Source organism: Macaca fascicularis, chromosome 1 (genome assembly GCF_037993035.2).
Source record: "Macaca fascicularis isolate 582-1 chromosome 1, T2T-MFA8v1.1".
NCBI lineage: Eukaryota > Metazoa > Chordata > Mammalia > Primates > Cercopithecidae > Macaca > Macaca fascicularis.
Window position 1 is genome coordinate 72,378,349 of NC_088375.1, and position 144,179 is coordinate 72,522,527.

Genomic DNA, 144,179 nt, shown 5'->3' on the forward strand with positions numbered 1-144,179 from the left:
CAATGAGGAGGAAACACTTCTCAACTAATTTTATGAGGTCAGATTATACCCGAGCCTGGGTGTGGTGGCTCACACCTGCAATCCCAGTACTTTGGGAGGCCAAGGTGGGTGGATCATTTGAGGTCAGGAGTTCGAGACCAGCCTGGCCAACATGGTGAAACCCTGTCTCTACTAAAAATACAAAAATTAGCCAGGCACACGCCTGTAATCCTGGCTACTCAGGAGGCTGAGGCAGGAGAATCACTTGATCCTGGAGGTGGAGGTTGCAGTGAGCCAATATGGCACCACTACACTCCAGCCTGGGTGACAGAGCCAGACTCCATCTTAAAAAAAAAAAAAAAAAAAAAAAAATATATATATATATATATATATATATATATACACACACACACATATATATATATATCTGATACCTAAACCAGAGCAGTTTGTAATCATGCTTAATGACATAATTAGAAGGAAAAATATGAACCAATGTCTTACCTGTACATAGTTGCAAAAATCAACAAATATTACCAAATCAAATCCATCAATATATAAGAAGGGTAATACACTATGACCAAGTCAGACATATAACAGAAACACAAGGTTATTTTAACATTTGACAATCAAACAATGAAATCTTCATATTAATCAAATAAAAAAGAACTACTCTGTGGTTATCTAAATAGATGCAGAAAAGTCATTTGATAAAATCCAACATCTAATTATGATAAGAATTCAACAAACTGGAATGGAAGGAAACTTCCTCAGTCCGATAAAGGGCATCTATAAAAAACTACAGCTATTAGTGCTGAAAGACCAAATGCTTTTCTTTAATAACAGGAGGACAAAAAAGATGGGCACTCTCATGACATTTATTCAACATTATGCTTGAGGTCCTACCCTGTGAAAATAGGGAAGAAAAACAAATAGGAAGCACACAGGTTGGAAAGAAAGAAGTAAAACTGTGTTGATTCACAGATAACATGTAGAAAATACTAATCAATCTGCAAAAAAGCTACTAGAGCTATAAAGAGATGTTACGGGTTCAATTGTGCTCCCTTCATTCCCCCAATGTATATATTGAACTCCTAGTCCCCAGTATTTCAGAATGTGACTTTACTTGGAGATAGGGTCTTTACAGAGTTAAAATGAGGTCATTAGGTTGGGCCCTAATCCACTATTTCTGGAGTCCTTACAAAAAGGGGACATTATGAAACAGACATGCATACAGGGAGAATGCCACGTGAATGTGAAGATGGCCATCTGCAAGCCAGAGAGAGAGACCTAGAGCAGATCTTTCCCTCATAGCCCTGATAGGGAACCAGTCCTCCCAAAACCTAGATTCTTTCCCCCGCCCCCACAGAGATGAACTCTTAGTCTGTTAGCCAAGCTGGCATGAGTGCAGTGGCATGATCTCGGCTCACTGCAACCTCCGTCTCCTGGGTTCAAGTGATTCTCATGCCTCAGCCTCCTGAGTAGCTGGGATTACAGGTGCCTGCCACCACACCCGGCTAATTTTTGTATTTTTAGTATAGATGGGGTTTCACCATGTTGGCCAGGCTGGTCTCGAACCCCTGACCTCAGGTGATCTGCCTGCCTTGGCCTCCCAAAGTGCTGGGATTACAGGAGTGAGCCATTGTGCCCAGCCCAAGAACCTAGATTCTGCACTTTTAGCCTCCAGAACTGTGAGACAAGACATTTCTATTGTTTATACAACAACCCTATCAGTTAATACAAGAGAGTTTAGCAAGCTTAAAAGATACAAGGTCATTTTACAAAAATAAATTGATTTCTATTTACAAGCCACAAAATGCTGAAAAGTGAAATTAAAAAACCCACTGACAATGGCAAGCAAAAACATGAAATACTTAGGAATAAATATAACAAAATATATATGTACACTGAAAATTACAAAACACTGCTAAGAGAAGTGTCATTCAGAAGACTTAAATAATGGAAGAGATGTATGATGTCTGGGTCAGAAGGCACAATATTCTTATGTTCTCCAAATTGATCTATAGATTCAAAGTAATCCCTGTCAAAATCCCAGGAGGCTTTTGGGAAAATTAATATTCTCATTTTATTCTGAATTTTTATGAAAAGTAAGGGCTCTAGAATAGACAATACAATTTTGAAGAAGATCATCATTGGAAGACTTACGTTACCCAATTTCTTGACTTATCATCAAGCTACAGGGATGAATACAGTGTGATACAGATGTAAAGATAAGACATATAGATCAGTGGAACAGAACACAAAGGCAAAAGTAGATCTATGTTTATATGGTCAATTAATTTTTAATAAAGGTGCTGAGGTAATTCAGTGGGGAAAGGATAATTTTTGTAACAAATGGTGTCAGAACAACTAGATATCTATATGGGAAAATATATAAACTTTAACTTTTATTTCACACCATACACAAAAATGTACTCAAACAGATCACAGACTTAAATGTAAAAGTTCAAATTATAAAACTTCCAGGAGGAAACATGAGAGAAGGTCTTTGCAAATTTGGTAAAAGTGAAGATTTCTAAGATAAGACACACAAAAAGCATGACGCGTGAAAGAGAAAAGTGAATCATGAGAGTCCATCAAAATTAAGTTTGTGTTTAATGAAAGGCATCATTGAGAAATTAAAAAGACAAGCAATAGACTGGAAGAAAATTTTTGTAAAACATATATGTGATATATGCCTTGTATCCAGATATATGAGAAATCACAGAAGATAACTCAGTAAACATATAGGCAAAAGATTTTAACAGACACTTTACAAAAGAAAATATACAACCAGCCAATAAGCACATCAGAAGATGTTCAACATCATTAGTCATCACAGAAATAAAACTAAGTTCACCGTGAGATAACATTCACATCAATTAGATTGGCATACGTTGAACAGACAGACACACCATGTGCTGGCGAGGATGTGGATCTGCTAGAACATTCATACATTATGGGAATGTAAGACTTGGAAAGGATTTTGGACATTTCTTAAAAAGTTAAATATCTACTTACTATTTGTTGTTTTTGTTTGTTTTGTTTACTTTTTTTTGTTTTCTTTGAGACACAGTCTCATTCTTTTTTGCACAGGCTAGGGTGCAGTGGCACAATCTTGGCTCACTGCAACCTCCGCCTACCAGGTTCAAGCGATTCTCCTGCCTTAGACTCCCGAGTAGCTGGGATTACAGGCGTGCACGGCCATGCCGGGCTAATTTTTGTATTTTTAGTAGAGACGGGGTTTCACCATATTGGCCAGGTTGGTCTCGAACTCCTGACCTCAAGTGATCTGCCCGCCTCGGCCTCCCAAACATTACACGCATGTAATGTTGGGATTACGTGCGTGAGCCAAAATGCCCGCTCCCATTTATTTATTTGACCCAGCAATTTCACTTTATGTGTTTCCCAGGATAAATGAAAACCTATGTCAATGCAAAGACTTTTACATGGAAGTCAATAGAAGCTTTCATTCATAAAAGCTTCAAGCTGGAAACAATATGAATACAAATCAACAAGTGAACGGATACACTAATTGTATGTCCATGCAAAGAAATACTACTAAGAAATTTTAAAAAAAAACACAGTTATGTGCAACAACAAGGATGTGTCTCTAAAACATTATGCTGAGTAAAAGAAATAGACATAAGGCCGGGCACGGTAGCTCATGCCTGTAATCCCAGCACTTCGGGAGCCCGAGGCGGTTGGATCATGAGGTCAGGAGACCTAGACCATCCTGGCTAACATGGTGAAACCCTGTCCCTACTAAACACACAAAAAAATTAGCTGGCGTGGTGGTGGGCGCCTGTAGTTCCAGCTACTCGGGAGGCTGAGGCAGGAGAATGGCGTGAATCTGGGAGGCAGAGCTTGCAGTGAGCCGAAATCGCACCGCAGCACTCCAGCTTGGGCAACAGTGTGAGACTCTGTCTCAGAAGAAAAAAAAAAATAATGAAGAAACTGACATAAAAGAGTATACACTGTAATTCCACTTATATTAAACTCTAGGAAAATATGAATTTATTAGTGACAGAAAACAGATCAATGGTTGCCTGTGTCTGGGAGTTTCTGGGATACATAACTGGGAAGGGGTATAAGATACCTGTAATGTCAAGAAATGTTTATATTCTTATTTTGGTGGTGTTAATAGAGGCGAATACATTTGTCAAAATTTATTGCACTGTGCACTTAAAATGAGTGTATTTTATTTTATGTAACTTATATCTTTTTAAAGTGTTTTTTTTTTTTTTTTAAAGACAAAATATTTTCGGCTGGGCGTGGTGGCTCACGTCTGTAATCCCAGCACTTTGGGAGGCTGTGGTGGGCAGATCACGAGGTCAGGAGTTCGAGACCAGCCTGGCCAACGTGGTGAAACCCCGTCTCTACTAAAAATACAAAAATTAGTTGGGCGTGGTGGTGCGCGCCTGAAGTCCCAGCTACTCAGGAGGCTGAGGCAGGAGAGTCACTTGAAGCCGGGAGGCGGAGGTTGCAGTGAGCCGAGATTGTGCCACTGTACTCCAGCCTGGCGACAGAGCAAGACTTTGTCTCAAAAATAAATAAATAAATAAAGATATAGCTTTTCAGGCCGGGCACGGTGGCTCACACCTGTAATCCCAGCACTTTTGGGGGCTGAGGCGGGTGGATCACTTGAGATCAGGAGTTTGAGACCAGCCTGGCCAACATGGTGGAAGCTCGTTTCTACTAAAAATACAAAAATTAGCTGGGCGTGGTAGTGCCTGCCTGTAATCCCAGCTATTTGGGTGGCTGAGGCAGGAGAATCGCTTGAACCCAGGAGAGAGAGGTTGCAGTGGGCGGAGATTGTGCTACTGTACTCCAGCCTGGGCGACAGAGCCAGACTGTGTCTCAAGAAAAAAAAAAGATTTTCAGAAGAGATAAAAAACAAAATAAAATTGTGTAATTATAAAATATTTATCGTTCTAATAAGCTGAAAAATAATATGAAATGAAAAGTAAACTGGTGCTTAAAATAATAGATTATATCGTCTTCATGATGCAGCTATAGGGACGGCTCTCATTTATTGAAAGTACTCGTGGGTTTTTTTGGAGAAAAATAATTGATGAAAATTAGTATCACAACTTATTTAATCAAATCTAAAAAGGAAATGGAATGTGAGGAGAGATATGATGATTCCTTCAGGGGAGCGTGAGATTGAGAAAATATTTCTTTTGAAAGGGAAATATTTGAGCAGTTTAAGTGCTATTAGGAAGACTTAGGGAAGGTAGAAGCAGTTAAAGATTCTTGTTTACAAGTGCATAATTGGGGGAGTGAAGTTCCTGAGAAGCAAGTTGCCTCAAAACACAGTATGACTGTTCAGTTTTGGGAGTAGTCAGAAAGACATTTCCTATGGCTGTAACAGGAAGAAAGGAGGTAACAATGGGTATAGATTTTCGCACATTTGCAGATTTGGGTGTCAGAAAGTTGAAGGTGTTCCTGTCAGACATCTTATGTTTTCTGTGAACTAGAAAATAAGGTCATCTTCTGAGAGTAAGAACGGAGATGGTTGTTGTAGGAGATTAGAAAAACCCTGGAACTGGCAGAAAGGGCTGTGGAGAAGCATTGAGGCCCAGTTAGACGTCCTACATTTAAAGTATTTGCACAGTGCTGGGAATTTTTTCCACCCCATTCTGCAGCAATAGTGTACCATGGGATGATATGGACATTTGCACACACACAAGTTTGGGAGATAGAAAGAACAAGAGGCAAGGGAGTTGAGGACACTGGCAAAAGAGTGATTTCAGTGATGGATCCTGCAGTCTAATCTGTAGAAAAGATGGGAAGACTCAAAGACACTGATCCACAGGCAGAAGATCAAGGTAGTGGATGAACAGTCCAGAGAGAGTAGGCTGGCTCACTGAGGGAAGGGACTTAAAAAGGGAAGAGCAGAGAGCCAAAAATGGACTCTTAGAGGACATCTGTGTTTGGTTGGATGGGATTCTCCTCCTACAAAACTAACAAGCAAACCCGGGGAAAAATAAAGGGAGGGAAGGGAAGCATAAAATTAAAGTCAGAGAAATACCACAGGAGTTACTAGAATGGTATCCATCCTGTATTTCCCTTGTTCAAGAAGTGAATGTATTTCTTTATTGTTCATTGTAGAAAAATGAAGCACAAGGCTTGACTATACAGTGGCCACTCAATAGATACCTGCTGAAGAATGAATGAATGAATAGTAAATGCAAATTTCTCATTCAAACCTTAAAAAAATCCTCTATTATCTTTCTAGCTCTTTATTTTTCCTTAAGCAGCCTATACACAATTGAATAATCACTCTGGGAAGCAATGGAGTTGTAATTTGTGTTGGAGCCAGACAGAATTTGGTTCAAATTCTAAAACTACCAGACACTAGACTGATCATGGCAATGTCTGACAAAAGTTTTCCTCCCCTACCTGCTCTCTCCCCTCCCTTTGGGCATTCGAAGGTAGAAGGCAGTGAGAACAAGGCCTTTCCCCAAATGGCAGTTTGATCTCCCAAGATGATCTGGATTTTAAATTACTATGTGCAAAGTTACTAGGGATGCAAAAATGAATTAAAACAGATTTTACTGTAAAGGAATTTTTGAGTCTGATGGGGGAGTCAGACGTAGACATAAATACAAGACAAGACATAGTGAAAATCTTAAACGTGAAGTTTGCAAGTTCTCGGAAAGGTCTAGGAAATAATTATCTCTAAGGAGTGGGTGGGATTAGGGAGGTTTTATGAAAAAAAAAGTGACACTTGAATTGGGTACTGCAGGAACAACAGTCTAATGAAAGGTAAAGACAGGGTGCTGGAAAGTTTGGTACCTATTGAGGACGACAACAGCATTAGAGATCTATTACTTTAACAATCAATTGTTTTGCTTCTGCCTTTAGAAGCTTATTTATAGTTTAACAGGGAAATAAAACGAGTATATAAAATACATAGAAAACTAGTGGGCTTCACGAAAAGCATTACACCCTGTTTTGAAGATCCTTCTGAATTTTAAATTCTGATGTAGTGTCCTCCCCCCACACTTCAATCCTGGAAAATAGGTGTTCAGAATCACCTCTTAGAAATATGATCCATAAAGTACAGCATTTAAGAGCGACATCCTGCATCGCCTAGATGCAATTTCAAATTACTGTACTTAGCTTCTATGAGCCTGTTAACTTTTTAATAAAATGAGGATAATACTTTCCTCAAAGAATTGTTAAGAACGACACTGGATAAACAACGCATGACAAACACAGCACCTAGTATCTATGTCCTAAATTTACATTTAATAAATAAGTAGATTGGTACGTGCAGTTTAAAAGAGGTTTCACCAGGCAGCACAGTTCCCCTGGCTGTAGGCGATAGACCACGCCTTCCTAATCAGCTGGCGCATTCCCTGACTTTTGCGGAAATAGCGGTCCAAAACCGCTTCTAGCATCAGCAAAAAAAGCACGTGGTCTCTCCCTCCCGGCAACAACAAAAGAGAACAGTAACTCGGCGCAGGCACTTCCAGTAGAGGGCTTGTTTTTAAAATCCATCCGAAAGGGCCAATCAGAGGCGGTAGTCTGAGTGCGCAGGCGCCGATTGGTTCACAGCTACTTACAGTGACCAATAGGCTTGGAGGTAAGTTTGGTTGAGACCAGAAGCGGGCGAATCGGGAACCGGTGGCGGCTGCGGGCAGTTTGAATTAGGCTCTGGGCTCCAGCCTGCGGAAGCCGCACCAGGACTGGACTCTCCGAGAGGTTGTTTTCCCTTCCCGGATAGCAAGGTGAGCGTCCTGACTGGGTCCGGATCCTGGTCTGGGCGGCGGGCGGCGGGCGGCGGGCGGCGTGGGGGTGCCGGTGGCTTTTTGCTGGCGGATACTGGGCGGGGAGGCTTCTGGGATCACTTTCCCGGCCCTGTAGGTGCCGGGGACCGCCCCCTCCCACCCGACGGAACTGGAGAATCCGCCCCGGGATGTGGTTCGTAGGGGTGTCGGCGCCCCTCTGCTCGGGTTCAAGCTGGTCTCGGATTAGTGTCCCAGACCCTGCTCGGTCACGAACTCGCACTTTAGGGGATCATTTTCTTCCTCCGTAAAAAAATTGGAGATGACTAGGTATTTCCAAGCTGCCTTCCCAGTCCCGTAACCAACCTTATTGAAATTCGGGCCCCGGTCCTTTGTTTTATTGAGTAGATGATGTAAGCTTGGGTTTTGATCCGGGCGGCGACGTGGGGTGCCTATGGTTAGTTACGGTAGCATTACTCTTTCCCCTCTCGTCCTCCTCCCGTCCACATTTTTTTTTTTTTTTTTTTAAATAGAGGTAGGTCTCCCTGTGTTGCCTAGGCTGGTCTGGAATCCCTGGGCTCAAGGGATCCTCCTGCCTCGGCCTCTCTAAGTTCCAGGATTACAAGCTTGTTAGCCACTACGCCCGGCCTTCCCGTTCACATTTAGTTGGACGCGCCTATGTGCCCGGCTCTGCCGTGTAGTGAGGACCCAGAAATAGAAGGCATGGGTCATGTCCTTGAGGAGCCTGTTCTAGAGGAGAAGGCAGGGTTATCATTCTCAGACCCAGTCTTGGTACACTGCACGCGGCCTCTGGCTTTTTGGAGGAGGTGGGGAATTCTGACGATGGGAAAGCTGTGGTGGAGGTGGGGCAGAAAGAGGTCACACAAGAGCTTCCTTGGGGACTTTAAGGGACTGTGTAGTTCGGGCATGAAGAGTGCCCTCCACGTATTTAAGGTACAAAGATACAGCATTTTCTGGAAAGGACAATAGCCCCGCAAATCATCCATGCAGGAACCTTCAACTAGGGCTTTTCTTCACTCCCCACCTCAATTCCCTGTTCCTCAAAAGTAAACTTGTGAGGTTTATTTTTTTGTTGTTCTTTTGCCCCAGTGGCCCAATACAGGTGGCTGATAGCTGATGCCTTAATGGGCCCAAATCTGCTCTAATAACAGTTAGCTTGGTCTACATCTATATTGCTCTATATCTTAGACTTTGGAATGGAAAAGCATTCAGCTTGCCAATCTTCTTTATGTTTATTCCCCTCACTTTCTAATCATCTTTCTAAATTGCTCCTTTTTATATTCTGTTGGCTATAGAATCTTGATGTAATGACTTCAGTCGCTGGCTGAATTGTTTAGGGCAATTACAGTTGTGTGTCTCTGGGGTGCAGTTCTCTGACTCCTGACAAACTAGATTGGAATGGAGGACGTTGAGACAGGGTCAGTTGTCCTTTGTTGGTTGAGAGGCATGTGACTCCTTTCAGTAGTTTTGGGATAAATGGGAGTGGAGTATAAGATGCTATGTTCCAAGAACTGAGAACTAGGAAAAAAAAAAATTAAACTGGTAGCAAAACGCAGCCTTTCCAAGGCTTTGATATCCAACTTCTATGTTGTCCAAGACCTTTGCTTCTCCTTCTTAATTTTTTTTTTTGATTTTTCTTAGTACTTTCATGAACTGCTTATTGTTTTGATAAAAAGTTTCATTGATAAAATCGATTGAAAAATCAAACCATGAAAATGGCTGTTAACTTTATTTAGTGAAAAAACAAATTCTCAAACTCTTGCCTAAGTAACTGGAAAATGAATGATTTTTCTTTTAGTTATGTTCTGAAGGCTAAAATAAAGGACAGTTGCCATACTTTTCTTCCAGCTGATTTCTATTTTCCCAAGATGTGGCTGAGAAGGAGGTAGGCCACTTCACCCTTTGTACCATAGGCTGAAATATACAAGTGAAAAAGTGTTTTTAAAAAGTATGTAATAGCTAACATATATGGAAAGCTTACCAGGTGATACTGTTTCTAAGGCCTTAGGAAGTCACCATCATTATTATCCTCGTTTTACAAACGAGGGAAACGACATAGAGCAGCTAAATAACTTGCCCAAGGTCATACATCTTGTAAGTGGCTGAGGTAGAATTGAATCCGCTTTGAATCGCTAACGTTGTACTGTATATGTCTTTCCTGGTCAGTGTCTGTCTGTAACATGACTTTACCACCTTTTGGAATGATTCTAGTACAATATGGCATTTGCTCTTCATTCATGTGTGCATTCATTATTAAAAAATGATAACTGCTTGGAAGGAGATGGGCTCCCTGTGCTGTGAGTAACTATGATGGGAAACTATGGCTGGGTCAAGGATCTCAGAAAAGTTTCCCAGAGGAAGAGGGACAAAGTGTGAGTGGTAATTAACAATGTGAAGAGGGAAAGAGGAGCATTTGCAGAATACCTTGTCATGCATTTTCTTTGTTTATAGGACCTATTTCACCTGAAAACCTTATGGCAAAATATTATTTTTTTTCTTAGCTTTTATTTTTGGTTCGGGGGTACCCACGCAGGTTTGTTATATAGGTAGACTCATGTCATGGGGGATTGTTGTACAGATTATTTTGTTGCCCAGGTACTAAGCCTAATACTCAATAGATATTTTTTCTGCTGCTCTTCCTCCTCCAACTCTCCACCCTCAAGGAGGCCTCAGTGTCTGTTGTTCCCTTCTTTGTATTCATTTGGTTTTCTGTTCTTGCATTAGTTTGCTAAGGATAATGGCCTCTAATTCCATCCATGTTCCTGCAAAAAACATGATCTCATTCTTTTTTATGGCTGCATAGTATTCCATGGTATATATGTACCACATTTAGTTTATCCAATCTGTCACTGATGGGCATTTAGGTTGATTCCATGTCTTTGCTATTGTGAACAGTGCTGCAATGAACATTTGTGTGTGCATGTGCCTTTTTTTTTTTAAGTAGATATGGGATTTTGCCATGTTGCCCAGGCTGTTCTCGAACTCCTGAGCTCAAGTTATCCGCCTGCCCAAACTGTTGGGATTACAGGCATGAGACACTGTGTGTCTTTACGGTTGAATGATTTACATTCCTCTGAGTATATACCCAGGAATGAGATCGCTGGGTTGAATGGTAGTTGTTTTTAGCTCTTTGAGGAATTGCCATACTGCTTTCCACAATGGTTGAACTAATTTACACTCCCACCCACAGTGTATAAGTGTTCCCTTCGCAACTTGGCCAGCATCTGTTATTTTTTAACTTTTTAATCATAGCCATTCTGACTGGTGTGAGATGGTATTTCATTGTGGTTTTGATTTGCATTTCTCTAATGATCAGTGATACTGAATTTTTTTTCATTTGCTTGTTAGCCACATGTATTTTCTTTTTTAGAAAAGTGTCTGTTCATGTCCTTTGCCCCCTTTTTAATGGGGTTGTTGTTTTTCTCTTGTAAATTTAAGTTCCTTATAGATTCTGGATATTAGACCTTTATCAGATGCATAGTTTGTAAATATTTTCTCCCATTCTGTAGGTTGTCTGTTCACTCTGTTGAGTTTCTTTTGCTGTGCAGAAGCTCTTCAGTTTAATTAGATCCCATTTGTCAGTTTTTGCATTTGTTGTGATTGCTCTTGGTGTCTTTGTCTTGAAATCTTTGCCCATTCCTGTGTCCAGGATGGTATTGCCTAGGTTGTCTTCTGTGGTTTTTATAGTTTGGAGTTTTGCATTTAAGTCTTTAATGTATCTTGAATTAATTTTTGTATATGGTGTAAGGAAGGGGTCCATTTTCATTCTTCTGCATATGGCTAGCCAGCTATCTCATTTATTGAATAGGGAATCCTTTCCCCATTGTTTGTTTTTGTCAGCTTTGTCAAAGATCAGATGGTTGTAGGTGTGTGGCTTATTTCTGGGCTCTTTATTGTGTTCCATTGTTCTATGTGTCTGTTTTTGTACTAGTACCATGCTGTTTTGGTTACTGTAGCCCTGTAGTATAGTTTGAAGTAGAGTAACATGAAGCTCTCAACTTTGTTCTTTTTGCCTAGACTTGCCTTGGCTATTTGGGCTTGTGTTTGGTTCCATATCAGTTTTAAAATAGTTTTTTCTAGTTCTGTGAACAATGTCTTTGGTAGTTTGATATGAATAGCACTGAATCTGTAAATTGCTTTGGGCAGTATGGCCATTTCAATGATATTGATTCTTCATACTCATGAGCATGGGATGTTTTTCCATTTGTGTCATCTCTGATTTCTTCGAGCAGTGTTTTCTAATTCTTTTCTTTTTGAGATGGAGTTTTGCTCTTTGTTGCCCAGGCTGGAGTGCAGTGGTGCCATCTCAGCTTACTACAACCTCTGCCTCCCAAGTTCAAGCGATCCTCCTGTCTCAGCCTCCCGAGTAGCTGGGTTTACAGGCGCCCGCCACCACACTGGGCTAATTTTTCTATTTTTAGTAGAGATGAGGTTTCACCATGTTGGCCAGGCTGGTCTCTAACTCCTGACCTCAGGTGATCTGCCCACCTTGGCCTCCCAAAGTGCTGGGAGTACAGACGCGAGCCACCGTGTCTAGTCTTCTAATTCTTCTTTTACAGATCTTTCACCTCCCTGGTTAACTGTATTACTAGGTGATTTATTCATATTGTGGCAATTGTGAATGAGATTGCATTTTTGATTTGGATCTTGGCTTGGCTGTTGTTGGTGTATAGGAATGCTCGTGGTTTTTATATATTGATTTTTGTATCCTGAGAGTTGGCTGAAGTTGTTTATCAGCTGAAGGAGCTTTTGGGCCAAGACTATGGGGTTTTCTAGATGTAGGATCACATTGTCTGCAAACAGGGGTAGTTTGACTTCCTGTCTTCCTATTTGGATGCCTTTTATTTCTTCCTCTTGCCTGGTTGCTCTGGCCAGGACTTCCAATATTATATTGAATAGGAGTAGTGGAAGAGGGCATTCTTGCCTTGTGTGCCAGTTTTCAAGGGGAATGCTTTCAGCTTTTGCCCATTCAGTATAATGTTGGCTGTGGGTTTATCATAGATGGCTTCTTATTATTTTGAGGTATGTTCCTTCAATACCTAATTTATTGAGAGTTTTTAATGTGAAGGGGTGTTGAATTTTTAATGAAAGCTTTTCTGCATGAGGTAATCATGTTATTTTTGTCTTTAGCTATGCTTATGTGATGAATCATATTTATTGATTTGCGTATGTTCAACCGACTGTGAATCCTGGCGAAGAAGCCTGCTTGATCATGGTGGATTAACTTTTTGATGTGTTGCCGGACTCGGTTTGCAAGTATATTGTTGAGGAATTTTGCATCGTTGTTGATCAAGGGTATTGGCTTGAAGTTTTCTTTTTTTGTTGTGTCTCTGCCAGGTTTTGGTATCAGGATGATGCTGGCCTCATAGAATGAGTTGGAGAGGAGTCTCTTCTCCTCAATTTTTTGGAAACCAGGGGTGCAGACAAAGCACCCCGTGTACCCAGCAGTAATCCCACAGGAGAAGGCAGAGGCCCCAGGCCATTTAATCAGCAGCAAGGTGATTATGTGATATGTCTTTTCACAGTTGAGTCACGTGGACTCCACCAGTTAGGATGGGAATCAATTTAAATATACTTTCTTGATCCTAGAAATTCAAATATGTGGACAGGATGTTACACATGGCAGGATGATTTGTTATAGCACAACTAACATATTTCAAATGGACAAAAAATTAGTGTAATTGACAGTATTTTAAGATAAATTTCCTTTGAATGGGAGCTTCCTTTCCAGTCCTTTGGGGTCTACAAGACGTATCTAGAAAATTTACTACTGTGGAATATGAAGACTTTAAATTGAATGAGGGATGGGAAGGGGAAGGGCCTATGGTTTTTCTTTTTGATTAACTGCTGTAACCCTGTCCTTCAGGCAGCTGAAGAAGTTTCATATTTTCTTTAGACATCATTAGGCACCAAAGCTCTTGCAGGACAACTTCGATGCTACATGAATTCTGCCATTTTGCTAGCACTGATACAGCTCTTTGGTCCACCACTCCATTAGAACTATTAACCTCATTTATATTAATTTTTGTTACAAATCTTACAAAGGCAGGGTGCTTCTGGCATTTAGGCTACATTCAATTTTAAGGCTGTATGTGTGATTTTCCTAAATCATTCTTGGAGGCCCGGTTATCATCCTTGTCCATCTTGTGCTAGATCTTCGTCATCTTTTAAACCCCAGCTAACTATGCCATCTCCTACTCCTTTCTGGCCTTCTTCGAGTTCTTCTAAAAGTTGGAAACTTTGAGAGACTTTTACTTCTGATACTGTGGTGACTGCCATCTTGCATTGCTGTTGCCCCATGTTTTGTATAATGAAAAAACTGAGCAGTAGAAAGCAGGTAGTGATATAAGAAGTCAACACCGAGAAATAAGAAAATCAGAAAGCAAAAGGAAAACAAGCAGGATACTATGTACTTAAGAATCAGTTACTGGTTGCCACCTTTCAGAGGATGGAGAAGATAGATTTTATACTTTGTTATCTTTTGTTATTTTATTTTATTTTTTTTTTTGAGACAGAGTCTGGCTCTGTCGCCCAGGCTGGAGTGCAGTGGCGCGATCTCGGCCCACTGCAAGCTCCGCCTCCCGGGTTCACGCCATTCTCCTGCCTCAGCCTCCTGAGTAGCTGGGACTACAGGCACCCGCGCCTAATTTTAGCGCGCGGCTAATTTTTTTTTTGTATTTTTAGTAGATACGGGGTTTCACCGTGGTCTCGATCTCCTGACCTTGTGATCCGCCCGCCTCGGCCTCCCAAAGTGCTGGGATTACAGGCGTGAGCCACTGCGCCCACTTTGTTATCTTTTGAAATGTGGTCTTGAAACTTGATTTTTAGGGGTGTTTAGATAGATTAATTAATTTCTGAGTGTTTGTTTCCTTTTACTGTGATTAGACCAACAGTCTGGTTATTCTTTTCAGTTTATTTACGAATGTTGGAGTAATAAAGAAGGGAGAACAAAATGAGCTGGGCTTTGGAAGAATGGAAAGAAGGCCTGCCTACAAGAGCTCTTCAGAAAATTCAAGAGCTTGAAGGACAGCTTGATAAACTGAAGAAGGAAAAGCAGCAAAGGCAGTTTCAGCTTGACAGTCTGGAGGCTGCGCTGCAGAAGCAAAAACAGAAGGTACCCCTGAAGCTCTGGATTTGTAGCTGTTCACTCATTATTATCACAGAAGTGCTGGTATTTAAAACTGTTCACTCATTTTTGGATTAATTATTTCCTCTTCTTTACATTTAGAGAAAAATGATTTTGCTATCTTCAGGTGGTAATTTCATCCCCGCCCTCCCGACCCTGGCCCCAATCCCCTTCTTTTTTTTGAGTGATTTTAATTTTAATTGTTTTTAATTTTCTCTAATTCTGCCCTCATTTCTGCTTACCTGCTAATATTTAGCGCTACTGAATTCCATTTCACCTTCCGTGTGGGACCATGAATTGGGGATTGCTTTTGCACTGCATAGCGACAAGGCAAAAGGTCTCTGCTCCTAATCTGGAGACAGTGTTAGAGCATTTTGCAGTTAAATGGATGTGGCTTTCTTAGACTGGCCTTTTTACCTTGGTGTTCCTCAACCTTTTCAGGTCTAGTAAATGAAAACTAAACAGTACTTTTAAAAAATTACCTCCGTATTAGCCAACTAAATAGTGATACAGTCATTGCTTCTAAAAGGTTTTTGCTTGTGGGAGAATTTTCTGGTTTCTAACAATAATTGGTTTTAGCAGCCAAACTTGAAAATGAATTGTTAAGGGAGATTTATAGGATTTATTTCCTATTTTTTAATTTTTGAAAGGATAGTAAAGCCTCCCTTTCTAGGATGGGTGTGTCTGGCCAAAGAAGATTTAATACATGACTTCATAGAAGTTGCCTATCTATTGGCTTTAAAGTGTGATCGTCTAAAATTTCTGTGTTCATATGGCTTATTGCAGGTGTATCTCAGGATTTTAGTAGTCAATGTTAGACTGAGGTCTACCAATAATACTTGGTAAATTCACAAAATAGGGTAGTTATTGTCTTCTGAACAATTCTTATTAGGTTGAAAATGAAAAAACTGAGGGTACAAACCTGAAAAGGGAGAATCAAAGATTGATGGAAATATGTGAAAGTCTGGAGAAAACTAAGCAGAAGATTTCTCATGAACTTCAAGTCAAGGAGTCACAAGTGAATTTCCAGGAAGGACAACTGAATTCAGGCAAAAAACAAATAGAAAAACTGGAACAGGAACTTAAAAGGTAACATTTTGGGATGGTATTTATAGGGATGATGTTTGTATGTATTAATCAGATGCATTTGTCTTTTCCTTTAACAATATAATTATTATACTTTGCAATTTTTTTTCCCGATGGAAGAAGTAATGATTCGGTCCGTGCCGTAACTTGAATGAGTGGAAGATTAAAAACAACGAACGGTGATTTTGTTTTATCATTGCACAGCTCAGTACGATATAAATCTATCAAATGGTTGCTCCATTACTCATGTATTTATTCAGTATATGTTTATTGAGCTGTCTCATGATTCAGACACTGTTGGTCACTGGGTAATACAATAATAAATAGTACTATCATACTATCATTCTTTGATGGTATGATAATACCAGTTACATTGCATTATTTAATAGTATGATAGTACTTGTTAAAATAAAACTTGACAATTGTTAGTGAAAAGATGAAAATTAGTTGAAGCTTACTGATGGCTCGTGTTTTCTCTAGGTGGAAAAGCTGTTGGAGAGAATGAGAGGGAGAACTAAGGAATTATAAAAGAATGGAATAGCATGGAGGGCCCAGTTGAGATTGGAGACAGAATATAAGCAGGCCCAATCTGCAGGGTTGCGTGATAATTTAAAAAATACTTCCTTTTGGCTGGGCGAGGTGACTCATGCCTGTAATCCCAGCACTTTAGGAGGCCGAGGCAAGTGGATTTCCTGAGGTTGGGAGTTTGAGACCAGCCTGGCCAACATGGTGAAACCTCCTCTCTACTAAAAATACAAAAATTAGCCAATTAGCCAGGTGTAGTGGCAGGCGCCTCTAATCTCAGCTACTCAGGAGGCTGAGGCAGGAGAATCACTTGAACCTGGGAGGCAGAAGTTGCAGTGAGCCGAGTTCGTGCCATATCCTCGTAGCACATTTGGTTTTAAAATATTCTTATTATCTATAGACTACAAACACTCCTGAATATGGTTTTAAAATTTTCACTGCTAACCTTCAAATGCATTGCAGAAACTTATTTTTTCCATCAGTTGCCACTGATTAGGTTTCTGGAAGGTCTCCAAGAAGTGAGGTTGAACCATTTGGAATGTTTGTTAAAACTGTGGTTATTGGCAGTCTCATATAGTTCAACCTAGTAGAAAATGCTTTTAGCTTTGTGCTTTTTTGGTGGTGGTGTTTGTGTTTTTTTTCTTAGGGGGAAGGAGAAAAAAATGGTTTATGAAAATAATGGCAGGTTATACTTTTGTTTAAGTAATAAATAACTTTGTTTAAAATGAAAGGACAGGGAAAAGAGAATCAGATATGAATTTAAAGTGGAAAAGAAGCACTGGTTTTGCAAGGTTCCTCAAAATTCATCTCGAATCAGCAAATTTGTGACACCTTTGCTAATCTGTAGACCTGCAATGTCCGATATGGTAGCCACTGGCTACATGTGGCAATTATGACGTACTTGAAATGTGGCTGGTGCAAATTAAGATGAGCTGTTAAGTATACAATGGATGCCAATTCTGAAAATTTAGTATGAAAAAATGTAAAATATTTTATTAGTAGCTTTCCTATTAATTACAAGTTGAAATGATAGTATCTTGAAAATAGCAAGTTAAATAAAATATTAATTTTACTTATTTCTTGTTGCTTTTTAAATACTAATGGAACATTTCCATTGGGCCTTGCTGTTTCCTACTGTAAGCTCAGTTGTGGTGGTTTGGTTTGCTGAGAAGTCATTTTTAGCTCATACATTGCCTCTTCTCAGATTGAATTTGGAGCTAGATGGAGCTAAGGGCACTCATTCCCTTCCCTTTCTTTTCTTTTCTTTTTTTTTCCTTTTCTTTCTCTCTCCCTCCCTCCCTTCCTTCCTTCCTTCCTTCCTTCCTTCCTTCCTTCCTTCCTTCCTTCCTTCCTTCCTTCCTTCCTTCCTTCTTTCCTTCTTTCTTGCCTGCCTTCCTTCCTTCCCTCCTTCCTTCCCTCCCTCCTTCCTTCCCTCCCTCCCTCCCTCCTTCCTTCCTTCCTTCCTTCCTTCTTTCCTTCCTTCTTTTTCTTTCTTTTCTTTCTTTTTGACAAAGTCTTGCTCTGTTGCTGGAGTGCAGTGCAGTGGCACAATTTCAGCTCACTGCAACCTTTGCCTCCTGGGTTCAAGCGATTCTCCCGCCTCAGCCTCCCAAGTAGCTGGGACTACAGGTGCATGCCACCATGCCTGGCTAATTTTTGTATTTTTAGTAGAGAGGGGTTTTCGCCATGTTGGCCAGGCTGGTCTGAAACTGCTGACCTCAGGTTATCTGCCCGCCTTGGTTTCCCAAAGTGCTGGGATTACAGGCTTGAGCCACTGGGCTTGGCATTACTTTCTTTACTTCCTGTTTTAAGTAATATGCCATGGCAAAGAGACTGCTGCACACCGTTAGCCATTCTAAAAGAGTGTTCATTTTATTTTTTATGTTAAACTAAAGTCAGAGACATTAGAGAGTTGGAAGAATTGAGCCCTATTTTAATGTGGGTTTTTGGTTTTGAAAGGTGTTCAGAGCTTACTTGCATGATAGTTCTGAATACCTTTTTACAGGGTGTACATATATACAATGTGTAACTTATGTTTCCCATTTCTTGTAACTATTTCCAGCCATATCTTTTCTAGATGCATTATATTGATTTAATTTTTATATCTGTGTTTTAAAAATGTCATATAATACATGATCTGTATATCAAGTCTATGTTTTTGAAATGATTGAATATCCTAAGTCATGTCATCTGTTCTCATGATTTGAGCCCATGCTCCAATGACACCACTTTCTTCCCGTGTTTCTGAAGTTCTGGGTTCTTTTATGTCCCTGTCTTTGGCTTAGTGTATGAAATTTGCTTGGAATATATTCCAATCCTTCAACTGTTCTTTGCTGTCTATATTAGTCTCTTCTCACACTGCTATAAAGAACTGCCTGAGCCTGGGTAAATTATAAAGGAAAGAGGTTTAATTGACTCACAGTTCCACAGGGCTTTTCTTTTCCGCTGGGAAACTTACAATCATAGCGGAAGGGGAAACAAACACACCCTTCTTCACATGGTGGCAGGAAGGAGAAGAATGAGAACCAAGCATAGGAGGAAGCCCCTTATAAAACCATCAGATCTTATGAGAACTCACTATTATGAGAATAGCATGGGAAAACTGCCCCCATGATTCAATCACCTCTCACTGGGTGCCCCCAACCACACATACGGATTATGAGAACTACAATTCAAGATGAGATTTGGGTGGGAACACAGCTAAACCATATCACTGTCATAGTGGTTATTATAGATCTTCCTTATAGCCTTTATAACGTTTCACTTACTGGTTTATATTTCTGTTTCTTTTACTAGACTGAGTTCCTTTGAAGACACAGGACTGTGTTTATGTCTGGCACATAAGTTAGACCTTATTAAATGCCTGAAATGAAATGGTTAAGAATTCTTAGTGGATGGGTTTCTTTGTAAGTTTATTACTCTCTGGGAATGTAAGGCATTGGTATTCTGTAGCCTTTGCTCTAACAGATTTGTCTGCCTCTTGGGTCCTTTTCTAACAGGTGTAAATCTGAGCTTGAAAGAAGCCAACAAGCTGCACAGTCTGCAGATGTCTCTCTGAATCCATGCAATACACCACAAAAAATTTTTACAACTCCACTGACACCAAGTCAATATTATAGTGGTAATGCATTTTTTTCTTTAGTATAGACAGCTTTTTGTTTAGCTGGAGATTTTAATTCTGCCAAATAAATGAATTAATTCAACTTTGAATTAAACTTTTAATTTATATGTTTAAAAACTGCAGCCGCTTGTTACATACCCATTTGCATATCTGTTGAATTATGTTGAGCTACTGGATTGAGATTTTAAGCTTTGTACTTTATCCTTCTGTGGTATATTTCAATTTCAGAATATTTAAAACACTTATGTTTTTATGTATTTTGATATTTGGTAATTTGATCAATAGTTTCATCTATTTCCCTAACTAAAATGTTGTTTCTCCTTGGTATACTAAGATACTCATTTCTAGACTATCAAAATCATTGTTGATCTGTGAATTCCTTCGTGGAATCAATGATTGAAAGAAAATTGTATTTGATTGTCTGGTTTTAGGTTCCAAGTATGAAGATCTAAAAGAAAAATATAATAAAGAGGTTGAAGAACGAAAAAGATTAGAGGCAGAGGTTAAAGCCTTGCAGGCTAAAGTAAGTTAACTATGGGCCCTATAATAGAGTATGCAGTTTTTGATATAGAATAGAACAAGGTTAGAGAAAAATCTGTTTTACATAGAGCTGGTGTTTTTTCGTACTGAGAAAAGGTTTTGGGCTTAGTGGAGGTGATTATTTTTTAGTTTTAAAAATAGGGTGGAGTGAGTGAAATAGAGTGGGGAGGTTAGGTTATCCCTAAATATTAAATGTTCATGTAATGTCCACTAAATTATTTCCCTATTAAGACCTAGTGATCAGGGCTATTCTTGGAGACAGTGGGGCCAGAGAATTAGTCATGATGCTCCCTGCCTGGCTTTGTCACCTGGAGGCAATTGCTTCCTATACAGTCCTTTTGATCTATTGAATTTTACCTCTACCATTTTTGTTCACATGTTATTTGCTGGAAAAAATTTCCAGTTTGGCTCTTACGGGTGGCTTTCCACTAAACATAAGGACTTGATGAGATGGCACAATTCAGCAAGCCGTTTAAGGCTGACTTTATAAGTAGGTACCGTAAATACTGAGAATGCAGAAGTACCTCTGGCTTAGAGCTTTAATGATTTTTATTCTTTTCATGACTTTAATGCTCATTTTGATGTCATTAGGATTCTGATATGTAGCAAAGGCATTGCTTATCAGGCGAATAAAAATTAAGTACTCACTCTCTAGTTTGTCCTAGAAACATCATGTGCTTTGTCATCCAGTTCAGTCATTCGTAGCAATTCTTCCCTTGACATTGATTCCTAGAGATATTTTACGGAAAATTTGAGTATCTAGTAAACATTAACCCTCTTCCTATGGCAAAAAAAGTGCTTACTATAAAAATCTAATGCTGCATTTACCTCCATGTCTTGATATTTGTCAGAATGGAGGCAGAGAGAAGCATAGAAAGAACAATGCAAAGCAGTAGATCATCCACAAATGTATATTACATAATATTAAACACTCGTGATTTTTTTTGGGATAGTGATATGGTGGAATATGAGAGTTTTGAAAGAGTTTTTTAGTCTGTTGTTTAACTTTGATTCTTTTGGGCAAAGCTATAAGGGGAGGTAACCAAGGACAGGCAAAGAAAAGCCAGTTTTGGAATTCAGAATGAAAGTGAATACTCACATATGTTTAATGGATTCTAAGAAGGATGCAGAATAAATACCAAGACTTAGCCTGTTTTAAATAGGTTGGGCATGAGATGGTAGTAGCTTATTCCTTCAATGCTAAGAAGTCGAGCATTAGAACATTCCATCACTGGGTATTAGACTTATGGTTTACTTGACTTGATGAATGTTCTTTCTTGGTGTGCAGTGCAACTGTTAACTTCTTGGGATTATGGCTTTATATCCTATCTGAAAATAAATAGCCTTGAGTATATAAGATCTTTAAAGGGCTCTAAAGAGATTCTATTTCTACAGAAAGCAAGCCAGACTCTTCCACAAACCACCATGAATCACCGCGACATTGCCCGGCATCAGGCTTCATCATCTGTGTTCTCATGGCAGCAAGAGAAGACGCCAAGTCATCTTTCATCTAATTCTCAAAAAACTCCAATTAGGAGAGATTTCTGTGCATCTTACTTTTCTGGGGAACAAGAGGTGACTCCAAGTCGATCAACTTTGCAAATAGGGAAAAGAGATGCTAATAGCAGTTTCTTTGACAATTCTAGCAGTCCTCATCTTTTGGAGCAATTAAAAGTGCAGAATCAAGGTAACATTGAGCTAAGTTAAGTTTAAATTAACTTTGCTTGAGGCAGTTTCACAGGTGATTCCAGATATTTTTAATCCTGTAAAGTGCTTAGGTGTTTTGTTAGGCACGTCGGTGTTCAACATACTGTCTTTTCAATAATGATAAAAGGCATCATAGTGTTGGAATGTACTTTTATTTGTATCGAAAAGCTGGTGCCTGGAAGCCTCTAAAGTAGGTTGAGAGGCTTTGACTTTCCTTTCCAGAAGCAGGGCCAGTGGGTTGGTTACAGTTTACACTCCCCATGCTTCTCATCTGGCTCCTTTTGTGACCCACAGAACCAGCCTGTGATCTGACCAGCTTTGGCCAGAGGTTGTGTGTGTGTCTGCAGAACAGCGTTGCCGTGCTCTGCCAGGTTGTCCATATGGGAGCAAACCTGTAACCTTGGCTGCTGTGCCACGCTGCAGCTGACAGCCAAGGGTACCAGGTGGTGTTTTGGAATCTACTCTGTAGAAGATGATAATTTCCAGTGCTGTGATATATTGAAAATCACTGTCAGTGTTCACTGGTGAGAGCTGTCACATAGCCAATGCCTTTGGAACCAATGTTGTGTGTATGTGGGAAAAAAGTGGAAAAAAAATCATTGTTAATTTTGGCAGTATGGGAGGTTCACACTCTTGATGTTTAGTGGAGGTAAAACTACCAGAGAATATAGGAGGGTGAACTTTTCACTGCCTAGCACTGATTTGCATTGATATGGGCACCAGACAAATATAGTTTGCTGTTGTGTGGTAAAACCAAATGGTAATTTTAACAAAGGGTGTCATATGTGATGTACTTTTCACAGTCTCAATAACGAGATAGCATTCATGATTTTAGAAAAACATTTCCCCCACCAAGTTTCTTTGTTAAAATGTAAGAAAATGTGTTTCTCCTGCTTTCTATACAGTATTTGAATGCAAATGACAGTAGAAACTATTGAAATTAAATCCAATTAAAGTAGCTTCTATGTTTAGTGTAAATATTTGTTTCATCAAAGATTTCAGAGAAGAATAAAACAAATGATAAACTATGAACATTTTGGGCAAGATATATATAAATCAGAGTGTGATTTTTGTTTGTGGTTTAAGAGCTAAGAAGCAAGATTAATGAGTTGGAACTACGTCTGCAAGGACAAGAAAAAGAAATGAAAGGCCAAGTGAATAAGTTTCAAGAACTCCAACTCCAACTGGAGAAAGCGAAAGTGGAATTAATTGAAAAAGAGAAAGTTTTGAACAAATGTAGGGATGAACTAGTGAGAACAACAGCACAATACGACCAGGCGTCAACCAAGGTACTTGACTTTTCGTGAATTACTGGAGAAATCTACATCTTTTCATACAATTGTTTGGAAAGAGTATTTTATACATAAGTTTGTGAAATAAATGTCAGTAGTGTTCTTTGTTAATATGTACTAGGCACTCTTGATGCAGTTGAACTAGAAAGCTGTTTTAGCGTTGGGTGGATCTGGGATCAAGCCTGGTGCCGCACTTTCCCAGCTGAGTGATGTTGGGCAAGTCACTGATCTCTTTTTATGTTGCAGGGAGTAATAGAGAATAAAGAAAATGTATATACAGCATCTTGTATGATGCGTGCCACATAGAATAAGCACTTAAATTAATGGCACTTTAAAGGAGTTTTAGGACATTTGATAGGATTTAATCTGCTCTTGGGATCTTACATGTATATATAGTTGGTCTGTTGTATCCATGAGTTGTGCATTCATGGATTCAACCAACTTGGATCGTAAGTCTTTAGGGGAAAAAAAAAAAGGCCAGGCACCGTGGTTCACACCCGAATCCCCACACTTTGGGAGGTTGAGGCATGCAGATCACTTGAGGCTAGGAATTCAAGACCAGCCTAGCCCACATGACAAAACCTTGTCTCTACTACAAATACAAACATTAGCCAGATGTGGTGGTGCACACCTGTAATCCCAGCTACTCGGGAGGCTTAGGCATAAGAACCGTGTTAATCTGGGAGGCAAAGGTTGCAGTGAGCAGAGATTGTGCCACTGCACTCCAGCCTGGGTGACAGGGTGAGATTCTTTCTCAAAGAATGGCTTTGTCCATACTGATCATGTACAGACTTTTTTTTTCTTGTCATTATTTCCTAAGCAAATACATTATCACAAATATTTACATAGCATTTACATAGTATTAGGTATTATAAGTAATTTAGAGATGATTTAAAGTATATGGGAAGATGTGCATAGGTTATATGCAAACACTATACCATTTTATATCAGGGACTTGAGCATCCTCAGATTTTGGTATCTGCAGGGAGTCCTAGAACGAGTCCTTCTTGGATACTGAGGGATGACTGTACACCCACCATTGAATCTTCTTAAGACTCCAATGGAGGCCAAGCTTCTTAGCCCGTTATTTTGCCCATTGTTTTGTTGTTGTTCTTGTTGTTGCGTTGGTCCCAGCCTACCTCTTTAGCCAGTCTTTTCTTCTCTTTTTTTCTATTACTCATTCATTTCCTGACTCATTTCACAAACATGTATTGATATTGATGCCTGCTATATGTTAGGCACTGTTCCAGACCTGGGACTGGAACAGTGATAAATAGACAAAAATCTCCAGACCTGGGGCTGGAACAGTGATAAATAGACAAAAATCATTGCCTTGTGAAGCTTCATCTTCATAGAGGGAGGCAGAAAATAACAAAAATAAAATAACATAGAGAGTATGGTATGTGGTATTATAAGTATTGTAGAGAAAAATGAATTGTCTTCTAAGACCAACCATGAGGATTTGGTGTTTGCTGAACCTACCCTTTCTCTGGGCCCAATGTTTTCCTTTTATTTGCCTTTCTGCTTGAAATGTCCTTCTTTCCAGGTCTGGTTCTTTATAGCTTTCTCACTCTTGTGAGCTCCTTCCCTTGTCTCTTAATGCAGTAAGATATTTTCTCCTGGCATCCCTCTTATGACTCTTTTATTACTATTATCTGTGTTCTAGCCCTGTGGTTCCCACACTTGGCTAATTGCCAGAATCACAGAGAACCTTGAAAATTTAATTCTGTTAGATTAGATCTATGTTTGGGTGGGGCTAAGGAATTGACTTTTAATAAACTCTTTAGATATTTCTGAGGCTTTAGGTAAAAACCATTGTAGTAGACATATTTCTATTATTTGCTTTCTTGGGGCAGGTTCTTTCATATGTTTACTTAAAATTTTTATTTTAAGATAATTGTAGATTCATATGCAGTTATACAAAATAATAACTTGTTAATGTGGTGGGTTACACTGATTGATTTTCACACATTTGAATGAGCCTTGCATCTTTGGAATAAACCCTAATTTGTTATGGTATATAATTTTAAAAATATATTTCTGAATTTTTTTTGCTAATAACTTATTAAGGATTTTTTGTGTCTATATTCATAAAGATATTGGTTGGCTTTCTTTTTTTTGCCTGCCATCTTTCTTTGATATTTGTATCAGGGTATCCTAGTTTTACAAATTAGAAAATGTTCCTTCCTGTTCAGTTGTCTGAAAGAGATTGTGTAGAAAGTTTTTTTCTTTCTTTCTTTATATATTCAGTAGAATTCTCTAATGAAATTATTTGAATCTGGAGATTTCTTTTTTGGGAGTTTTAAAATTACAAATTCAAGTTTTAAAATAGTTATAGAACTATTAAAATTATCCATTTCATATTGGGAGAATTAGAGTAGTTTGTATTTTCATCTAAGTTGTCAACTTTATGTATATAGAGTTGTTCTCTGTATTATCTTATTCTTTTGATATTTGTAGTGATATTCCTTGTTCATTTCTGATGTTGGTAATTTGTGTCTTCTCTCCATCTTCTTTGTCAGTCTTGCTAGAGATTTGTCAGTTTTGTTGATCTTTATTGATCTTTCCAAAGAATCAGCCCATTGGTTCATTGATTTTTTTTTCTCTTTTTTCAATTTCATTGATTACTGCTTGCTCTATGTTTATATTGCTCAGAAAAAATGTCATTAGAACTTGTTGGTTGATGATGTTGTTGAGTTTGTTAATATACTTGCTGATTTTCTGTTTAGTTGTTCAGTTCATTGTTGAGAGAGGGATGTTCAAGTCTCCACCTATTACTGTGATTTGTCTACTTTTCCTTTGATTTCTTTCAGTTTTTGCTTCACATATTTTGCAGCTCTGTCGGTTGATGCATATACATTTGGGATTGCTATATCTTGGTGGATTGACCCTTTTATCACTATTTAGTGTTCATGGTAATTTTCTTCATTCTGAAGTCTACTTTGTCTGTTATTAATATAGCCACTCCAGCTTTCCTTTGATTGTTAGTATGATATATTTCTTCCTCTTTACTTCAACCTATTTTGTTATATTGACGTGACGTTCATGTAGACAACATATAATTGGGCCATGTTTTTAAATATACTCTTTCACTGTCTGTCTTTTTTTTTGAGATGGGGTCTGGCTCTGTCACCTAGGCTGGAGTGCAGTGGTGTGATCTCAGCTCACTGCAATCTCTGCCTCCCGGGTTCAAGTTATTTTCCTGCCTCAGCCTCCTGAATAGGAGTAGCTGGGACTACAGGTGTCTGCCACTACGCCTGGCTAATTTTTGTATTTTTAGTAGAGACAGGGTTTCACCATGTTGGCCAGGCTGGTTTTGAACTCCTGACCTCAGGTGATCCACCTGCCTCAGCTTCTCAAAGTGCTGGGATTACAGGTGTGAGCCACCACGTCCATCCTCCACTGTTTATCTTTAATGGGTATATTTAGACCAGTTACACTTAATGTAATTATTGATATATTATGACCTAAGTCTGCCATTTTATTTTTTGTTTTCCTTTTTTTTCTGCTTTTTCATTTGTTTTCTTGTTTTTCCTGCCTTTGTGGGTTGCTTGAACATTTTTTAAAAATCCATTTTGATTTGTTTATATATCTTTCTAGAGCTTCTATAGTGATCGTTCTAGATACTACATTATTTATACACATTTTATCACAGTGTATTGGTGACTTCATTTCACTAGTTCTAGTGAATTTTACAGACTGTTTTCTCCCTTTTCATCCTTTTACCCTCCCTCATTTATAGTTTAATTGTTTTAGATGTTTTCTCTACATACATTTAGAACTACATTTTGCCTCAACTCTTAAACATATTTTAAAAAGCTGAGGAAGAGAAGGAAAGCTTATTATATTTGTGTGTGTGTATGTGTATATATGTGTGTGTGTGTGTGTGTGTGTGTATGTATATATATAAAATCATTGCTCACCTTGTTCTTCCCTCCTAGATTTCCTTCCAGTTTCCTTTATTTCCTTTCTGTTTAGGGAACCTCCTTTAGCCATGCTTTTAGGGTAAGTCTGTTGGCCACAAATCCTTAGTTTTCCTTTTTTTGAGAATGTCTTCATTTTCTTTTCATTCCTGAAGGATATTCTGTTGGGTATAGGATTCTGTGTTGACAGTCCTTTTTTCCCAGTGCCATAGTGTTTTTCTTCAGGTCCTGAGCTCCTTAGTCAGTCTCCTTCTTCTCTCCACCTTTCAAACTTTTGTTTGTTTTACTATAATGCCCAGGGTTTTTATTTGTTCTAGTTAGGAGGGATAGCGAAAAGTGTGATTATTCCATTTGTAAAAGTCAGGTTCATTTTTTTATATTCTCCTAGTGCAGTGCCTTATACAGAGAAATTCTGGAAAAATATTGATTAGATATATAAAGGAACAATGGCTCTTCAGTGGAACTATGACCTGCTTTGATCCATACATTTAATATCTTCATGCAGTCTCAGTATGTAATAATCATTTGGTCTTTCAAGTTACAAGGGCTTGGATTTGAACCTGGCTCTGCCCCATCTCAGTTTTACTGCTTTTTGAGTTATTTAATGAACTTCTGAGCCCCAGTTGTCTAATCAATAAAATTATGTTAATAATGCCTGTGTCATAGGGTTGTTGTAAAGATTGAGATAATTTTTGTAAAGGCTTTAGCATAGTACCTGGCACATGGTGAACTTATAATAATATTAGCTGTTATTATCATGGCTTATTTTCAAGTTCCTAGTTAATTAAGCTAATTTTCAGTTGCGTTTCAGCCAAGCTAGGCCTTCCTGTGTGTAAGAATTACATTTCTCCTTTTACATTTTACTTTGGTTTTGGAGTGACAAGTTCACCAAATCCTTGTTCTGTGGGACACATATAATGAAGTTTCTTCTCATCAAGTCATGAATTAATATTTTTGACTAGGATAGTGCTGAGAATACAGCTCTGGCTTTCTATTAGAGTCTTCCCTCCAGGTTCTTGTTTTTTTTTTTGAGACAGAGTCTCAGTCTGTCATCCAGGCTGGAGTCCAGTGGTGCGATCTTGGCTTACTGCAACCTCCGTTTCCTGGGCTTCTTCCACCTCAGCCTCCCTAGTAGCTGGGGCTATAGGTGCCTGCCACCACACCTGGCTAATTTTTGTATATTTAGTAGAGATAGGCTTCACCATGTGGCCCAAGTTGGTATTGAATTCCTGGGCTCGAGCAATTTGCCCACCTCAGCCTCCCAAAATGCCGGGATTACAGGTGTGAGCCATTGCACCCAACCCCTCCACCTCCAAATTCTTTTTTTTTTTTTTTTTGAGATGGAGTTTTGCTCTTGTTGCCCAGGTTGGAGTGCAATGGCACAATCTCGGCTCACTGCAACCTCGGCCTCCTGGGTTCAAGCGATTCTCTTGTCTCAGCCTCGTGGGTAGCTGGGATTACAGGTGCATGCCACCCGCCTGGCTAATTTTTTTGTATTTTTAGTGGAGATGGGGTTTCACCATGCTGGCCAGGCTGGTCTCGAACTCCTGACCTCAGGTGATCCGCCCGACTTGGCCTCCCAAAGTGCTGGGATAACAGGCGTGAGCCACTGCGTCCAGCCCCTCCAGGTTCTTAATACTTGTTTGTTCTGTGCTTTTTGGATTCCTTTTTTCCATTGAGGTAGAAATCCACTTAACTGAAAATGCAGTTTGCTCTTTTCTGTCTTGTCCCTGAGGATAATATGACCTTGTCATATGTGTAACTGAAATAAAATAAAATTATGCTATGTTTATGCTGTTTCCAGATCTAACATTAGACTTAACTATTAAATAAAATGGAATTGCTGTAACAAAAGTCAATATCGTGTTCTTAAGTGAACATATGCTGTTTGTAGTGTGCCTTTTCCAAGTATTTACAAATTTTGAGATACAAGGCTTGAATGCATGGAGAAACAGAGTGTTGAGCTGGCAGCAGACCTGGAGTTCAGCACCCACAGTTTACAGATAAAAAGGTCCGGAGTAAGTGCCCAGGGCCATGTGCTACGTTTTTTCAAGGACTTGAGCTCTGGGCACTATTTTAGAGTATTATGGAGCATTCATGACACCTAGTGGTCAGATACTCTTATATGAATTAGGTATCATTGATAATAGAATGTTGTTTAAAAAATTTTAAATAAAATACAAGTACCTTCTAAAGGCTCTTTTAACCTGCTATGTTTAGTAGAAAAGGATTCTTGATTCCAGGACCCTTTAGTGGAATGTATTGCAGTTTGAAGGAGTGCCAGTAGAGGGCGCCACGGGTTCATTCATGTTCTCTGTGGTGCAAAGGTGTTTTTCTTTTTTTTTTCCCCCTGAGATTTGTCAACCATCAAAATTTTGAACCGTCATTTGAGTAGTGACCTTTTTGTTTGTTTGTTTTGAGACCGAATCTCGCTCTAATTGCCCAGGCTGGAGTTCAGTGGCACAATCTTGGCTCACCACAACCACCGCCTCCTGGGGTTCAAGCAATTCTCCTGCCTCAGCTTCCCGAGTAACTGGGATTACAGGCATGCACCACCATGCCCAGCTAATTTTTATATTTTTAGTAGAGACGGGGTTTCACCTTGTTGCCTAGGCTGGTCTCGAACTCCTGACCTCAAGTGATCTGTCCACGTCGGCCTCTCACAGTGCTGGGATAACAAGCGTGAGCTACCACGCCCGGCCTGAGCAGTGACTTTTGTCTGAGTTGTTTGCTCTTGTATCCCCAATGCCCAGAACAGTACGTGACATGTATAGTGGGCTCTCAATCAATATTTGTTTATTTTTATTATAAATAATCTCCGTAATGCTTTTCTTTGGGCCTTTGAAAAAATTTAAGGGCAATAAAGATAATGACAAGAGTGTCATTGAATATCTGGCTCAAAATTTTAACCTTTTGAGTTTCGTATTTTTAAAGTTCTGATATTTGCAAAGTCATTTAGTCAGGAATGACCAGCTTGGCCCCTTTCTTCTTTGGTTAGTTAATAGTTGGTGATTGACTGGTCACCAGGATTTTTGAGTGAATTCTTTGTAGCGATTGAGTATTACAGTGTTTTCTTTTCCTCTGAATTCTTAGCTACATTTCTAATATTTCTCATAATTTTAAATCAGACTTCGGAGAATCTACATTACTAGAGAGATCTGCCAACTTGGAGCACGTTTCTTTTGTAGTGGAGAATTCTACCCCACCAAGATGAAGTTGTCTTTTTATTCCCTGGTCTTTATAGAGTTGTTTTGTAGGGCAGTTTAAGGATTCGAGCCCATGGGGAATGTAGAGAAGAATGGCTTTCAACACTTGAAGAGTTAAAACCATTTTGTTCCAATCTAATTTTAGAAGAGCATCCTAAATTTTCATGTAATTCATGTCTTAAAAATTATTTTAGGGATATCTGGCTTTGTGAAAAGGCAATGGAATGTTCTTTGTGTTGCTTATGGCAACATGATTAAAAACCTCTGGTTTTTAATGATACTCTGGTTTTTAGCGATACTCTCTGGAGTCCTGTGAACCTCCTGAAATTTAAAGTGGCATAGTGGGAACATTGTGGAAAGAAACGTTTTAATATTTAAAATTTACCACAAAATCCATTATGCTTGAAAGAGACTATCATATGAGGGTAATGGGCACCCTCTGATGATTTTACAGCTTTTAAATTACATGGGCTAACACCATTGCTTTTTAACCTCTCATTTCCCTGCCACAAAATGTTAGATGAATCGTTAGACATACTGATCTTTTTTTTCATGGCACAAATTAGGAAGTATTTAAGTGAGATAATGCTTTACATCCTTGCTAATAGTTCCTAAACATAAATTGTTTGCTAAAATAATTATAGCAGTTTTTCTAAAACACAAAATATTTGTTTGTTTACCTGAGTAATATTTATTTTGTCTTGAACATTTTTATTCGTTATTAGTGTACTGCATTGGAACAAAAACTGAGAAAATTGTCAGAAGATTTGAGTTGTCAGCGACAAAATGCAGAAAGTGCCAGACGTTCTCTGGAACAGAAAATTAAGGAAAAAGAAAAGGAGTTTCAAGAGGTAAGGTCAATGGATTCATGAGGTGTTTGTCTGAAAGGCTTTTTATGGACTTTTCAGAGTTTGATCACTTGGAAGGGGGAGTTGTTATCACGATTTGGGAAATGCTATTAGAGGGGAAATGCTTTGTGAGCTAAAGGTCACCTTATTTTCCTTCACATCTTCATTTTTGTGCTTTTTTTTAAAATCTTTCAGTTTTTGATTAGAGAAGGGAATTAGTATTCAGAATTCATCCTGTTTTCTGATTTGTTTGAGATTTGATATTCAGTAGGAAAGGATCACATTTGTTCTTTTGGACATTTTCTCTGCTGTGAAGGAAATTGTATTACATTTTCCAGTAGGTTGAAGGAAATTGTATTACATTTTCCAGTAGGTTAAAAAATTTTTTTTTCTTTCACTCTGTTTCCTTTGTAACTTCAGTTTTTTTTTTTTTTTTTTTTTGAGATAGAGTCTCGCTCTGTTACCCAGGCTGGAGTGCAGTGGCACAATCTTGGCTCCCTGCAACCTCTGCCTCCCGGGTTCCAGCAATTTTCCTGCCTTAGCCTCCTGAGGAGCTGGGATTACAGGCACGTACCACCACACCTGGCTGATTTTTGTATTTTTAGTAGAGACGGGGTTTCACCATGTTGGCCAGGCTGATCTCAAACTACTGACCTCAGGTGGTCAACCCACCTCAGCCTCCCAAAGTGTTGGGATTACAGGCGTGAGCCACCGCGCCTGGGCAACTCTAGTTGTTTTTAAACCTGTGGGTTGGCAAATAAATTAGGAGGGTATTTGATGAGATGGGGAAAGCGGTTAGCAGGAGTGAGGGTGGAAGGTGCCCTTCCGTAAGTATCTGCCAGTTTGGTTCTTTCAGGTGAGTTAGCCTGAAAGTGCCATATGGATTAAGAGTCTATAGATTTTAAATAAGAGTGCCTGGAAATGTTAGCTAGTATCCTTCTGTGGTTACTAAAGTTAATAGGTAGCATATACTTCCTGTCCTTCTAAATTTGAGCCCATTTAAAGTGGTATACAGTTTTTCGTGTTTTAAATGCCGTTTTTGAGTATGTTTGGTTTCTTAGTTGAGCTTTGACTGTTGTAGCTCAGTTCTCTCTTGCCCCTGATCCTTCAAAGTAGAGGTAATTAATTTAAGACTGAAGATGAGGTGGAAACAGGCTAGTTTCCATGTGGTCAACTGATAGAGTCCTTCCCCTTTCCCTCAGAGACCTGGATTGGATGCTTGGGCCCAGCATGGAGCACTGAGGCTGATAATATTCATTGTTAAGCGGACAGTTGGCTCAGCTCCCTGCTGTCTTCTGTGCTCTCTGTGCAGTTGCCCATTAGGATGCTCATGCCTCACCCTGGAGTCTCCCTAGCAAACCATCATCGGGCTGATGCACCTGCCCTTTTTTTCCAGGAGCTCTCCCGTCAACAGCGTTCTTTCCAAACACTGGACCAAGAGTGCATCCAGGTGAAGGCCAGACTCACCCAGGAGTTACAGCAAGCCAAGAATATGCACAACGTCCTGCAGGCTGAACTGGATAAAGTAGGAACTGTGTCTCTCTCTCTCTCCTCAGTCTTCCCCTCTTGTTCCTTGTACCTGTTACTTCTCTACCATAACTGACATATGATACTTTCAAAGAAAAAGCGCTCCACCTTCACTTACCCTATCAAAGTGGAGAATGTGCAGAACCATTCTGGCTCCAGGTTTCCTCATCTAGAGAAACAGTGGGGGTGAGTTAGGATTTCAGATCCAGAAGTCTGTGGAGGTCTCTGATATTCTGTTGGTTCTTGGATCTGTGACCAGGTGGGAGCTATGCCAAGTAATTTATGCTCCCAAGTAGTTAAAGCACTGAAAATTATAATCACTTTACTTATTTAAGACTCACTCCCAAAATGGTCTCATCCATTTTTGTGACTTTACATATCGTCTATGTGATGATGACTCTGCCCAGCCTGGATGTCTATTCTGGACTTCAGATGTGTGGGTGTGTGCTTGACAGTCCACTCACGTGTCTAAAGGCACTTCACAGCAACATGCTAAGAATTGAACTCTAGGTATTTCTTTTCCAAAACTGCTCTTCCCTTAGTCTTCCTCACCCAGCTAACTTGCACTTCCATTCTCCACATTGCTGGGACCAAATGTCCCAGTCATGGGACAAAACCTCCATGTCACCTTCTATTCTTCTTTTTCTCTTACACCTGAAACTGCTGACTCTACTGATGGATACTTACATTATCAACATTTTCTTGTTCCCTGTGGCACTGTTTGTAATATCACGGGGCAGGTATCTTTGTGTATGTGTGCTGATGTTTCTGTAGGGCAGATTTCTGCATGCAAAATCGATAGCCTAAAGAACATATGCATCCCAATATTTGTGTGTGGTTGTTTTGTCGTTTGTTTGTTTTTTTGAGACAGAATCTCCCTCTGTCATCCAGGCTGGAGTGCAGTGGCGCGATCTCAGCTCACTGCAACCTCATCCTCCCGGGTTTGAGTGATTCTCCTGCCTCAGCCTCCCGAGTGGCTGGGATTACAGGTGCCTGCCACCATGCCTGGCTGATTTTTGTATTTTTAGTAGAGACGAGGTTTCAGCAGGTTGGCCAGGCTGGTCTCAAACTTCTAACCTCAGGTGATCTGTCCACTTCAACCTCCCAAAGTGCTGGGGTTACAGGCGTGAGCCGCCCTGCCTGGCCAGCATCCTAACATTTGATAGTTACTGCCAAATTGCCCACCATAAAAGCTGTAGCAGTTACTCTCCTACCAGGTACAAAAAAGAGGGCCTGTTTCCTCTCATCCTTGCTGATTGGAGATAGTCTTGGTTTTTAAAATTTTTGCCAATTGAGGAGTGAAAAATATTGCCATATCATTTTTAAAATTCACACTTCCTTGATTACCATCGAAGCTATCTCTTTCAGTAGCCATTTGTATTTTTTGTCTAGTTTTCTGTTTCTACCCATTGCCCTTTTGTTCAATCATAGGGGCGCTTTGTATGTTGTATTACAGATATAATATCTTTTGTTCTGTTATATATATTGAAAGTGTGTTCTCTTAGCCTGTTTCTTATCTCAACTTTTTTTCCTTTTGGTTATTTATCACCACCTAGCTGTTTTATTTTTTGTGGTTAAATCTTTTTCCTTTGTGGTCTCCTTGCCACACCCAGCCTCTTTCATCTCTTCTATGCTGCTGCTGAGTGACGTTGCAGGTTCACACTATGGTATTTTAAGATATATGTAGCTGTGACGTATGTTGTATCTCAACCAAAATAGATAGCATCCGTTTTTATATTCCATGACTGTTTTATTGTTTAAGAATACATGATTAATGAAAAAGTGAAGAGCATAAAAATGAAACTTGTCCTCTTTTTCTTTTTGTAGGTCACAGCAGTAAAGCAACAGCTAGAAAAAAATTTGGAAGAGTTTAAGCAGAAGTTGTGCAGAGCTGAACAGGCATCCCAGGCGAGTCAGATCAAGGAGGATGAGCTGAGGAGAAGCGTGGAGGTAAGGGAGGAAGATGCTGAGTTTTCTCCACTTATTTATAGGACCAAGTACAAGGGGAAAAGAAAATTTCTATTCCATTTGTCAGTAGCTTATTGTGACTATGTGCCTTTTTCTTTTCTATTTGCCAGAAGTAAGTATTACAGAATGTTCTGTATGTAACCCATGACAGACTATGATTGCTTATTTTTCTACTCTCTATTCTGTATATAATTACTAATATGAATCTAGCAGTTATAGCATATCTAGTAATATGCATCTACAACATGACTTGTGTTAAGAATATGTACTCCTTCCTTAAAGATTGTTTTAGACCCCCTGGGAGGTGGAAAGATGGAAGAAAGGAAGGAAAGGATTTTTTAAATGGAAAGAAACAAAATTGTGGATGGGATGTATCATCTAAATCCCTTTTCTAAGTGTTGGCATTTGTGTCTTTCAATATTAAAAACACGTGGAAAGTCATAGATTTAAATAAACAAAAGTAGTGACAGATAAAGAGTTTCTAGATTGAAAATTCTTACAAAAACATCAACTAATTGTCAATTATATGACTCTGGCTTCAAAAGTGAACACTGACCTTAATGTTCAGCCTGTGCACGCCCTGGTTGACGGTGTCTTTGGAGACTTTGTTTCGTCCACAAAGTGGTGGATGAGGGTTCCGGAATGGCATGGATATCCTGATGGGATTTTATGCATACATACTTCAATTTGGCTTCTCTCTGAATTTATTTAGTGGCCTGGAGTTTCTTTTAAAGGGCTTAATTAAGAACCATTCAGTGACAGTTAATAGACTGAAACAATTTGAAGAGAGCCGTAAATCAACATTGTAATTTTAAGAAGAGGAACAACAAAAGAATTGTAGAAATTTCTTCTCTATCAAACCCCACAGGAAAGAATGTTTTTCTGTTTATTCTTTAAATGTTCTATGATCACTTTTTAGGCTGTAAAGATTAAAAAAACTTTCTCTATAAAGAACAGTTATTTGTTCAGTTGAGGAAAGTCTAAATGTATTTATCCCCACTGCTTTGCAGAGTGTATCACGATGGTAAAATCAGAACATCTGTCGGTAGCAGACAGGCGATTGTTAAATCAGCTAACCCCAAAGGGGCAATACTGCTGGAGACAGGGGGCCACAGCTCCAGCCACCAAAGTGGAAGAAAACTTCAAATCAGATGATGGTTTCATCAGCAAACGTTTTCAAATGGAAGTGTTTGTTTCAGCAAAACAAATGTTTGCCTTTTGGCCAGTGGGGACCAACCAACAGATGCTTCTGCTAACATTTCCACAGGCAGACTGGCATCGAACTCTTCCCTCTGTGAGCTTCCCTTTCAGCCAGGAACTCTCCCGCGACTCCACTGGCTGCCTGGTGGAAACATTTTGTAAAAGCAATCATCTGGTTAAGAGAGTCCAAACACTTTTAAAACTGCTTGCTTGGCCAAGTCGCAGTAGTGGGCTGGACATTGTCTTGCAGGTGTTTCTGAAGACTCGTTCATCCCCACAAGGTCTGGTCCATGAGCTGTAGCGCTGTCCTCAGTTAACCCTAGCCTGTACCGAGGTGCATGCATCACGTTTCATTGGCATTTCATTGATGTCTGTGTCAAATGAGGGCATCGATGTGAAAGTGCCTAGCACAGGGCCTGGGGATGAAGTTAGTATTTGTCTTCATTTATGGTTATGTTTATGTCTGTGTCATCTTTTGAGGGTGATAGCAAGATTTTAAAGAGTTTGGCTGGCTCTTGTGTTTTGCATTGGGATTGGGACCAGATAAGTGATGAACCCAGTTAGAGTGGTGGTGTAACTTAGAGGGAAAATGGTTGTGGCTTTAGAGTGAGCGAGATCTGAAATTGCATTGCTTTTCTGCCACCTACCGCGATGTGACCTTGAGACAATGGCTTACCCTTTTTCAGTCTGACTTTCCTCATCTGCACATAGGGACAAATCATTCTTCTCCCTTTTCAAGGCTGTATTCTTGGTTAACTTAAATGTTGTATGTAAAGTGCTTAGCCCAGTGCCCGGCACATAAGTGCTCGGTCAGTTATTGCAGTCCACCACCTGCTCATTGCTTTGGTCTTCACCACTGCCATGAACTTTTGACATTAGCATTGTTTGCTGTCACCTACAGGCACAGACAGTGTGATCAGGGGACAGTGCACTTGATTTTTCTCATATTAAAATTTTGCCTGTTCTATTATTGTGTCACTCTGGGTATCTTTCTGTGTCTAATTATAAGTAAGCACTAACAAATTTAGGACGCTTACAGGTTTTGGATGCCGAAATAATGTGACAGTTGTACTGAAATTTTGCTTGTCCATGTTTAGTAAACATGCTGCTCACAATGAGAAATTATCAGTACTGGAAATGTGATTTAATGGCCCAGTCAAGGGTAAAGTTAACATTTAGCATCAAAGTGAATGGAGGGTTTAGATAAGCTGCTCATCCAGTATCCAGTGCCAGCCCATAGCATTGGGGTTAGGCAATAAAATACCATCGTTTGACAGTCAAGATGAGGGAACACTTGCCTAGGGACCTTTCCAAGCATAGGGATCTGTATTACACTACGTCCTCTAAGGAGCTGGCTCTGGCAAGCAAGAGAGATGGGGAGGAAAGGGAAAAAACACATTCTTTGCATCCATCCCTTATCCAAGTATATAGGCCTCACCCAGCAGGGGACATATTAAGCTATATTCGTGGATGGGATCATGAAATGCCACACAGTAGCTGAAATTTGTTTTGTCTGGCCCTAGGAAATGATGCCTCCCTTGCTGCCGCTAAAGCGAAGTTGATCTGGGTGGAATTGCTTGCTAAGCTCTAATGCTGGCTTGTGGTTATAGGGATTTTTGTTGTGTTTTTCCAGCATAGTACCCAATTTTGCAAATCATGTGAGGATGCAAGAGATGCCTAGGAAAATGTATCTTTGTATGCTTAACTCATTGTTGATAATGAGATACCCAATCAAGTCTTAAGTGGCTGTAGCCCCGTGGAAAACTCATTGCTGATGGATGGCAGCTTGCACATCCATTTTCAGATGTTCATTTTCTAAATTCTGGCCTTTTAAAATTCTTGGGTTGGTCATAGCCATAGCATTATAAGCCTGCTGGGTCCCAGGATTGGCTGAACATTTCTTCGTTAGAAACAAATATTTACGGAGCTAATGCCAGAATAGAGAAAGTCATGTTAATCTTTCCATTGAGCTTACTATTCATTTAAATGTCTCCAGTTATGGACAGACATGGATCGAGACCAACAAACACATAAACATAAAATTCCCCCTGTTTCCCTGGTGCCCTCTCTCTGTTCTTTTTTCCTTCCTTCCTATTGGGATGCACCCTGTTTTGCACAGTGTCTTTCCAGCTCTCTTGTCAAGCCTCCAGATGCAGGTGTCATTTGATTTGATTAATTTTTGTTTTTTTAGAGTAAGAAAATATTTTTTCATTTGCAAAATAAAAATGCTAAGTCAACCCAGGTAGTTACATTCTAGTTCCTCTTCTATGTTGACCTCATTCAGCTGATCTTAGCATTGATTACAGAAATCTGGCTACTGTTAAATTTTGGGAAGAAATACTACTAATAATGCTACATTGCCCCTGTCGAAGTGCTTTAAGGTGTTTGTCCTTTCACATCTGTGATCTCATTTGAGGGGTGATTATTCTGAGTCTGAAGAACAAACCAGTCATTATGGGTTCCATAGTTTAATGATGCTAATTTAAATCAATAACATTGTTGCACCTTAATGATCATGCTTTGCAAAATTTAACACTGACTAGTGTGAATGTTAACCTATCAATCTTGAGCTCGGTTGGAGCTGCCCTTTAGTTCTGATTGATATCTTAATTTGATAGAGTGTCAGTTTAGCGGCATGGAAGCAGGATCAGGACACAGTAGATGGGAGTATAATAACTACAACAGGTTCTGTCTTATTTTAATGATGAAATGAACGCATATACATGAACAGAGCAGCTGCCAGCAAGTTTTCAAGTACTTTCTACTAGCCAGATTCTCCCTCTTCTTGAATTTGGCTTTGCTACATCGGTACCCATCTGCTGGTAGTAACCAGACTGATAATTGAAGGCAGCCTTCCAACACAGTATTGCCACGGCCATCTGTTTTCTAACAGTGCAGTAGGGTTTTGGAAGATGGGTCTTAATTGTTTCTTTAAGATTCAGAATTTTTCCTCTACTTCATAAAGGGGTAATTTTGGTAGTTTTGAAATGCAGTTTAGAAAAAAGTTAGCTTTATGTGATTTTTCCCCCCTTAAGGCTGTGAAGTGCTTGGTTCTCTCAGTTGGTAATGATGTATGCCAATTCCCTGTGGTCCAAAGGATGGCATACAGTATAGGCTGAGATACTTGTTTGTTGTGTAAGTATTATGTGGTTAATAAGCAATAGAATTTTTCTTTGGCATGTAAACATTGCTTGCTTTTAAGATTCAGAACATGTAGGCCTCCCTAGATAGTAGAATGGAACTACACATGTACCTGTACTACTTCATTGCATGTTGTTGCATGGCTATCTCTTCAATCAGGTGCCCAAAGAGCCTGTTTTCACCGTGAAAGATCAGAAGCTAGAATTAATTCTTCCTCTGTGTTCCAGCCCTCTGATTTTCCACAGCACACTCAATGTCTCTTTAGTATTTAGCGCATCCTATTGTGTATTAAATGATTAGTATCACATCTTCCCCCACTGGAGGATGTCTGCCCCACGGGCAGAGACTCTGTCTTATTTATATTTGCATTTTTCATGATGCACATTCCAGCATCTTGAACATTGTCGGTTTTCTTGGTAAGCATTTATTGAAGGTAATTTTTCCCACAAAATCATTCCTGTAACAGCAAACCTTAAGTTGGTTTTGCAATGAAAAGTAAACATTTGTGCTTTGATTTTTTTTTTTTTTTTTTTGGTTTATTAACAAGTTAAATGTTTGCAAAGGTATATTTGGCCATTCAGGTGTGATAGGAACTTGGAGGTTTTGTCTTGAGGATCTTATAGATAGGATTTTCCTTTTGAGCTGACTCTTTAATGGGCATGTGAACAATGAGAAAGTTCAATGAAACTTCTTGAAATAAATAATTATCTTCAGATTTGGGTTTGACGCTGTTCTCTTCTTTTCATAACATTATTTAAGTAGGAATGTCTGACTTCATTAGGTACTCAAACGGGGAAAATGTGATTCTTTCCCTAGTGAGATACACAAACAGTTCTGCTAGAGACCTTTATTAAGGCAGAAGTCATAACTTACTTGAGCATTCATTTCGGTTATAACCAATTAAATGTGTGTTTTAGGAAATGAAGAAGGAAAACAACCTCCTTAAGAGTCAGTCTGAGCAAAAGGCCAGAGAAGTCTGCCACCTGGAGGCAGAACTCAAGAACGTCAAACAGTATTTAAATCAGAGCCAGAATTTTGCAGAAGAAATGAAAGGTAAGTAAACTTAGTGTTTTAGAGTTCACTTTCTAAGCTATTATTCCCGCGAGAGAGGATGGATGGCATTAACATATTAGAGAAGCTCTTTGGGGTTTTTTTTTCCATATATTCCCTTAAAAAGATGTGTGCAGTTGATGTGGAAGAGTTTTCTCTCTTCCATTTTTTAGTTTCCAGAGTGAGAGTGGGACTTTTTAAAATTGGAACATATTGAGTCCCAAATGCCTGATGCTCAGCACTTTGAAACCAGAAGGGTAAATATTTTCCACATAAAGCTAAATTTTCAGTGTTGTTTCTCACCCCCGAGTACTATTCTCTGTGTCTCAAGTGTGCTTGTTAGTTATATTCAGACAGCTCATCTCCTGACTCATTAACATTTCTGTTATAATGGAAAAACCCTATATTAAATGATGTTTTCCAAACTCCTAATGACCATTGTTTTTTGATGACTTAGTGGACTAAATGATTTTATTTTCTTATTTTAAAGCCAAAGAATTCTGCTCTACACATCAAATGAATCTACTCTTGGTTTCATATTTGTATGTTTGTGCTGGATGTCTTCTCCATACCCTTATTTTCTCACCTGGGGTGTTTGCATGTCTAGGATTTCTTTGAACTCTGTCCTGTGGAATGTGTGTCACACTTCTCTGTGACTGTTTTCTTTTTAAAACCCCAATCTCCCCAAGACAGCTTTCAGTTTTTCCACAGCAGCAGGTAGAAATGTCAGTCTTCAGCTTTCTTGAAGGGAAACTGTAAGAAAAGGAACAGTTGGGGCATTTTTCAATGTTGATCACTCAGGTGATTGTTTGAGATGCTGACAGCAAAGTGGGTTGCAGCCCTTATGGTGCTGTCTACCCAAGCCCTCAACTGTCAGTAGGTAGATTGAGATTGGCAGATTAGAAGTACTTACTGCTTTCCACTTGATGTGATGTCTGAGATTGTAATACATGTTACCTTTATCATCTACTGTGGAGGTTCTCAGCTTTCAATCTCCCCCAACATACTTGAGCAACATGAAGCCTTCTCATCACTATTTAATGAAAACATCGTGGTTATTCCCAACCAGGAGGGGCCAGTATGTATAGATGAGTCATTGGGCAGAAAATGGAGTGGTAACGGAGTTCGAAGAAACTTCCAGATGACTGTGACATTCATAATCACTGCCACCCTTACTATGAGGGGTTGGGATGGGAGTGATAATGTTCCTTAAGAATATTCACATATAGGCCTTGAGAATTACTGATATATGGCATCATTTACTCTTTTCTACTTAAGTCTAATCCTATGGATGTTTTGGCTAAAATGGTGGAGTACTTAATTTACTTTTCTGAGACATCAGAATTACTCTACAATAAAGTGGGATGTTCCCATTTCAGTGCTGTTCTTGTCCCAGTTTTCTCTCTTGGAATAAATATTTGAAAAGATGGTAAAAATACCCACATATATAAACACATACAAAGAAAAGAAACAGTGCTTAGGAAAATCATCCCTTGGTATTTTATTCAATAACACTTCCTTAAGCTGTTAGAAAGAAGATGAACAAATGTGTTACTCTCCTTAAGATGACCATTTTTCTCATTGTTTTTTTATAAGATAATTACCAAGTGGTCCACTTTCTAGAAAGTACCCAGGCAATAATGCCAGTTTTTCCAGGGCTTGAGTAATTGTTTGTTTGGATTTTTTGGGGGGTGGGGGCGTGGGGGCGTGGGGGGAGGGGTTAGCATTTCTGTAGAATAAATATTTATTACAAACGTTGACATCTTTTATTTATTTTTAAATAGTGAAGAATACCTCTCAGGAAACCATGTTAAGAGATCTTCAAGAAAAAATAAATCAGCAAGAAAACTCCCTGACTTTAGAGAAACTGAAGCTTGCTGTGGCTGAGCTGGAAAAGCAGCGAGATTGTTCTCAAGACCTTTTGAAGAAAAGAGAACATCACATTGAACAACTGAATGATAAGTTAAGCAAGACAGAGAAAGAGTCCAAAGCTTTGCTGAGTGCTTTGGAGTTAAAAAAGAAAGAATATGAAGAATTGAAAGAAGAGAAAACTCTGTTTTCTTGTTGGAAAAGTGAAAACGAAAAACTTTTAACTCAGATGGAATCAGAAAAGGAAAACTTGCAGAGTAAAATTAATCACTTGGAAACTTGTCTCAAGACACAACAAATAAAAAGTCATGAATACAACGAGAGAGTAAGAACGCTGGAGATGGACAGAGAAAACCTAAGTGTCGAGATCAGAAACCTTCACAACGTGATAGACAGCAAGTCTGTGGAGGTAGAGACCCAGAAACTAGCTTATGTAGAGCTACAGCAGAAAGCGGAGTTCTCAGATCAGAAACATCAGAAGGAAATAGAAAATATGTGTTTGAAGACTTCTCAGCTTACTGGGCAAGTTGAAGATCTAGAACACAAGCTTCAGTTACTGTCAAATGAAATAATGGACAAAGACCGGTGTTACCAAGACTTGCATGCTGAATATGAGAGCCTCAGGGATCTGCTAAAATCTAAAGATGCTTCTCTGGTGACAAATGAAGATCATCAGAGAAGTCTTTTGGCTTTTGTTGAACAGCCTGCCATGCATAATTCCTTTGCAAATATAATTGAAGAACAAGGAAGCATGCTTTCAGAGAGGAGTGAATGTCATTTAGAAGCAGACCAAAGTCCAAAAAATTCTGCCATCCTACAAAATAGAGTTGATTCACTTGAATTTTCATTAGAATCTCAAAAACAGATGAACTCAGACCTGCAAAAGCAGTGTGAAGAGTTAGTGCAGATGAAAGGAGAAATAGAAGAAAATCTTATGAAAGCAGAACAGATGCATCAAAGTTTTGTGGCTGAAACAAGTCAGCGCATTAGTAAGTTACAGGAAGACACTTCTGCTCACCAGAATGTTGTTGCTGAAACCTTAAGTGCCCTTGAGAACAAGGAAAAAGAGTTGCAACTTTTAAATCATAAGTTAGCAACTGAGCAGGCAGAGATTCAGGAATTAAAACAGAGCAACCATCTACTTGAAGACTCTCTAAAGGAGCTACAACTTTTATCTGAAACCCTAAGCTTGGAGAAGAAAGAAATGAGTTCCATCATTTCTTTAAATAAAAGAGAAATTGAAGAGCTGACCCAAGAGAATGAGACTCTCAAGGAAATTAATGCATCCTTAAATCAAGAGAAGATGAACTTAATCCAGAAAAGTGAGAGTTTTGCAAACTATATAGATGAAAGAGAGAAAAGCATTTCAGAGTTATCTGATCAGTACAAGCAAGAAAACCTTATTTTACTACAAAGATGTGAAGAAACCGGAAATGCGTATGAAGATCTTAGTCAAAAATACAAAGCAGCACAAGAAAAGAACTCTAAATTAGAATGCTTGCTAAATGAATGCACTAGTCTTTGTGAAAATAGAAAAAATGAGTTGGAACAGCTAAAGGAAGCATTTGCAAAAGAACACCAAGAATTCTTAACAAAATTAGCATTTGCTGAAGAAAGAAATCAGAATCTGATGCTAGAGTTGGAGACAGTGCAGCAAGATCTGAGATCTGAGATGACAGATACCCGAAACAATTCTAAGAGCGAGACTGATGGTTTAAAGCAAGAAATCATGACTTTAAAGGAAGAACAAAACAAGATGCAAAAGGAAGTTAATGACTTATTACAAGAGAATGAACAGCTGATGAAGGTAATGAAGACTAAACATGAATGTCAAAATCTAGAATCGGAACCAATTAGGAACTGTGTGAAAGAAAGAGAGAGTGAGAGAAATCAATGTAATTTTAAACCTCAGATGGATCTTGAAGTTAAAGAAATTTCTCTAGATAGTTATAATGTGCAGTTGGTGCAATTAGAAGCTATGCTAAGAAATATGGAATTAAAACTTCAGGAAAGTGAGAAGGAGAAGGAGTGCCTGCAGCATGAATTACAGATAATTAGAGGAGATCTTGAAACCAGAAATTTGCAAGACATGCAGTCACAAGAAATTAGTGGCCTTAAAGACTGTGAAGTAGATGCAGAAGAAAGGTATATCTCAGTGCTTCATGGGTTGTCAACAAGTCAAAACGACAATGCACACCTTGAGTGCTCTCTGCAAACAGCAATGAACAAGCTGAATGAGCTAGAGAAAATATGTGAAATACTGCAGGCTGAGAAGTGCGAACTAGTAACTGAGCTGAATGATTCAAGGTCAGAATGTATCACAGCAACCAGGAAAATGGCAGAAGAGGTAGGGAAACTAGTAAATGAAGTGAAAATATTAAATGATGACAGTGGTCTTCTCCATGGTGAGTTAGTGGAAGACATACCAGGAGGTGAACTTGGTGAACAAGCAAATGAACAACACCCCATGTGTTTGGCTCCATTGGATGAGAGTAATTCCTACGAGCACTTGACATTGTCAAACAAAGAAGTTCAAATGCACTTTGCCGAATTGCAAGAGAAATTCTCATCTTTACAAAGTGAACACAAAATTTTACATGATCAGCACTGTCAAATGAGCTCTAAAATGTCAGAGCTACAGACCTATATTGACTCATTAAAGGCCGAAAATTTGGTCTTGTCAACGAATCTGAGAAACTTTCAAGGTGACCTGGTGAAGGAGATGCAGCCGGGCTTGGAGGAGGGGCTCGTTCCATCCCTGTCATCTTGTGTGCCTGACAGCCCTAGTCTTAGCAGTTTGGGAGATTCCTCCTTTTACAAAGCTCTTTTAGAACAGACAGGAGAAATGTCTCTTTTGAATAATTTAGAAGGGACTGTTTCAGCAAACCAGTGCAGTGTAGATGAAGTATTCTGCAGCAGTCTGCTGGAAGAGAATCTGACCAAGAAAGAAATGCCTTCGGCCCCAGCGAAGGGTGTGGAAGAGCTTGAGTCCCTCTGTGAGGCATACCGGCAGTCCCTCGAGAAGCTAGAAGAGAAAATGGAAAGTCAAGGGATTATGAAAAATAAGGAAATTCAAGAGCTCCAACAGTTATTAAGTTCTGAAAGGCAAGAGCTTGACTGCCTTAGGAAGCAGTATTTGTCAGAAAATGAACAGTGGCAACAGAAGCTGACAAGCGTGACTGTGGAGATGGAGTCCAAGTTGGCGGCAGAAAAGAAACAGACGGAACAACTGTCACTTGAGCTGGAAGTAGCACGACTCCAGCTACAAGGTCTGGACTTAAGTTCTCGGTCTTTGCTTGGCATCGACACAGAAGATGTAAGTACCTGGGATTTAAATGCCGTTTCTTGGTTTACATGACTAGTAGACACTCCGTAGGTGTTTGTCTAATTGAAATGTACATTAAACGTAAGTTCAAATATTTTTAGGGCTTAAGGAAATAAAATACACCAAAATGTTTTCAAAATAAACCAGAACTTGAGGAAAATGAGTAAACTTTATTTGAGGAATAAATCTCTATAGTGATTAGATTTACCTAGCGTTATATAGAATATTACTAAAGATGTTTTTAAAGTCTGGAGAAAATTATGGAGTCAGAAAGTCTTTAGAATGTGTGTTTCCACCCTTTGTGCATTAATAAAGTATACTTAATTAAGAACTTGCGAATGGTAATATGATGTAAATTTTTAATCTCTAGCACTTTTCAGAATATTTTTGATGTTACAGCATTAACGTCATGGAACTAAATACAGGAGATTGTTTATGTATTACTAAACAGTTTTCTCTCTAACAATTTACTATAGTACAAAAATATGATTTGGTGTAAGTCATTTAAAAGGACTTTTAAAAAATTGAATACGTATTTGTTTAATTGCTTGTAACTTTGTCCTTTCTAGCCTGCTAGCTGAATTAGTAATGCTATGTAGTGTATGCATGTCACTTGATTCCCTCTGTCTATCTCTGTGAGGTAGAGAAGGCAGGTCATGGTGAGGTGATGGCAGGAGTAGGCACAACGGCAGATCCCCAGTTTACAGGTGAGAGGAAAGTGAGGCTCAAATATGTAATTTATCCAATAATATATAGTAAGTGCTGGATTGGGGATTAAGTCCTTGGACTAGGAATCTGATTATGAAACTTTACTGCCTTATTAAAGAATATCATAAATACTGAAGGTGGAAACAGCATTTTGTTAGCCTCTTACTTAATAATTACAAAGAGATTTCATATTTAGGCTACCTGAATATTCTTAGCAAGGAAGAAAATATGAAATTTAAATACATTACAAATTATAATTGAGCTGAACGGTTTGTCTTCAAGATAAATGCCTAACCCCAGTGTCTTGCCCATAGGGGCCACCTACTGAATGTTTATTTATATTGAACATTTGAATGAAGAGAGGAAGATGTAGTGGGAAATACACCACTTGAAGAGATGTGTTTAGCAGAGGCCATGCATCAGTTTCTAAAAAGTAATAACTAAGTCTATTGTATTTTGAGTCTTTTTGAAAAATAAAATGCATGCTTGTTATAATAATTACAGGCTATTCAAGGCCGAAATGAGAGCTGTGACATATCAAAAGAACATACTTCAGAAACTACAGAAAGAACACCAAAGCATGATGTTCATCAGATTTGTGATAAAGATGTTCAGCAGGACCTCCGTCTAGACATTGAGAAAATAACTGAGACTGGTGCAGTGAAACTCACGGGAGAATGCTCTGGGGAACAGTCCCAAGATACCAATTGTAAGACTCCAGGAGAAGACAAATCCCAGGGCTCTTCAGAATGCATTTCTGAATTGTCATTTTCTGGTGCTAATGCTTCGGTACCTATGGATATCCTGGGGAATCAGGAAAATATCCAAAATCTTCAACTGCGGGTAAAAGAGACATCAAATGAGAATTTGAGATTACTTCATGTGATAGAGGAACGTGACAGAAAAGTTGAAAATTTGCTAAATGAAATGAAAGAATTAGACTCAAAGCTCCATTTACAGGAGGTACAACTAATGACCAAAATTGAAGCATGCATAGAATTAGAAAAACTAGTTGGGGAACTTAAGAAAGAAAACTCAGATTTAAGTGAAAAATTGGAATATTTTTCTTGTGACAACCAGGAGTTACTCCAGAGAGTAGAAAGTTCTGAAGGCCTCAATTCTAACTTAGAAATGCATGCAGATAAATCATCACATGAAGATATCGAAGATAATGTAGCCAAGGTGAATGACAGCTGGAAAGAGAGATTTCTTGATGTAGAAAATGAGCTGAGTAGCATCAGATCTGAGAAAGCTAACATTGAGCATCAAGCCCTCTCCCTGGAGGCTGACTTAGAGATAGTTCAAACAGAGAAGCTATGTTTAGAAAAAGACAATGAAAATAATCAGAAGGTTATTGTCTGCCTTGAAGAAGAACTCTCAGTGGTCACAAGTGAGAGAAACCAGCTTCGTGGAGAATTAGATACTATGTCAAAAAAAATCATGGAACTAGATCAGTTGTCTGAAAAAATGAAGGAGAAAACACAAGAGCTTGAGTCTCATCGAAGTGAGTATCTCCATTGCATTCAGGTGGCAGAGGCAAAGGTGAAGGAAAAGACAGAACTCCTTCAGACTTTGTCCTCTGATGTGAGTGAGCTGTTAAAAGATAAAACTCATCTCCAGGAAAAGCTGCAGAGTTTGGAAAAGGACTCACAGGCACTGTCTTTGACAAAATGTGAGCTGGAAAACCAAATTGCACAACTGAATAAAGAGAAAGAATTGCTTGTCAAGGAATCTGAAAGCCTGCAGGCCAGACTGAATGAATCAGATTATGAAAAGCTGAACGTCTCCAAGGCCTTGGAGGCCGCACTGGTGGAGAAAGGTGAGTTCGCGTTGAGGCTGAGCTCAACACAGGAGGAAGTGCATCAGCTGAGAAGAGGCATCGAGAAACTGAGAGTTCGCATTGAGGCCGATGAAAGGAAGCAGCTGCATGTCGCAGAGAAACTGAAAGAACGCGAGCGGGAGAATGATTCACTTAAGGATAAAGTTGAGAACCTTGAAAGGGAATTGCAGATGTCAGAAGAAAACCAGGAGCTAGTGATTCTTGATGCCGAGAATTCCAAAGCAGAAGTAGAGACTCTAAAAACACAAATAGAAGAGATGGCCAGAAGCCTGAAAGTTTTCGAATTAGACCTTGTCACATTAAGGTCTGAAAAAGAAAATCTGACAAAACAAATACAAGACAAACAAGGTCAAGTGTCAGAACTAGACAAGTTACTCGCTTCAGTTAAAAGTCTATTAGAAGAAAAGGAGCAAGCGGAGATACAGATCAAAGAAGAATCTAAAACTGCAGTGGAGATGCTTCAGAATCAGTTAAAAGAGCTAAATGAGGCAGTAGCAGCCTTGTGTGGTGACCAAGAAACTATGAAGGCCACAGAACAGAGTCTAGACCCGTCAGTAGAGGAAGCACATCAGCTGAGAAATAGCATTGAAAAGCTGAGAGCCCGCCTAGAAACTGATGAAAAGAAGCAGCTCTGTGTCTTAGAACAACTGAAGGAAAGTGAGCATCATGCAGATTTACTTAAGAGTAGAGTGGAGAATCTTGAAAGAGAGCTAGAGATAGCTGGGAAAAACCAAGAGCATGCAGCTCTTGAGGCAGAGAATTCCAAAGGAGAGGTAGAGACCCTAAAAGCAAAAATAGAAGGGATGACCCAGAGTCTGAGAGATCTGGAATTAGATCTTGCTACTGTAAGGTCAGAAAAAGAAAACCTGACAAACAAATTACAAAAAGAACAAGAACGAATATCTGAATTAGAAATAATAAATTCGTCATTTGAAAATATTTTGCGAGAAAAAGAGCAAGAGAAAGTACAGATGAAAGAAAAATCAAACACTGCCATGGAGATGCTTCAAACACAATTAAAAGAGCTCCATGAGAGAGTGACAGCCCTGCATAATGACCAAGAGGCCTGTAAGGCCAAAGAGCAGAATCTTAGTAGTCAAGTAGATTGTCTTGAACTTGAGAAGGCTCAGTTGCTACAAGGTCTTGATGAGGCCAAAAATAATAATATTGTTTTGCAGTCTTCGGTGAATGGCCTCATTCAAGAAGTAGAAGATGGCAAGCAGAAACTAGAGAAGAAGGATGAAGAAATCAGTAGACTTAAAAATCAAATTCAAGACCAAGAGCAGCTCGTCTCTAAACTGTCCCAGGTGGAAGGAGAGCACCAATTTTGGAAGAAGCAAAACTTAGAACTGGGAAATCTGACAGTGGAATTGGAGCAGAAGATCCAAGTGCTACAATCCAAAAATACCTCTTTGCAGGACACATTAGAAGTGCTGCAGAGTTCTTACAAGAATCTAGAGAATGAGCTTGAATTGACAAAAATGGACAAAATATCCTTTGTTGAAAAAGTAAGTGGCTCTATCTGTTTATGTTTAAATATGTAGTCATGAGGGAGGAAACCATATTTACTTCTAGACACTGTGAATTATATTTACTTCTAGACAGTGTCTACTATATTGGGCCAAACTTTGTAAAGGCTTTATGTTGACTGGGTCTTGAATTGCAGAAACATTGACTGGGCTCTGGCAGTAGTGACTATTCTGGCTGATTCTTTGGGACATGTTCATGGATTGGACCAGGTTTTTAACGTGGCACCTACATATGGGCAAAGCTTTGGTTTATGCACAGTTTCTTGTTCTAATTATATTTCCCTTTCTTAGAGTACATCAGAATACTGGCCTCCCCCTACCCAGTTGAGACTCACTGCTATAGAGAGTGTAACAGACATTATCTAGGATCAGAAAGGATCTGCCTGCCTTACTGTGTCTTTTTTGCCTTTGGGACAAAGCACTTTTAAAGATACTGATAGATTTATAACCAACAGAGCACTCATGGCTTCTGGGGTGCATCTTGGGGATTTCGTGCTTTCAGTCCCTCTTTTATACCTTCTCTTTGTGCAGCCTTCTATTGTGTTAGTTGGTGATTAAAGGGAAGATCTGCCATCAAGAGGCTCAATTATTAAAGAAAAATTAAGTTTTGGCCCAGTGAGCTTACTTAGTGATCTAGGAAAGTGATTTTGTCACATTTAATTTTTGCTGAACAAATATTAAAGGAAAAAAAGGAGTATCTAGAAAATGCAATTCATCTCCACCCTGTATTTTCTGAGAATTTCGGGGTTTTGTATACCTTGCAAGAGATGGCGATTAGTATAGAGATGATGAGACAAACCATACCACGCTATTTCACTTCAAGGGGCAAATGCAAACAGTAGGTTTTTTAACTGTTTTTCACTAATCATAAGCATGTTTCTCGCAGATTAGTATGGCACTGGGGGATTAGTAGAGATCCAAGAACTGATAAACCAAGATACTGCCTGGTATGATAATCTCTGATGTTTAAGTTTGATTCAAATTAATACCTTTGTGAAAGATTTTAAGACTTAGCAACATTATCTTTCCTTGTCATTCCTTCCCTTATTGCTATTCTTCTATTAAATCTTTTCTGGGAAGAAAAGGTAAACTTACCAGTAGGTTTTGAGCATGTTGAGTTGAGTGGATTAGTAAAGGGGGCATTAGCCAACTTCCATTTTATGATTGAAGGCTAATAAATGGCACAGATATGTTGTATCAGAGTGATTAATCTGATCAAAACACACCACCAAAAAGCAGATTCTAATGAAAGATGAAATTTCAGGTAAACACAATGACTGCAAAGGAAACTGAGCTGCAGAGGGCAATGCATGAGATGGCACAGAAAACAGCAGAGCTGCAAGAAGAACTCAGTGGAGAGAAAAATAGGCTAACTGGAGAGTTACAGTTACTGTTGGAAGAAATAAAGAGCAGCAAAGTAAGTTTTTTGTGACAAATGTTATGATGTGTTAATTCGTTGTGCGCACTCTCCTTGTTGGTTTCTGTAACACCTTCTGTAGTTTACCTATTTTTAGCTCTTGAAAAAAATAACCCTGTGCTTATGTCATAATCAGATTTGTAGTAATCTCTACCATCCAGCACTATCATGAGCCCACAAGGAGTCATGAGAAGCCTCTGAACACATGAAAATATCTGTCTCAGAGCCCAAATACGTTTTCATAGAAGAGGACCCTTGTACCACATTAATGCACATCAGAAGTAGATCTCATGCTGCTTTCAACAAGTTTATCTGCTCTCCTAGCTTGCTACAGATTACAGGCTAGAATGTTGCTAGAAACACATTCATTGATCTGCTAAGAACTAGCAGAGTAACAGAACTAAAGTCACAGTTTTAGGCAGGGTTAATGTGGCACATCTATAGCACTTGGGCTGCCACTGCCCAATGCCATTTCCACAGCAGATATTGCTAATTCATACCCTCCCTTTCTCCTGAGTCTCCTAACACTGTGTCCTGGGTAGCTGCTACCATGCAGGGAGAGCTGGCAGATGAAATGAAACCTGTTTGTCATACCTGATTAAATTGTAAACTTCCCTATAGCTGTTTAGTCCTCATGCAGCTTCATTCCTGAGTAGTAAAGAACAGCAAAATAAGATAGTCATGATTGCGACCCTGAATAATGACAGAAATTTGAAATGATATATGTAATATTCTGTATAAAGAGTTGGAGAAATTTGTTGTTTTCTTTAAATATAGTATTTATGAAAAAAGGTTTTGGCATTGAATCTCAGGAATGGACTTAGAGAATATTCTGGCCATACTGCATGGAAGGAGTTCCTCCGAATGCTATTTGTGTATTGCGTCTGCTGAAATCTCTTTTGGTGTTGAGTAGCTTGGGAGTCTCCCAAGTGCGTCATTATTGTATTTCATGTGTAAGCACTACTGAGAGGAGTAGTTTGGCCTCAGGCCCATACATATGAGTGTGTTAGTTTGCACTGGCTTTATTCATTCATTTATTCATTCTGTAAATAATAAGTGCTAGTAAGGTCAGGGGATAGACTGCTGAACCATAACTATCCTGTATTTCCTGCACTGGCATAGCTTAGAGTCTAGACACATATTAAATCATGAAATAGGCAACATGTAACAATCATAAGCGGATAAATACTATAAATGAAACAAATAAGATTCTTTGCTGTGGAATAATTGGGATGTGGGGATCAGGGTAGGAAACAACCTAATTTAGATAGGGTGGTCAGCAGATTTAGATAGGGTGGTCAGCAGATGTCACCTGCAAGATGACGAGTCAGCTAGGCAACAAACAGGCAGAGTGGGGAGCCTTCTAGGTCTAGAGAGCAGTGTGGTCAAAGCTCTGAGACTAGAACGATCTTTGTATGTTTTTTAGAAATTGAAAGTAAACCATTGTGGCTGGAGCCAGATGGAAAATAACATGCACAAAGATTGGAGGGGTAGGAAGGATATGGAGAGGGTAGGAAAGATTTGGGGTGGGAATATTCACTTGGCTAGTTCAACATATAGGGAGTGTTTAGAAATTACGGAAATGGTAGAAAATGATGGAGAAGAGAAGGTGGCTTAAGGGCCTAGCCTGAAGGAACTCTAGCACACAAGGTGAGATGGAGGAAGAAGAGCCAGCAAAGAAAACAGAGAGAAGGCTTGATGAGGCAAACCAGGGAGGTGTCATGTTCTGGAAATCAAGAGGAAGGAGTGTCTCAAGAGGGAGGGAGTGTCTGGGTATAGTGGGTCATGCCTGTAATCCCAGCATTTTGGGAGGCTGAGGTGGGCTAATAGCTTGAGTCCAGAAGTTCAAGACCAGTCTGGGCAACGTGGCAAAACTCTGTCTATACAAAAAATACAAAAAAATTAGCCAGACGTGGTGGTGCATTCTTGGGAGGCTGAGGTGGGGGATCACCTGAGCCCTGGAGACTGAGGCTGCAGCGAGCCATGATTGTGCCACTGCACTCCAGCTTGGGCAACAGAGTGAGACCCTGTCTCAAGAAAACTAAGCCAAACTAACCAACCAAACAACAACAACAGCAACAGCAACAATCACAACAACAACAACAACAACAAAAGGAAGGAGTGGTCAGCAGCCCCAGATACTACTTAGAGGTTGATTGAGATGAGCTCAGAAGAGTGAGCCTTTAATTTACAGCATGGAGGTTGATGATGCCATGAAAAGCATTTTTAGGAAAAGCTGGGACGAATCGATTGGAGCAGGTTGAATAATTGAAGATGAGGAAGTAGACACCACACATACAGAAACATACAGAGACAGCTGCTCGGGGTCAGGCATGGAGAAGACAAATGCTTCCAGGGTTGGAATCTGGCCAGTTCTTCACAGTGAAGGGATGGGGCAAAAGATTGGAGGATATTTGGCAGGAAATTCTTACAGTGACAGAACCTGGGGTCTGAGCTGGTCAAGGAAGAAAATGCAAGGCCAGAGGGGATTTGGTATGAAGATGGTAGTGGTTCTGTTGATGAGGTCAGGAATTATTGCAATGGAAGTACTTTAATAAACAAGGCTGGAAGCATTGGAAGATGTGATCCCAGAGTGGTTTATTTGAATTCAAGGTTTCAGGTTTTCTGTGGTCTCTGGATATGACCTAGCGAGGTGGTTGGGCTGGGGCAGAGGAAAGTGCCATTGGAGGTGAAGTCACAATTAAAAGTGAATACATTGCTAAGAATTATAACACTATTCTGTACAGATTTTTTTTTTTTTTTTTTTTGAGACGGAGTCTCGCTCTGTAGCCCAGGCTGGAGTGCAGTGGCCGGATCTCAGCTCATTGCAAGCTCCGCCTCCCGGGTTCACGCCATTCTCCTGCCTCAGCCTCCCGAGTAGCTGGGACTACAGGCGCCCGCCACCTCGCCCGGCTAGTTTTTTGTATTTCTTAGTAGAGACGGGGTTTCACCGTGTTATCCAGGATGGTCTCGATCTCCTGACCTCGTGATCCACCCGTCTCGGCCTCCCAAAGTGCTGGGATTACAGGCTTGAGCCACCGCGCCCGGCCCTGTACAGATTTTATCTTGCCCATAAACAATTTTTTTTCCACACAGTACTCGTTATTTCCTAAAAATATTTCCAGGTTCTTAATTGTGAGGAAGTGCTATTATGATTTCATTATTATTTTTCTGTTTAGGATCAATTGAAGGAGCTCACACTGGAAAATAGTGAATTGAAGAAGAGCCTGGATTGCATGCAGAAGGACCAGGTGGAAAAGGAAGGGAAAGTGAGAGAGGAAATAGCTGAATATCAGCTACTGCTTCATGAAGCTGAAAAGAAACATCAGGCTTTGCTTTTGGACACAAACAAACAGGTGAAATGTGGGGTTTGGTTACTGGGGGAGCTGGAGAGTGTATTGATCATGGTAAGGCTTTTTTTTTCCCCCAAAAAAGTAAATATTCTGGGTTATTACTGTGCTATATAATTTTATAAAAGGTGTCATATTAACTTCACAATCTTTTCCCCAGGTCCCTCTTTTTTTTTTTTTTTTGAGATGGAGTCTCGCTCTGTTGCCTAGGCTGGAGTGCAGTGGCACGATCTCGGCTCACTGCAAACTCCGCCTCCCGGGTTCACACCATTCTCCTGCCTCAGCCTCCTGAGTAGCTGGGACTACAGGCGCCCACCTCCATGCCCGGCTAATTTTTTGTATTTTTAGTAAAGATGGGGTTTCACCGTGTTAGCCAGGATGGTCTTGATCTCCTGACCTCGTGATCCGCCCGCCTCGGTCTCCCAAAGTGCTGGGATTACAGGTGTGAGCCACAGTGCCCGGCCCAGTTGATTTTTTAAAAAGGTATTATTTCCATTTTGGAGTAGAATAATAGGAGAGTTGCAAAGTCAAAATAGTCCTTGGAAAGGCAGGGGTTTTTTGTTTGTTTTTCTTTTTTTTTTTTTTTTTGAGACTGAGTCTCGCTCTGTCGCCCAGGCTACAGTGCAGTGGCACAATCTTGGCTCACTGTAGCCTCCGCCTCCTGGGTTCAAGCAATTCTCCTGTCTTAGCCTCCTGAGTAGCTGGGATTACAGGCGCCCGCCACCACGCCCAGCTAATTTCTGTATTTTTAGTAGAGATGGGGTTTCACCGTGTTGGCCAGGCTAGTCTTGAACTCCTGACCTCGTGATCTGCCCACCTTGGCCTCCCAAAGTGCTAGGATTACAGGCGTGAGCCACAGTGCCCGGCCGTTTTTTGTTTTTCTTACAATTTTGTTTTTTTGGCTGTGCCTTCTGGCTAAAGTAACGTTTTTTTTTGTTGTTGTTGTTCATTTGTTTTGCTCTAGTATGAAATAGAAATCCATACATATCGAGAGAAATTGACTTCTAAAGAAGAATGTCTCAGTTCACAGAAGTTGGAGATGGACCTTTTAAAGTCTAGTAAAGAAGAGCTCAATAATTCATTGAAAGCTACTACTGAGGCTTTGGAGGAATTGAAGAAAACCAAGGTGTGTTCACTTTTCTTTGCTTTATGATTTCGAATGGTTTATACAGGTGGTGGTGATTTTAATGGTATTGCATTAAATATTTTCATTTTCATTTTATGAAAATTTTTGGTAGTCAAAAATAATGTCATTCATCAGTTCCCTGCTGAGTTATCTTAAAAAAAATCAGTGGGTGATCTACAGTCTCATAGCTTGAATAAGCTATCCGTTGCCTCATGCATCCTCTCAAACTAGAGGATGTTAAAGACTTCTTGAGATAGATTTGAAGATGCAGCCACACAGCAGATGAGGGCAGGCCTCTTAAGCTATAGAAAACAGTCCGATGGGCAATTCCAAAGTCTTGAACGAGCTGTCTTCCAACTTCACTGTCACCATATTCACCCTCCTGTGGCTTATGGTGAGATCGAAGTGTGGCAGAGCTCCTTGGTCAGGCAGACATGTGTGGATATTTTTCTCTTCCTCTTCATGCAAGGATCATAGAGCTTTTTTTTTTTTTAAGGAAGAGTGAAGTTCTGAACCCTAATCTCAGGATTGCTAGTCTCAAGATGGTACCACTATAATTCTACCTGGAAAAGGAGGTGTTTTGATTCCTACAGATATTTTTTGTAAGATGAATACCCACAGTGTGTAATAGTGAACCTGGGTAATAAATATCTTCCAGCAAAGGTTTTACTTAGAAGACGATTATATTTTTAAAATTTTGACATTAATTGAATATATACAAACAGAAAACTAGGTATAAATTTATTATGTTTATGGCTCTCATACAACTATCAAGGTAAAGGAAATTTATCAATTAAATACAAAGTAGTAAAATTCAAAATCACATTAATAATTAATGATGTTCTTCTGGTACAAAATGAGATGCTGGGCTTAATAATAGAAATAAGTAGCACTGTTGAAATAGAATTAAATGGGTCTTTAATTCATTTGTGATTGGAATCAGAAGTAGCGAGTTCTGAAAGGGTAAGGTTTACTGCATCGTTACTAATAAATAATTTCAAGATGAAATATAAAGATGAGATCCAAGCTCTAACAACTACTTGCAATACGAATATGGTACTGGGTTCTTCTCCATCCCCCATCCCCATTCCCTTTCCTCCTCCTACTGCTGTTTGGTCGTTCTTAGGAAATTCATGATGCCATATCAGATGGTTTTAGAATTCTGCATTTTAAAATATATTACATAATATAATGCATATGCCATATATAATATCCCAGTGGGATCTGCTATAATATTGCATAATCAAATTCATATTTCTGCAGCAAAATGTGTGGATAGTCTCACAAGGCAGGATAAATAGAGGCTATACATACTGGGCCAGGTGTGATGACTCATGCCTAGAATCCCAGCACTTTGGGGGGCCAGGGCAGGAGGATCACTTGAGGCCAGGAATTTGAGACCAGCCTGGGCAACATAGTGAGACCCCATCTCTAAAAGAAAAAAAAAAATGGTTGTGATAGCATATACCTATAGTCCCAGATACGTGGGAGACTGAAGTGGGAGGATTGCTTGAGCCCAGGAGGTCATGCAGTGAGCCATGATGGTGCCACTGCACTCCAGTCTAGGTGACAGAGGGAGATCTTGTCTTAAAAATAAATAAATTAATTAATTAATAAAGACTGTAAACACCTTTAATATCTGTTCAGGTTGGGTTTTGCCTCTAAATCATTTTCATAGCTCTTTTTTTGATTTGGGAATTATGAATAAGAATGTGAACTTGTACTACTGAGAAGTATATGAGGACACAATTCTCCCACCATTCTATTGTCTTTCTACTCAAGCCATAATACAATCTAAATTTGTATAGTGAGCTCTAATATCATTTGGCCTTCACGTGGTATAGCTAAAACAAATACCAAGGCAGGTATTGAAACTGTAACAGTGCGATTACAAATGGGAACACAATTGTCTCATTGAGAATTTTGGACCCACCAAGAATGTGTTCCTTGTCTCCCCTGCCCAGTAATCCAGTGTGATTCCCACTGGATAAATATAGACATAATGGGCACTTAGTATAGACATCTCAGGAACCATAGTTTATACTTGTGATACTAAGAAAGAGAATGACAAAACCACATTCTCAGCTGGGGAGACTTAGGAAACTGAGTAGAGAAGGTGAATGGTTTTGCGCATCTTTAGATGTTTTGTATTGAATCTAATAATTCTTAAATTTACAATATATGAATCTTATATCTCATAATTATTTTTCCATATACTTATAAAAAGAAATTCAAGTTTTTAAATGGAATTACTTTCATTTTGTAGATGGACAATCTGAAATATGTAAATCAGTTGAAGAAGGAAAATGAACGTGCCCAGGGGAAAATAAAGTTGTTGATCAAATCCTGTAAACAACTGGAAGAGGAAAAGGAGATATTGCAGAAAGAACTATCTAAACTTCAAGCTGCACAGGAGAAGCAGAAAACAGGTGGGTGTTAACTGGGCCACATCAACTAGCCAGCACTCTTTTCCAATAGTGGAATAACACATGGTGTGCGTGCTTAGGAACTATTTTTAGTGCTGTGTTCTATTACTGAGTGCTGATTTTTTACCATTAATCCATTTTCCAATTTCTGAATTTTGTGCTTATCTTGGGATCATTATAGAATTCAGAATGAAGCCTTTTTTTTGTTTTGGTTTTGAGACAGGATCTTGCTGTGTCACCCAGACGGGAGTGCAGTGGTGCCATTATGGCTCATGGCGCCTCGACCTCCAAGGGATCCTCTCACCTCAGCCTCCCGAGTAGCTGGAGATATGTAGGCAGGCGCCACCACGCCCGACTAATTTTTGTATTTTTTTGTAGAGACAAGGTTTTTCCATGTTGCCCAGGCTGGTCTTGAATTTCTAGGCTCAAGCAATCTGCCCACCTCGGCCTCCCAAAGTGCTGGGATTACAGGCAGGAGCCACCATGCTTGACCTGAATGAAGCCATTTTGAAATAGAATTATCGCATCTTCTGTTCTATAAAACATGCAAAAAAACCCTGGTGGTACTTTTTCCTCATGAGCCATTCTAAGAAGAGTTTTTCATGTTGATGTTCAGCTGCGTGGTTTCTTTGTCAAAAGATTGGCATCAGAGTTGGCTTTGGTAATTTATAAATAGCTGATTCTGGTTATCCTCAGTCCATTGTATGGGTCAACTAAAGGGAACAGGTGAGGGTGGGAGGCATATTTTTAGTTGTGTGGGAAAATAGAAAAGGAAAGAAATGATAACTCTCATTGTCATTTTTATCCACTTATGCCCCTGGAGTGCCATGTGCTTACTGTGTGGATAGATGATGACAAGCATAATCTGACTGGCTTCCCTGGTCTGTAGCATGGTAGGGTGTGGGTCAACAGTCTTCCCTGTTGGAAACAGTGCTCAGGGTAGATTGGGGCTTCAGGGGATTTTTCTAATGGATTTAATAACACCCACGGCAGCTACAAGTTGACCAAGATTCCCACCTTTATAGTGTTCCCCTAAACCCTTCTTCGTCAGACCCTGCCTTGTCTTCAAATACTTTCAGAGGTTTTTTGGAATTTGCCTGATCATTTGTTAGAATCTTGTCTCCCAAAGCCATACAACAGAAGCTTCATAATCTTTACTGACTTCTGTTCATCCACTTATGGTAGACAGAATGGACTGGGGAAAATAAGGATGTAAAAAATGGATTTATTTGATTGCACATAACTGGCGTTACAAGAAAGCTTAGTGAGTTGACTGAAATACGAGTTTGAGATTTTGGTGGGTTTTATTTAAGCTGTCCCAAGGAATGTCATAGGCCTAGAATACATTGATGTGATATGATACCTCCCAAACAAGAGTTGTTTGAACTATAAGAACATATACTGATATATCTCCCTTACCTCTTCAAAAAAATCAAAGAAAGAACACGTCTAAGATTATCTGCTTCACAATGCCCATTGTTAACTAGAGAAGCATCAAGTCACACATGATGTGTTGCTTTACTTTGGACAGGTACTGTTATGGATATCAAGGTCGATGAATTAACTACTGAGATCAAAGAACTAAAAGAGGCTCTTGAAGAAAAAACCAAGGAGGCAGACGAATACTTGGATAAGTACTGTTCCTTGCTTATAAGCCACGAAAAGTTAGAGAAAGCTAAAGAGATGTTAGAGACACAAGTGGCCCATCTCTGTTCACAGCAATCTAAACCAGATTCCCGAGGGTCTCCTTTGCTAGATCCAGTTGTTCCAGGACCATCTCCAATCCTTTCTGCTGCTGAAAAGAGGTTATCATCTGGCCAGAAAAAAGCTTCAGGCAAGAGGCAAAGGTCCAGTGGGATATGGGAGAATGGTAGAGGACCAACACCTTCTACTCCAGAGACCTTTTCTAAAAAAAGCAAGAAAGCAGTCATGAGTGGTATTCACCCTGCAGAAGACACAGAAGGTACTCAGTTTGAGCCAGAGGGACTTCCCGAAGTTGTAAAGAAAGGTATGCCTAATTTTAAAACAAAATTATTTGTGTTCTTTTGAAATTCCATGTAATGGTTCACATATAAAAAGACAAAAGTATTTGCTTTTTTACATTATTGTGCAATAATCTCATTGATGTTCATAAACAATAGTCTGCTTTTAAATGGATGAGGCATATATTTTCCTCTGGGATCTCATTATTTGTGTCATATTAACAAAAGAGCTGGTAGATTGGTAAAATGACTGTCTAAAATCTGTTTAGAATTTGTTATTTGAATGCTGAAAAAAATGGTTAAATCAAGGACGCCCTTCAGGGCTTCCTACCCTTTGGTCATGTCTGACCTAGCTAGCAGGTGAGCTGGAGGGTCCACCCTGTGATGCTGGCCTCCTGGCTGGAGCCACTGACTACACTTTGTTTTGTTTTTTTAAACTTGGTTTTCTCCCAAGTCTGGCCCAAGGACTGGTGCCAGTCTAGGAACTGTTTGTTATTGGTTCCTGATTGAAACAATGTATTGTAATTAAGTAGGACTTTAGAAATTTTCATAGCAACTTGATATTTTTGTAACATCCAAGCACATATCATTTTTTCTATTGATTTGTTCTCATTATATTATACAAAAATATTATTCCACAGCAGATTGGAAATTCTTTGACCCCCTTCCGCCCCCAAATATCTAAACTGATTCTGTGCCATAGATGGTTTGAAAAACATTGTTCTGAGTAACTCTAGCCCCAAAGTAGTTATCTATCTTTCACTGGTAATTTTTATATGTAGTGTGTGAAAAACAAAAACAAATGCTGCTTTAGTTAGCCCTGAATGCAGTTCTGGAGTGTGTGTTGATACAATTAACTCTTAGTATCCCTGGGATTGACTTTCTTTCCTGGGTCATCAAAAGTCATGTCACTTTCTTTTGTGGAAAGAGACAACGCGAGTGAGGGTGAAGTCACCTTTAGGAAGGTCAGTTTCTCTCCTCCCACCTACATTAGAGTGCTCGCCTGAAGTAGCTGTTACCATTTTACATTTTCCCCCTTTAAACAAGCACTTGCCTTTCTTTTATATATATATTTTATTTTTGCATTGTACTCTCCTTTTTCCCCCAACCCAATTTTACGATAAGGCCTGCTGGCATTCTTTAGATCTTAGAAAAATGCAAAGGAAAACATCCATGTAGAAGATAGAAGCAGAAAAAACTTTTTCTGTGTAGTATTATTTTCCCCTTCTTTTCCCATTGTTATTTTCTATGTTTCTAATAAGAAAAAACCTGTTTGTTACTTGATTCAATTTGGTGACTCCCAGAGCAACTGTGAAGTGTAATCCATTGACCAAAGTGGCTAGGACAAAGTATTTTTTGGAGTTTACATTATCCTTGTTAAAACCACCTAATGAATATCTTTTCCATTGTAGATAGAATTGGACCTAGCAGTGCTGACAGTTAGCTTTTTTGCCCTTAGGGTTTGCTGACATCCCGACAGGAAAGACTAGCCCATATATCCTGCGGAGAACAACCATGGCAACCCGGACCAGCCCCCGCCTGGCTGCACAGAAGTTAGCGCTATCCCCACTGAGTCTCGGCAAAGAAAATCTTGCAGAGTCCTCCAAACCAACAGCTGGTGGCAGCAGATCACAAAAGGTAAACTACCGTCAACATCCATCTACTGTTTGAGATCCAGAAAATTGCAGTATTACCTGGGTGAGGATTGGACGCTGCACCCCCTGATTCAGGAGCCCTTTCAAAAAGTCTGACCTTCTTGGTGTGGTGTCAGTCAGTCAGTAGTGAGCAAGTGACCGGGTGAGCATTACAGTATCAGGGTACATGATCTCATGCTTGAGTCAACAGGCCATTTATACGTAGTTTGACGGAAAATGGCATTGTTACATTAAAAACTCGGTGGATTTCTAAGAAAGTTTCAGGTGTTACTGATGAAGGATTTGAAGAGGTAATTTTCCTTTTTGCCACTGGTATTAGTTTCAAACTTTACTCTCACTTACCTGCCTCCAGCTGCGAATTTTTTATTGTTTTTATTAATCCTTTACTTTCTTTTAAAAAAGGAAGCGCATATTTCAATAGATATCTAATGAAAGGAACTCTGTTTATGGATTTCTTTCTCTATTTTGATTGTTGAGGATCAAAAGGATCTTAGTGACCTCTGTGCACCCTACAACGTCCCAGAAGATGTTATGTAGAGCATAGAGAATATTTGCTTAACAGATCTTTATTCCTGTTACTATGATCCATACCAGCAGCTACCATTTAAGTATGCATAGTATATGCATTTTATTTATCTTTCTCATTTTATTGAAGTCTCACAGTAAGTGGTATTATAAAAGAGTGAAAATCGTGAGACTCATAAAGATTTAACCTCCCAGTGTGAACCCCTGCTTCCTCTTCCTCTCACCTCCACAGTCTTGATCTTTCTACGATACCAGTGTTTGTCAGACTGGGGACTAGGGGAATATTTTTGGAAGTTGCTGGAATAACTTCAAAGAGTTTGAACAGTCTGTGATTTTACCTTGATTGCTCACTTGTCAGAGTTTGATCAAGTATGCGATCTGATAACCTTGAACCAGAAAACAAAGCTTTGAAAGTGTAATAACCCCTATTTGTGTAATGTGATAATTCATAAGTGAGCAAACACGTTCTTAGGATTTGGGATACCAAATGTGAACACATTGGTGGTTACACGTGGGCGATCTCAAGAGTACAATATATTTAGATTTCTTAATCTGAACATCACAACAACAGGTTTGCAAATTTGTTTTTGTTGATGTATAAGAGCTATAAGCATTAAGGAGTTATACTTAGTAATGAATAATATACATTATGATTATAATAAATACATTATAATAAAATTTTTATTCAAGTATGAAGAAGAATGATCTGAGATTTTCTTTCACTGAAGTGGACCCATTTGTTACTCTTATTAGAAATATTCTACCATTTTGTGCAATTTTTTCTCCCCTCCCCTACCAAATTCTCTCTCTCACTCACATTTGGATTTAACTTTTGCATGCTGCCAACAACAAAATACTGAAGTATATACTGGAGAATATATATTTAATATACTGAATGTACTGACTTTCCAATGAACATGAGAACAGCTTCTCCTTTAAGCAACTAGTGCCTCTAAACAGTGGAGCTACCAAACTTGTCCAAAGCTATCAGCTACAAGATATCTACTGGATACTGGATACAGGAGGAGTCAGGTTTAGGGTCCTGATATGGGCCATGCCATTTTCTTAGAAGGGCGACTGGGAGCCACCCTTTCCCAAACCTCAGTAAAAAGTAACATCCATTCCTATTTGTCTCACACTTATGGAGGTCAAATGAAGTATTTTTCTGACTCTCTTAGAACAGAAAACCATGACATACAGCTGGTACTCTGTGCCTCCACTCTTTTTAGGTAACTCACTTTATTGTAATCTCTTGTTTAAATATCTGTCTTCTGATTTGCAATCCGAGTTCTGTGAGGTTACTGATTACATCTATAGTTTATGTCTAATGCAGTGTCTGACATTCAACAAATATTCACTGAATGAATGGAACTGTGAATGTCCTGAAGTGATTGTATTAATAGATGTTTATAAAGGCATGCTAGGAAATGGTCTTATGAAATCATCACGAGTCATTTTTTTTCTTTTGTGAAGAACTGAGGGTAAAAGCAGTTTGCATGTGGCGTTCAGACTTACTATCTAGGAAAAAGAGCTTTGCACGCTAGGGGGCCTGCTCTCCTCACTGCTGTTGAATCTGCTGAGTAGGGAGTAGTAACCATGGTTTCCGTAGATTTTGTTCAGTGCATTAACTACATGCAGTAGGCACCAGCAGTTATGAATTGCTAAGCAATGTTGTGCACTTGCAAATGTGGAGGGGGGCCTTTTGAGAGCAGTTGTAAGAGACTTCGTGATTAGATTCAAACTCTTCAAAACCTAGCCCAGTAATTTTTAATTTAATTCAGCCTTCTCTGAGTCCCCTGTAAAATGCTTGCTGCCTCATCTGTTAAGCGTATTTCATCACTTAGTTTTAAAAATCTAGAACAAGGTATTATTTCCCAAAGTGGTTGCTTAGAAACTCAGGGTTGTGAGTTCTCCTTTGAGGTGACTGGCTGGGTGATGAGAGACAGTTTCCTAGGTCGTTTAGCAAGACCTTTAGTGACATCTGACAAGTTCAAAGGGGAAAAAATGGGCAAAATGCACATTAGGTAAGGATCATTCTCTATTATGTCACTGGGATGGATAAGCTCAGGAACCCCTCGTTTGTTGGGAACAAGGGAGACAGCAGTCGTAGACCTGATCTCCTGAACCTGGGCTTTGCTATCAGTTCCCAGAGGACCGGCCAGTAAGCTGTAGAGCCCATCATGGATGGTGGATGTTAGTTTTGTGGGGGTCTTGCATTTTTTTCCTACTTGTGAGGGTCATTTTCACTGAACTGTCTGCATATTTGCCCTCTCCCTATTGCAACTGCAGAATCATTTATAAGACAATTAGAGTATGCATGCATGCACTATTTTTTTCCCTCCTTTGTGTTATTCTAGGAGGATGTACTATCTTAATAGATTAAATACTTGGTGAATTTGACTTTGTCTGGTTAGAGACCATTCTGAAGTTAACTAACCAACAGGAGAGTCAAATCCACAGTCTAAATTCTGATCACAACTACAGTGTCTTCAGTATCAGAAATTGAGTCTAGAGGGGAGAAGCCAAAAAGAGTGGACATTAGCCATTTGATTGGGATAAAGAGTCTTACAGGCTCAAACTTTCTATTTCCTATGGGGTATCTGTCTCTTTTTCTCTTTTTAAATGGCAAACCTACAGATTTGTTTCTTGTACATCTGGTGGGTTCCAGGGAAACCTTGTCTTTGGAATCACTATTTCTCTTTAAAAAAAAAAAAAAAGTACCAGCAAAACTCTGTTTTATTTTTTTCCTTCAACTTTCCATGGATGGTAATTTTCCATTAAGTCCTGACCTTCCAAGGCTGCGTCTTTTCAGTGTCCTGGACACACTCTGAGGGAGAAGTGAGCTTTCCTGGGATTTGATCTGTTGGCCGGATTTACTATGTTTCATGTAATGAAAAGTATTTAACTGCCTTTTTCAAACCACATGCTTCCTATGGAAAGAATATAAATGGGAAAATAATTTTCATTCCCTTTTCTTCTCGCATCAGAAGGAGATCCCTGGAAGTCAGTTGCTGAGGGAGTGTCTGTCACGTAGTTACTTCTCAGCGTCTGTGCTGGACACAGATCCTTGTGTCCATTATGCAAGAGGCCCTTCTCCTTTCTCTTTGAAAAATCTTCCTATTTGAATCTTCCACTCTTGCCTTTAACTTTGGTTAGGTGAAGCTTTCCTATACTTCATTTTTCTTGCTCTTTTTTCTCTTTTTTGACCCTGTACCTTTTTTCACTACTATATAAATTTCAATTTTTTTTTTGTTTGTTTTTTTAAATCTTGCTGTGTCCCCCCGGCTGGAATGCAGTGTCACTGTTGCGGCTCACTGTAGCCTCAAACTCCTGGGCTCAAGTGATCCTCCTGCCTCAGCCTCCTGAGTAGCTGGGATTATAGATGTGAGCCACTGAGCCTGACCCAATTTCAACAAATCTTCACTCACCAGTTACCTCACTCTCTCGTCTACTTAAAGTTTCAAATTTTCTGAGATATCTTTTTCTCTTAAAAGGCAGGATGTTTGAGAGGGGATTTATTCTTCTGGACTTTATTGTTAGATAGCTGTCCTTCTGCTCTAGTCCCAATTCAATATGGAAACAACCAGCCACAAAGGGAGAATGATTAAAATACCCTGAACAGGTCCTCAGTCATTTTAAAATTTTCCACCCTGTGGAGGTAGTATTACTCATTTGGGTTATGCTTGTTTTAAACAACAGAAATGGCTAGTTAGGACAACGGAGGCAGGTTTTTCACTTAGGAATTCACTGGACGTGTACCATGTGGTCAAGCATGTTGTGGGCACCAGAGATACGTAGGTAAATAGGGCATAGTCTTTGCCATTAGAGGTGCCATGGGAAGTCTGATGACTTTAGTTAGAGATTGTCCCTGATATCCTCCTGACTTGTCTGTTAGATGGGGCCTGTTCTCAGGGAAGAGGGAATACTACAATTATATATAACTCCTAGAGAAGAAGAACTTAATTTAAAACTTAGTGACATAGTGCTTTATTTTTCATGTTGTGGAAGTGTGAGTGTGATTGAACCTCTAACAGAGATGTTTTGTGGCAGGTCAAGGTTGCTCAGCAGAGCCCAGTGGATTCAGACACCATCCTCCGAGAACCCACCACGAAATCTCTCCTGGTCAATAATCTTCCTGAGAGAAGTCCGACTGACAGCCCCAGAGAGGGCCTGAGGGTCAAGCGAGGCCGACTCGCCCCCCACCCCAAAGTTGGACTGGAGCCCAAGGGCAGTGAGAACTGTAAGGTCCAGTGAAGACACTTTGTGTGTCAGTACCCCTGGGAGGCGCCAGTCATTAAATAGATAAGGTTCTGCCTACAGGGACTTTTCTTTAGCCAGGGAGAGCTTTATCAGTGAGGAGAAAACAATTCCTTAGAAGTCTTGAATATATTGTACTATTTAGATCTCCCATGTGTAAGTATTGAAAAAGTTTGGAAGCACTGCTCACCTAGTAGCATTGACATTCCTCTACTGTAATGTAAATAGTATAAAGCTATGTGTATAAAGCTTTTTGGTAATATGTTACAATTAAAATGACAAGCACTATATAACAATGTATGTGCATTTTACACTAAAAAAAAATGCAGAACACATTTTATACTTCCAATTAACAGCTCCTAGGAAAATGTAGACTTTTGCTTTATGATATTGTATCTGTAGTATTAGGCATGAAATAGTTTTGGATCAGGAATTTCTCAGAGCTGAGTAAAATGAAGGAAAAGCATGTTATGTGTTTTTAAGGAAAACGGGCACACATATACATGTAGGAGTGTTTATCTTTCTCTTGCAATCTGTTTTAGACATCTTTGCTTATGTAACCTGTACATATGTGTGTGTGGGTATGTATTTATTTCCAATTAGGGCTGCAGGGTTCCTAGAGGTGTGCTATACCATGTGTCTGTCATTGTGCTTTTTTCTGTTTTTAGACCAATTTTTTACAGCTCTTTGGTATGCATTCTTGTATCTGGTGATGTATTAACATGTAGCCTTTGTTTTCTAATAAAATAGTCACCTTCGTTTTCTGTAAGAGTGATTCCTAAGTGTAAAGGTATTACGAATATTGGTACTATTTCTTGCTAACTACAACAGCCTCTTATATAAGTAAAAATGTTTGAACAAATGATACAGATCTTTAAACAAACGATCCTAGCATATTTAGTTGTATTAAAAGACACAATTTGGAATATAGGTCATAAGGAGTATGTGGGAATATAAGATGTCCAGCCCAGTGGCTCCTACATTCTGTGTCTCCATTAAACCACATCATCAAGGATACAGGTATGTGGTGTTTCCTAGCTTATTGATGATAACAGAGTTTTGAAAGCATGCAGGCATTATGAGCCATGTCAGATCCAAAAACATTTGAACAAGTTCTTACATCCTTGAATCAGGGTAAAAAAGTTTCCCAGGACATGCGCTAGTAAAAGATCATTTGTTCCTGGCTTTCAGTCCAGATCGATGCACAAACCTCGATAAGCACCATCATTTATATTTAAAAGTTGTCCTTTGCAAGGTGGCCTCTGTTGTTGGATAATGCTTCAATAATATTAAGCTACTTAGTATTCATCAGCTGAAAGTGATATCCTGACTTTCCTCTTGTTTCTTCAGTTGCTTGGGGTTGAGGTCTGGTGCAATATCCTCACCATAAATCATCCCAGGGCCACCATGTGCTCAAGGGCGTCATGACCCCGAGCAGACATTGTTGGGATTAAGCCATCAGCTTTATTGGCTGTCTCCAGCGACTGGAAGATTCCACTGAGTAGGCTTTGCCGGGTAGCGTCATGGGTCCTTGAAAGCATCTCTTCGTTTTTTTCCTAGGTGTGCCATAGCTGCTGCTCTTGTTACTTGGATACTTGCCTTTTTTTTTTTTTTTTTTTTTTTGATACGGAGTCTTGCTCTGTCGCTAGGCTGGAGTGCAGTGGCATGATCTCGGCTCACTGCAAACTCCGCCTCCCGGGTTCACGCCATTCTCCTGCCTCAGCCTCCCAGGTAGCTGGGACTACAGGCATGTGCCACCACGCCTGGCTAATTTTTTTGTATTTTTAGTAGAGATGGAGTTTCATCATGCTGGCCAGGCTGGTCTCGACCATTTTTATAATTGTAGAGAATTGTTCAAAATCTTGTAAGTGGACAGCCAAGACATTATTCTTTTCCTCAAGATAACAATACTTGTTCTGCTATGAGCTGAGCTGCATATGGGATGAAAAGTAAACATGCTACTGTTCCAAATTTGAAGTACCTTATAAACCAGTTGAGTCATGAGTGAGATGCTGACAAATCATATGGGAAAATGAATCAAGTTCCGAGATCTGGGAATCAGATTCTCATCTGTACAATGAGGAGCTTGGTTGAGATGATTCTTTTACCGTAAATGTTGTATAAGAGCTGAAATGGACCTTTGTGTTATTGGGAGTTGCTGGTAGTCTAAGGGGACTGCATCTTCAATAAGAAAGAAATAGAAACCAAACTTTAAATGTAGCATGATTTCTATTTCTTAAGACACTCCTCCCCTCACCCTCTCACTTGCCTTCTTTGAGATTTATTTGTGATTTTTCTCATTTGATCCCAGTTTATTTATTTTGTTGGGACTACTAAATTTTCACAGATTTGTTTGCACCTGGGAAGAAGTCAGGGCACTTCTTCCTGGGGACCCCTAACTCAAGGAGGGGAGACCTCTTCCACCTTCCAAGTGGTTTGAGTCTGCAAACGTTTCTAACTTCTTTTAGCATGACTCAACACCAATTGTTATTTTAGAATTTCCAGGTTCTTCCAGAATCCTTCACGCTGTGGGCAGTATGTCATGAAAGAAATTTAAATAGTAAATAAACTGATGAGTTCTTGTAAGCCATAGGTTTATTGCACCACAGTCAGAAGTTGCACTGATCATTAGCATGTTTTTCATATTTCTCTTCTGTAGTTAAGGAGGGGGATACAATTATTTTTGAAGAGGACAGTAAGTACCTAAAATTGTTAACTACTACTTGGTAGTTGAGAGTTATGTGCTCTCCCGCTTCTGTTCATATAAGCTGTCTTCTCTTTGAAGGGGAAGGGGTTGTATGCTAATTCACTGAGGAGAGAAGAGAGCCTTGAGTGCTTCAGAAGAGCCTGGCTGTTCTCATTTGAAAAGTCTGACGACCTGAAGCTGCCATCCTACCCGCAGGCCCAGCTATGTATCTAATGCTACTACTCACTTTAGCTTTGGCTCAACTACTTAAAATACTGGATGGAAAGTCTCAAATTTTACAAGGTATTTTCATGTGTGCTGAAGCTTTTACCTTTGTGAGGTAAGAGACAGAGGTCAAACTTCTCACTCATAGGCCTGGGGAGATCTTGCCTAATGATAATTGTGTGTCTCCCTGAAACCTTGCAAAATGAAGAGTATCTCATCAAACAAGATAAAATAGGCTTAGAGTATTTGGCCCAGGAAGTAGCAGAGTTGAGTTTCGACCTCAGCTTTGCAAATACAAAGCCCATTCTCTTTCTTGTTTATCCTGCCACTTCTCTGGAAGCAGGCTTTTCCAGGATAATTCTGATAGTATAGATTTTCAGGGGATATTAAGTAGCTTTTCCACTTTCTATGTGCAATGGCAATGAAGATATCTAGGCTGTCTGCATCTGATTTGGGTTACCTTACATTTAATTTCAAAAACGTAAAATGGGACTAGCTATACATTTTAACTGCTAAAAGTTGTCTACTAACTAAAAGTTGTCTACTAACTGAATACATAAGCATTATTTATGTAGAGGTAAATCCTTTCAAAGAGTCTTTTTTGGCAATTCAACAAAGAAACCCCATTAAAAAGTGGGCATGAACAGACACTTCTCAAAAGGAGACATACAGGTGACCAACAAACATGAAAAAATGCTCAACATCACCAATCATCAGAGAAATACAAATCAAAACCACAATAAGACACCATCTCGCACCAGTCAGAATGGGTATTATTAAAACATCAAAAATTAACATGCTGACAAGGTTGTGGTGAAAAGGGAATGCCTATACAGTGATGGTGGGAATGCAAATTAATTCAGCCACTCTGGAAAGTGGTTTGGAGATTTCTCAAAGAACTTAAAATAGAACTACCATTCTACCCAGCAATCCCATTACTGGGTATATACCCAAAGGCAGATAAATCATTCTGCCAAAAAGACAAATGCACTCCTATATTCATTACAGCACTATTCACAATAGCAAAGACATGGAATCAACCTAGGTGCCCATCAATAGTGGATTGGATATAGAAAATGTGCTACATATACCCCATGGAATACTATGATGCCATAAATAAAAATTAAATCATGTACTTTGCAGCAACATGGATACAACTGGAGGTCATTATCCTAAGCAAATTAACTCAGGAAACCAAATGCCACAGGTTCTCACTTTTATGTTGGAACTAAATATTGGGTACACATGGACATAAAGATGGGAACAATAGACACTGAGGACTACTAGATGGGGGAAGGAGAAATGGGGGACCAAGAGCTGAAAAACTATTGGGTGCTATGCTCACTACTTTGATGATGGGATCGGTCATACCCCAAACCTCAGCATTTATGAGATATACCCATGTAACAAACCTGCACATGTACTGCCTGTATCTAAAAAGTGGAAGTTATATATTTAAAGAAGTTTGGTTTGGAAAACCAAATACAAAATATTTCAAATTCAAATGTTTAATATAATGTAGACATTAAAAGTGAAAGGTGTCAAAATGCCTTGGGGTCCCATTTGACCTTGGACAAATTACTTAATTCTCTGTACCTCCCTCCCTCTCTTTCTTTCTTTCTTTCTTTCTTTCTTTCTTTCTTTCTTTCTTTCTTTCTTTCTTTCTTTCTTTCTTTCTTTCTTTCTTTCTTTCTTTCTCTTTCTTTCTTTCTTTCTTTCTTTCTTTCTTTCTTTCTTTCTTTCTTTCTTTCTTTTCTTTTCTTTTCTTTTCTTTCTTTCTCTCTCTCTTCTTTCTTTCTCTCTTCTTTCTTTCTCTCTCTCTCTTTTCTTTTCTTTTCTTTTCTTTTCTTTTCTTTTCTTTTCTTTTCTTTTCTTTTCTTTTCTTTTCTTTCTTGACAGAGTCTTGCTCTGTTGCCCAGGCTGGAGTGCAGTAGTGCAATCTTGGCTCACTGTAACCTCCACCTCCTGGGTTCAAGCGATTCTCCTGCCTCAGCCTCCCTAGTAGCTGGGACTACAGGAGTGCACCACCATGCCAGGCTAATTTTTGTATTTTTAGTAGAGATGGGGTTTCACCATATTGGCCAGGCTGGTCTTGAACTCCTGGCCTCAGTTGATCCGTCTGCCTTGTCCTACCAAACTGCTGGGATTACAGGCATGAGCCACCACGCCTGGCCTCAGTTTCTTTATTGTTAAAATTGGATATAAATAATAATACCTCTTGGAGTTGTCATGATGATTAATTTGTTAATACTTTACACTTATGATTTTACACTCAAAAGGATGTTGGTTATTCTGTACAGAGATAATTACACATAATTTCTCTCAGGTCAAGTTCTGATCTGAAATCTTCACTAATGTCAATACCATAATGCTTATTTTGCAAATGAGTTTAATCACTATAGATTTGCACATATCATTCAATTAATGATCTTGCAAATGAACCGTTCACAGGATTTTAGCTTTTGTTTGCTTGGGTCATTTAAAATATCTGAAGAAAACAATCACTACAATTTTATTTACAAGTGGGTTGTGCTCCTGAAGTGCAAATATAAATTAGTTGTTTGGAACTCAGAATACATTTCCTTGTAGAAACAACATTGTAAGTTGTGCCTAAGTTTAAGCCCAGGAAGCCAAGTTAACTCTTACTATGTTAAAATGACAATTAAGTTTATTTCAACCATACGGAACCTTCATTGATAACATTGTTTCTTTGGAAAAGTGTAGTTTAAGAATGAAGTTGCCATAAACTCAATTTTTTACCCCTCAACTGTCTTCCCGATGTATCCCACTCTTCCCTTTCCATTTTGTGGTACTGGACAGGAATGGTTTAGCAGTCTCAGGATGGAGAAATCGAGATGTAGAGTCCCGTCCACCACATTTCTAGACCAGAAGCTGCTCCCAGTCTGAAAGGGAAAGTGATAGTTTTTATGTTGATTCTAATGCTGCAGGAAATGCCAGTTTTATGTAATGCTGGTGTATTTGTGTGTGTAAATTTAAGTGGTTTGTTAAACTACTTAACATTTTGATGTTTTAGGAAATCACAAGGAAATACACATCGCCAAGCTTCATACACTTTTGTTGACTTGCAAGTTGACTTTCAGCCCCCAAAATTTCCACCAGCCTCCGTCCCCTCAGTTCAAAGATGGTGGCAGATGAGTAAGATTACTATACTTTGTTATTCCTCCTTTTCTAGGATGTCTTGAGGATGACCAGAGAATAATGTATAAAAATACCCTATTTGCCAAACCAAATGCTTGACATTTCAAATGCTTTATCTCATTTGATATTTAATAATCCTGTCAAGTGGGTCCTAATTTAAGAAGGGACCCAATGAGGTTAAGTTTGTGTCAAAACAAAACTGAGGGCTCTAGTCTTGGACCGCAGCACAAAGTTCTTCATATATGACCGTACACCTTCCCAGTAGAGAGTAAAGGGATTTGATCTAGGAGGAAAACTACCAGCCTGGCAGGTTCTTTTCAGAACCCAATTCTGAGCTCAATAAGGGAAGTTTCCTCCTATTAGGGCTTCGGTCAACTCCACGCCTAAGGAAAATTTGCTTCATTTAACCTTTTGATTTGGCATCCAGGTTCCTAGCAAAAATTACACTATTGTAATAATAAGAAATTTCGCTTCTCCTACTTTTGTTTTCTCCAACACTGCTTTTGCAAGAGTGTGGAAAAATGAGCAGCTTTCTACAGTTACAGACTTTCTAGCGAAACACTGGGATATTTCTGAGTTTTAAATGTGAACAGATCCTCTCGGTGTTGAAATCACAGCTGTGTTATCTAACAGAGCATTTGCTGGCCGGGTGCCCACTCCCTCCTGCTAGACCCTGACTCCTTGGGCAGTTCACATGAGGGTGTTATTTGTCCTGGATACCATCTGTTTGTTGTTTTAACGGTCATCTTCTTGGATTTAGACCAGCAGAGGGTCATGAGGGTGCCCTGTGTTCACCCACAATGCTTTGTTCCCTCTGTGCTATTTATGCACAGCCTACATTGTATGCCTACACAGAAGCATGGCGGTCACTTTCCTTGGAACCATAAACAGGTGGGGAAGGAAAGAAGTGCCAATGCTCTGGTTTGTAAACAGGTGTGGTGAGTGTGGAGACAATTTTCCTTCCAGAAAAGCCAAGACTTGACCATATCCTTGAGCTACATCTTGGCTCTGCCCAACTAGTTTTTTCAGAGGCTGGACATTCAACCTATGAGACCATCAGAGGCTCAATCCATATAGAAACAGCAGATGTTCATGGACTTGCATATAGCCTATTTTAATGGCAGGACAAATAGATGGAGGATACCCATCATTCCTAGAATTTAAAACAAGTTCTTATTGAGATTTACTGCAAATTCTGCCTACCAATCTGTTCATATGAAAACCAGAAGCCCAAGTTACATCCTAAATCTTGTTCCAACATGTGTAGCAAAATTAGATTATTTCCCCCTTGAGATTGTCATAAACTCATTTAAGAAGAGAATATGTTGGTTTGGAAGCATCTCATACTGATTTCCCAAATCTGGTGTAGATTGCAGTCAATGAAGAGATGTTTTTTAAACCAAGTTCAACTATTTTTTAATTGTCCCCAGACAGAAATTTTTTTGTTGCTGTGGCAGAGACAGTGATTGCCTATCCAACGGTCACTTCTGCCTTCGTTCTTGTCAGTAGAACCCCACTATTGAGTTGGGCAGCAGTTTGCTCAGGGAATATGGACCCATTCCCAGGAAAGGATAATTAGCACAAGCCAATTATGGTAATCCCATTGTCTTTTGCCAGTGATTGGTTATGATAACCACCCTACATTGACTAATTTTAGACTAGAAATGAGGCATTTCCAAGACACTGAGGATGCTAGGTCAGAAAGATGGGAAGTAACTGGATCCTTGATAACTTTGCTAAGCTTCTGAACCAACCTTGGACTTGTCATGTCAGAAAATGAAAAACTATTTTCTAAAGCAACTTCCAGTAGGAAACCCTGTTACTTCACTCACAAACTTCCTGATCCAATTGCAAATCCTGTTTTAAGATTTTTTGTTAGTCAACATCTACTCTCTTTACCTTTTCTTTGGGTTTGGCCTGCTACTGAACAAGAGAGCCCTTGAAAACCTAGTTGCTTAATGATCTTAATTTCTCCAAGTCTTTCCTGAAAAGCAATTCTACTTAGATTGGTACAAGGCACCTGTCTGAAACCTAATTTTACCCTCTGAAATGGACTGAGTTACACAGGGCAATAGATGAAGACAGTATACAATTTTCCAATGCCTCTTGATTCAAACTTGATTCAAACTAGGCAATTCATTATTCTGCCTATTGTGATTTTCCTGAACATCACATAATTTAAATTATAATCACCAAAAATCCAAAATCAAATGACTTTTGGAGTGTTCATACTTCTATTATAACAATATGGTTTAATTATCTAGGTTTTCTTATCACTTTGAAGATGAAGAAATTGAGATCTTAACTGGGAAATAGTTTTTTCTACACCCCATACCATGTCCTAAAACCTATATGCCAGCTGCCCAGAATGGTACTTTTTAAGAAATAGAACATATGGCCAGTCAATGTGAATACTTATTTGCACATTTTCTTTTCTAGAAATGATCATTTGTGGCATTGGAAGGAGTACTAAGTTTTGATGACATTAAGAAAATTAGATCTTGAGTTTCCTGCAGGTGGAATAGCTCTCTACTCTACCCTGCCTTCAAGACCAGGGGATATACTAGTCCCTACTAGTAGGGAACCCATGATCAGGTTGCCAGCTCGGAGAGATATATGTGTGCACATGTTAATGGGATAGTCATGAAGACTGACACATAAAGTACAAATGCCCAGTGTTTATAATGGCAGCATCACAGAACCTTTCCTTCCCTCGCCAGGCTTCTCCCCAAACCAAAGCCCATGCTAAAAGCCAGCTTCTTCATGCATCCCAGGGCTTCTTTTTAGTAGTTTTCAAACACAGCAGTGTATGCCTTTTACACAAATTGGGCTTTAAGTTTTTACAACATATCTTTGAATAAAGCCTGTTAGAATTTTAAGACATCCCCCTTTCTTTCTTTCTTTCTTTCTTTCTTTCTTTCTTTCTTTCTTTCTTTCTTTCTTTCTTTCTTTCTTTCTTTCTTTCTTTCTTTCTTTCTTTCTCTCTCTCTCTCTCTCTCTCTCTCCTTCCTTCCTTCCTTCCTTCCTTCCTTCCTTCCTTCCTTCCTTCCTTCCTTCCTTCCTTCTTTCTTTCTTTCCTTCTTTCTTTCTTTCTTTCGTTTTAGTTCAAGGGTACGTGTGCAGGTTTGTTACGCAGGTAAATTGCATGGTGCGGGGATGGGATTTGGTGTACGGATTATTTTGTTACCCAGATAATAAGCATAGGCAGTTTTTTTGATCCTCATTCACTTCCCACCCTCCATCCTCAAGTAAGCCCTGATGTCTGTTGTTCCCTTCTTTGTGTCCATGTGTACTCAATGTTTAGTTCCCACTTATAAGTCAGAACATGTGCTGTTTGGTTTTCTGTTCCTATATTAGTTGGCTTAAACGAATGGCTTCCAGCTCTATCCATGCTGATGCAAAGAACATGATTTAGTTTGTTTTTATGACTGTGTAGTATTCCATGCTGTATATGTACCACATTTTCTTTATCCAGTCCACCATTCATGGGCATGTAAGTTGATTCCATAAGACCTCCTCTTTTCTTCTTCCAGACTCCTTTCCTTTATGCATAAAACTTACTTGAATCAGATTCAACTTATGAAAACCAGGGGAAAATCAGAGGATGAATACTGACCTTTCCATTTGATTGCTTAGTATGCCCTTTAAATAACAATGGATGGACCCTACCATATTATTTTAGAAATAACTAACCACTTGACAGAAAGATTGGGCTTTGGAGAGAAATTTAACAGTAAAGTATTAAAGGGTTGCACCCCACTGAAGATCAAGTAGAAATACAAATGAAGAGTCTCTGCAGTGTTCATTGGAAAAGCAAAGTATCATTTTGGTCAATATAATAGTAACAGAGAACTCAGAAAATAGAAAAAAATATTGTTATCAACCCACCCCAACTCAAAAAAATATTATTTTTATCCATAATATCAATAGTGAGAATGGGGTCTTCTAGTGTAACTTTTCACGACACATCCGTAGAGAAAGGTCTTTACCGTATGGTCTTTATTTTATTTTATTTTTTTTCCTGATCAAATTGGATTTATCCCAGAAACACAAGCTTGGCTTATTACAAACCAACAAAATAAAAAAATCTACTGAGACAATTCACCTAATAAATGATAAAAGAAACCCCATATGATCATCTTAGCAGGTACCAAGAAAGGATTTGGTAAGTTTCAATGCTCACTTGTGGTAAAAACTTCTAGCAAACTAGGAATAGAAAGGAAATTTATTAACCTTATAAAGAAATCAGAACTCTATAATAATCACAAAATACATCAAAAGCATTTTTAAAAAAATCAGATATAGGGGTTGAAAAAAAAGCCTTTATAAATCACAGTTGATAGAATTATTTACATAGAAAATCCAAAAGAATTTACCTTCAAATTACTAGTATAAGTAAGGGCTTGGCAATGTTGGTGGATATATCAATATATAAAAACTAACTTCCAGGCTGGGTGTGGTGGCTCACGCCTGTAATCTCAGCACTTTGGGAGGCCGAGGCGGGCGGATCACTTGAGGTCAGGAGTTTGAGACCAGCCTGACCAACATGGTGAAACCCCATCTCTACTAAAAATACAAAAATTAGCCGGGCATGGTGGCGCACGCCTGTAATCCCAGCTACTTGGGAGGCTGAGGCAGGAGAATCTCTTGAACCTGGGAGGCAGAGGTTGTAGTGAGCTGAGATCGCACCACTGCACTCTAGCCTGGGCAACAGAGCGAGACTCCATCTTAAAAAACAAACAAACAAACAAACAAAAACTAAACGAACTTTAGGATCTTTACCACGTGGTCTGTTGAGATAGCTGTTTACCAGGGTTTCCTCTGAGCTTTGCTTATTGTTACCTTTTTAATGTCTGAAAAAGATGAACGTTTTAAAGAAGTCTCTGCCTTCCGGTTTTCTGTATTAAATTCCCACTTTAACTGGTTTCCAGTCTCCAAAATAAAATAAAACTGATTCAGGTAAACAAGCCAGGATTTCTTTTTTCTTTCTTAAAGATTGGTCTGCTTTGATACCATATCCATTTCACAAGTAATTGATAATCAATGAATGGTGGTGATAATCTTCGAATGGTCATAATCTATGAATGATAATCTATGAATGGTGATGGGTGAGGAAGAGCTGAGAGATGATCAATGAGGAAAGAAATAAAACACAAAACAAGGCGGGAAGGAGGAGCACTAAGCAGATGGGAAGAGGAGGCACCGTGTGGGTAAGAAAGGAAAGCAAGGTTGGGGTGAGATGTGCCTGTCCCAAATAAAGAAGCATTTGGTCTGTTCCAGTTTCAGCTCAAGAACTGGAAGTTTGATTGTCTTGCGGAGAACTGCTAATTGCAGACTGGGAAGGGAAGACGTTGGACCTCAATCTAACAGCTATTTCCTGTTAAGGCCCTTATTTTACTACTACGGACACATGGAGGCCACTGCATCATTCTCCTTGGATTTCTTTCTACTCTCACCTATTTTCTGGGCACAGAAAAAAACCCCTCAGCTTATTTAAAGAGGTTAGCTTTGAACTGAAAATCAGATTAATTCAACCCAAATTCTAACCTAATAGTTTTATCTTCTGCCACCACATTTTTGACCAGCGATGTTCTCCAGTATTGCCTTGGACCTTGTTTGGATTCTTCTACCCTAGTACTACTTAATTTTCTAAAAGAAGTTTCTCTATTACGCTCTTCATTCTATCTTTATTCTATTCAATTTTCCATAGGCTAGGAAACAACTAGGAGGAAAGTCAAAAGATGCAGATAATCCCTAAAGGACCAAGAAAAATGACCTGTAGTCACCTTAAAATAGAAAGTATTATTTCTCTCTTTAACCTTCAAAGTCTTCCTCATCTAATTTTCCTATTTCCATATCCCTTCTCTGCTACTTTTCTGGGCAGAATTCTTCTGAATTACCTTTGATTTCACTGTTCTATCTCCACAACCTGCTTTACAAATACATTATTCCTTATTTAAATGTTCAAAGAGATATTTTGTATCAAAGCTTGTGTAAGTAACTGCTAGTTGTTCCCAACAGTCATTCTTCCTCCTCCTCCCTTCCCCTCCCTCCTCCTCTCCTCCTCCTCCCTCCTCCCTCCTCTCCTCCTCCTCCCTCCTCCCTCCTCCTTCCCCCTCCTCCCTCCTCCCCCTCCCTCCTCCTCTTCCCTCCTCCTCCCTTCCCTCCTTCCCCTCCCTCCCCCTCCCCCCTCCCTCCCCTCCCTCTTCCTCCTCCTCCTCCTCCGCCTCCTCCTCCTCCTCCTCCTCCTCCTCCTTCTTCTTCTTCTTCTTCTTCTTCTTCTTCTTCTTCCTCCTTCATCAGCAGAACTCCACGTTTTGTCTGAGCATATTACTGCCTTTATTAAAAATTTTTCTCAGTTTCCTTTGCAAATAGGTAAGCTCATGTGATTGAGTTCTGACCAATAATATATAAGCAAAATTGTTTTTGGGGACTCCTGGGAAATCTTAAAGAGAGGGGACATGGTTTTCTTCTGTTTGTCATCCATTGTGCTTCTAATATATGGATATGGTGACTGCAACTCCAACTTAGGCCAGGAGAAAGAGAGCTACACTCTGTATGTGGGAGAACAGAGAAATGGAAGGAGGGTGGATCCCAGGTGGCTTTGTGGAGCCCTGGACCTCCTAACTATGGACTAAATTTCTTGTTTGAAGATTATTTTGTTTTCTTTTCAGAAGCCAAAACTAATCCTCACTAATACAAAGATTCATAATTCCTTAAGTGATGCTGAAAACTAAAATCTTCATGTGATTGCAGCAGTTACCTATGAGATCTACTCCATAGGAGTCAAACATTCATTAGAAAATAAAGCTAGAGGCAGGGAAGCCAAATTTCATATAAAAGTTGGACTCTAGAACATGTTAACTTTCTGTGTACCCCGTTTTCCCTTCTCTGAGAAACTCCTCTCAGTTTATTCTCTGCAGGCTGGAGGGCTACAGTCATCCAGGAACTGGCTCTTATGTCAACAGGGTGGTGGCTCAGCTATGAAGGCCATCCAAATGTGACATTTGGATGCTGGTTCTCTGCTGCTGTCCTGCTCCCTTTTATTTTCTCTTTCCCTTGGCCTGGACCTATGACTCATCTGTTCCTGACCAGGCTGACTTATTTGTTGTTGAACCCAAGTATGGCTTTGACTTTCTACCAAACAAAGCAAACTAACTAAAAACAAAACTTCTTCACATACATATTCATTGTAGGCAAATTAAAAATATTTTTTAAAATGTGTGAATAAAATAATTCACCCGTTATTTCAACATTTTGTCATGACTCAAACACCTGTTTAATCTCTTTATTCTATATATTGATATTTTAAATATGAATTCTCCTTTTAATTTTTTATCATGCAAGTAATTAGTATTTAAAAGGGAAAATTTGGGAAATATAGAAAAATAAACACAAAAAATGATCTCATCATTTATCATTAAGAGATGGCCTCATTTTCCCTCCACTCTTCACCCTCCTCCTCCAGTTGACTAAATGGCCCTTCCGTCCACTCTGTGTCTTAACCTAGGAATCTTGAAGACATCACTGGTTGCTTTTCTGCCTTATATCCCATATATAAGCAATCACTAAAGATTGTTGATTCTATTCTCTAAAAATCTCTTTATTCCACTTACTTCTTTTCATGACCATTGACACCACCCTATTCCAAGCCACCTGAATTGTTCACCACACCAGCTTTTTAATGGGTCTGCCTGTATCCCGTGGCTTGCTGTCGTCTTGCATGCCCTCTCTCCCCCACCTAACCAACTCCATCCATTGTTTTTTTTTTTTTTTTTTGAGACAGAGTCTCGCTGTGTAACCCAGTCTGGAGTGACATGATGCAATCTCAGCTCCCTGCAATCTCCGCCTCCCGGGTTCAAGTGATTCTCCTGCCTCAGCCTCCCGAGTGGCTGGGATTACAGGCATGCATCACCATACCCAGTATTTTTAGTAGAGACTGGGTTTCACTATGTTGCCCAGGCTGGTCTCGAACTCCTGATCTCAGGTGATCCACCTGCCTCAGCCTCCCAAAGTGCTGAGATTATAGGTGTCAGCCACCATGCCCAGCCTCTCTTCTTCTCCTTCTCCTTCTTCTTCTTCTTTCTCGTCTTTTCTGGCACAATACTGGCTTATACTTAGTCCAAGACCAATGCACACCTGGTGGCAGTTACTTAAGTTTCAGACATGCTACCTACATTCAGTCTATAAAACATGGCAAGCATACTATTTGCATTACTCATTCTCTATTTACTATGCATTGGCTTAAATTTGTATTGCTTATCCTGTCACGTCCATTGTCGCTATATAGAACATTCTCTAAAATTTTTTGTAGATTTGGTAATCCCTAGCACAATGCCCTGCATGGAGAAAGCTTTAATAAATAGTTATTGATCACTCTAGAGCTGAACAATTAATTTTGAAAAACTGAACCATAATTGCTGAAAGTCTGGATATAGATTTTTTTCCAATTGGAATAATCAAGAATGTAATTGTGGTCTTTTAGATTTTTATAAAAAGAAGAAAACTCCAGAGTTACATAGATTTTATTTTTAAAGCAGCAGTAACCATGATCACCTCTCAAAACACTATATTTTACTTAAACCTTAGAACAAACATTTACTCTAACCTAATTAGATGGTTTATACTTCCCTAATCTACTCATTTCTATTCCTGTGTTCAAACTATTTCTAACATTCCTTGGACTCTTCCTGATTCCAAGTCCTACCTAATCCCCTAACACCCAATGTAAGTCTTGCTTTTTTGGTATAGCCTTCTCCAACCTCCTCCTTGTTTATCACTTCCTCCTGGGATGATACGGTGGCCTCCCATTTGGTTTTCAGTTTAAGCACAACAGTGTAACAGATGCTGTATTTCTCTGTATATTTCTACCTCCTCATCATTTCTTTGGGGACAGTAGAGTGTCCTACATGTTTTTATACTCCCAGTTCAAATGTAGGGACTAGTCTATAAATATTTACTGATGATTATTACCTGGATGACAGTTGCCTTCTGTCTTTTACCTGGACACAAGAAGCATGAGAAATTGACAAAGATGTACTGACTTCCCAGCCTTAGCCCTTCTAGATTCCTAGCTTAAGACACAGAGTGGACGGAAAGGCCATTTAGTCAACTGGAGGAGGAGGGTGACGAGTGGAGGGAAAATGAGGCCATCTCTTAGTGATAAATGATGAGATCACTTAGCCCTTACAGGGTTTGTTTTTGTTAAAGCCAGACTAAATACACCTTAAACAACCACATCTTTTTCCATAGCTGCTTCAATTGATGGATTGGGCGAACACTCACAGAAAATGCTCATGTGATTAATCTTGTCCCAGAAGCCACAAAGCTATTCTCATTATCTCTTGGATAGAGAGAAACTTTCCTTCCACTTGTTGCACTTTCCTTCCACTTGTTGCACAAGCACTTTCCTTCCACTTGTTGCACAAGCACTTTCCTTCCACTTGTTGGTTAGCCGTTGTTTACTTGCCATTTACTTATTTACAAATAACCACTTGTTTACTTGCCATTCAGAACAAATAATTCTCACCTTTTCTTTCAGATAAGTTCAAATGGTATATAGTTCAAGGATCTAATCATGGAAAGGTCATGAAATTGATCCCCGGTGAGTTGCATGTATTTCATCTTTTCCCTTTTAATAAGATTACCTTAAATGACTTTGCAAGTACAATAGGACCTAAGATATCCATTCCTCATAAATGTTGGATTTGTGAAAATGTGTGATATACTCTAGACAGATTACCATCTGTCTTTGCGTTATTTGGGAAGAACATGTTTTCCAAATGAATTAAAAATGATAAATAAGATCAAGAGGAATGCTTATCACCTTAACTTTTAAAGTTTATTTTTTTTTAAGATTCCATCTTTGCTTTAATTTTTTCCCCTAAGCTAGGCATGGTGGCTAGTGCCTGTAATTGAGGACTCTGGGAGGCCAAGATGGGAGAATTGCTTGAGGCCAGAACTTCGAGACCATCCTGGGAAACATAGTGAGACCCCTACCTCTAAAAAAATTTAACTGGGCCTGGTGGTTCGCACCTGTAGTCTCAGCTACTCAGGAGGCTGAGGTGGGAAGATTGCTTGAGCCCAGGAGTTCCAGGCTGCACTGAGCTTTGAGATTGTGCCACTTGCATTCCAGTTGGCAGACAGAATGAGACCCTGTCTTAAAAAAAAAAAGGTTTCCTCTTTCATCTATGGTAGTTTATAAAAATCTATTTTCTCTGCTTCAGTCCTACCCTTCTATCCTTGCTTTGTGAAAGAAACCTTGTCTCTGTTTTGTGAACTGGTTCTTGGCTTTCTCAGTAATAAGCACTCGAGAGACTGCAAAGTTAGAAGAAGGAACTAGCTCCTTCTTTTTTGCTGCCGGTCAGCATCACCCTCAGCCTCTCTTCTTCACTCTGGCAGTGGCAGTCTATTTCAGCAGCAGCATCTGGATTTAGTTTACAATTTTCCCAACAATCACCAGACTCATTGTACTCCCTTAAAGAACTAGCAACAATGAGGTCCTTCTTCCAATTTTTTGCTTTTTTATTTTTTTTACCCCGAGATGGAGTCTAGCTTTGTCACCCAGGCTGGAGTATAGTGGCATGATCTCGACTCACTGCAACCTCTGTCTCCCAGGTTCAAATGATTCTCCTGCCTCAGCCTCCTGAATAGCTGTGATTACAGGCATGTGCCATTATGCCCAGCTAATTTTTTGTATTTTTAGTAGAGATGGGGTTTCACCATGTTGGCCAGGCCGGTCTCGAGCTCCTGACCTCAAGTAATCTGCCCGCCTCTGCCTCCCAAAGTGTTGGGATTACAGGCATGAGGCATAGCACCCGGCCTAGTTTTTGCTTTTTAATAATTTTTACCCCTTCCCTTTGTTCCTTTGGACTTAAGAGTGTGGTAGCTGCTTAGTGTGGTTGCAAGTTTGGGAATCCTCTGTGGGCTTTTTTTTTTTTTTTCATTTTCCATTCTTCAATATTCAGTTAACAATTTTTTTTTTTTTTTTTTGAAACTGAGTCTCGCTCTGTCGCCCAGGTTGAAGTGCAGTGGCGCAATCTCGGCTCACTGCAAGCTCTGCCTCCCAGGTTCACGCCATTCTCCTGCCTCAGCCTCCCGAGTAGCTGGGACTACAGGCGCCCGCTGCTACGCCCGGCTAATGTTTTATATTTTTAGTAGAGACGGGGTTTCACTGTGTTAGCCAAGATGGTCTTGATCTCCTGACCTCGTGATCCGCCCTCCTTGGCCTCCCATAGTGCTGGGATTACAGGCGTGAGCCACCGCACCCGGCCAACAATTTTTTATATTAAATTCACTTTGTTTAAATAACTGGTAGCATTTCTGTCTCTTGACTGGACTGTGACTGATATAGAACATACAGGTTGTCTTATGTATTTCAAGGTTTATATATATATTAATATATATTTTTCTTTCTCTCATATATATGAGTATATGAGACAGAGTCCCACTCTGTCACTCAGGCTGGAGTGCAGTGGTATAATCACAGCTCATTGCAGCCTCGACCTCCCAGGCTCAAGTGATCCTCCCACTTCAGCCTACCAAGTAGCTAGGACTATAGACACATACCACTATGCCCAACTATTTTCATTTTATTTAATTTTTTTAGAGACAGAGTCTCCCTATGTTGCCCAGGCTGGCTTTGAACCCCTGGGCTCAAGGGATCCTCCTGCCTAGGCCTCCCAAAGTGCTGAGATTACAGGTGTTAGTCACTGTACCTGGCCTAAAAATATTTTAAATAAATCCTTTAATCCGTATATTTCACCTTTTCAAATTTCCACCAAATATATCTGAATTAGTGCCACGTTGTAGAAATCATTATTTCCCTCTCTATAATCATCTACTTAACGGGCTTGATGCTAATACTGTACTTCAAGACTTAAAAATAATCCAAAAATTTCCATTTCCAGCAAGTAAAAATTGCTATTGTTCTGTGTTGTCCTGTACCCCACACCCTAGAGAGAGGGGATGATTTGGAACAGGAATATCCAAGTCAGCCCCACTCTTGTGACATATCCAAATCACAGGAGGGAGTAGCACAGGCCACTGAGATTCATCACCTCCAGGAAGCGGATGACCCTGGGTCTTTCTTAGTCCTGCCAGTGGGAAGAGTAGCCCCAGGGAGAGCAATAGAATTGACTTAAATATTCCTTTCAACGTGGCTCAGCATGAGTGTGAATGGATTTCAAGGAGAGAAGCTTTGGCTTGAAGTTGGCTATTTTGAGGTCAGAAGAAAATTTCTCCCTTGAGAAATCTGAGCTCTGTGCTCAGAGGTGGTATTTGTGGCTCTTACACATATGATAGCTACTTTTGCTCCTCTATCAGATTTTCCCCCCCATTGTGGGCTGGTAAGTATGAATTCATTCATAGTAAGTTTGATAGAATTTACTAAGTGAGCACACAGCTGAGTTACAGAAAGGAGAAAATGCAACGTTTATTAAGTGTCTTCTATGTGATACAAGAGCTGGGGGCTTTCTTGACAGTAATTCTGCGAAGTAATAGTTTGATCTCTATTTTGCAGATGATGGAACTGAAGCTCTTTGAGTTAATTAACTGAAAGTCATCCCTCTAGTCAAGGATAGACATGTTCCTTAATATGGGCCTGTGCTTCCTTAAATACCGCATTCTGCCCACTATGTCATACTTGTGCATGTTGACAGGGAAAATAATTGGCTTTAACAATTTGTGGAGGTTCTTCTCGTCAGAAAATTATTTGGAATACTGAAGAAAAGAAAAAACATGGGCATTGTCTTAGAGATCCACAATCTAATTGTCCACCCATTTTTCTAGATAAATTTCACTTTTCTGAAAGAGTTTTAGACGTACAGAAAAATTGAGAAGTTAGAACAGAGAATTCCTACATACCCTACCCCACAGTCATATTTGCCTATTGTTAACATCTTATATTAGTATGACACATTTGTTAAAGTTAACGAGCCACTATTGATACATTTTTATTAACTAAAATCCATAGTTTACCCAGATTTCCTTGGATTTTTACCTAATGTCCCTTTTCTGCTCCAGCATCCCATCCAGGACACTATGTTACATTTAGTCATGACGTCTCCTTAGGCTCCTCTTGGCAGTGACAGTTTCTCAGACTTTCCTTGTTTTTGATGACTTCGACAGTTTGACAGTTTTGAGGAGTGCTGGTCAGGTATTTTGTAGGATGTCTCTTTATTGAAATTTACCTGACTTTTTTTTCATGATTAGAATGGGTTTATAGATTTCTGGGAAGAGGATCACAGAGGTAAAGTGACATTTTCATCACATAGTACCAACGGCACATACTATCAACATGACTTGTGACTGTTGATACTGACATTGATCACCTAGCTAAGGTAGTGCTTGTTAGGTTTCTCCATTGTAAAGCTGCTTCCCCGGCCCCTTTCCGTAGCTTACTCTTTGGAAGGAAGTCAGTATGTGCAGCCCACACTTAAGGAGTGGGGAATTTTGTTCTTGCTTCTCGAGGGTAGGGTATCTAAATAAATCACTTGAAATTCTTCTGCATGGGAGACTTTTCTCTTCTCTCCCATTTATTAGTGTATCCAATTATTTGTTTATATTATTGTGGAACAATGGGTATTTCTTTCATCCTTTAGATTTTAATCCAGTACCATTTTATTTTTTGCTTACATGATTCCAGCTTTGGACACTGGGAGCCCTCTCAGTTGGTTCCTGTGTCCCTTTAACAAGCCCTTTATCAATGTTTTTTTTTTTTTCTTTGAGCATTTCCTTATTTTCCAGAACTTGTTTCTTGTTCCAGGCTCATCTTGTATATTTTCTGTGCCTCTTATGTAATTCTACAGTTTCATATATATATATATATAAAGAACAGCAGAAAAAAGAATTTGTGCTTTAGGAAAAGCATCATGACATGGAATCTCCTCACCCAATAGTTCTATTTTTAGAAACAGTTTAGTAAGTCAACTGCTCTTTAGGAGTTTCAGAGATGGAAAGAGTGATAGACTTTTAACTGCGCAGCGTCTCACTGAGAACACTGAGTTTTTTCTTTGCCTATGGACACATTTTTTAATACTCACAAGAAGAAAACAACATCGGCTTGCAGCTCTTTTGATTTCCTCTGAGGGTTCCCCCCTCTCTTCTTCATTGGCTGAAGGAGCACAGATGAATGTGAATGCTTATTAAATAATCACTTGTTACAAATAGCTGATTAGGATTTGGGCTATGCCAACAATTGTTGCTTGCCAGGCTCTTGGCAGAGTTCTGATCACGTTAGGTTTTGGGTAATCAATTTATTCTAATACAAACCATATTGGATGGTGGAGTTTTTATGCCTTTTTATTTCCTTTAAACAGCCTTTGGAAGCAAATGCTTATTATTTTGAAATGCAGCCAAATTCTGGCCACCACAGGAGTCCACTGTTAAGATGAAGCTCCTAACACATTAGATATCTTCTTGGCTTAGGCAGAAACACGTAAAAAATTGGCCAGAAAACTGATGTTTTTGATTTTCCTTCCTATCTTCAGATTATTGGAGTTTCATTGGAAAACTGATAGTAACCTTTCATTTGATGGAACTCTGTCTATAATTAAACCTCCCTCTTCCTGCTTTATTTTGCCTACAGTTTAGGTAAACAAAAGATACCCAAGAATTCAGTATTCAAATACAGTAAAAAGTAGCAACCATGGGGTAGGAAAAAGTACAGAAAAAGGGAGGAGATGAGGGGGGGTGGTTTCTGGGAAGATGTCAAATAAAAATTGACAACCAGCAATGCAGTGAATTAGAAGGGCGATTGTCCTGAGACGCTGAGCGTAGAAGTTGTTTAGGGCCCTCCAGGGGATGGGGGTCTATAACAAAACCATGTTCTAAAGGTCACTTAAGGATAATGTCAACAAGACAAATATTTTGAGATTTATGGGGTAGTAGAAGAACGACAGGACTTCAGATAAGCACCTATGGATAAGGGTCAGAAGCATCTAAGGTTTGAGCAAAGGTGACAAACTTAAATACCTGCAAGGAGTAGAGGTGACCTACCTGCAGAGATACTATTGATAACATCTAACAGCCAGTGAGGCACCAACACTTCCCAATCAGAAACAGGGCCAATAGGTTCCCTGTGCCACTAGAATTTCTTCTTTATCTGCTGAATGTTAGGGGAGTCTGGAGGGTGCTCAGAGGTTGGGTCTGGAACAGCTGGCAAAGCAGAGTTACAGTTGGAGAGATACATTTAGGTAAACAAAAGATACTCAAGAAATCAGTATTCAAATACAGTAAAAAGTGGCAACTGCTAACACGTTTCCTAAAGCATTAGGTGCAATGTGAAATGCCACATCCAGTAAGGGAAGGACGCTGCTTGACAAAAAGCAGAACCAGATTGACTTAGGAAAAGGAACTGGGGAAAAAGACAAAACAGAGAAGCGTAAATGGACTTTTAATTATAATTTTTAAAAGGAAAGGCTTCCCTCTTCTAAACTTCTAAGAGGCTGTGAACAGTGGTGAGTTCTGAAGCAGCCCTGTGCAGGCCACACCATAGAGATCGGTGTGTTTCACAGGTGGAAGAGAACAATGCCTTGGATTCCATTCAAGTTACTTTTTCCTCAGTTTATTGCCAAACCTGTGCTAAGTCAAGCAGAGAAGACACGTAGTAAGGTTAGATGAGTGGATGCCATTCTTCAGTGTCTCCTTCCCAGATTTCTGTGGTCAAAGCTATTTACATGGAAATGAGGGTGTGCCAGGACCTCTGATCTGGTCCTGTTGCCTTTAAAAGATTAGAGTGAGAAAGTGGCCATTGCCAGTTTTCAGAGATTCACCTACTGCCATATAAAGAAATTACTGCCATACCAAATAGTATGTATTGAATTTTGCCCCCTATCCCCCAAAGATATGTTGAAGTCCTAACCCTGGTACCTTAGAATGTGACCTTACTTAGAAGTAGGGTCTTCATAGGAGCAACCAAGTTGAAATGAGGTCATTAGGATGGGTCCTAATCTAATAAAATGCTGTCCTTATAAACAGAGAAAATTTGGACAGAGACAGACACGCAGAGAGGGAAAATGATGTGAAGATACACAGGGAGATGATGGTTGTGGGAATGGAGTGATGCATCTACAAGTCAAAGAATGCCAAGGATTGCTGACAAACACCAGAAGCTGTGACCTTTGCCTCTGGAGCATGGCACTGTCGACACCTTGATTTTGTACTTCTAGCCTCCAAAACTGTGAAGCAATACATTTATATTGTTTCAAGTTCCCAAGTGTTTTGGTACTTTGCTAAGGCAGTCATAGAAAACGAATACTCCTCCTTTACTTTGTCAACAGGCCACAACAGGCCTGCCTACAGCAGGCCTGCCTACAGCCTACCACAGGCCAACTAATACAAAGTAAGCTTCTTCTGCTTAGAGAGTACATTGCAGACACATTTACACACAAAATCAGTGTTCAGCTATAGGCTAATAACACCTTCCATGTTACAATACAGATTCTAGATACAATATAATGCCTTCTCTGTTATTCTAGAGCTGCCTTGTCCAAAACACCATTAGCCACACGTGGGTGTCTAAAATGAAATTTCAATTCAAATTATCAAATTAAAAATTCTTAGACATATTAGCCCAATATCAAGTGCTCAATAGTCATGATGACTTGTTACCATATTGGACACCACAGATGTAGAACATGTTCATCATTGCAGAAAGTTTTGTTGGACAGTGCTGTTCTAGAGAATGAAATATTCTATTCAGTTGGTTGTTCTGGTTAACTGAGAAATACCACATATCCTTTGAAAAAAGAAAGGAATGAAAACAAAAAAGAAGCTGATTCAGTTACCTCTGAAATTGTACTTTCGTAATTCTGAAGGCATGTGATAGTTTTGACATATTTTAGGGGTAGGAGTATGACTTTAAATACTCACTGTACTGACAGGGGGCCAGAATGTTGGCAAATGGAAAGCTGGGTTGATTGAATGCTAAATAAATCAGCATTTTCTGTCTCAACTATGGCCCAAATACAAAATCTAACCACTCTGGGGACTAATTTAGGAACATTTAAAGTCATTAGGATCATTAGATCTGACTCAAGTGATGCAAAATAAACAACCCTCCCAGCCCGATTTGGAATCAGTTCTACTGCCTTCAAAGTCGAGGCTCAGTCCTCTGAGCTTGAATATATGACAAATGTTTTTCTTTGTTTGGCTATGTTTATTCTCACATCTATTTTTTTTTTTTCAGTGTTTGTTTCACTGAAAACTATCTATAACAATCTATAACCCTAACTACTTATTGTCTCAGAGCCATAGGACTGTTGAGGACTGGGTAGTATAGTTTGTCTCTTTGCCTCCATTCTGGAATTCAACTGAGCAGGCTGTCTGTATATTGCTGTGTACTGATCCTCATCCTTCATGGAAACATAATCAGCTCCAGAGGATATCTAGTAGTTTGATATCACTAGCACTATTTTTCTTGCTCCCTCATTTTTTGTAATGGAATTTTTACATTTCTTCCAGATCTTTGGGTCAGAGTGACATTAAGATTGCCCCCTGACTTCTGGCTGCAATTTTCTTTGTCTGGACTACACAGAGGGAGATAAAATATCCCTTTTTATTGTGGTTAGAGGTCTCACCAAGGAACAGTGGCAGGAATGTAGCTCTAAATTCTTAAATAACTAAGTGATACTTTATAGACGGAGGAGACTCCAAAAATATTCTTCACTGACTGGTTTTCTTAAAGAAATTAGCACACTCTTTTATTAAAAAATTTCTGTCTGTACTTAAGAGAAATGTGGTGTTCCAAGTTTTAAATACATTGCTGGAGAAGGACCTCACCCCAACTTCTAAGCAAGGACAGTCATCCTATTCAGTTTTATTGAGAACAGTGATTTGGATGTTTATTTCTTTTGTTCTACCAAAAAATGTTGTGTCAGTTGTGTTGCAAGAGATACAGAGCTGGCTGGGCTCTGATAAAGCTTATTAGGATGACATGATGAAGAGGAGGCTATTCTCCTGGAGAAGCAAGTTTGGACTCTGTGAAGGCCTTGTTAATTCCCTAGAAAAACAGGCCAGTGGGACACAGTGGGATTCTCACCTTTCCAAGACCAGCAGGCCACTGATATGATTGACAGATTGTTACATCAATTAAGAGTAAAGAGGAATAGGTTGGTCGCGGTGGCTCACGCCTGTAATCCCAGCACTTTGGAAGGCTGAGGCGGGTGGATCACGAGGTCAGGAGATTGAGCCCATCATGGTTAACACAATGAAACCCTGTCTCTACTAAAAAATACAAAAAATAAATAAATAAATAAATAAATAAATAAATAAATTAGTCGGGCATGGTGGTGGGCGCCTGTAGTCCTAGCTACTTCGGGGGGCTGAGGCAGGAGAATGGCCTGAACCCGGGAGGCGGAGCTTGCAGTGAGCCCAGATCGCGCCACCGCATTCCAGCCTGGGCGACAGAACGAGACTCTGTCTCAAAAAAAAAAAAAAAAAAAAAAAAAAAAAAGAGTAAAGAGGAATAGATGAAACAAGAGAGATAAATTGAATAAGAGAACGTTTTCTATGTAGAGGGTAGAGATGTTTTATTACATTTTCTAGCCACTTCTCACCCTAGCCAGTCTTTCTTTCCCTTCAGTATGGAAGACACATGGCATTTCCCATTTTAAAAATGAAAAAACAAAAATCTAAGCCAAAAGACCCTGAGCATTTTAGAAGAATAGCTAGTATGAAAAAACTTTCTAAATTACCAAAGAATAAATGTACAGGATTTCTTCGAGTAGTGAGATTTGGCCGAAATCTTAGTTCAGATTTTATGCAAATCAATTTGTTTCTTTTCTATCTGGGTTCTGGATATCTCACTATTCACTGAAGCTGGTTTACCACGGGCTGCTCTTTCTCTTTTTATTGGTGCTCTTATTGTAATTTATAGAGAATTCTTAATCTCTACTTTCAAATTTGTAACTGCAGCCCAGATCTCTTTCTTGGACTCTAGATCCGTGTATTAAATCCTGTACACAACTGCTCCACTTGGTGTCCCAATGAACAACCTCAGACTGAACTCTGTCCAGAACTGTTCTACCAACACCTTCCCATGTCACATTTTGGTAATTCCAGCATTCCAGTTGCTCAGCCCCAAAACCTTGGAGTCAACCTTGACTTTTGTTTTTCACATCACACATATACCCAGTCAGGAGATTCTTTCAAATTGTCTCCAGTCTGTCCACTTCTTACCTCTCCTGCAGTTACCATTTGCCGCCACCATCTCTCACTTTGATTAGTATTACACTAGCCACTCAGCAGTTCTTTGTTTCCATCTTTACTCTTTATAGTTTCTTGACCCAGAAGTCAGAGTTTAGGAGCCATTGCAGAGTTTTTAGCAGAGGAGTGACATGATCAGAATTACTTTTTTTTTTTTTTTTTTTGAGATGGAGTCTTGCTCCTGTCGCCCAGGCTAGAGTGCAATGGTGCGATCTCGGCTCACTGCAACCTCTGCCTCTTGGGTTCAAGTGATTCTCCTGCCTCAGGATCCCGTGTAGCTGGGATTACAGGTGCCCACCACCACACCTGGCTAATTTTTTGTATTTTTTAGTACAGATAGGGTTTCACCATGTTGGTCAGGCTGGTCTTGAACTCCTGACTTCAAGTGATCCACTTGCCTTGGCCTCCCAAAGTGCTGGGATTACAGGCGTGAGCCACCACACCCGGCCCAGACTTATGTTTTGAAACAACCTCCTTTTTCAAATATCACTGGTATGGTTTGGAGATGGTGTGTTTGGTCCCACCAAGTCTCATGTTAAACTTTGATCTCCAGTGTTGGAGGTGGGGTCTCGTAGAAGGTGTTTGGATTGTGGGGATGGATCGCTCATGAATGGCTTGGTGCCATTCTCGTGGGAGTGAATTCTCACCCTAGGTTCCCACAAGAATTGCTTTTTGAAAAAAGCCTGGTACCTCCTCTTCTCTCTCTGGGTTTCTCTCTCATCATGTGATTGTCTTCCACCTTGAATGGAAGATTCCTGAGGCCCTCACCAGATGCTGATGCTAGTATCATGCTTCTTGTACAGCCTGCTGTGAGCCAAATAAACTGTGAGCCAAATGAACACCTTTTCCTTATAAATTACTCAGCCTCAGGTATTCCCTTATAGCAATACAAGTGGACTAAGGCAATCACCTACTCAGTGAAGCCCACTATAAACACCTGATTTGAATGACAGGCTATATTTCCTTAGCATTCTCAATGACATTAGCCTGATCAATTTTTCACAGTACTAATTGCTTTTTCTCATAATATGTAATTCACCCATTTATCATGTTTATTGATGCTCTCTCATCCCCCACTCCTGCAGAATGTAAGCTATATGACGGCAGACATTTTGTCTGTTCACTGATATATTCCAAGTATTGGAATTATATATGGCACACTTTAGGCAGTAGATGAATATTTGTTGAATGATTTTAAAATATTTTCTTTGTAATCCGAGTCTTCAAACATGTACAGTGAAGGCGACATTCTCCCCCTGCTCCTTAGAAATATTGACCAGGTGCTCTAGCTTTTCCATTTAGAGTTAGATAATAAAAGTCCTTGAGACAGTTTTTGCTACAGGGACAGAATTATTTCAGTGCTTTAAATGGCCCAGTTCCATGTAATAATAGTCAAATTGAAAGTATTTCCCCCGTCCTAGCTTTTGAATCCTGCAAGGAAGAGGAAGCACAAATGGCTTTGGCTCCACATCCCCTGCAACCTAGTTCTGCTCCTCTAACCTAGCTTACTAGCCCAGGCTTCTGACTCCTTCAGAACTGGGAAGAAGCAATTAAGGAAATGCACAGTATTCAGAGATTGGTATTTCCATGATATGTTCTTAGTGTTCATGAGGCTTGGCAAATATAAATCCAGATCTTTCCCTTAGGATCCATTTTGTGGGTTTCTAAAAAACTCCTCATTGGGAACCTCCAATGACTAGTCCTGTGATGTGGGATGTGATTGGCCACTGAACACAAACTCTCAGTCTGTGGGTATCTGGCCTCCCACCCCACAAGATTCTCTCTGGTAAACCTCTTGAGCAAAGTCTCTTTGAATATGGCTCCAGCCTGGCTCCCACAAGACCCATAAGACCAGTGGTTAGTGGGAACCTCTCCTCCATCCTTGCCTGTGTGAAAATACAACTCTCTCTCGGGGGTGTCCACTTTCTCTGAACGCTGCCCCTTAGCCTGGCTGAGCCTTGGCTTCTCGCCTTTAGACTTTTCAGCTCAATCAGAGACCAGCCCATTGATTAGACGCCTAAGCCTCTCACTAGATCTCAAAGTATGGGGGTAAAACACCCCTCTTCTTCCCCTTGTGGGAGAGAAAGGGCCAGAGAGCTGATGCAGAACATAATTACAGCTTCTCCAGAGAAATTCCTGCTCTTAAGGTTTTCAACTCCAATGCTGTTGAACTCCTGAGATAGGTAATGGACTGGGGATTGAGAAATGGGTTGCTGAGTACCCTGTTTGCAAGTCTTGTGGAAGTGCCTGGGACCTATTTTTTGTTGTCAGCCAATGGGAAGATCAAACAGAGATAGAACGAGTCATATTTTAGCACCCAGCTTACAAGTTTAAAATGTAAAGATATGAGTTGAGGTTGTCAGGATATCGCTTAATTCTCCCCTGTTCCCACACGCTGCCCCATTCTGGGCTCAGAGCCTTCTTGTGGCTGGCTCCTCCTCCATTTCAGGTCTCAGCTTAGGTGTAGCTGTCCTCAGAGGCCTGCTTTGTTCATCCAGCCTAAAGCAGGTCCCTGCTGTACTCTCTCACCTCCCTCTTCTTTTCCTTCACATATTTATTACAGTTTGTAATCGTATATATATATATATATATATGTATTTAGGTGATTAATTTCTGTCTCCTACACCAGACTATTAGCTATAGCTGCTTGGTTCCTAGTGGCTTCCCTGGAGCCCAGCACAGAGTTTATTGTGGGGCTCATGCTCAGAAATGTTAGGGTACACTGCAATATAGTTTAGAGCTCACGTCTTGGAGCTCCACTGCCTGGGTGTGGACATCCGTTGCTTACTAGCCAGGTGCTCTCAGGAAAACCATTTACTTTTTTGTGCTTCAATTTCCTCAGTTGTAAAACTGGGACAATAATAGTATCAAATATTAAGTGTTATATAAATTAATATAAAGTACTTAAAAGGAGTTCATGGCACATAGTAAGTGCTTTAAAAGTGTTTGCTATTATTATTAACTGCGTGGGTGAAGCATTGTCTTCTATGTAGTAGAGAAAGTGTTTTTAGGAAATACTCAGTTAACAAAGAACTATCTTTTCACCACAAGCCGAAGAAAACTCACCGGTGTAGTGTGTTTCAGGAAATGGCAAGTCATCCCCGATACCCTGGAGCTGAGAGCTGCCCCTTGTATCACATCACACAGATCTGGGGAGAGAACATTCAGAATAGCAATCTAGTTCAGTGACTCAAGCACAGGCTTTGGAGGTAGACAGATCACGATGATATCTTGCCTCTTTCACTTGGAAACTCTGTAATTTTGGAGAAGTACTCAATTTATCTCTGAGGCTCAGTTTATTTACACAGGCATACCTCATTTTATTGTGCTTTGCTTTATTTAGTATGTTTTGCAGACACTATGTTTTTGTCTTTGTTTTTATAAATTGAAGGTTTTGTGTCAACCTAGCATCAAGCAAGTCTATTGGTACCATTTTTCCAGCAGCATGTGTTCACTTCATGTCCCGGTGCCACATTTTGGTAATTTTTGCAATACTTCAAACTTCTTCATTACTACTCTATCTGTCATGGTGATATGTAATCAGTTATCTTTAATATTACTGTTGTCATTTTTGGGGGTGTCACAAACTATGCCTATATAAGTTGGCAAACTTAAATGATGAATGCTGTGTTTGTTCTGACTGCTCCACCAACTGGCTATTTCCCTGTCTATCTCCCTCTCCTGGGGCCTCTCTATTCCCTGACATCCAACAATATTGAAATTAGGCCAGTTGGTAACCCTAGAGTGGATTCTAAGTGTTCAAGGGAAAGGAAGAGTCTCACATCTTTCACTTTAAATCAAAAGCTAGAAATGATTAAGCTTAGTGAGAAAGGTATAATCAAAGCCGAGACAGGCCAAAAGCTAGGCCTCTTGCACCAGTTAGCCAATTTGTGAATGCAAAGGAAAGGTTTTGGAAGGAAATTAAAAGTGCTACTCCAGGGAATCCACAAATGATAAGTGAAATAGCCTTATCGCTGATAGGGGAAAAATTCTAGTGGTCCGGTTGAAAGATCAAGCCAGCCACATTTCCTTAAACCAAAGCCTAATCCAGAGCATGGTCCTAACTCTCTTCAATTCTATGAAAGCTGAGAGAGGTGAGGAAACTGTAAGAAAAATTAGAAGCAAGCAAGGTTGGGTTCATGAAGTTTAAAGAAAGAAGCCATCTCCATTGTCATAAAAGTGCAAAATGAAGCAGCAAGTGCTGATGTAGAAGCTGCAGCAAGTTATCCAGGAGATCTAGCTAAGAACATTGATGAAGGTAGGTACACTAAACAACAGATTTTCAGTGGAGAAGAAATAGCTTTCTATCGGAAGAAGATACCATTTAGGAATTCCATAGCTAGAGATAAGTTAATGCCTCAATTCAAATCTTCAAAGAAGGTGCTGACTCTCTTGTTAGAGGCCAGTGCAACTGATGACTTCAAGTTGAAGCCCATGCTTGTTGGCCATTGTGAAAATCCTAGGGCCCTTAAGAATTATGCAAAATCTACACTGCTTGTGCTCTAGAAATAGAAAAAACCCTAGATAACTGCACATCTGTTCACAGCATGGTTTACTGAATATTTTAAGCTCACTGTTAAGACCTACTGCTCAGCAAATTGATAATTTTCTTTTTCTTTTTTAAACTTTTTCTGAGACAGCATCTTACTCTGTTGCCCAGTTGGAGTGCAGTGGCATGATCTTGGCTCACTGCAACCTCTGCCTTTCAGACTCAAGTGACCCTCTGGCTTAGCCTCCTGAGTAGCTGAGACTATAGGCATGCACCACCACGCCTGGCTAATTTTTGTATTTTATGTAGGGACAGGGTTTCACCATGTTTTCCAGGCTGGACTTGAACTTCTGAGCTTAAGTGATCTGCCTGCCTTGGCCTCCCAAAGTGCTGGGATTGCAGGTGTGAGCCACTGCACCCAACCAAAATGATTACTTTCAAAATGTTATTGTTCATTAACAATGCACCTGCTCACTCAAGAGCTCTGATGGAGATGTACAAGAAGATGAATGTTGTTTTCATTCCTGCAAACACAACATTCATTCTATAGCCCATGGATCAAGGAGTAATTTCAACTTTCAAGTCTTACTATTTAAGAAAAACTTTTTGTGAGGCTACAGCTGTCATAAATAGTGTTGCCTCTGATAGATCTGGGCAAAGTAGATTGAAAACATACTGAAAAGGATTCACCATTCGAAATGCAATTAAGAATATTTGTGATTCATGGGTGGAGATCAAAATATCAACATTAACAGGAGTTTGGAAGTAATTGCTTCCAACTCTGCTGGTTGATTTTGAGGGGTTCAAGACTTCAGTGGAGAAAGAAATTGAAGGTGGTAGAAATAACAAGAGAATTAGAAGTATAGCCTGAAGAAGTGATTGAATTGCTGTAATCTTATGATAAAACTTGAATGGATGAGGAGTTGTTTTTTATGGATGAGCAAAGAAAGTGTTTATTGAGACATAATCTACTCTGAAGTGAAGATACTGTGAACATTGCTGAAAAGACAACAAAGAATTCACAGCATTTCACACACTTAGTTGATAAAGGAGTGGCAGGTGGGAGAGGACTGACTCCAGTTTTGACAGAAGTTCTACTGTGGGTAAAATGCTAACAAAGAGTATTACATGCTACAGATAAATCTTTCATGAAAGAAAGAGTCAAGTGGCTGGGCATGGTGGCTCACACCTGTAATTCCAGCACTTTGGGAGGCTGAGGCGGGCAGATCACCTGAGGTCAGAAGTTCGAGACCAGCCTGGCCAACATGGCAAAAACCTGTCTCTACTAAAAACACAAAAATTAGCCAGGCGTGGTGGGTACCTGTAGTCCCAGTTACTTGGAGGCTAAAGCAGGAAAATCGCTTGAGCCCAGGAGTCGGAAGTTGCAGTGAGCTGAGATCACACCACTGTACTCCAGCCTGGGGGGCAGATTGAGTCTCCATCTCAAAACAAAAAAAAAACAGAACAAAACAGAACAAAACAAACAAAACAAAACAAAAAAGAGTCAAGTGATGTGGCAAACTTCATTGTTGTCTTATTTTAAGAAATTGTCACAGACACCCCAACCTTCAGCAAATACCACTCTGAGCAGTCAGCAGCCATCAGCATTCAGGCAAAACCCCCACCAGCAAAAAGATTGACTCACTGGAGGTTGCGATTATTGTTAGCATTTTTAAGTAATAAAGTATTTTAAAATTATTTACGGTTTTTGGACATAATCCTATTGCACATTTAAGAGATGACAGTATAGAGTAAACATAACTTTATATGCCCAGGGAAAGCAAAATATTCTGTGAGTTGCTTTATTGTGATATTCTCTTTATTGTAATGATCTGAAACTGAACCTACAATATCTACAAGGCATGCCTGTATTTAAAATGGGGACATAGTAGTACCAGCTTACAATGTTTTGTAAGGATTATATGATTTTGGATACACAATAGTATTTCACACATCTTAAATTCTTGGAAACAGCTATAATTAATATTGTTACTACTAACACTAGCTAAAAGCATATACAAATAGTGGATAAGGACTCTGTACATTGGAGGTAAATTTTTAGAAATTCCCTATAGAGTGTGTTTTTGTTTTTTGCAAGAAGCATAACCTCGTTACAAGGAAAACCAAGCAAAAAAGGAATCTCAGTTTCAATCCCTGCTTATTTCAGATAATATTTACTATGATTAATTTCTAGTATGTCACATAAATCGGATTGCAAATGTGAGGAATGATTTGAATCCCAATCATCCCTGAATTTACAGGCACATGAAGCACCTCCTCATGAAGGCACATAGTCTTAGCACTGAAGGTGCCGTGTAAGTCAAAGGTACTGGTGGTATCTCAACAAAACTGACTGGAATAGCCTACTCTGCACACAAATAAATTTCTTAGTTTTTAATCTGGAAAACTTTAATACGAAATCCTCAGTGTCTGATTTACTGGGAAACATAAGTTTGAATTACTTTAGAGATGCAAATTTCTAGTGAGTTCTATGATAATTCGGATGACAAAGCTAGATTTCCATTTAGAAATTCTTCCATTTACTTCTTTGAATAACTTGTGTTATTCAACAAATACCCAGTGTATTTTAAGTGGCAGTGAGGGAAAAATACAGTTTACAAAGACATTCTACCTATAAGATTACATCTCTGTTCAGAATAGGCTCAGAGCACGTGGCCTAGGTGCTGCCATCAACAACTTCTTATAATCAATCTCAATGATTAAACATTTTGAGAACATTTGCTTGATCCATTTCTTGGGCAGTTCTTTTTGATTATTGATATAGCTTGGATATTTGTCCCTGTTCAGATCTCATGTTGAATTGTAATTCCCAATGCTGGACGTGTGGGAAGTGTTTGGATTGTGTTGCCCTACCTTGTTTTAACCTGATTGACTCTCTCTTAGCTGAGAGGGCCGGACAGACTCCATTTTGGTTTCTTCACTTGCAGCCCCCCTTATATGCCCTCCCTTAAGGACATAACTACTGCAAGTTAACTCCAAGCATATCCAGGAATGCACTTACTGATAAGATTCTGAGGCAAGCTGTACCAGCAGCTCCTGGGAGCATGCTGGAATCCCCTGCGTTTATCACTTTGTGATAGTTTAAGCCCCTGCACCTGGAACTGTTTATTTTTTCTGTAACTGTTTCTGTAACCATTTATCTTTTTAACTTTTTGCCTGTTCTGCTTCTGTAAAATTGCTTCAGCTACGCTCCCCCTCCCCTTTTAGACCAAGGTATAAAAGGAAATTCAGCCCCTTCTTCTGGGCCGAGAGAATTTTTGAGCTCTAGCTGTCTCTTAGTCGCCAGCAATAAAGGACTCCTGAATTAGTCTCAGAGTGTGGCGTTTCTCTATAACTCACTCGGTTACAACCGGATCATGGGGGCGGATCCCTCATGGCTTGCTGCTGCCTTCATGATACTGAGTTCTGTGAGATCTGATCATTTAAAAGTATGTGGCACCTCCCCCAAGCCTGTCCTTCTCTTTTCTCTCTCTTTCTCTCTCCTGCTCTGGCCACGTGATATGCCTGTTTCCCCTTCCACCATAATTGGAAGCTGGCTGAGGCCTCCCCAGAAGCAGCTGCCATGCTTCCTGTACAGCCTGCAGAACTGTGAGTCAATTAAACCTCTTTTCTTATAAATTACCCAGTCTCAGGTTTTTTTTTTTTTTTTTAATATATATAGCAATGCAAGAATGGCCTAACATAATTATGTATACTTGATGTGATGTAATTTTTTTGTTTTCTCAAGGAAGCTAAATAATTAAGACAGATTTTAGACTTATAAATTTTGAGTCAGTGTTTATTGATGTTCAAGTAATGCATTCAGCAAGATTCCAAATCTGTGGTTACTAGTTTGCTCATGACAATCACATGTTTATGTTGCTGACCAGAAACCCAGGGTTATTATACTTTCTTTCATCTCCCCAGGCTGCACTTCTAAATTGTCAGCTGTAGAATGTCAGAGAAACTGTTCCAAATGTCAGGGAGCCCTGTGGCCTCAGGCAGGTCAAGCCCCTGGGTTGCGTCTCCACTCTGTGACTGTTTCCTATGTGACTTCCTTTCTGCATGTTTTCATTGAGGATTCAGGCTATTGTTTGCTCATCTCCTCACTCCTATTCTAGATTCAGAGAGCCAAAGCTTGGGAGATGGGGAACGTGGTAGAGAAAAGAAGCTTTTCTTTGCATTTCTCAGTACACTGAGATGCCTGGTTAGGGTGTTTGGGAAGAGACTTAGCACTCAGTCATCCTCCCAACAAGCCTTTCTTATCACCTTTCCTTATAATTAACCTTCTTCCTTTCATCCAAAAGCTTTTCTTCTTCTGTTACAGTCACGGTCTGATGCACGTGGACATTAATTAGACAAACAGAGAGGGAATGGATCCGAGGATGACCTGGCTGAATTAAAAGTGCTGCATCTAAGTGTGTGCAGGTTGTAGTCCACAGTAATGGTGCTATTTGGAGCTGTGTGTACCTGCCCTATGGCGTCAGGTGACCTTATTCAGCATAACGGTACAACAGAAATTTAACTTGAAACAGGTGAACGGTACAACAGAAATTTAACTTGAAACAGGTGTATTGACTTGCTTTTAGTGTTGGCAACTAATGTTCTAATTAAGCCTCTAGGTTTTGCTTATGGAACACTTCTATTACATCAGAAATATGAAGTTATTTTATTAGCAGTTTCCTTTGAGAATGTATACAATCCATCAAAGTTGTCAAAAGCATAGTTTGTGGATTTAAGAGAGAATATAGAATATCAACATCACTCCTTGTCTCTTAGAGAATGCAGATAAGGTGCTTACTTGAATTAAAAACATTCAATGAAGAAAAAAGTTCCATATGTTAGAAATAAAACTGGAAAATAATTATATATAGAAAAGTATTTTTGTAATCTTGAAGAGGGGAGAAGCCTTCCTAAGCAGATACAACACCAGAAATCATAAAGGAAAAACTTGCAGAATTGACTCCATAAAATTAACTTCTCATTGATGTTTTTGCTTTTAATTGACCTTTCTATTTTTAGATACTTGTAGATTCACTTGCAGTTGTAACAAACAATACAGAGAGGTTGAGTGTACCCTCTATCCAGTTTCCACCAATGATAACATCTTGCAAAACTATAGTACAATATCTCAATGGAAATATTGACACTGATACAGTCAAGACATAGAACATTTCTATCACCACAAGGAATCTTCAGTTTTCCTTTTTTTTTTTTTTTAAAAAAAAAAGGACCAAAATGCATTTATTTAATATACATCACAAGGGCTCAACCGAGGCTTAATTTAAAAGACAAAAACAAAACAAAAATAATACCACAGCTCAAGATACAGAGTCCTATACAGAAATCACAAAAAGGACAGACCATCTAAGGAAAAATTAAGAAGACAACACAAGGACAGGCTGGGCAGCCTGGGTCAGGGCTCCTGGCTGGTGACCTGCTTTGAGTAGGTTTCTTGCAGGTACTTCTTAAAAGCTGTGGGGTTTTTCCAGAGCTCGGCAGCATGAGTGTTCAAGGGACTATCAATGTTGGGTTCTCCTAGAAGGCTCTGGATGGAGAGCAGAATGGTCCTGACGTCATATAGGGCAGACCACTTGTCCTTCAGGATGTCCAGGCATATGTTACCCTGGGTGTCCACGTTGGGGTGGTAGCAGGGTGTGAGGAATTTCACCGTGGGCGCATTGTAAGGGTAGCCACTGGGGAACTCTAGTGAGAGCTTATACCTCAGGTCTTCATATACTGTTCCAGCTGCTCCATGGATGGTCCCTACCCATTTGAAAAGGTTGTCTGATTCAGGGAAGGCAGAAATCCCTTTATCGCCAGACATCATGAGGGTCATCAGCTCCTGCTGTAGCCTTTTGCCCACGGGACCCCGGGCGGCGCCCCCGCTCGGCTCGGCTCCTTTACGGGCGGCGGTGACGCTAGTGGCTGCCAGGTCGCGGTTTTGGGAAGCCATCCGGGCGGCGTTGGCAGAGAGACAGGAACTCGGAGAACACGACTGCCAGTTTTCCTTTTTATAATCAAGTCCACTTTCCTTCTGTCCACACTCCCTCCTTAAACCCTTGTAACTGTCTCACGCCTGTAATCCCACCACTTTGGGAGGCCGAGACAGGTAGATCACGAGGTCAGGAGATAGAGACCATCCTGGCTAACATGGTGAAACCTCATCTCTACTAAAAAAATACAAAAAAATTAGCCGGGTGTGGTGGCAGGCACCCGTAGTCCCACCTACTTGGGAGGCTGAGGCAGGAGAATGGCGTGAACCCGGGAGGTGAAGCTTGCAATGAACCAAGATCGCGCCACTGCACTCCAGCCTGGGCGACAGAGCGAGAGCCCGTCTCAAAACAAACAAACAAACGAACACCCCTTGCAACTATAAATCTCTTCTCCATTTGTATAATTTTGTAATTTCAGTGATATAGAAATGGAATAATTCAGTATGTAACCTTTCAGGATTTTTTTTTTTTTCTTTTTTTTTTAAAGCAGGGTATTGCTAGGTTGCCCGGGCTGGACTTGAACTCCTAGGCTTAAGTGATCTTCCTACCTCAGCTTACCTAGTAACTGGGATATATATATATTTTTTTAACTGAGCATAGTTATCTGGACATTCACCTAGGATATTGTGCCTATTGATAGCTCATTCCTTTGGGTTCTGAGTAGTATTCCATGGTATAGATGTACCACAATTTGTTTAAGCATTCACTCCTTGAACGACATCTGGGCTGTTTCCAGTTTTTGACTCTTATAAATAAGGCTGTTGCAAGGATTCGTTTACAGGATTTTTGGACATAAGTTTTCATTTCTCTAGGATAAATGCCCAGGAGTGCAATTCCTGAGCCATATGGTAGTTCATATTTCATTTCTTTTAAAATAAAGAAACTGCCAGACGATTTTCCAGAGAGGCTGTAATATTTTATATTCCCACCAGCAATATATGAGTGATCCAGTTTTTGTGCATTCTTGCCAACATTTGGTGTTGCCACTGTATTTTTACTTCAGCCATTCTGATAGATGTATAGTGATATCTCATTGTGATTTTAACTTGCATTTCTCTAGTGGCTAATGATGTTGTATGTCTTTTCATGTGCAGTCATGCATCACTTAACAATGGGGATACATTCTGAGAAATGTGGCACTAGGTGATTTTTTTTCTTTTTAATTTTTGTGAATACATAGTAGGTATATACATTTACGGGGTACCTGAGATGTTTTGATACAGAAGTGTCATGTGAAATAATCACATCCTGGAAATGGGGTATCTATCCATCCATCCCCATAAATATAAAACATTTATTCCTTCAGTCGTGAACAATGCAATTATAGTCTTTAAATTATTTAAAAATGTACAGTTATTATTGACTGTAATCACCCTGTTTGTACTATCAAATAGTAGTCTTGTTCAGTCTTTCTATTTTTTTGTGCTCGTTAACCATCCTTACCTCTCCTCCACATCCCCGCTACTCTTCTTAGCCTCTGGTAACCATTATTCTACTCTCTATGTCCATGAGTTCAATTGTTTTGATTTTTAGATCCCACAAATAAGTGAGAACATACAATATTTGTCTTTCTGTCCTTAGCTTATTTCACTTAACATAATGACCTCCAGTTCCATCCATGTTGATAAGGTTTTGTCCCCATCCAAATCTCATCTTGAATTGTAGTTCCCATAACCCCATGTGTAATGGGAGGGATCAGGTGGCGGTTTCCACCTGAAGATAGTCACAAGAAGATCAGATCTCATGAGATCTGATGGTTTTATAAGGGGCTTCCCCCACCCCTTCTCTCTGTGCTTCTCCTTGGTGCTGCCATGTGAAGAAGGATGTGTTTGCTTCCCCTTCCACCATGATTGTAATTTTTCTGAGGCTTTCCCAGCCCTGCAGAACTGTGAGACAATGAAACCTCTTTCCTTTATAAATTAGTCTTGGGAATATCTTTATTAGCAGCATGAGAATGGATCAGTACACATGTTATTGCAAATGACTTGATCCCATTCTTTTTTATGGCTGCATAGTGCTTCATCATGTGTATGTACCACATTTTCTTTATCCATTCATCTGCTCATGGACACTTAGGTTGGTTCCAAATCTCAGCTATTGTAAATAGTGCAGCAACAAACAGGAGTGCAGATATCTGTTTGATATACTGATTTCCTCTTTTTTGAATATATACCCAGAAGTGGGATTACTGGATAATATGGTAATTCAATTTTTAGTTTTTTGAGGAACCCCCAACAATTAGTGGTTGTACTAATTTACATTCCCATCAACAAGGCACAAGTGTTCCCTTTTCTCCACATCCTTGTCAGCATTTATTATTGCCTGAATTTTGGATATAAAACATTTCAACTGGGGTGAGATGATATCTCACTGTAGTTTGATTTGCATTTCTATGACAATCAATGATGTTGAGCACCTTTTCATATGCTTGTTTGCCATTTGTATGTCTTCTTTTGAGAAATGTCTATTCAAATCTTTTCCCCAATTTTTGATTGGGAAAAATATTCTTTTCTTATAGAGTTGTTTGAGTTCCTTATATATTCTGGTTATTAATCCCTTGTCAGAAGAATAATTTGCAAATATTTCCTCCCATTCTGTGGGTTGTATCTTCACTGTGTTGATCATATCCATCGCTGTGCAGAAGCTTTTTAACTTGATATGATCCCATTTGACCATTTTTGCTTTGGTTGCCTGTGCTTGTGGGTTATTGCTCAAGAAATTTTAGCCAATATGTGGCTGGAGTCCTGTAGTCCTGGAGATTTTTCCCAATGTTTCCTTGTAGTAGTTTCAGAACTTGAGGTCTTAGATTTAAGTCTTTAATCCATTTTGGTTTAATTTTTGCATATGTGAGAGCTAGGGGTCTAGCTTTATTTTTTTGCATATATATATATATCCAGTTTTCCCAGCATCATTTATTGAAGATACTCTTTCCCCATTGCATGTTCTTGGCACTTTCATTGATAATAAGTTCCCTGTAGGTGTGTGGATTTGTTTCTGGGTCTTCTAATTCTGTTCCATTGGTTTATTTGTCTGTTTTTATGCCAGTACCATGCTGTTTTGATTACTATAGCTCAGTTATATAATTTGAAGTCAGGTAATGTGATTCCTCCAGTTTTCTTCTTTTGCTTAGAAAAGCTTTGGCCATCTGGGTTTTTGTGGTTCTGTATAAATTTTAGGATTGTTTTTACTGTGAAGAATGTCATTGGTATTTTGATAGTGATTGCACTGAATCTGTACATTGCTTTGGGTTGTACAGACATTTTAACAATATTGATTCTTCCAAATTATGAGCATGAATTTTTTTACTTTTTAATGTTCTCTTCAATTTCTTTCATTGATGTTTTATAGTTTTCATTATAGAGATCTTTCACTTCTTTGTTGTGTTCTAGATCTTAAGAGGAAAGGCTTTCCGTTTCTCCCTACTCAGTATGATACTTGCTCTGGATATGTCTTATATGGCTTTTATTATGTTGAGGTATGTTTCTTCTATACCCAGTTTTTTGAGGGGTTTTTATCATGAAGGGATGTTGAATGTTAACAAATGCTTTTTCAGCATCAGTTGAAATGATCATATGGTTTTTATCCTTCATTATTTTGATATGATGTATCACATTGATTGATTTGCATATGTTGAACCATCCTTGCATCCCAGGGATAAATCATACTTGGTCATAATGTATTGTTGAATTCAGTTTGCCAGTCTTTTGTTGAGAATTTTGGCATCAATATTCATCAGAGATATTGGCCTGTAGTTTTGTTTTCATCCTCCCTCCCTCCCTCCCTCCCTCTCTCTCTCTCTGTCTTTCTTCCTTCCTTCCTTCCTTCCTTCCTTCCTTCCTTCCTTCCTTCCTTCCTTCCTTCCTTCCTTCCTTCCTTCCTTTCTTTCTTTCTTTCTTTCTTTCTTTCTTTCTTTCTTTCTTTCTTTCTTTCTTTCTTTCTTTCTTTCTTTCTTTCTTTCTCTTTCTTTCTTTCTCTTTCTTTCTCTTTCCCTTTCTTTCTTTCTCTTTCTTTCTCTCTTTCTCTCTCTCTTCTTTCTTTCTCTTTCTTTCTTTCTTTCTTTCCTTCCTTCCTTCCTTCCTTCCTTCCTTCCTTCCTTCCTTCCTTCCTTCCTTCCTTCCTTCTTTCTTTCCTTCCTTCCTTCCTTCCTTCCTTTTTTTGATGGGTCTTTTTCTGGTTTTGGTATCAGGGCAATACTGGTCTTGTGGAATGAGTCTGGAAGTATTCCCTTCACCTCTATTTTTCAGAATAGGTTGAGTAGGACTTGTATTAGTTCTTTAAATTTTTGGTAAAATTCAGCAGGGAAGCCATCAGGTCCTGGGCTTTTCTTTACTGGAAGACTTTTTATTATGACTTAAACCTTGTTACTTGCTATTGGTCTGTTCAGTTTTGAATTTCTTCCTGGTTGAATTGTAATAGGTTGTATGTGTCCAGGAATTTGTCCATTTCATCTACATTTTCCATACTCGCTACTAATGATCCTTTGAATTTCTGCAGTATCCGTTGTAATTTCTTCTCATTTCTGATTTTATTTGTTTGCATCTTCTCTCTTTCTTCTTAGTCTGACTAAAGGTTTGTCAATTTCGTTTAAGTTTTCAAAAAAGTAACTTTTTGTTTCTTTGATCTTTTCTGTTTTTTATATCAATTTCATTTATTTCTGCTCTGATCTTTATTATTTCTTTTCTTCTACTAATTTTGGGTTTGGTTTGCTCCTGCTTTTCTAGTTCTTTAAGATTCATTGTTAGATTGTTTATATAAAGTTTTCCCTCTTTTTTGATGTAGGCACTTGTAGCTATACACTTCCCTCTTAGTAATGCTTTTGCCGTATTCCATAGGTTTTGGGATGTTGTATTTACATTATTATTTGCTTCAAGAAATTTTTCAATTTAGTTTTTAATTTGTTCACTGACCCACTGGTCATTCAGGAGCATATTGTTTAATTTCTTTGTATTTGTGTAGCTTCTAAAATTCCTCTTGTTTTTAATTTCTAGTTTAATTTTATTGTGGTCAGAGAAGATTCTTGATATTATTTCAATTTTCTTGAATGTTTTGAGACTTGTTTTGTGACCTAACACATGATCTGTCCTTGAGAATGATCCATGTGCTGAGGAAAAGAATGTGTATATTGCAGCTCTTGGATGAAATGTTCTGCAAATATCTATTAAATCCATTTCTTCTATAGTGCAGATTAAATCTGATGTTTCTTTGTTGCTTTTCTGTCTGGAAGATCTGAAAGCAGGGTGTTGAAGTCTCCATCTATTATTGTATTGAGGCCTATCTCTCTCTTTAGCTGTAATGATATCTCCTTTATATATCTGGGTGCTCCAGTGTTGGGTGCACATACATTTAAAATTGTTATATCCTCTTGCTGAATTGACTCCTTTATGATCATATTGTGACCTTCTTTGTCTCATCTTACAGTTTTTGTCTTGAAATCTGTTTTGTATGATATAATATAGTGACTCCTGCTCTTTTTTGGTTTCCGTTGGCACAAAATATCTTTTTGCACCCCTTTGTTTTCAGTCTATATGTGTCTTTATAGATGAAGTATATTTTTGGTAGGCAGCAGATTATGAAGTCTTTTAAAAAAATCCATTTAGCCACTCTATGTCTTTTGATTGGAGAGTTTAGTCCATCATATAGTTTGGCTGTGTCACCACCCAAATCTCATATTGAATTGTAGTTTCCATAATTCCCACGTAGCATGGGAGGGACCCGGTGGAAGGTCATGAATAATAGGGGTGGTTACCCCCATGCTGCTGTTCTCGTGATAGTGAGTGAGTTCTCACGAGATCTGATAGTTCTATAAGGATCTTTTCCCTCTTCGCTCAGTACTTCTCTCTCCTGCTGCCATGTGAAGAGGGATGTATTTGCTTTTGCTTCCCCTTCCTCCGTGACTGTAAGTTTCCTGAGGCTCCCCCAGCCATGCGGAACTGTGAGTCAAACCTCTTTCCTTTATAAATTACCCAGTGTTCGGTATTTCTTCATCGCAGGTTCCCAGGCCAATGGAGATAAGTTCCCAGGGGGATTATGGCTGCCTCTGCTGAGTCATACAGGTTACCAGGGAAGTGGGGGAAAGCTGGCAGTCACAGGCCTCACCCCACTCCCACACAGCCTGCAGTCCTAAAGGCTGGTCTCACTCCCACTGTGGCCCCTTGACAGTACCAAGTCTATTTCCAAGCAGCCAGTGACCAGGGCTGAGAATTTGCCCTAGATCACCAGCCTACCCACTGAGAAGGCAAGCCAACTCAGTTTTTTGGCATCTGAGGGAGTCTGCAACAGCAATCCATTCCTTCAAAGGGTTTGTGGATTCTCTCAGTTTTCCTAGTATGTTCCTGCAGCAGTTCTTGGAGCAAAAGTTCACAATGTGAGACTCCACTCCTTGCTCTGTCTGTCTGAGCAGGAGCTACAAGCTGGTTCTGCCTCCTATCCACCATCTTAATCCTGTGTCTAGACTGCCTTTCAAGTTTACTTAGAGACACAGAGCACTTTGACCCTGGGTGGCAAGGTTTGCAGACACTCAACTTCAGACTGCTGGGATCTGCCATTCCCCTCTGGCTAGGGCTGGTTTAAATGCTCCCTCTGTGTGTGGCTTTAATTGAGTTTTGTCTGAGTTTTCTTCCTTCTCTAACCAGACAGCACTGAGTTCAATGCCTCACAATCACTGTGTTCTCCCTCCCTCAGCACCCAGAGTTGCTGCCACCAGGGGTGGGAATGAGCTGGCATCCATGATTCAGGATGATTTTTTTCTATCCTTTCTTTCCTTTTTTCAGTGCTATGAAGTTAAAACCAGGTGCAAGGAGTGCTCACTTGATTTTTGGTTTTTATGAGGGTGTTTTTTTCTGTGTAGATAGTTGTTAACTTGAGTTCTTGTAGGGGGTTGGAGGGTGGGGGGCAATCAATGGATCCTTCTATTCTGCTATCTTTCTCTGCCTCTTGCTTCCCATTAGGTGAGTGTATCACTGTGTGAACACCATAGAGTGTGCTTAAACAAACCTAGATGCTGTAGCCTACTATACCCCTAGGCTATGTAGCATAGCCTATTGCTCCTATACTACAAACCTGTACAGCGTGTTATTGCACTGAATATAGTAGGCAACTATAATACATGGTATTTGTATATCTAAATATATTGAAATATAAAAATGATACAATAAAATATAGTATAAAGATAAAAAATGGTACGTCTATATGGGGCACTTAACATGAACACAGCTTGCAGGACTAGAAGTTGCTCTGGGTGAGTCAGTGAGTGAGTGGTGAGGGAATGTGGAGGCCTAGGACATTACTACACACTACTGTGGACTTTATAAACACTGTACATTTAGACTACTAAATTTATAAAAAATGTCTGTCTTAAATAATAAATTAACCATAGCTTGCTGTAGCTTTTGTACTTTATAAAGTTTTAATTTTTTAAACGTTTTGACTCTTTCGTAATAATACTTAGCTTAAAACACAAACATATCATACAGTTAGGCAAAGATATTTTTTCTTTATATCTTTATTCTATGAGCTTTTTTCCATTTAATTTTTTAAAAATTTTTTGCTTTTTAAGATTTTTTTTTTTTGTTGAAAACTAAGACAGAAGGACAGACATCAGCCTAGGCCTACACAGGATGAGAATCATCCATGTCACTGTGTTCCACCTTCACGTTTCCCCACTGGAACGTCTTCAGGGGCAGCAACACACCGGGTTGTCCTCTCCTGTGGTAACAAGGCCTTCTTCTAGAATACCTCCCGAAGGATTTGCCTGAGGCTGTTTTACAGTTAACTTTTTTGTTTCATAAGTAGAAAGAGTACACTCCAAATTAAAAATCAAAGGTATAGTAAATACATAAACCAATAACATAGTCATCTGTTATCATTATCAAGTATTACATACTATAAAAATTGCATGTGCTATACTTTTATACAACTGGCAGGACAGCAGGTTTGCTTACACCAGCATCACCACAAACATGTGAGTAATGCTATGAAGTTGTGATGGCTATGACTTACTAGGCCATAGGAAATTTTCAACTCCACTATAATCTTTTGAGACCGTGGTCATATATGCAGTCTGTCCTTGACTGAAACATTGTTATATGGTGCACGACTGTGCTTATTTTCCATCTGTATAGTTTTTTTGGTGAAATGTCATTTCAAGTCTTTTGCTCATATTCTAATTGGATTGTTTGCTTTTTTTTAACTGATGAGTTTTGAGAGTTATATATGTGTTTTCTACATAGAAGAAGTTATTTGTTGGATATGTGATTTGCAAATATTTTCTCCCACTTAGTAGCTTGTCTTTTTTTATTTTTATTTTAAAAGAGATGGGATCTTTTTCTGTTGCCCAGCCTGGAATGCCATGGTGTGATCCTTCCATCTTAGCCTCCAAAGTAGCTGGGACTATGGGCACATGCCACTGTACAAAGCTAATTTTTAATTTCTTTGCAGAGACAGCGTTTCACTTTGTTGCCCAGGCTGATCTTGAACTCCTGGTTTCAAGCCAACCCCAGCCTCCTAAAGTGTGAGGATTACAGGTGTGCGCCACTGCACCTGGCCAGCTAGCTTGTCTTTTCATTCTTTTAACAAAAAGTTTTGCAGAGGAAACATTTTTAATGTTGATGAAATCCAATGATCAATTTTTAAATTTAATAGATTAAGCTTTTTGGGTCAGGTTTAAGAACTCTTTGGTTAGCTCTAGATTCTGAAGCTTTTTGTCCCATGATTTTTTCCTAAAAGTTGACAGTTTTACCTTCTGCATTTAAGTCCATTATATCAATTTTGAGTAACTTTTTGTATAAGGTGTGAGACTAAGTTTGAGATTGTTTTTTCTTTGTGGTGTGTATATGAAGGTTCAATTACTGCAGCACCATTTGTTGAAAAATCTCTTTCCTTCATTAAATTGGTATTGCACATTTGTCAAAAATCAGTTGGACATATTTGTGTAGGTCTGTTTTGGGAGTTCTTTACTACGTTCATTAATGTATGTGTCTATCATTCCACCAATACCAGACAACTTTTATAAATAATTGTTGAAATCATCATGTAGACTGATTCCTCCTATTTTATCAATCCTTTACAAAATTGTTTTAGCTATTCTACTTCCTTTTTTCTTTCCATCTAAATTTTAGAATAGTATCTTTTAGGTCTACAAAAATCTTGCTGAGACTTTGGTGGGAATTGCTTTAAGCCAGTATATCAGTTGGGGTCTTTACTATGTTGGATCATCTAGTCTGTGAATATAGTGTATCTTCTATTCATTTGTTTAGATATTCTTTGATTTCACTCATCAGCATTTTGTAGTTTTCAGCATACATGTCCTGTACCTGTTTTGTTAGATTTACAGCTATATAGTTATTTTTTTCTTTGGGTTACTCTAAATGTTATTGCTTTCTAATTTTATTGTGCCTGGACCCTTTGCTAGTACATAGAAGTGATAATTTCTTATTTTTCTGCTTCCTTCAGATTTCTTTTGATCTTCATTTTCTAAGTTGTTGAAGTGAGGGCTTGGATGATTTTTAATTTTTTATTATTTATTTTATTTTTTTATTATACCTTAAGTTCTGGGATACATGTGCAGGACGTGCAGCTTTGTTACATAGGTATACACGTGCCATGGTAGTTTGCTGCACCCATCAACCTGTCATCTACATTAGGTGTTTCTCCTAATGCTAACCCTCCCCTAACCCCCCACCCGCCAACAGGCCCCGGTGTGTGATGTTCCCCTCCCTGTGTCCATGTGTTCTCATTGTTCAACTCCCACTTATGAGTGAGAACATGTGGTGTTTGTTTTTTTTTTTCTTCCTGTGTTAAGTTTGCTGAGAATGATGATTTCCAGCGTCATCCATGTCCCTGCAAAGGACATGAACTCATCCTTTGATGTCCTATGGCAGCATAGTATTCCATGGTGTATGTATGCCACATTTTCTTTATCCAGTCTATCATTGATGGACATTTGGGTTGGTCCCAAGTCTTTGCTATTGTGAACAGGGCTTGGATGATTGATTTGAGACTTTTCTTCTTTTCTAATGTATGCATTTAGTGCTATAAATTTCTCTCTGAGCACTGCTTTAGCTGTGATGCATACACACACACACACACATATATATATATTTATATATATATAGAGAGAGACAGGGTCTCATTCTATTACCCAAGTTGGAGTGCAGTGGTGTGATATCTTGGCTTACTACAACCTCCACTTCCCAGGCTCAAGTGATCCTCCCATCTCAGCCTCCTGAGTAGCTGGGACGACAGGCACAAGCCACTGTGCCTGGGAAATTTTTTGTATTTTTGGTAGAGACAGGATTTCTCCATGTTACAGGCTAGTCTTGAATTCCTGGGCTCAAGTGATACCACTCCCAAAGTGCTGGGATTACAGGTGTGAGCCACCATGCCCAGAGCTACATTGTGTTTTAATTCACTTCAATGTACTTTTAAATTTCCCTTATAATTTCTTTTTTAACCCATGTATTATTTATTATGTTTAGTTTCAAGATGTCTAGAGATTTTTCTGTTCCTTTTCTGTCATTGATTTTTAGTTTGATTATGTTGTATTCAAAGAACATACTTGGTATGATTTCAATTCTTTTAAAATTGCTAAGGTTTGTTTTATGGCTTAGGATATGGTCTATCTTGGTATATGTTTCACAAGTACTTGAAAAAAATTCTGTTGTTGGGTATAGTGTTCCAAAAATGTCATTAGATGCTGTTGGTTGATGGTGTTGTTGAATTTTATATTCTAGCTGATTTTCTGTCTAGTTAATTTATCAACTGTTGAGAGAATGTGGAGGTTTCCAACTATAATTATTCCATAAGTATTTGCTTCACATATTTTGCAGTTTTGTTTTTTTTTGGTGTGTACACATTTAGAATTGCTGTCTTTTAATTGGTATATTTAGAGCATTTGAATTTAGTATAATTATTGATATTTTAGGCTTTAAGTCTGTCACTTTTACTTTTTGTCTTGTTTATTCTCTACGTTTTCCATTTAGTTTTTTTTCCTACCTTCCTGTGATTTACTTGAACATTTCCTAGAATTTTAGAACTCCGTTTTGATTTATTTATAATTTTTCTTGAGTGTATCTCTTTGTATGTTAGTGGTTGCTCTAGGTATTACATTATATATAACCTTGACTGGTGTTTCAGTTGATTGCTATCATTTTACCAGTTTGAGTAAAATATAGAGAACTTACCTTTATTTATATCTTCTTGTCTCGCTTATTTATAGTATAACTGCCTTAAATATTTCCTCTGTATACTTGTGTATGTAGAGCCATATCAGACAGTTTAATTTTTGCTTCAGTCATTAACCATAATTTAGAAACTTGAAGGGGAGAAGGAAAGCCTACTGTAAGTGCCCATATTTTTGCTTACTGTGCTCTTTCTTTCTGATGTTCCAAAGTTCCTTTTTAAATGATTTCCTTTCTGTTTAGAGGACTATTGTTAGTCATTCTCTCTCTCTCTCTCTTTTTTTTTTGAGATGAAGTCTTGCTCTGTTGCCCAGGCTGGAGTGTAATGGCATGATCTTGGCTCACTGCAGCCTCTGCCTTCCAGATTCAAGCAATTCTCCTGTCTCAGCCTCCTGTGTAACTGGGATTACGGGCGTGCACTACCATTAGCCTGGCTAATTTTTGTATTTTTAGTAGGGATGGGGTTTCACCATGTTGACCAAACTGGTCTCAAACTACTGACCTCACATGGTCCACCCTCCTCGGCCTCCCAAAGTGCTGGGATTACAGGCATGAGCCACCATGCCCGACCTCATTAGCCATTCTTTTAAGATAGGTCTGCTGGTGACAAATTCTTTTAGCTTCTCTTTATCTGAGAATATCTTGGTTTCCCCTTTATCATTCATTTGTTTATCTTTATATTTTAGAGACTGAGTCTTGTTCTGCTGCCCAGGCTAGAGTGCAGTGGTTTGATGACAGCTCACTGCAGCCTCAAACTCCTGGCTCAAGTGATCCTTCTGCCTCAGCCTCCTGAGTAGCTACCATGCCTGGCTGATTTTTTTTTTATTTTTAGTAGACACAGAGTCTCACTGTGTGTCAAAGTTTGTGTAAGTTTTTGTTTGAGACCAGCCTGGGCTCAAACTCCTAACCTCAAGTGATCCTCCCCTTACCTTGGGCTCCCAAAGTGTTGAGATTACAGGTGTGAACCACCATGCTCAGCCTCCACTTTTTTTCTTTTTTTAAAATTTATTATTTTTTTTTTATGACAGAGTCTCACTTTTTCACCTAGGCTGCAGTTCAATGGCACGATCTCAGCTGACAGCACCCCTTTGCCTCCCAGGTTCACACAATTCTCTGACCTCAGCTTCCCAAGTGGTTGGGATTACAGGTGCCTGCCATCACACCTGGATAATTTTTGTGGTTTCAGTAGAGATGGGATTTCACCATGTTGGCCAGGCCTGTCTTGAATTCCTGACATCAAGTGATCCATCTGCCTCGGCCTCCCAAAGTGCTGGGTTTACAGGCGTGAGATACTACATCTAGCCCACTTTATTTCTGAAGGATATTTTCACTGGATATTTCTGAAGGATAGAGGATTCTGGGTTGAAAGTGCTTGTCTTTCAGTACCTGAAAATATTGTGTCACTTCCTTCTTGCTTTTATGGTTTCTGACGAGAAGTCTGCTCTCATTCTAATTATTTTTCTCCTATAAGTAAGATGCTGTTTCTCTGGCTGCTTTAAAGATCTTTTCTTTCTCAGAATTTTAATTATGATGCATTTTGGTGTGAATTTCTTTGAGTTTATCTTGTTTGGGATTTGCTTACATTCTTAATTCTGTAGGTTTATGTCTCCTGCCAAATTTGAGAAGTTTTCAATCATTATTTCTTCAAGAACTTTCAGCCTCAATGTCTTTGTCCCCTCCTTCCAGGACTACAATGACATGAACATTAGATCTTTTATTACAGTCTCACAGGTCCCTGAAACACTGTCCACTTTTTCAGTCTATTTTTTTTTCTTTGTTGCTTAGATTGGGTGATTTTGATAGTTCTATCTTCCAATTCACTGAGTCTTTCCTCTCTTCCATTCTGCTGTTCATTCCCCCTACTGAGCTATTTATTTTTGTTATTGTATTTTTTAGTTCTAAAATTTCCATCTGATTCTTCTTTATGTCTTCTTCGTATTCCTCTACTGAGGCTTTCTACTCTTTAATTTGTTTTGAGCATTGTCATAATTGTTTATTGCATCATCTTTATCATGGCTGCTTTAAGGCCTTTGTCAGATACTTTAAACATCTCTACCATCTTAGTGTTGATATGTGTTGACTGTCTTCTCATGCAGTTTGAGATATTCCTTGTTTATGGTATGAAGAATGGTTTTCATTCCCACCTTTGTATTGTGTTACGAGACCATAGATCTTATTTAAATTTTCCATTTGAACTGTCTTTTTCTGACACTGCTGTGGCAAGGGAAGGGAGAGATCTGCCTTGTTACTGTCAAGCAGAGATACAAATCCAGATTTCCCTTGGCCTCCATGGACATGTGAAGGAGGTGCTTCCTTTTTACTGCTGGGCGATGGGGAAAGTTCCTGTTCCCCACGTGTCTCCACTGTCACCATGGTGGAGTGGTCTTACTACTGCTGGGTGATAGTGAAAATTGAGTTTCCACTAGGCCATCTCTGATGCCATCCCAGTGGGGCAGTGTTTGGGTTCCTGGCTACAGCCTTGCAAAAATGGAAATGTGGGCTCCGTACTTCTCTTTGCTGGCATGAGTAGGGGTGGGGGAGGGGCAGTGTTTTTTGTAGTGTTTGGTGGTGTAGAATGGTTATTGTCTAAGATTTTTCTGTTTTGCTAGGCTTCCCCTCTCATGGTCCTTTGTCTAGAGTCAGTGACTTTTATTGGGGTTTCTTTTGTCTGTGCCCGTTGGCATTTCTCGGTTGTCAGCTTCTTCAGCTTGAAGTCTGGGCTAAATGAGGCAGAAAGAAGATTCAGGGAACTCGCCACTGTGTTGTACCTCAGGTTCTCCAGCCAGTCTGCTTTGTTCTCTCCATCTTTCAGGTTTCTTATGTTTGTTTTATGTGTAATATCCAGGGCTTTTAGTTGTTTCTGGTGAGAGGTATAGGGTAAAGTACATTTGTTGTATCTTTCCAGATGTGGAAGTATTTCTATCATTGATTTTTAGGAATTCTTCTAATATGTTGGTATTAATGCTTTTCCTGTTACATATGTTGAAAATATTTTCTCCCAATTACTACTTGTCTTTTAATTTTCTTTGGAAGTCTTTTATCATGTAGGAATTATTAAGAAGATAAAAATTATTAAAACTGGGGAAAGGAAAGATAGATGATTAAAACAGAAAGAAATATGACTGGCTAAAAATCAGTATACAAAATTTGACAGTAATTAATTCAGTTTGAAGCAAAATAATGAAATTATAGAAGTGCTACAAATTTTAAGTTTCAAAATGTAAAGATTTGATGACAATAGTTAAATGTCAGTCAATTCAAGGTTTCTTGTATCTATAATGCACTTTGAAAGGTATACACAATTTTGGAAAACTTTTCATTTTACTGTGATATCTCTAGTTGTACAAAAAGCAAAATATAAACCAAATGAAGATGAACAATTGATCAGAAATATCATGAAGATGCTAGAAATTATTTTAAATCCAGAGATGTAGAGTATCTGGTTTACTTTATTTTTTGCTATTCTTGTGTAATCTACAAAAGAGCTATGAAATTAAAGCACTGGAAGTACATAGATAATAATTCTTTTCAAAGGTATAGAATTCCTGGTAATCTAGGTAAGATAAATACTCTGTGAGAATTAAATGATCTTTTTAGTTTATAACGGAAACATAATTTACTAAATGCATCTAATTACTAGACCCCACATAAAGAAAAAAGTATTACATAAATATAAGCTTCCTTTTATGTCTTACTGTCCTGTTTCCCAAGTTGCCTTCTACCTTTTACATGCTTTTTGTATGTAGTATTAATTTTGTGATACAATGCTCTAGAGAATTCACAGCCTATCTAGTTTCCCCAGAAAAGTGTTTTAGAGGATTCCATTGTTTGGTTTTGTGTTATTGGCTCCACATAATCACATAATGCTGTATTTGACTGGATGAAAATTACTTTGGAAGTTCTGGGAAATTTTATGGATGATAACATAGGTATCTATTTTCCTATTATATCTGCAATTGGCATTCAATTTTCTACAAAGAAAGAGAACATAGACATTTGCTTAATCTTGAAACCCCATTTCAATCTAGTTCTTAATAAAAAGTTACCAGAATTGTAAACCATCAGGAAAATCAGTTTGATTTACACTTGTCTCTATCTTCTTATTTTCTGAGACGGTTGTTAATGCAATATGAAAGGTGTGTAGGGAGAATAACAAAGAGAAACCGATGAGTGAATTAGCCACAGTTGGCTGAAAAATTTTCTTCCCAAATTATAGAATCTGAAATTCTATTTAAATGTCTTCATGACATGATATACGTATTTAATAAAAAAAAATGTGATTGATTATTGCATTGTGAAAAATGTGGCAGTATGCAATATTTTACAGCCTGAAAATCAACATTTCTTGGACTAGCAGTATATTTTACTGTACTGGAAAAGTATTTGAATAGAGCTTTAAGGTTGGAATCATATGGAATTGCCATTTTTGGAGGTCAAATATGGACAACTTCATATAGATTAATCTATACAGATTCCTTAAACAGACCTCACATAATGGGCAAGATTTTTTAAATAGTAAAATTATAGAAAACTCTCATTGCAGTGGGTGAGTGGAAAAGAGGTAGGGAAGAGAAGGTATAGCATGTTAGGCCACCTGGGACAGGAAATAAGGTCAGTTGTTTTGTACGGTGGGAGAACAGGTTAATGATTGAATCTTCACTCCACCCCCACCTTCATGAGCACCTGTGTGCACAGATGGACTCACAGGTGGATCGAGGCGTGAAAGTCTGAATCAGTCCAGAGTAATGGGAACCAGCCACTCCCAGCATGACAGGGAGCTGCAGCTAGTGCTGCACCGTGAAAAGGCCCAGTAAGCTCCATAAACTCTGTGCAAACCAAACAGGACTAATGTGAGCTATGTAAATCATGGCTGATGGTGCCTCTCAAATCTAAACTTAGAGTAATTGCGGTCAGAAAGACAGATGCTTCTCTACAGTGAACATAAAACACAGGCTTGCTTGGTGCTAAAACAGCATGATATGCAGAAAAAATTACAGATGTATACAGACCTGTATTAAAAGGAACAATACCTAAGATCTATTGCTATCCTGGTGTGGGATCCCTAATATTTATTTGGTGCTTTGCAGAATAATTCTAGGAAAGCTCTGATGTTTTTTTCTTACTGACACATTTATGTGCTATACCTGTTGTATCACTTGAGAACTAGTTTGAATTTATGAACTAACATACTTCAGTGAGGAACAAAGCCAAAGTTCTCTATTTGAAATGTAGCTGGGTTTCTAGAACTAGTTGTTTTAGTTGTTGGCACAAATAGCCAATGTAAGGTTTAAAAAATCATACAACCTTCAGAATCTAAATTTCTGAGCATGGTTTTTGGCCAAATATGATGTCTGTGGTATATTAAGAAGAAGTACATCACAGATGCCATTTTGCTCTTGAAGATGGAGCACTGACTGTGCACAATAGGGAGATAAAAGAAAAAGTAGCACAAAACGCGGGCATCATTTCCTTTGCTGTGTGCAGTTACTGTCTCTGTGTTTGTTCACTCTAGTCGAAGAGGGGAAATGTAAAAGATACAAAGCTGTAGAGAGTTTTCGAATTATTCTCAAGGGGCTTTCCTTTTTCACTAGGGAAAATACATGGAAGGGAACTACTGCACCTAGTAAATAAAATAAAAATTTAACTTACATTGATAAAGCCCAAGGAAATACATCACAATGTCCTGTGGAAAAGGTTTGATTGAGTTTATACCTTTGGCTGACTCCGAGTCTTAAGAGAACACCTGGATAGCAGTAACTAGCTGAAAATCAGCCCAATATGGGTATACTCATGTGGAAGAGAAGCTATTCAAGAGGAGAACAATTCAGAAGAAAGTCTAGGAGGAAAGAAAGCTTGGATCCTTATAGGCATGCTTTTCTTCCTACAAAGTTCCTTTTTGTCAAAAAGATTAACTGATTTTAAAAGACTTCAATTTGTTTTTCTTTAAGAATAAAAGTAAAATAAATTGAATCTGTTAAATTTATTTGCTGCGCACTGTCAGTCAAGTTAAATTTTTAACAAGCCTGAAAACATCAATTCTATACAAATTGAGACTTCATGAAGAACCTAAGATTTTTTTGCACTTAGTGTACTTTTGATGTGTAGTTTATGACTCACTTTTTATACATTATGCACATTTCACTCCCACATATCTATCATGTAAAAAAAAATGTAAAACCAAACATCAGGATGCTGACATCAGGATGTCAGCATCTGTGTATAAGAAGATAATGCCAGAAAAAAGTTCTGGCAAATCTTCAAAAAAGTTGAGTCAACCTGATTCTGCCACAATTTGAATCACTTTAAAACTGTGTAAGTTCATTTCAGAGACATCCTCTGCTTCTGATTTAGTTACCAGAAATTAGTTAAACTCGTATCACACGAATATTATTAGAAATATTATTAGAAAATTTTGAGGAAGCTGTCACTACTAAGATTCAGATATATTATTATAATTATTTTAAATGAAATCCAATTGGTTGCAAACATACTTCCTTCAGGGCAGATTTCTGGTTTTATTTCTTAGTGGTCTTATCCATAATGTCAAAATAACTGCAAATAATCATCATCCTACTGAACGTATTTTACTAATCATTCGTCTCCCTAGGCAATGCAAACTAGTAAAATAAAGCCAGCTTCTTCCACATGGCCTAACATTGGCAGATAGCCCTACTGGCCAGATAGCAGATATGCAGATTGCATTACCTATGCTTGTTGAGCAAACGAAGTGGCTGTGTGCAATTTCATTGTAGTAAATTGTAGCATATTAATCACATAATGGGATTCCAGCCTCTCACTTAATATGTTTCTATGTATCATATATTTATATATTTTTTATATAATTTTCAAATATCTAAGATAGGGCTGATGAAAGATTATAGACAATAATATTTCAAAACTTTTTTTGCTTTTTTGTTTTTTGAGATGGAGTCTCGCTCTGTTGCACAGGCTGGAATGCAGTGGCGCTATCTCCGCTCACTCCAACCTCCAATTCTCGGGTTCAAGTGATTCTGCTGCCTCAGCCTCCTGAGTAGCTGGGATTACAGGCACCCACAATCCATGCCTGGCTAATTTTTGTATTTTTAGTAGAGACAGGATTTCACCATGTTGGCCAAGCTGGTCTTGAACTCCTGACCTCAGATGATCTGCCCACCTTGGCCTCTGAAAGTACTGGGATTACAGGCATGAGCCACAGTGCCCAGCCCTTGCTTTTTAAATATTTCAAACTTATCTCTGTCATGTTGCTCTTGACAAATAACCTTGGCCCCAATTTTATTGACAAGATTGAGCTCTCTCTGTTCCCAACTTATCTCTGTCATGTTGCTCTTGACAAATAACCTTGGCTTCAATTTTATTGACAAGATTGAGCTCTCTATCACATGTATGTCTTAATTTTCCTTCTTGCCACCTCCAAAATGCCTGTGGACTCGTGTTCCATCTTTTCTAGGTAAAAACCGTCGCTTGTCTTTGCTGAGTCCAAAGCTGATATCTGAGCTGGTAGTTCCGTTTTCCCTGTCCTCTTACTTGATCGCACTTTATGTATAACCCCCAGACTCTTTCACATCTTCAGTTTTACCTCCTCCACTTGCCCTGCTTCCTCTGCCTCTAAACATATCGATTTTCTGCTACAACATACTTTCCCTGGATCCTGTCACCATCTCAAGTTCTAAAAATCTAGGCTTGATAGCTAGACTGCCTGGTTTCAATTTTAGTTCTGGCTTTTATTAGCTGTGTGATGTGAAAGAGCTCCCTCCACTATAAAATGGGTGTAAACATAACTGTGGTGTGTTATTAAAAACAGTTCTAGGGGCAGGTGAGATAGGAAGCCGAGATTTGTGAGTGTGCCAATTTCCATTGTGAAAATACTCCCACATTGGCTGACTTCAGGCTACTAATATGACTTCAATGATCTCTGAGTTGGGATGAGATGCCCACGTTTAGCTCTGTAGAGCAAATGCCAGATGGCTCAGGCACACCACTGAGTCCCCCTACAGTTATTGTGATGATTAAGATGAAATAAGCAAAGCTCTCAGAACAGGACCTATTGCATGTAAGCATTCAGTAAGTGCTAGCTACTATTTCCTTACAAGGAGGCTTAAAAAATTCCTTCCCGTTTCAGTTACTTCTTAAACCTTTGGGAGCACTGTGGGGGATATAGCATGAACTTTATAGTTGAATAAACCTGATTTGAATTCTTACTTCTTCACTCTGTTTCTGACAGCTTTTAAAAAAAATATCTAAGATAGGAACAGTAATGTCTACTCTCATGTTTAAGGTTGGGAAATTAAATTAGATGGTATATGTAAAATGCTCAGAACATAGAAAATGTTCATTAAGTGTGCATTTGCTTAATTTTCACACTCTACTAAAGTTGTCTTTAATGATCAAAACAATGCAAAACAAAAATGTTTGCATCTGATGGTGATTTCTCAGTCCTTCATCTCCTTGTCCCTTTTGCATTATTTCATGTATTTCAGTACTCTCGATCCGAACTTCCATAATACTGAATTCTTTTAAGTTTCCTACCGCTTTGCTTTTATTGTCTCCTTCACTGATTTCTCTTCCTCTTTCTGCCCTCTGAAGGCAAATATTCTCTAGAGGTCTCTTTTCTTTGTTTCTTCATCAGTCTTTTTCACTGCTCCTGCTCTGGTGTTTGCATCTAAGCCACAGTTGGTCTCTAATGTTGACCTTCCTTTTGGACTCCATCATACAATTTTACAAGCAGTCAAATTCAGCAGGGTTTCACCAGAGATAATCCCTTTACTATGGGAATATCACTTTCCAAGATCCAACAATCCTCATGACCATTTTCAGTGACATTTTTTTCATAACACAGTTTTATTTCCCATCATAATTTATTTTCACCTCCAAATACTGACCTGTCACTCTTTTTAGAAGGCCTTTTTCAAAATTATTATACTTTAAGTTCTGGGGTACATGTGCAGAACGTGCAGGCTTGTTACATAGGTATACACGTGCCATGGTGGTTTGCTGCACCCATCAACTCGTCATCTACATTAGGTGTTTCTCTTAATGCTATCCCCTCCCAAGGCCCCCACCCTCTGACAAGCCCCAGTGTGTGATATTCCCCTCTGTGTGTCCATGTGTTCTCATTGTTTAACTCCCACTTAAAAGTGAGAATATGCCATGTTTGGTTTTCTGTTCTTGCGTTGATTTGCTGAGAATGATGATTTCCAGTGTCATCCATGTCCCTGCAAAGGACATGAACTCATCCTTTAATGTCCTATGGCTGCATAGTATTCCATGGTGTATATATGTCACATTTTCTTTATCCAGTCTATCATTGATAGGCATCTGGGTTGGTTTAAAGTCTTTGCTATTGTGAACAGTGCCACAATAAACATACATGTGCATGTGTCTTTACAGCAGCATGATTTACAATCCTTTGGTATATACCCAGTAATGGGATTGCTAGGTCAAATGGTATTTCTAGTTCTAGATCCTTGAGGAATTGCCATACTGTCTTCCACAATGGTTGAACTAATTTACACTCCCACCAACAGTGTAAAAGGGTTCCTATTTCTCCACATCCTCTCTAGCACCTGTTGTTTCCTAATTTTTTTTTTTTAACCCTTAACAATTGACCATATTTATTTTTGGAGTTCTGTGCTATTTTTTTTTTTTTTTTAAATTTTTATTATACGTTAAGTTCTGGGGTACATGTGCACAATGTGCAGGTTTGTTACATAGGTTTACATGTGACATGTTGGTTTGTTGCACCCATCAACTCATCATTTACATTAGGTATTTCTCTTAATGCTATTCCTCCCCCAGACCACCACCCCCTGACAGGCCCCAGTGTGTGATATTCACCTCCCTGTGTCCACCACGTGTTCTCATTGTTCAATTCCAACTTATGAGTGAGAACATGTGAGGTTTGGTTTTCTGTTCTTGTGATAGTTTGCTGAGAATGATGGTTTCCACTTTCATCCATGTCCCTGCAAAGGACATGAACTCATCCTTTTTTGTGGCTGTATAGTATTCCATGGTCTATATGTGCCACATTTTCTTTTCTTTTTTTTTAAAATTAATTTATTATTATTATACTTTAAGTTCTAGGGTACATGTGCATAACGTGCAGGTTTGTTACATATGTATACTTGTGCCATGTTGGTGTGCTGCACCCATCAACTTGTCAGCACCCATCAACTCGTCATTTACATCAGGTATAACTCCCAATGCAATCCCTCCCCCCTCCCCCACCACCATGATAGGCCCCAGTGTGTGATGTTCCCCTTCCCGAATCCAAGTGATCTCATTGTTCAGTTCCCACCTATGAGTGAGAACATGCGGTGTTTGGTTTTCTGTTCTTGTGATAGTTTGCTAAGAATGATGGTTTCCAGCTGTATCCATGTCCCTACAAAGGACACAAACTCATCCTTTTTTATGGCTGCACAGTATTCCATGGTGTATATGTGCCACATTTTCTTAATCCAGTCTGTCACTGATGGACCTTTGGGTTGATTCCAAGTCTTTGCTATTGTGAATAGTGCCGCAATAAACATACGTGTGCATGTGTCTTTATAGCAGCATGATTTATAGTCCTTTGGGTATATACCCAGTAATGGGATGGCTGGGTCATATGGTACATCTAGTTCTAGATCCTTGAGGAATTGCCATACTGTTTTCCATAATGGTTGAACTAGTTTACAACCCCACCAACAGTGTAAAAGTGTTCCTATTTCTCCACATCCTCTCCAGCACCTGTTGTTTCCTGACTTTTTAATGATCGCCATTCTAACTGGTGTGAGATGGTATCTCATTGTGGTTTTGATTTGCATTTCTCTGATGGCCAGTGATGATGAGCATTTTTTCATGTGTCTGTTGGCTGTATGAATGTCTTCTTTTGAGAAATGTCTGTTCATATCCTTTGCCCACTTTTTGATGGGGCTGTTTGTTTTTTTCTTGTAAATTTGTTTGAGTTCTTTGTAGGTTCTGGATATTAGCCCTTTGTCAGATGAGTAGATTGCAAACATTTTCTCCCATTCTGTAGGTTGCCTGTTCACTCTGATGGTAGTTTCTTTTGCTGTGCAGAAGCTCTTTAGTTTAATGAGATCCTATTTGTCAATTTTGGCTTTTGCTGCCATTGCTTTTGGTGTTTTAGACATGAAGTCTTTGCCCATGCCTATGTCCTGAATGGTACTACCTAGGTTTTCCTCTGGGGTTTTTATGGTATTAGGTCTAACATTTAAGTCTCTAATCCATCTTGAATTAATTTTCGTGTAAGGAGTAAGGAAAGGATCCAGTTTCAGCTTTCTACTTATGGCTAGCCAATTTTCCCAGCACCGTTTATTAAATAGGGAATCCTTTCCCCATTTCTTGTTTCTCTCAGGTTTGTCAAAGATCAGATGGCTGTAGATGTGTGGTATTATTTCTGAGGACTCTGTTCTGTTCCATTGGTCTATATCTCTGTTTTGGTACCAGTACCATGCTGTTTTGGTTACTGTAGCCTTGTAGTATAGTTTGAAGTCAGGTAGTGTGATGCCTCCAGCTTTGTTCTTTTGACTTAGGATTGTCTTGGAGATGCGGGCTCTTTTTTGGTTCCATATGAACTTTAAAGCAGTTTTTTCCAATTCTGTGAAGAAACTCATTGGTAGCTTGATGGGGATGGCATTGAATCTATAAATAACCTTGGGCAGTATGGCCATTTTCACGATATTGATTCTTCCTATCCATGAGCATGGTATGTTCTTCCATTTGTTTGTGTCCCCTTTTATTTCACTGAGCGGTGGTTTGTAGTTCTCCTGGAAGAGGTCCTTTACATCCCTTGTAAGTTGGATTCCTAGGTATTTTATTCTCTTTGAAGCGATTGTGAATGGAAGTTCATTCATGATTTGGCTCTCTGTTTGTCTGTTACTGGTGTATAAGAATGCTTGTGATTTTTGCACATTAATTTTGTATCCTGAGACTTTGCTGAAGTTGCTTATCAGCTTAAGGAGATTTTGGGCTGAGACAATGGGATTTTCTAAATATACAATCATGTCATCTGCAAACAGGGACAATTTGACTTCTTCTTTTCCTAACTGAATACCCTTTATTTCTTTCTCTTGCCTGATTGCCCTAGCCAGAACTTCCAACACTATGTTGAATAGGAGTGGTGAGAGAGGGCATCCCTGTCTTGTGCCAGTTTTCAAAGGGAATTTTTCCAGTTTTTGCCCATTCAGTATGATATTGGCTGTGGGTTTGTCATAAATAGCTCTTATTATTTTGAGGTACATTCCATCAATACCGAATTTATTGAGCGTTTTTAGCATGAAGGGCTGTTGAATTTTGTCAAAGGCCTTTTCTGCATCTATTGAGATAATCATGTGGTTCTTGTCTTTGGTTCTGTTTATATGCTGGATTATGTTTATTGATTTGCGAATGTTGAACCAGCCTTGCATCCCAGGGATGAAGCCCACTTGATCATGGTGGATAAGCTTTTTGATGTGCTGCTGAACCCGGTTTGCCAGTATTTTATTGAGGATTTTTGCATTGATGTTCATCAGGGATATTGGTCTAAAATTCTCTTTTTTAGTTGTGTCTCTGCCAGGCTTTGGTATCAGGATGATGTTGGCCTCATAAAATGAGTTAGGGAGGATTCCCTCTTTTTCTATTGATTGGAATAGTTTCAGAAGGAATGGTACCAGCTCCTCCTTGTACCTCTGGTAGAATTCAGCTGTGAATCCATCTGGTCCTGGACTTTTTTTGGTTGGTAGGCTATTAATTATTGCCTCAATTTCAGAGCCTGCTATTGGTCTATTCAGGGATTCAACTTCTTCCTGGTTTAGCCTTGGAAGAGTGTAAGTGTCCAGGAAATTATCCATTTCTTCTAGATTTTCTAGTTTATTTGCATAGAGGTGTTTATAGTATTCTCTGATGGTAGTTTGTATTTCTGTGGGGTCGGTGGTGATATCCCCTTTATCATTTTTTATTGCATCTATTTGATTCTTCTCTCTTTTCTTCTTTATTAGTCTTGCTAGCGGTCTGTTATTTTGTTGATCTTTTCAAAAAACCAACTCCTGGATTCATTGATTTTTTGGAGGGTTTTTTGTGTCTCTATCTCCTTCAGTTCTGCTCTGATCTTAGTTATTTCTTGCCTTCTGCTAGCTTTTGAATGTGTTTGCTCTTGCTTCTCTAGTTCTTTTAATTGTGATGTTAGAGTGTCAATTTTAGATCTTTCCTGCTATTGCTTGTGGGCATTTAGTGCTATAAATTTCCCTCTACACACTGCTTTAAATGTGTCCCAGAGATTCTGGTATGTTGTATCTTTGTTCTCATTGGTTTCAAAGAACATCTTTATTTCTGCCTTCCTTTGGTTATGTACCCAGTAGTCATTCAGGAGCAGGTTGTTCAGTTTCCATGTAGTTGAGTGGTTTTGATTGAGTTTCTTAGTCCTGAGTTCTAGTTTGATTGCACTGTGGTCTGAGAGACAGTTTGTTATAATTTCTGTTCTTGTACATTTGCTGAGGAGTGCTTTACTTCCAATTATGTGGTCAATTTTGGAATAAGTGTGATGTGGTGCTGAGAAGAATGTATATTCTGTTGATTTGGGGTGGAGAGTTCTATAGATGTCTATTAGGTCTGCTTGCTGCAGAGATGAGTTCAATTCCTGGATATCCTTGTTAACTTTCTGTCTCGTTGATCTGTCTAATGTTGACAGTGGAGTGTTGAAGTCTCCCATTATTATTGTATGGGAGTCTAAGTCTCTTTGTAAGTCTCTAAGGACTTGCTTTGTGAATCTGGGTGCTCCTGTATTGGGTGCATATATATTTAGGATAGTTAGCTCTTCCTGTTGAATTGATCCTTTTACCATTATGTAATGGCCTTCTTTGTCTCTTTTGATCTTTGATGGTTTAAAGTCTGTTTTATCAGAGACTAGTATTGCAACCCCCGCTTTTTTTTGTTCTCCATTTGCTTGGTAAATCTTCCTCCATCCCTTTATTTTGAGCCTATGTATGTCTCTGCGTGTGAGATGGGTCTCCTGAATACAGCAGACTGATGGGTCTTGACTCTTTATCCAGTTTGCCAGTCTGTATCTTTTAATTGGAGCATTTAGTCCATTTACATTTAAGGTTAATATCGTTATGTGTGAACTTGATCCTGCCATTATGATATTAACTGGTTATTTTGCTCGTTAGTTGATGCAGTTTCTTCCTAGCCTCGATGGTCTTCACATTTTGGCATGTTTTTGCAATGGCTGGTACTGGTTGTTCCTTTCCATGTTTAGTGCTTCCTTCAGGGTCTCTTGTAAGGCAGGCCTAGTGGTGACAAAATCTCTAAGCATTTGCTTATCTGTAAAGGATTTTATTTCTCCTTCACTTATGAAACTTAGTTTGGCTGGATATGAAATTCTGGGTTGAAAATTCTTTTCTTTAAGAATGTTGAATATTGGCCCCCACTCTCTTCTGGCTTGTATAGTTTCTGCCAAGAGATCTGCTGTTAGTCTGATGGGCTTCCCTTTGTGGGTAACCCGACCTTTCTCTCTGGCTGCCCTTAAGATTTTTTCCTTCATTTCAACTTTGGTGAATCTGGCAATTATGTGTCTTGGAGTTGCTCTTCTCGAGGAGTATCTTTGTGGCGTTCTCTGTATTTCCTGGATTTGAATGTTGGCCTGCCCTAGTAGGTTGGGGAAGTTCTCCTGGATGATATCCTGAAGAGTGTTTTCCAACTTGGTTCCATCTTCCCCCTCACTTTCAGGCACCCCAATCAGACGTAGATTTGGTCTTTTTACATAATCCCATACTTCTTGCAGGCTTTGTTCATTTCTTTTTCTTCTTTTTTCTTTTGGTTTCTCTTCTTGCTTCATTTCGTTCATTTGATCCTCAATCGCTGATACTCTTTCTTCCAGTTGATCGAGTCGGTTACTGAAGCTTGTGCATTTGTCACGTATTTCTTGTGTCATGGTTTTCATCTCTTTCATTTCGTTTATGACCTTCTCTGCATTAATTACTCTAGCCATCAATTCTTCCACTTTTTTTTCAAGATTTTTAGTTTCTTTGCGCTGGGTACGTAATTCCTCCTTTAGCTCTGAGAAATTTGATGGACTGAAGCCTTCTTCTCTCATCTCGTCAAAGTCATTCTCCGTCTAGCTTTGATCCGTTGCTGGCGATGAGCTGCGCTCCTTTGCCGGGGGAGATTCGCTCTTATTTTTTGAATTTCCAGCTTTTCTGCTCTGCTTTTTCCCCATCTTTGTGGTTTTATCTGCCGCTGGTCTTTGATGATGATGGTGACGTACTGATGGGGTTTTGGTGTAGGTGTCCTTCCTGTTTGATAGTTTTCCTTCTAACAGTCAGGACCCTCAGCTGTAGGTCTGTTGGAGATTGCTTGCGGTCCACTCCAGACCCTGTTTGCCTGGGTGTCAGCAGCAGAGGCTGCAGAAGATAGAATATTTCTGAACAGCGAGTGTACCTGTCTGATTCTTGCTTTGGAAGCTTCCTCTCAGGGGTGTACTCCACCCTGTGAGGTGTGGGGTGTCAGACTGCCCCTAGTGGGGGATGTCTCCCAGTTAGGCTACTCAGGGGTCAGGGACCCACTTGAGCAGGCAGTCTGTCCCTTCTGAGATCTCAACCTCCGTGTTGGGAGATCCACTGCTCTCCTCAAAGCTGTCAGACAGAGTCGTTTGCGTCTGCAGAGGTTTCTGCTGCTTTTGTTGTTTACTGTGCCCTGTCCCCAGAGGTGGAGTCTACAGAGACAGGCAGGTTTCCTTGAGCTGCTGTGAGCTCCACCCAGTTTGAGTTTCCTAGCGGCTTTGTTTACCTACTTAAGCCTCAGCAATGGCGGGCGCCCCTCCCCCAGCCTTGCTGCTGCCTTGCCGGTAGATCACAGACTGCTGTGCTAGCAATGAGGGAGGCTCCGTGGGCATGGGACCCTCCCGGCCAGGTGTGGGATATAATTTCCTGGTGTGCCTGTTTGCTTAAAGTGCAGTATTGGGGTGGGAGTTACCCGATTTTCCAGGTGTTGTGTGTCTCAATTCCCCTGGCTAGGAAAAGGGATTCCCTTTCCCCTTGGGCTTCCCAGATGAGGCGATGCCTCACCCTGCTTCAGCTCTCGCTGGTCGGGCTGCAGCAGCTGACCAGCACCGATTGTCTGGCACTCCCTAGTGAGATGAACCCAGTACCTCAGTTGAAAATGCAGAAATCACCGGTCTTCTGTGTCACTCGCGCTGGGAGTTGGAGACTGGAGCTGTTCCTGTTCGGCCATCTTGCTCCACCCCGGTATGAACATTCTTGTTGATGTCTTCTTGCTCGTACTTGTGAGATTGTCTTTAGCTAAGAGCATATGTCTAAGAATGAAATTGCTAGGTTGAAGCATATGCACATCTTCAATTTTATAAGATAATGCTCAAATTTTTCCAAAGTAATTATATCAATTTATACTTCATTAGTAATTCAGAAGAGATTCTATCGATTGACACCTGCTACTACACTTAATGTTGCAGTCTTTTTCATTTTTATCAATCATTTTATCAATCCATATAGCTATAATATGGAATTTCATTTGATCTTGGTTTGCATTTCCTTGATTTCTGCTGATGCTGAGCTCTTTGTATGTTTATTGCTCATGTGTGATTCTTGTGACATGACTGTTAGTGTTTTATTTTTGGTTCTCTGAGCCTCAGCTATTTTTTCATCTGTGAAGTTCCGTTATTAATGCATATTGTATGGGATTTAATCATATATTGTATGCAAAACATCTGGCTCAGTGTCTGTCACACAGTGGATCTTTAATATTTAATATTTAATCATGTTCTTTGTTCCTAAGGTCGTCTTGCCTTTTGTGCTTTTCTAGATCCTTCCCTCTCTCTCTCCCTTCTCCTTTTCTCCTTCCTTCTTTCCTTCCTTCCTTCCTTTTTTTTATGCCAACCTCAGCTCAGAGCCCTTCTCTTATACTCAGTTCAGTGTCTGAAGCTCTGTAACCTTTATGGACCATCCAAGGAAGCAAAAGGTTCTTACTACCTTTCTGGACTTCTAAGACACCCAGCTTAATACACCACTGCTGTTGTTTTCTCCACCTATTGAGAAATACTTCTATTTTGTCTTCAACCATATTTTGTTGACAATTTGTCCAGCCTCTGACCAGAGACTTCTGTTTTCTTTTGAGCCCTGTGCCTATTCCTCAGATCGACTCTTCTTTATCAATATCAGCTGAGGGATCATTTTCTCCAAGGCCTCTCTTATTTCTTTTTTCTTTTCTTTTTCTTTTTTTTGAGACGGAGTCTCACTCTGTTGCCCAGGCTGGAGTGCTGTGGCGTGATCTCGGCTCACTGCAAGCTCCGCCTCCCGGGTTCACGCCGTTCTCCTCCCTCAGCCTCCGGAGTATTTGGGACTACAGGCGCCCAACACCACGCCCGGATAATTTTTTGTATTTTCAGTAGAGACGGGGTTTCACTGTGTTAGCCAGGATGGTCTAGATCTCCTGACCTCGTGATCCACCCGCCTCAGTCGCCCAAAGTGCTGGGATTACAGGTTTGAGCCACTGTGCCTGGCCAGGCCTCTCTTATTTCTATTCCATCCTGCAGTAAATTATCAGACACTCACTGAGTCCCAATATATGACTCTACTGTGAGTACCATATTCCTCTCACTCTGGGCTTTGCAAGCTTCACTGTGCATGTGAATCACCTCGGGTTCTTGTTAAAATGCAGGTTCTGATTCACTACATCTGAGTAGCCTCTGAGAACCTGCATGTCTAATAAACTCTCAGGCGACACAGCTGCTGTTGGTCTGTGGACCACACTTAGAGGAGCAAAGGTCTAGCCAACTTCTGAAGGCTTCTTCCAGCACTGTTTTTTTTTTTCTGGTCTATGAGTAGTAAACTGTAACATTCTATCCTCTTTGCTCTCTTTTCTCTGTTTCCTCTCTGGTTTAGTAGTGATTCATTAATTGAGTTAGCAAATGCTTTTCGAGTACGTATAATGTGATTGGCACCATTCTAGTGAAAGACACGTGAAAGTGAACAAAACAAACACCCCTTTCTTTAAGGAACTACCACAAACACAACTTCTAAATAAAAACCAAGTAGCATATATCCTTTTATAAGACAAATAATAGTACCCCCTTTTAGCCTTGGATTTATGTGGTATCTTCCTTTTTTAATACTATTTTAAATTTTATTACGGTTTTCAAAAATACTCAAGCCGTTTACAATATTATCTTATTTAGGATGAACAACTTGTATTATTTCGATGAAAGTTACTAAAGGAATAAGCCACAAAGAAAAAGCATCCTAAGACTCTTGCGAAGTAAACATTTAGTGGCTTTTTTTTTAAATAAGGGAAAATTTGATTTCTGTATCTCTTCAAGTTTTCTGTCAGACTGACTTTCCCTATTCATTATATGGCTTTTATTTTTTACCACAGGAAGTAATTCTCAATAAACCTTAAAATGCAGGATGCCTTCATGTGTGCATGCGTCTCTTTCTCTCTCTCTCTCTCTGTGTGTGTGTGTGTGTGTGTGTGTTTGTCTCCATAATACACTTCAAGACAAAGCTTTTGAAGTGGAAGAAACTTCAAAGTTGGGCTCCAAGCTTTTGAAGTGGATCTAACCTGAAACTAATTTTCAAAACAAAATAATTATATACCATTCTTTCCTGGCTTCATACATGACAGAGAAGAAATTTGTGTTGGCACACAGCACTTCTACTAAAGCCTAATGAATTTAAGCCAAAAAACACAGTAGTTAAGGTATTTAATTTAAGATTTTGGAGGCAGTAGTTAAGATGTGTTATAAAAGGAAAATTGGACTGGGCGTGGTGGCTCATGCCTGTAATCCCAGCACTTTGGGAGGCCAAGGTGGGCAGATCACCTGAGGTCAGGAGTTTGAGACCAGCCTGACCAACCTGGTGAAACCCTGTCTCTACCAAAAATACAAAAATTAGCTGGGCATGGTGATGCATGCCTGTAATCCCAGCTACTTGGGGGGCTGAGGCAGGGGAATCACTTGAACCTGGGAGGCAGAGGTTGCAGTGAGCTGAGACTGTGCCATTGGACTCCAGCCTGGGCAACAAGAGTGAAAGTGCATTAAAAAAAAAGAAAAGGGAAAACTGGAGGTTCCTTTTACTATCCGTGAGCACCATTAAAACTGGTTAATTTGCAAACTTGCTTTGGCAGATGTGAAAATGATTGCAAGGTGATTGCAAAGATGCAAATTTAAGATATTTCAACGCATCTCGTCAATCTCAGACTTAATCTATTCTTAATGTATATTTAAAATGCAGCCAAATGACCTTTGAAATAGGATAAAAGAATAAAAAGATCTGAAAAATAAAATAAAAACACAATATCTAGTTTCCTTTTTTAAAAAAAGCAAAACTATTGATGGGCTAATTGATTGTGATACAATAGACAGACATTGTCACTACACTGCAAGTTCTCTTGTTTTCTAAATAAAGTAATTTTTATTTTTTTGAGATGGAGTTTCACTCTTGTTGTCCAGGTTGGAGTGCAATGGCACGATCTGAACTCACTGCAACCTCCGCCTGGGGTTCAAGCAATTCTCCTGCCTCAACTTCCTGAATAGCTAGGATTACAGGCATGCACCACCATGCCTGGCTAATTTTGTATTTTTAGTAGAGATGGGGTTTCTACATGTTGGCCATGCTGGTCTTCAACTCCTGAGCTCAGGTGATCCGCCCTCCTCAGCCTCCCAAAGTGCTGGGATTATAGGCGTGAACCACTGCACCCAGCCGTAATTTTCTTATATTTAAATATAATTTCAAATATTTACATTTATCAATGACATGTCAGGCTGGAAAAAGTTTAAAAAGTCAGGGTTTTAAAATTTCTAATTTATAGTCTCCAAGTAGGGCTAAAAGAGTTGAATAAAAAGAATTTAAAAACATAAGTATTACAATTTTAAAGTACAATAGAGAATGCATTAAGCTATGGTAGAGGATGCATTTATGATACAGTATGTTATTTTCATCAGGAGATCACCTTAGAACAGAATTTTTATATTGTTACTTCTGATCATGTTTTTTTGTTTCAATCCTCTTCTCTCTAGTTTCAAAAACCACAGTGAAGAACATATACATTATCAAAAGAATTTTGAATTCCTCTACCTTGTTCATGTTGGCTTCAGAGCATCAGTTTTTTTTTTGTTTGCATTCTATTGATCAAGCAAGTCTCCCATCCAGCCCAGTTTCAAGAGGAGGGAGGGAATTGACTTCATTTTTTGATGGGGGATGGCATGCTTGTATAGGGAGGAAAAAACCTGTTGGCAGCTTTCTGGAAATAAGCTATCACAAAGATCATTCTTTGCATGGCATGTAAATTAACTATTACAAGACTTTGAAGGCCATAATTTATGACTCTGGATTAAACTGTTTCCTGCAATTGTTTACATGATTTCTGAATGGGTGATCTCCTTAGTAAGGGGATGACTTCTGGGGCTCAATTCCTCTATATTTGGAAAACATAGACATTAACTTTGCAGCGGAGGGCGAATGGAAGCAAAAATATTTTGAAAAAACTTAAATCACTTTGGCTACTTCAACATTATAATTATTGTATAATTATAATAATAAGGTAGAAACCTTATTATTAATGTTTTATTAATGGTAAATGGACTAAGGTACATCTACACAAGATAAATGATGTTTTGAAAAAATGTACCCTCTACCATAGCTTAATATATTTGCTATTGTACTTTAGCATGATAATATTTATGCTTTTTCAATAAAATATGTGCTTGAAAAGATAGTGTCTGCTGGTAATAATTTCATTAATGAAGCATAACTACAATTCTGAAGCTGACTCTTTAAACTTCTTATGAGATTATTAAAGTTTGAACACAAATTTTCATTATTAAAACCTGTCAAATGTCTTTCAGCTTAAATACTAGGAGTCTCCTAAAATTCTACTGCCTGATACCTATATCATGAAAAGTAAAAGTTATTGTATTCTTGGGAAATTAGTAGAGGGAGGAAACAAAAACAAAATTAAATACGAATATTTTTTTCCAGCTTTTGTAACATCAAGAGTTCTTGAAATATAATTATAGTGTATTCTATATCTTAAAAAGTTTTAACAAGTTTAAACAATTATAATTCCAGAGAAAATGAGTATTTAATGGCTGGAAAAGATCAGCACTGAAGAAGAGATGGAGGCTGGAAACTGTGGAAGAAGACCGTAGAGTTCTGGTTGCCTTGGGCTCCAATACGTCTTGACTTGGGCTACATGTCCCACAATGAGCATGAGTGACAGTTCCCAAATCAGTTTCTGTTGTGAAGGAGAATGGTAAAGAGGGTTCTTCTTCTACTGATAAAAAGCCAGGCTGCTTTTTATGTCATATATATATCATGACATTTAAAACCCATAGTATTGTAAATTAATGTTATCGCCATTTCACTGGTGAGAAAACAAGCTTACTGAGTTTGAGTAACTTGACCAGGGCACATGGTTGAAAAACGAGGAACTAGAATGTGGTCCGAAGTTCACTGGTCTCCAAAATCCATTCACCCTGCTATTTACCACAGCGTTCCTCAACCATTTTGGCATCAGGGACCAGTTTTGTGGGAGACAATTTTTCCATGGACCAGGGGTTCAAGGGGGAATAGTTTTGGGATAATTCAGCATATTACATTTATTGTGCACATTATTTCTATTATTATTGTGTTGTAATATATAAAGAAATAAATTATACAACTCACCATAATGTAGAATCAGTGGGAGCCCTGAGCATGTTTTCCTGCAATTAGACGATCCCATCTTGGGGTAATGGGAGACAGTGACAGATCAGCAGGCATTAGAGTCTCATAAGGAGCGTACAACCTAGATCCCTTGCACCCGCAGTTCACAATAGGGTTTGTGCTTCTATGAGAATCTAATGCTGCCGCTGATCTGATAGGAGGTGGAGCTCAGGTGGTAATGCAAGTGATGGGGAGTGGCTGTAAATACAGATGAAGCTTTGCTCACTCACTCATTGCTCACCTCTCGCTGTGAAACCCAGTTTCTAACAGACCGTGGACTGGTACCTGGGGACCCTGGTTTACAACAGATATAAACAAACATTATAATCTCAACTATCACCCCCATAACCCTGTGAAGACTATTATAATGTAATTTTATAGATAGGAAACTGAGGCTTAACGTTTATTTTTTTCCATGCAGGAAAAAAAAGCATAGAGTGACTTGCACAAAAACAAAACTAGTAAACAGAGCGGTCAGGGCACAGAGCCATTTCTAATTGCCAGCTCTTTCCCCAGTGCCAAAGTTTGCGAGTCAACTCTTGCTCTCTGGTTTCTGAGTTCTCCACATCACTAAATGCTGAGATTTATTCCTTCCTTCATTTATTCACTCGTCAATAAACATTTAGTTAGTGCAAAGTATTTTATTAGGAAGGAAGAGTACTTACGGGGGTTGAAATAGTTAAGATGCTTTTCACTAATTCTTGTCTCCTGAGATTTTAAAAAATGTGTATTTCATCTTTTCTTGTTTGACAAAAACAAAAAGCAACAGCTCAAGATGGCATCTGACTGAGATTTTATTTTTATTTTTAATTTTTATGTCTGGTCTGGGACAGATTGGATCAAATTTTAAAGAAAACCATTTACTTGCTGTTAGCTGAGAATGAATGACCTAGTTTATTTTGTTGGCAAATTGACTCCTTGACTAGGAAAAAGTCAAGGCCTACATATGTCTGTGGCAGAATAATGATCTCTTTGTGTGCTAGAGGCTATGGCCTTGCCTACCCCAAATCAAGTCACAAACTCAAGTTGAAAAAGGACTTGAGAGAGAAGAAGCACTTTTCTAAGAGAAAATTAAGAGAATTAGAAATAACGCCTTCCTTTCCCAAGTATTTTTTTTTTTTTTTTTACTTTTCATATTATACTTGTCATTTCTATGTCAGTTTCTATATACATGCCGTTTCTATGACCTGTGTTCTTGTGGTAGCATGGAAACTGACAAATGACAGGTATAATATGAAAAGTAAAAAAATACTTGGGAAAGGAAAGCAATATTTCTAATTCTCTTCCAACTTCTTTAATTTTCTAGGTATACTCTTAGTTTTTATTTGTAAAACTAAGATACATATGGCAATAATTATATACTTAAACCTTAAGGCAGATGTTACCTTTTGCATCAACCATTTGTTTTACAACTATGGTATGAGAAGTGTTTGGAGTGGGGCTAGGTTTGGGGTAGAAACCTTATTCTTAATATTTTATTAATGGTAAATGGACTAAGGTACATCTTTACAAGAGAAATGATGTTTTGAAAAAATACTTAATGATATGGAAAATGCTCATGATATAATAAAAACTAGAAAATCAGGAGACAATATCATATGATAGCCTGAGACCATAAGACTAGAAAAATAAAAGACTGAATGGAAAAAAAAAACAACTTTGTTATCTATGGGTGGGAATGTTTACTGTGATATTATTTTTCTCATTGTACCTTCCTGTGTTTCTAAACTGCCTGTGGTGATCATGTGCAAACATAGCTCAGAGATAATGCAGGTTCGGTTCCAGACCACCTCAATAAAGTGAATATCGCAATAAAGTGAGTCACATGAATTTTTTGGTTTCTCAGTGCATATAAAAGTTATGTTTATACTATGCTGTAGTCTATTAAGTTTGCAATAACATGATGTCAAAAAGTACATAGTTTAAAAAATACTTTATTGCTAAAAATTGCTAACTGAACTTTCAGCATGTTGTTATCTCTTTGCAAGGAGAGGATTTTGCCTTGACGTTGATAGCTGTTGACTGATCAGGGTGGTGATTGCTGAAGGATGGAGCGATTGTGGCCATTTCTTAAAATAATATAACAATGAAGTTTGTTTCATCAATTTTCTTCCTTTCAGGGAAGTTTCTCTGTCGCATGTGGTACTGTTGACAGCATTTTACATACAGTAGAACGTCTTCCGAAATTGGAGTCAATCTCTCAAACACTGCCATTGTTTTCTCAAATACCTTTATGTGACATCCTAAATTATTTGTTGTCATTTCAACAATGTTCACAGCATCTTCACCAGGAGTAGATTACATCTCAAGACACCACTTTCTTTGCTCATGTATAAAAAGCAACTTCTCATCTGTTTATTTATTTATTTATTTTTAAGACAGGATCCTGCTCTGTCACCCAGGCTGGAGTGCAGTGGCCTGAACTCAACTCACTGCAACCTCTGCTTCCCATGCTCAAGTGATTCTTGTGCCTCAGCTTCCCAAGTAGTTGGGATTACAGGTATGCGCTACCACACCAGAAAATTTTTTATTTTTAGTAGAGATGGGGTTTCGCCACGTTGGCCAGGCTGGTCTCAAACTCCTGGTCTCAAGTGATCTGCCTGCCTTGGCCTCCCAAAGTGCTAAGATTACAGGCATGAGCCATTGTGCCTGGTCCCAGCTAATTTGTTTTGTATTTTTATAGAGACGAAGTTTCACCATGTTGCCCAGGCTGGTCCCAAACGTCAGTTTTTTGCTAGAAACTCCTCAAGTGATCCTCCCACCTTGGCCTCCAAAAGTGTTGGGATTACAGGTGCAATCTCTCACATTCAACCTGTTAACATTTTATCATGAGATTGCAGCAACTCATTCATATCTTCAGGCTCCATTTCTAATTCTAGTTCTCATTCTATTTCCACCACATCTACAGTTACTCTTGAATTCCTTGAAGTCATGCATGAGGGTTGAAATCAGCTTCTTCCCAACTCCTGTTAATGTCAATATGTTGACCTTCTCCCATGAATCACATTCTTAATGGCATGTAGAATGGTGACTTCTTTCCAGCAAGTTTTCACTTTGCCCAGATCCATCAGTGGAATCACTATCAATGCAGACATAGCCTTATGAAATGCATTTCTTTTTTTCTTTTCTTTTTTTTTTTTTTGATGGAGTCTCACTGTGTTGCCCAGGCTGGAGTGCAGTGGCATGATCTCAGCTTACTGCAAGCTCCACCTTCTGGGTTCACACCATTCTCCTGCCTCAGCCTCTGGAGTAACTGGGACTACAGGTGCCCGCCACTATGCCTGCTAATTTGTTTTGTAGTTTTGGTAGAGATGGGATTACACTATGTTAGCCAGGATAGTCTTGATCTCCTGACCTTGTGATCCACCCACCTTGGCTTCCCAAGTGCTGGGATTATAGGCATGAACCACTGCGCCTGGCCATGAAATGCATTTCTTAAATAACAAGACTTGACAGTCGAAATAATAACTTGATCCATGGGCTGCAGAATGTATGCTGTGTTACAAGGCATGAAAATAATATTCATCTTCTTTGCACATCTCCATCAGAGCTCTTGGATGACCAGATGCATTGTCAGTAAGCAGTAATATTTTGAAAGGAATCTTTTTTTCTTAAGCAGTACACATCAACAATGTGCTTAAAATATTCAGTAAATCATGCTGTAAACACATACACTGTCATCCAGGCTTTCTTGTTCCATTCCTAGAGCAAATGCAGAGTAGTTTAGCATAATTCTTATAGATCCAGGATTTTTCAGAATGGTCTCTGAGAATTAGCATCAACTGAGAGTCATCAGCTGAATTAGTCCCTAAAGAGAATCAGCTTGTCTTTTGACTCTTTGTAGCTGGGCATTGACTTCCCCTCTCTAGCTATGAAAGTTCTAGGTGATGTGACATCTTCCAATAGAAGACTGTTTCATCTCCTTTGTGGTTTAGTGTAGCCACCTTCATCAATGATCTTAGATCTTCTGGATAACTTGTACAGCTTCTACATCAGCACTTGGTGCTTAATCTTGCACTTTTATGTTATGGAGATGGCTTTTTAAACCTCATGAACCAATCTCTGCTAGCTTCCAACTTTTCTTCTGCAGCTTCCTCACCTCTCTTAGCCTTCACAGAATTGAAGAGAATTAGAGTCCTGCTCTGAATTAGAGTTTGGCTTAAGGAAACGTCATGTCTAGTTTGATCTTCTATCCTGACCACTCAAACTTTTCAGCAACAAAGCTATTTCATTTTCTTGTCATTTTTGTGTTCCCTGGAGTAGTTCTTAATTTCCTGCATGCCTAATTTGGCTAACTGTTCTGGCTCAAGAAACCTAGCTTTTGGCCTATGTTTGTTTTTGACATACTTTCCTCATTAAGCTTAATCATTTCTAGCTTTTGATTTAAAGTGAGAGACATGTGAATCTTCATTTTACTTGAACACTTAGATGCCATTGTAGGGTTACTAACTGGCCTAACTTGTTGCGGGAAGTCAGTGACCCTGAATGGAGGGACCAGCTGAAGCCGTGACAGAAGAACATAAACTGTGAAGATTTCATGGACATTTATTAGTTCCCCAAATTAAAACTTTTATAATTTCTTATGCCTGTCTTTACTGCAATCTCTGAACATGAATTGTGAAGATTTCATGGACATTTATCACTTCCCCAATCAAGGCTCTTGTGAGTTCCTATGCCTGTCTTTACTTTAATCTCTTAATCCCAGCATCTTCATAAGCTGAGGATGTATGTCACATCAGGACCCTGTGATGATTGCGTTAACTGCACAAATTGTTTGTAGAGCATGTGTGTTTAAACGATATGAAATCTGGGCACCTTGGAAAAAGAACAGGATAACAGCAATGTTCAGGGAAAAAGGGAGATAACCTTAAAGTCTGGCTGCCTGTGGGCCGGGCAGGACAGAATCATATTTCTCTTATTACTGAAAATGGGTAAGAGAAATTGCTGAATTCTTTCCCCAGTAAGGAATATTAATAATTAACAGCCCTGGGGAAAGAATGCATTCCCAGGGGAGGGCTCTGAAATGGCTGCGGTGGGAGTGTCTACCTTTATGCAGGTGTAGATAGGGATAAAACATGCCCTAGTCTCCTGCAGTGCCCCCAGGCTTGCTAGGATTAGGAAATTCCAGCCTGGCAAATTCTAGTCAGACCCATTCTCTGCTCTTGAACCCTGTTAAAATGTTTATCAATGACAATGAGTACACAGTGGGACATGGAAGTTCATTAGTGATTCTAGTTTCACCCTGACCTTGTGATCTTGCCCTGACCTTCTGCCTTGTGATCTTTTGTTGCCCTTAAAGCATTTGATCTCTGTGACCCACACCCTATTTGTACACTTCCTCCCCTCTGAAAATTGCTAATAAAAACTTGCTGGTTTTATGGCTCAGGGGGCATCACAGAACCTGCCAACATGTGATGTCTCCCCCAGACACCCAGCTTTAAAATTTCTCTCTTTTGTACTCTTTCCCTTTATTTCTCAGACTGGCCAACACTTAGGGAAAATAGAAAAAGATTCACATTGAATTATTGGGGGCGGTTTCCCCCGATACTAACTCAGTGTTGTTGTGTCTCAGGGAATAGGAAGGACTGAAGAGAAGGAGAGAGATGGGGGAATGGCAGGTCAGTGGAGCAGTCAGAGCACACAAAATTTATTACTTACGTTTGCTGTCTTGTATGGGCACAGTTTGTGGTGGCTCCCCAAACAATGACAATAGTAACATCAAAAATCACCCATCACGGATCACCTTAGCAATGAAAAAGTTTGAGACATTTCCAGAACTGCCAAAATGTGATAGAGAAACACAAAGCGAGTACACGCAGTTGGAAAATTGGGACCAATAGACTTGCTAGATGCAGGGTTGCCACAAACCTTCAATTTGTAAAATAAAAGTGGCATTTGTGGCCAGGTGCAGTGGGTCACGCCTGTAATTCCAGCACTTTTTGAGAGACAGTTTGGCCAAGATGGTGAAACCCCATCTCTACTAAAAATATAAAAATTAGCTGGGCGTGGTGGCGGGTGCCTGTAATCCCAACTACTTGGGAGGCTGAGGCAGGAGAATTGCTTGAACCTGGGAGGCACAGGTTGCAGTAAGCCGAGATTGTGCCACTGCATCCCACTCCAGCCTGGTCAACAGAGTGAGACTCTATCACACACACACACACACACACACACACACACACACACACAAACACACACACACACACACACAAATGCAGCATTTATGAAATGCAATAAAGTGAGCACAATAAAACAAGGTGTGCCTGTTTATTGTGTTTAATAGTCATAGAAAAGTTGCATAAGGAAAAATAAAGTTCTGACCTTTTGCCTTAAGCAGCTGGGTTTCCTTTATGTTCAGATCTAGCTAAAATTTGACCTGATAAACCTTGTTTACCTTGTTGGTTTGCCATTCCTTTACCCCATTAATGAATTTTGTATATTCATATTGCACTACCCAAGTGGAGATGGAAACTTATGAGACACTTAGAATAACATCTTCAAAGAGAGAAAAGAGCAGAGAAAGTGAGGAAGATAATAGTAAAAGCAGAATTTGAGTGGAGATTCAGGATGCTTGCATTTCATTTAGCATGTGCACTAGGTAACTCACAAGATTATCTCAAGGTTTTTCCTTACTCTTTCCTTGCCCATTTCTGTTCCCTGTTTTTCCCATTTTCCTTCCTTCCTCATGTTCTTCCCTTCTCTTATCTTTCAAACCTCTGTTCCTTTGGGATAATGATAATAACTACAGGTTCCATGTATTGAGCATCTGCTGTGTGTACTGAAATGCAAGTAAGTTTATAAAGTGTGGGACAGGGATTAAAATATAAGTCCTGACTCTCAAACCCCACTTGCTTTTCCCTGCCTTACATTGCCTCTACATTGAAATCCAAAAGGAAAAAAAAATCTCTTGTTAATTTTTTTCTTATTAAAACAAAGGAAAAAGGTAGGCTGCAAAAAACAAACAAACAAAAAACAAAACAAAACAAACCCCCACAAAAAACATGCTTATGATGTTTCTTTGTCACTTTAATTTTCCTTCAAATAAAAAGGAATTCAAACCCAAAGTCGTATTTTTCAGCTTTTCCTGTGTCAAAAGGCATAGAAATATGAGGAACATAGATACAGATAAAATTTTTGCTATCAGAATACAAATACAAGCTGGAGAAGACAAACGCATAAGCTGTTGAAATGGAAGGAATGACCATAAACCATGGGACATTTATATTCATGTTTCTAAATAGCTCTCATTTATTATACACTTAGATCTAATTCTCTTCTTCAGCTGAGTTTAAATTAGGAGAAATTTTCCACTTGTGGTAGTAGTGTTGAATCAAAAAGCAATTTGTATTTTGCTAAACAACAAAGGTACTTCAAAGCTTCCCCCTACAAATGTGGTAGAGATTTTAGCATCAACAACCACCCCCACTCTCTTGGCCCTGTTTACTTCTTTGGTAAATTACAAACAAATTAGCAGCTTTGTTATGTTAATATTTCAGCAATGATGACTGCCATTTACTGAGGATCTTATCTTTTGGAAGTCTTTCCCTCAAGCTTTCTGGAGAAAATAAATTGTGTTAGTTACTACAAAGCTTAACTAGAGCTCAACTAATTGGCAATTCGCATTCAAAACTTGAATACATATAGCATCTGTTGTTTTTGTCTAATAAGTGTTTTTTAGAAATAATTTATTGAGGTGAAATTCAGTAACATGAATTGTTTTAAAGTGAACAATTCAGTGGCATTTAGTACAATCATAATGTTGTGCAACCATCAGCTCTATCTGGCTCCAAAAAATCCATCACTGCAAAGTAAAATCCCTTACCCATTAACCCATTTATGCCGGAGGTCACAAATTTTTTGTGTGAAAAATCAGAACTTTGGCAATGACCTTGAGCAGTAGCACGTAAATAACTCCCACAAACTTAGCATTCCAATAATGGAACGCTAGGCATAATTAAGCAGTTTCTGCCCACTCCTCCCCTTCCCCAGCCCCTGGCAATCATCACTGCACTTTGCCTGGATGGATTTGTCTATTCTGGCTATTTCGTGTAAGTGGAATCATATATTATGTGTCCAGTTTCTCTCATTCAGCATAATGCAGATTCATCTACATTTTAGCATGTATCAGGACTGTCTTCCTTTTCATAGCAGAGTAATATTCCATTGTATGGCTATACCAGTTTGTTTGTCCATTTATCTGTTGATGGATGTTTGGGCTGTTTCCACTTGTTGGCTATTGTGAATAGTGCTGCTATAATAAGTGTTTCTTTAAACATTGTTTTGATTAGGGCTATGTAGGCGCATAGCTTCAAGAGTCAAATAGTTCCACAAGGCCTCTTAGGAAAAGCGGCAGTTCCTTGAATGTCTCTCATCCCACTTTGCTACTGTTTTCCTATTCCCAAAGGTTAGTGGGAATATGAACTATTCCTGGTCCTGTGTGGCCTGTAGGAATTGTTCTATTCCTTTCTGGAAGTGCTTTCCTGCCTTGCACACGTGTTCCAATCAGCCCTCATCCTCAGATCTCCAGGGCTCAGGCACCCTCCCCCGCCAACAGCTCCTCCTCCCTTGTACTCGGTCCTGCAAATTCCAACCATCCAGGCCTCCCTGCACTCCATCTCTGTCTCCTCAACTCCGTGCTCTCTTTAGATCCCTCTCCCTTCCTTGCAGACCAGAGACTGCCTCCATCTGGGTCAACTGTAGGCTCATCTGGCTGGTTTCCCTTCTCTCAGAGACCATAGCCTTGCCCTGCCCTGCTTATTGTCCATTGTCTGAAAACCATCTTTTCATATCAAGTTTTCTAGGTGTTTAAGGCAGGAAGATGATACATTCAGTTGCCGTTACTCTATCCTGGTGAGGTTCAGAAGCCCTTCTCTGTGGATTTTTAGTGATAGTTTTCTTTTTAAGTTTCCTTCTTTCAGGCCAGTCTATTTTTTTTTTTTTTTTTGCGATTTCCCCCACTTGTTTATTTTTGTCTTTGTCTTTGACAATTGAGACTTTCCTCAAATGCCTGGTGATTCTAGGCTGTTCCTACTAAAGCCTGGGATGCTAAATGGATGAGAGGCTCCATGTTTCTGAGGAAGTTTGTCACCTCATGGATTCGTTGGAGAATGAACTGATTTTTAGAGCTCTTTACTTACATTAATGACTAAGATTGACTTTTAATGAATTGATAGTATAATTTGTTTCAAATTAAGAAGTCAGCTTACATCCTATGGAATGTGGAATTTTAAGGGAAAGCTGATAATAAGAAATAGACTTTCTCATATATGTTAAATTATAAACTATTCCTTACTCTATGTAAGCAAAAGAGTACTTTGTTTTATATAAATTCTTACTTTACTCTGAAAGGACGATTGAATGTTTTTTCTTGTGCAGAGTGTAAGCTCCTTTGAAGAAAGGAATCATGGCCTCTTTTTTTTTTTTTCTTTTGCTATATTGAATTCTTCTTCTCCTCCAAGACCTCCACTTATCTGCTCCTTGACCCTGAAAATCATGCTCAGGGGACTGCAGAATTAATGATTTACCTGTTTAATGAGGTGCTCTGATCAGT

At 39.2% G+C, this 144,179-nt stretch overlaps 2 protein-coding genes and 1 pseudogene across 4 annotated transcripts; 1 reads left to right on the plus strand and 2 right to left on the minus strand.

Annotated features, from left to right (window-relative positions):
* Positions 1-7,591: 7,591 nt before the first annotated feature.
* On the plus strand, positions 7,592-81,663 carry CENPF (centromere protein F). Of its 3 annotated transcripts, XM_015450019.3 has the most exons (21): positions 7,592-7,718; positions 13,074-13,234; positions 14,648-14,850; positions 15,755-15,951; positions 19,473-19,594; positions 20,026-20,117; positions 21,530-21,821; positions 22,928-23,130; positions 30,988-31,113; positions 32,507-32,635; positions 34,465-34,587; positions 39,864-39,999; positions 41,781-45,181; positions 46,403-49,246; positions 50,532-50,684; positions 53,864-54,040; positions 54,999-55,160; positions 57,427-57,589; positions 59,118-59,594; positions 61,028-61,206; positions 65,799-66,774. In XM_015450019.3, the coding sequence occupies exons 3-21, from the start codon at positions 14,689-14,691 to the stop codon at positions 66,000-66,002; spliced, it is 9,342 nt and encodes a 3,113-aa protein (XP_015305505.3). In that variant the 5' UTR covers positions 7,592-7,718; positions 13,074-13,234; positions 14,648-14,688; the 3' UTR covers positions 66,003-66,774. The 3 variants fall into 3 exon arrangements, with proteins under 3 accessions (XP_015305505.3, XP_015305511.3, XP_005540891.3); XM_015450025.4 differs by lacking the exons at positions 13,074-13,234; positions 65,799-66,774 and adding an exon at positions 81,617-81,663; XM_005540834.4 differs by lacking the exon at positions 13,074-13,234.
* Positions 13,501-14,015, minus strand: LOC107129656 (ubiquitin-conjugating enzyme E2 variant 1 pseudogene; annotated as a pseudogene).
* Positions 81,664-100,953: 19,290 nt separating the features above from the next.
* Positions 100,954-101,773, minus strand: LOC102145093 (ubiquitin-conjugating enzyme E2 C). Its single transcript, XM_005540836.5, has one exon. It carries the CDS (start codon positions 101,724-101,726, stop codon positions 101,187-101,189), a length of 540 nt encoding a protein of 179 aa, XP_005540893.3. The 5' UTR covers positions 101,727-101,773; the 3' UTR covers positions 100,954-101,186.
* Positions 101,774-144,179: the final 42,406 nt, after the last annotated feature.

Bases quoted from the DNA above. Each gene is read 5' to 3' on its own strand.
- CENPF (XM_015450019.3), top strand. From the start codon at position 14,689: ATGAGCTGGGCTTTGGAAGAATGGAAAGAAGGCCTGCCTACAAGAGCT. The intron at 23,131-30,987 runs GTACTTGACTTT...ATTCGTTATTAG, and splicing joins ACGACCAGGCGTCAACCAAG to TGTACTGCATTGGAACAAAA. The intron at 40,000-41,780 runs GTAAGTAAACTT...ATTTTTAAATAG, and splicing joins TTTTGCAGAAGAAATGAAAG to TGAAGAATACCTCTCAGGAA.
- LOC102145093 (XM_005540836.5), bottom strand. From the start codon at position 101,726: ATGGCTTCCCAAAACCGCGACCTGGCAGCCACTAGCGTCACCGCCGCC.